The following is a 144,179-nucleotide window of genomic DNA, read 5'->3' on the forward strand; positions in this document are numbered from 1 at the left end:
TACACTGGACCCAGACACATGGAATCTTACTCTGTCCTTTCTTCCTCTCCCTCTGCTGCCCCTCCCCTCAGCTCACGGATCATTAATGATGTGGCGGCATCCCACACAGAGAGAGTCCTGGCCTGTGCTGGCAGTGCACTCTAGGCAGTTGCCTAGTTTGCCTACTGGAGGCACCAACCCTGATTATAGTCTTTTTATCATTGCATTTTAGGCAAACAGCTGAATATGTAGTTGTAATACATATATGTAAAATGTCTAATTTTTCTAAATATTGTCAAATCTGTTAAGCCACTCTCATGATCTAGGTAAGCATCCCTGTTAGAAAACATGGGTAAAGCTAGCCAAATATTGTTAGATTTCTTTTATTCAGCCTCTGGGAGATTTACATTTGTTGAACAGAGTGGGGTTGGCAGGAACACCCATTTCAGTGCTTTATGAGAAAAGGACTAACATTCGCTCTGTGTATGGCTAGTTTCAGCTGATGACCTTATTTCTCCTTCTCTATGTATAAGTAATTAACTTGGTCACCAACCCACTCCAGTCTGTTATTGAACAGTGAAGGAACAGTACTACTTTGATGAGGTAATGGCTCTGCTTTATTCTCCCTATAGCATATTCAGGAAGGGAGGAAGAAAAACAGAGCATAGTAATAGATCCCTGTTAGGGCTGAGTGCTGCCTTTCCTCTCCCTCTCTGAGTTCTGCTACTTAGAGGATTAAAAGAAGCTATTAACTTAACATAATCAAGTACTTATGCTGGTCTTATGTAACAATATATTTTTTACAAATACATAGCTGGAATAAATTGTTTCTTTTGTATTTGCCTGAAGTTCAGCTTTAACCTGGTAATTTCCTGATAAAGTGGTCTCAATAAAATGTCACTCTCTGTAACATGTCAATATTTCTTTCCCTCTAAGCTCTGTGGGTGAGTGCCACTTGTAACTTGTACCATGCTGACCATACACTGATCAAAATTTGGCTGTTTTTTTAGAAGGGACTGTGTCAGGAGCATGTAATGTTCCTGCTCCATGGCAGCTGCTGGTCTCATTCCAGCATCCTGGTTTTGGCTGAGCTGCACTCTCCCTGTCTGACTGTCCACCTGCAGGGTAGTTGGTGTACGCACAGTGGCGTCCAAGCCTGTTTTAAGCCTGACAAGCCTGTAGTATCATGTTTGTGATAGTGTTTGTAACAAGTGCTTCAAGCTCATTGTTTACCTGCCTTTTTCCAGTGCCTTGACAATCACCTTCACCAGATCCCCGCCCTGCCAACTAGTTTGGATTTCCTTGTTATTGACCCTGGATTGAACTTTGGACTATTGTCAGGAACTCTGACTGCCTTTTTGGCCATGGATTTGACCCCAATTACCCTCTGAATGCAGAAAGCCATTAGATCACTTTGTCTGTCTGACAACTGCAAGTACCTGTTTTCTGTGCTTAGCTCTCGCCTGCCCCACCATCGTAGCCAAGCACTCTAGCATTGTGTATAAAACCTGGGAACAACTGAAGACTGGTAGGCCTGTTTGCCTTATGAGAAGGGGAGCTGCTATAGGCAAAGAACACAGAGCCAACTATAGTGATTGAACACCAACACTAGAGGTAGGTGTGATAGACTGGTCAAATTTTGATCAGTGTGTGGTCATCCCTGCTCAACAAAAGTTAATGTCTTGATCGCAGGTAGGATTCCTCCATTCACTTCTCTTTTATTTATTTATTTTTGATGAGTCAGTTAGTCATAGACTAACTGTCTGTGGCCAGCTCCAGCTTGAACTAATGAAAATAAAGACAAGCAGTAAGAAACCAAGCACCGAAAAAAGCCACATAAATTAGGACATAGTGCTGCCTTTTGTTTTAATATTTACTAGTATTTATACATATGTATCTACACTAAATGCATTCACCACCTGAATTGCTCTTTATGTGACACAGTGTCGGTGCCAGGAGGCTGCTTCTGTGTGGTAGAGAACCCCGAAAAAAATTCTTCTAGCATCCCTACGAGCACACCCATCAGCAGCCACCACAGTCAGAGACTGCATCAGGGCCAGGATGGGAGGGTGTGACATTAGAAGTTCCTTCTTTGCCCCCACATGCAGGGAAGTGACTGCAAAACATCTCAGTTCTCAGTGACTACTGATGTAAGATAGGATGTTGCTGTGTGTATTGGAGCAGTAATGCATCACAATGAGTAGACAGTGTTTGACTTCTTCATTTTCTACCAGAGTGGAAAATTGTCCTCTAGGCCTGAGCTTCGAGGATTGGTGCATGAGTGGTGTGGTAGGAATCTGTCATGTATACCTGCGGTAATAATCCCACTATTATACATGACGTTTGCTGAATGGGGAAATGTTCAGGCATTCATCTAAACTACTGAACAGTCAAGGTTCAGTCTGAACTCATGTTCCAGTGATCAGCGGTCATGTGATCACTGAGTTCTCACACTTAGAGCAGGCAGGGGACAGATGTAGCATTGGACCAATGCTGCATCCACCTCGGTAAGTATGATTCACTCTAGAAAAATAATAAAACCCCATACTTCTCTTTTAAGTTCATCCTGAAGCCTAATAAATGCTGGGTGTTATTATTCCTGACCCTGATGCCTGCTAAGGGTTATTGCTTGTTTTTATCATTGTTGAACTGACACTTGCTGAGGGTTTTGCTGGGGGTCATGATTACTGGCCTGACACATGCTGGGGGTTATTGCTGAGACTTATCACTGTTGGCCCTGACAAATGCTGAGGGTTATCATTGTTGGCTTTGACATATGCTGTGGCCTATTTTGTCTAAACTATAGCAAAGAAAAGAGAGAGAAAGTGGCACACTACAAGCCACACATCATGAAGCAACACTTAAGCCCTTTTCCCTTTTTTTGTCCAAGCCCACAAGCGCACAGAAGGCTGTGCGCTCCTTGCGTCACATTTTTTTTTCAGTCAATTCAGAGTGTTACTCCTAATTCTTTTCAAATGTTGGAAGTTGTGGTTTATTTTTACATCCGCTAACACCAATCATAGAACTGATTTTTGCATTTTCTGACCTGCAGTGTAATACATACTACTAAATACTTCTGACCATTGCACTCTGTACATTTCCATGTGCTTAAATGAGGCTCATTAAACTGTGAATGGCTTCTAAATAAAATTGCATATTTCATTTTTTTGATGAAGCATTTCTCATCATGGTATGTCTGGTTTTATTATATACATGGAATCCAGGGTTGGAGACTTAGCTACCACACTTATATTCTAAGCACCAGCATTGAACCCCCCCAAAAAATAATGTTTAGAACCAACCTTTACGTGAAGCCATAGGATATATCATTTCCGTCTGGGACCACTTGCTATACCTCTGTACGATTTGCTTTCTCTAACTTTTGATGAGTATCGGTCAGATTTTCAATTTCCCAGTTAAACACTTTTTGTAAACCTTTGGGCTTTCTTGGGAACATTACTGAGATTGCATGAAATCGATGCTGAGCAGGTGCGAATATTACACAGAGATTAACCATTTCCTCTTCATAAAACTGTCTGCAGTCCGTACTGAATAAAAATGAATATTTGAATAGTATTTATAACATGTCACACCTTGGGACAGACTGTTCCAGGGAAGATGACTAGTTGTGCTCCTATAAAATCAGTGTGATTGTACCCAGCTCCAGCCTCAAGTTTTAAAGTGACAGATCACCCAAGACAAAATGTGTTCCAATTCCAGAATAGGTCTTAGGGAACTATTTTGCTAAAATAACTCATATGATATTATGTGTATTTTCTATACGCAATCCCTAGTCATCTCCCTAGTCATATGTTGGATAACACCTTAGGACTTCCAAACTGCCTATAAAACACTACTGTAGAGTGCCTTAGTTTGTTTGTTTAATTCTTCATACATATTAAAAGTTTTCTTGAAGCAGTTACTTTGAAGTGATATTTCCTATTGAACACCATAACATATGCTCAGGTTGTGCTGAACATGTTATTTTACATTGGTTTAGCTATGGCTAAATGCAATAGGCAGTTGAAATATGCCCCTTGGTTTACTGATTTAGGCTATGGTGCTTTGCATGCTGTTCTCCTCATATTGTTTATTTGCTTTAACCTGTGATCTCTATTCACTGGGATCCCCCTGTGGGAATCAATACTAACTTTAAAAGGGAAACTGATATGTGTTTCCCACTGCATACCAACGCCACTGGATCCTTGAAAGTTCACTTTGATTAAAATTCAGGTAAAATCAAATGCTTCAAATCAAGTCTTGTAACTCTTGTAAAAGGAATTCTTATTTTCCTACAGCTGAATGCAAAGAACAAGCCTCAAAAAATATAAACAAAATGAGAGTAAAAATGGCAGATAGAGAATCTTACATTCAAGTTTCAGGTCCCCATCTTTCCCCTTAAAGTGGAACTGCACTGCATCTGAGTACCACAAACCAAAAATGCTATATAATTAATTTTTAATATTGAAAACAACGTCCATGTTTCCATGCTTTATTTTCCTGAGAATTCATTTTGAATAACACCCCCTGGTATTTCTGGAAGTGGCCATCTTGGGTAAGGGCAGATGATTCATGTAGCATTTACTTCCTAGAATCCATCTACCCTTAGCTCAGGCATTTGCTGAGCTGAGAACCCTCCCTCTCCTCCTGAAGACTCTTGGGATGTATGACATCATTTGCCTAAGCATGGAAACCAGGAAGTAAATAAAGGAATGAAAAAAAAGGTTAAAACAAGTAAATATGTTATACTTTCCTATCTATTTACTAATGCTAGCAGCATAAGGATTATAAATAGTTCATGTTGAATGAGAGAGTGAAGTTCTGCTTTAAATTCAAAGCCAATCCCCTTATAATCATGTGAGTAAAATGAGTGCAAATCTTTGCATCCACCGAAAATAAGCCACATGTGTGGCCTATATAGGGCTCATTCTACACTGTTCACAATAATGCAACCCTGACTAAGCCCTTTTCTGGGTGAACATTTTGAGTTTTTGGGAGTGGGTTGTTTGTTAACCTTATGGTTTTTTTTTTAAAAACAGGGGTTTAGTTAACACACATTTGCAAATACATACGTAAGCCACAGAGCCACATCACGGCACCCCGAATTTCTGTGGTCCTAACTCTATAAATCCTGAGAGTCCTCATAGTAGAGGAACATGCATTTAATGGATAGACCAAGGGCAGGTGGACTTGAGGGAGCCCACCCATCGTTAAAGGTACAGGAGTGCACTGACACCTAGCATATAGCACAATGGCAGCCAGGGTATCCAATGCACCCACAAACCTCAAAAATTACATTCAAAATACTGGTCACCGACCCAGGTCTATAACTGGCTTTTTCAGCAGTGAACACAGACGGGCATCACATCGCATACAAAATATAAATAGGGCTACCCTGTTCAACTTGCCAGCCAGCTAACCAACAACATTGGTCAGCAACCACAGTCTAAAAATGGCTTTTATCAGCAAGGAACACGGATAGGTATCACTTATCAAAAAGGGGATAAGAAAGCCAGTTCAATCTGCCAGCCAGTTAGCCAACTATCAAAAACCAAATTAACCTGTCTAACAACATGGGTTTAGTTAGCACACATTTGCAAATACAGTGGGGATCGAAAGTTTGGGCACCCCAGCTAAAAATTTGTATTAATGTGCATAAAGAAGCCAAGGAAAGATGGAAAAATCTCCAAAAGGCATCAAATTACAGATTAGACATTCTTATAATATGTCAACAAAAGTTAGATTTTATTTCCATCATTTACACTTTCAAAATAACAGAAAACAAAAAAATGGCGTCTGCAAAAGTTTGGGCACCCTGCAGAGTTAATATCTTGTACTGCCCCCTTTGGCAAGTATCACAGGTTGTAAACGCTTTTTGTAGCCAGCCAAGAGTCTTTCAATTCTTGTTTGAGGTATCTTTGCCCATTCTTCCTTACAAAAGTCTTCCAGTTCTTTGAGATTTCTGGGCTGTCTGTCACGCACTGCTCTTTTAAGGTCTATCCATAGATTTTCAATTATGTTGAGGTCAGGAGATTGTGAAGGCCATGGCAAAACCTTCAGTTTACGCCTCTTGATGTAATCCCCCGTGGATTTCGAGGTGAGTTTAGGATCATTATCCATTTGTAGAAGCCATCTTCTCTTTAACTTCAGCTTTTTCACAGATGGCATCAAGTTACCATCCAAAATTTGCTGAAATTTTATTGAATCCATTTTTCCTTCTACTCGTGAGATTTTCCCTGTGCCACTGGCTGCAACACAACCCCAAAGCATGATTGATCCAACCCCATGCTTAACAGTTGGACAGAGGTTCTTTTCATTAAATTCTGTGCCCCTTCTTCTCCAAACGTACCTTTGCTCATTCCGGCCAAAAAGTTCAATTTTAACCTCATCGGTCCACAGAACTTGTTTCCAAAATGCATCAGGCTTGTCTATATGTTCATTTGCAAAGTTCAAACGATGATTTTTGTGGTGAGGACGTAGAAGAGGTTTTCTTCTGATGACTCTTCCATGAAGACCATATTTGCACAAGTATCTCTTTATAGTGGAATAGTGTACCACAACTCCAGTGTCTGCCAGATCTTTCTGGAGGGATCGTGCAGTCTAATGTGGGTTTTGAATTGTTTTTCTCACAATCCTGCGAGCTGTTCTGTCTGATATTTTTCTTGGTCTTCCAGATCTTGCTTTAACTTCCACTGTTCCTGATGACTGCCATTTCTTAATTACATTCTGAACAGAGGATATTGACATCTGAAAATGCTTTGCTATCTTCTTATAGCCTTCTCCAGCTTTGTGAGCGTCAACTATTTTCAGTTTCAGTTTTCTAGACAACTGCTTAGAAGAACGCATGGTGCTGATTGTTGTGGCAAGGTCAGATGAGTCTGGGCATTTAAAACCTTTGAGATTGACATCACCTGGTCTTCCCAGATGATGATTGAGAACAATCCATGACACTGGCAGGTCTCAGCTTGGCAAAGGGGGCAGTGCATGCAATAAATTCTGCAGGGTGCCCAAACTTTTGCAGACGCCATTTTTTTGTTTTCTGTTATTTTGAAAGTGTAAATGATGGAAATAAAATCTAACTTTTGTTGACATATTATAAGAATGTCTAATCTGTAACTGGATGCCTTTTGGAGATTTTTCCATCTTTCCTTGGCTTCTTTATGCACATTAATACAAATTTTTAGCTGGGGTGCCCAAACTTTCGATCCCCACTGTACATACGTAAGCCACAGATCCACATCACGAATTGCCTTTGACTCTAAGGAGAGAGATGGGAGCTTGAAACTTGAAAGAAAGAGGATCTCCAACTAACCATTTTTTACCCTCATTCTGTTTAACTATTATGAGGCTTGCTATTTGCATCTGCTGAAAGAAAATAGTATTCTTTATACAGGAGTTGATTTAAAGTATTTAGTGTTTGCTGAATTATAATCAAAGCAAAGTTTTAAGGTTCCAATAGTGTTGATGAGTTGAGAAAAGTGGTTGTAAACCCTTACATAAGTGACTGATAGGTGACACAGAGAGATGAATAAAATCCACCTACATAAGTTGTACCTGTTTATCTGCAGTATTCTCTTCCCTACATCTGTTCAAAGTGCTACATTTATAATGGCTGTCTGAGAGTTTAGAAAACAGGGGCAGAGAGCTGAAATTACACTCTGCAGAGATCAGTGAGGGCAGCTGATTGGAGGGAAGGGACACCCCCTTATACAGCACAAGGAAACAGAGCCGAGGCTGTCAATCACAGGCTTTGTGCTGGAGCTTCCTCCCCTGTCAACCTTTTTCTCTTGGTGTCAGGAAAACTTGTCAGAAGTGAATCATGCTAATAGTAGATGAATGAAGCAGCATACAGAAATTATACTTAATTGAGACATATACACACTATAGAGGGATATGCTTTGCTCATATTTCATGTCTGAGGTTTACAACCACTTTAAGTGCCTTCTTTAACCCCTTGGCACCAACGTAACACAAATGTGTGGTCTCACAGAACTGGGCTTTTTTCCGTGGGGCCGCATAATTGCGTACCTGTCTTTGTGCTCGGAGCGCGCTGCACAAAGACTGGGTGTCCTAATGATCAGGACCTGGGACTCTCAATTCTGGGTAACACGATTGCTGTGATAGCCTCTGATTGGCTATCACAGTGATCAATCACTGTTTTTTTGCCTTGGTTTTGATCAGTCACTGGTTTTTAGTCTTTCTATACAAGGAGAGAGAGAGATACAATGTATCTTTCTCCTCCATTCAGAATGGAAAAAACAAACAAACAACTGTTTGCAAAAAAAGAAAAGAAAGATAAATACATGCATAAATAAATATTTAAAAATAAAATAAAAAAATAAAGAAAAAATTAAGGTTTGATTTAGTTCAGTGCCAGGGTTAGTGTTTGGGTCAAGGTCAGGGTCAAAGGTCAGGATTTTTTTTTTTCCAAACATTTTTTTAAATTGGTCAGTGTGTTTTAGGTAAAAAAAACAAAAAACAAAATGCGCACTACCGTTTCTGGGCTGTACTACAGGTATAAACAACAAATAACGTACATATATATGGTAGCGCTGTGATCGTCAAGAGCTGGAAAATTTATTTTGGATTCTTCTTTGGTGGTAGGTTATGGTAGTAACAAGAAACACACAGCTAAATGTAAAAAAATTATTTGTTTTACTATATTGGCCAGTTTTCCTTTGCTAATAAAAAAAAATCATTTACCACCAAATGAAAGCCCAATTTGTCCTGAAAAAAAACAAGGTATAATTCCCCTGGGTGTACAAAGTAGTTGTGATGATATGTACGGTTTTACTAATACATGGCAAAGCTGTAAAATTTGACTTAGGCTTTAAGATTTGTTTTACCTTTAGGCGTGAGGGGGTTAAATTAACACTCTCAATGTATAGAAAAAAAAGAGAAGAATTGAGTTTAGTCCAGTTTTTGCAATTCTGGAGATGATAATGTCATCACAACTTAGTTCTTCATCACATGACTGTTTACTTATTATAGTGTTAGTTATGTTTAAAACTATACAGCCAAAGCCTAGCACAAACAGGGATACTTCTAAAACTGCAGCTGACTAGCGCAACTGAGGAAGTCCTTGTGCTTTCCTAAAAATACTGAAGAGATTTCTCTGAATAGTGAAGGCAGGGACTATTTTATGGTTAGCCCCTAGCAATAGGACGGTCAATGATTCACTAAGAAGAGGGCTTTTAGGTTAAAAATGGAAATATCTGGTGATACCTGACTTTACAAAGAACTTCTAGTTTTAATAATTTAAAAAGGCTGATAAATCCATCCTAATTGGCCATGTTTTTTTAAACAATTGGGGCATAACCAATATTACTTTAAAAAGATATTTTGTGTTGGTTAATAGGAAACTGGACCATTATGTGGACTTTTATGCAGCTAGTAATATGTCATATTCCCTAGTCTGAAAGTTTTTTTTTTAACTGCTTCCCACTCGGCCACTGCACATAAACGGCCAGGTGGGAGCTTTCACATTCTGAGTGGATGTCACTGAACGTCCTCTCAGAACGTGCATCTTGCTCAGCCTCAGGCCTGCGCAGCCTCAGGGCCACACAGAGGCGCGATCCTGCGATGGCTGTCCACAGATCGGGACATGGACGCTGTCACTGGCCCTCCCAATCACATGATGTGACAGCTCTCTGCATAGCTGATGATTTTAGTGTTCTGCTATGCAGAGAACACACAGATTGCAGTCATCCCACACAGTACAGCAAGCACCATCTGTCCCTGTCCCTGTTCAAGTTTCACATGAATATCTGTTCCAGTGTCACATCAACATCTGTACCAGTGTCACATCAACATCTGTACCAGTGTACTAGTGCACAAAACATCTGTGACAGTGTACTAGCATCCAATCAACATCTGTCACAGTATACCAGTGTCACATCAAAATCTGTCACAGTGTACCAGTGCACAAAAACATCTGCAATAATGTTCCATTGTAACATCAATATGTGTTGGTGTCCGCTGGTGGACGATCAACCTCTGTCACAGTGTACAAATGCACAAAAACATCTGTCAGTCTACCAGTGTCCCACCAATAAATAAATAAAAAAATATAAAGCGCCCCCATTCTCGTGTGCAAAGGCGAATGCATGTGTTGGTCCCGTACAGAAATGTAAATGGCAATCGCACCACACATGTGAGGTATTGCTGCGAATTGCTGAGAAATAATTCTAGCACCAGACCTCCTCTGTAACTCTAATCTGGTAACCTGTAAGGCTTTTAAAGCAATGCCTATGGAGATTTTTAAATACTGAAGTTTGGTGCCATTTAACAAGCGTGTACAATTTTAAAACGTGACATGTTTGGTATCTATTTACTCGGCCCAACACCCTATTTTATATTTGACCAAAATTGGGTATTAAATTGTAATTGTGTGCATTCAAATATATTAAAGTGTATTTTTGCGTTAATGTGTGAAATTGCATTCGAAAAAACGCTGTGAAAATACCGTGTGACAAATATTTGCAAAACCCACCATTTTATTCTCCAGGGCCTCTGCTGAAGAATATATGATGTTTGAGGGTTCTATGTTCTTGCAAAAAGTGTCAGAAGGCAGCCTGGTTTTAAAAGTACATACCACCTGAAGGCTCTTCTTGGATGTTGGGACTCTCTTTGTGGCTAGGCTGTGAAAAAGCCTCACACATGTGGTATCGCCATATTCAGGAAAAATAGCAGAATGTGTTTTGGGGTGTAGTTGCAAGTATGTCTATGCCAAGTGTGAGAAAAACTTGTTAATATGACATTTTTGTGGGAAAAAAAATACATTTCTGTGTAAAAAAAAACATTTTATTTAATTTGTTCATTTTTCAAAGAACTGTGGAAAAAATTACAATTTCAAAAAACTCGCCATGACTCTTATTAATACCTCATACTGTCTACCTTCCAAAAATGGGTCATTTGGGAGGTATTTGTACTGTGTTGGCATGTTAGGGCCTCAAGAAATGAGATAGGTTGGACAGTACATTAGGTGTGATCAATTTTCAAAGATTTGTACCGTAGCTTATAGACTCTATAACATTCACACAGACCAAATAATATACACGGATTTGGGTTATTTGTACCAAATAATAGTATCAGTATACATTTTGATAAAAATTTATGAAGAAAAACTACTGATTTGCAAAATTTTAGAACAGAAACTAAGAAAAACACACTTTTCTTTCAAAATTTTAGTCTTTTTTTTAGTTTATAGCGAAAAAAAACCCCAAAAAAACCCAGTGGTGATTAAATACCACCAAAAGCTCTGTCTAAAAAAAATAAACAATTACCATTCAATTTTTATTCAAAGTGTGGCAGCGCTGAAAGCTGAAACTTGACCTGGGCAGGAAGGGATGAAAGTGCCCCGTATTGAGGTGCTTAATCTACTCTATTTTTTTTTTTTATAATTTAAATATTTATTGATTTTCATTTTAAATACTTTTCAACATCATGTTATACAAACATATAAATATATCTATACACCATAGTATCCAACATTTCTACTTTATTTACTTTATTCCAAATTTCTCCCCCCCCTCCACCACCCTCTCCCAAATCCCATCTTCCTACTTTTCCTTTTCTCTGCATCATTTTATCTCAGCAAGTGCAGTTTTCCTATTATTTTCTTTAATCTTTCCTATATTTCGTATATAACTTAGCTTTTTCCCAATTCTCCCATTTCCTATTATAAATCTCCATCCTATCTTCCTGGACATGGCACAACCTTTCCATCTTTTTAATCTGCTCAACTTCTTCTACCCAGTCTTCTACCCTCGGTACTTCTATTTGCTTCCAAAACCTGGGTATCAGAGCTTTTGCAGCATTAATGTAGCACCATATCCCTGATTTTTTATATTTATTGACTGATATGTCCATGTTATGTAAAATACACACTTCTGGGTCTAATCCAATATCTATTTCTGTTATTTTCCTTATCAAGTGGGTTATTGTCTTCCAGTATAACTGAATTTTTGGGCAACCCCACCATATGTGATATGTTGTACCCATTTCACCACATCCCCTCCAGCACCACGGTGAACTCTCTTTACACATCTTATTTTCAACAATTGGTGTAATGTGCCATCTTGTCAAACACTTATAGTTCATCTCTACTTCTCTCATAGAGATGTTTTCGTGGGTTAATCTATATATTCTCCTCTGCTTCTCCTCATCTATCACACTTCCCATGTCAGTTTCCCATTTTATTATATATGTTGGCTTTGTATTTATATCTAGTTCTGTGAGTATTTTATATACCTTAGCAATCCCGTGTTTCCCGTCACCTTGTGTGCCCAAAACCTTTTCAAACAAGTTCCAATTGTCTCTTGTCCTTAAAGGTTTTGGCAAGCTTCCAACAAAACTCTTCAACTGAAAATACCGCCACTTGTCTAATTTAGTGAAAATCTCACCCTCTTTTTTTTTCAATTCCTCAAATGATCCTATTTTATCCCCCACCAAAATATCTCTTAATTGAACCTCTTCCTTTTTAAACCACCTACCTCCTATTTCTTCTCTACCAGGGGGGAAAAACTCCGTGTTTTTTAGTGAAATTAGTGTTGAATTAAAAGACCATTTCAAACTTTTGTGTAAGTTATCCCAAATTTTTAAAACATTCAAAGTGTATGTATTTACATTATCATTTAGGCCCCTATACTGTGTTGGTATCCATATCACTTTACCCAAATCTATTCCACTAAGTTCATTCTCTATCCTCACCCAACTTTTTTTATAGTTCTGTATCCAGTCTATAGTTCTAGCCAATATTACAGCTTTATAGTATCTTTTAAAATCTGGAAGCCCTAAACCACCTCTTTCTTTCCTCCTACTCAACAACTCATATGACAATCTTGGTTTTTTATTCCTCCATATGTATTTTGTTATCAGTTTCTTAATTAACTTAAAAAAGGTCTCTGGGAGTTTAATTGGTATCATTTGATATCTATACATAATTTTTGGTACTATTATCATTTTTACTAGGTTAATACGACCTATCAATGTCGGGGTTCCCTCTTGCAATATTTTTAGCTGCTCTCTAATCTCATTAATCAGTGAAATATAGTTTAATTTGTAAAGGTGTTTATATGAAGCTGTGAGATTTACTCCTAAGTATTTTATATCTCTATCTTTCCATTTAAAGGGAAATTCCTTTTGTATTTTTTCTTTTTCATTTTTTGAAATATTTATATTTAGAATCTCCGTTTTTGTTGGATTTATCTTTAAATTTGACAATTCTCCATACTCCTTCAATAGCTTCATTAGGTTTGGCAGTGTCATCCTGGGGTTTCTCACGTAGAACAGCAAGTCGTCAGCAAAAGCGGCGACTTTATGTTCCGTGTCCCCTATCTGGATTCCCTTTATATCTCTATTTAGCCGTATTGTTGACAGAAGTGGTTCCAGTGATACAACATACAACAATGGGGACAGTGGACATCCCTGTCTTGTACCGTTTGACATCTCAATGGGTTCTGACCTCTCCCCGTTCACCACAACAACTGCAGAGGGGTATCTATACAACTTTCCTATCCACTCTCTCATCTTGGGCCCAATTCCCATGGCTTCCAACGTATCCATCATGAATCTCCAATTCACTCTATCAAACGCTTTTTCAGCGTCTATAGAGAGTAGAATCACCGGTTCTTTTCCCTTTTTACTTTTTTGGATCAGCATCAATGATCGTAGCCCATTATCTCTACCCTCCCTCCCGGGAACGAAGCCCACCTGGTCCTGATGTATCCATTCCGGCATTAGCTCTTTCAATCTATTTGCCAAGACCTTTGCGTATAGCTTAGTGTCAGTGTTTAATAATGAGATAGGTCTATAGTTCGAACACTGTGTAGCATCTTTTCCCTCTTTTTGGATAAGCACCATTTGAGCCTGTAGCGATTCTTTTCTTATTTCCATCTCTCCACCTAATGCATTCATATATTTTCTAAGTTTTGGTACTAAGATTTCACTATATTTTTTATAATATCTCACAGTATAACCATCTGGACCTGGACTTTTCCCAGACACTGTACCCTTCAGAGCTAATTTTATTTCCTCTTGTGAGATATCTGCATCCAGGGAGTTCATTTGGACTTCGCTTAATTTTAGTAACCCAGCCTTCTCTATATATTTCTTTCTCTTATGGTTCTTCTCACTTTCTATATTTTCAGATTCCCGCAGGGGATTTATATTATACAGATCTCTATAATATTCCATAAAAACTTTGGTGATTTCTCTATTTGAGTGTTTCAGGTTCCCCTTAACGTCTTTTATTTTTTCTATATAATTTCTATTTTTCTTTTTCCTTAGGGCCCTCATCAAGTATTTTCCCGGTCTTTCTCCCCATCTATATCTCTCACTCAAAACCCTATTATATGCTTTTCTCCTCTCCTCTTCTATTACACCTTCCAATTCTTCTTTCTTTTTTTTTAACTTCAACTCTATTTCTTTTATTATTCTATTCTTGTGTTGTTGTTCTAGCTTACTTATTTCTTCTAAGAGTCTGCTCATTTTCTCTCTTCTTTCTTTTTTCTTTCTTGCCCCAATCGCTATCAATATTCCTCTTATGTATGCCTTATGAGATTCCCACACTGTAGCTATGGACACATCACCTGTCTCATTTTCCTGGAAATACCGTTCAATCTCTTCCCCTATTTTCTGGGCTATTTCGTTATCTACTAATAGTGTCTCATTAAGTTTCCATCCCAGCCCTCTTGTTTTCCCCTTCCCCCATTCCAATTTCATTCTGACTGGGGCATGATCCGATAAAGAGATTGTCTCTATTTCAATTTGAACTAGGTGGTCGATTAATTGATGTTCTATTAATATGTGGTCTAATCTTGAATACCTCTTATGCATGTTTGAAAAAAAGGTATAATCTCTATCTTGCATGTGTGTAATTCTCCAGGCGTCTACTAATTGGCTTATATGTAGTTCTTTCTTCAAGAGTTTCAGAGCCCTACTTCCTTCTCTCTGTGCATGGGAGGTAGCATCTTTTTGTGGATCCATACAAAAATTAAAATCCCCTGCGAGAATCAAACAGCCTTTTTTAAAGTCCGTCAACTTCCTCAGCACTTTTTTCAGATATATCTCTGGACTTTTATTAGGACAATAAATATTGGCCAATGTACATTCGATCTCCTGTAGTTTTCCCTTTAAGAACAAGAATCTCCCCTCTGGGTCTGTCATTCTATCGTCCAGCTCAAACCTAGTATTCTTTGCCATACCTATTGCAACACCCTTCGCTCTCTTAACCGGGGAATCAGCATAATACCATGTTGGGTGATTTCTGGATCTCAGCCTAACGTTCGATTCTATCTCAAGATGTGTCTCCTGTAGGAATACTACTGAGGCTGCTCTATGATGTAATTCTTTAAACAGTCTAAATCTTTTCCCAGGGGAGTTCAACCCATTTACGTTATATGTTATAAACTGAATCTCTTCCATCTTCCATAAATCTTCTCTTCCCCTTCTTCTCCCTTCTCACTTGCTTTTGTATTTTTTTGCAGGAAAAATACCCCCCCTCCCCACTTACCCACCCCCCCCAACTTCCCCCTCCCCCCCACCCCCTTCCCCCCCCCTCTTTTTAGGCCCATCTTTTGCCTATTGATCATTTATGGAAGAAACTTCCACTTTTGATCTAGTCCTTGGGCTAAAAACTCTGGGCATGGACGACCTTCCCCTTGTCCGACCTCCTCATAGCTCCCCTGGTCCCTCCTAGGTTCATCTCCAGCACCGTAAGGCAGGGGCAGTAGGGTGAGGGCTGATCAGTGTAGAGGAAAGACCCAAAAAAAAAAAAAAACCAGCCTTATCTTCCCTCCACCACCTCTCTCCCCCTCCCCCTCTCCCCCCGCCCCCTCCCCCCCACAAGTTGCCAATCCTCTTTTCTCTTCATTCTAAATTCCCATTGATCTTCTTCCCAGCCTGGAATCTCCATTCTTTGTATTTTTAAACTGTCACAAAAATGTTTCAGATCTTCTGGGAACCTGAGGTGCGCCGTAACCCCGTTTTTCCATCCTATTAAACATTCAGGAGACCCCCATCTGTATTGCACATTATATTCTTTTAACCTTTCCAATAGGGGCCTCAAAGTTCTCCTTCTCCACAGAGTCTCTGGGGCCAAGTCCGCATATATCTGTATGTCGCCACCTTCATACTTAATAGCTGGTTTCCCTTTGATCTTCTTCCAAATTTTTTCTTTATCTCGAAACTCATAAAATTTAACTATAATGTCTCTCGGGTTTTCTTTCCCCAGGTATCTCTGGATGTTTCCTTTTCTGAAAATTCCTTCTATTTTAGAGTTTTCCATTTCAGTGCTGTCTGTTATAATATTTAATATTTTACAAACCACTTCTTGCAGGTTTTCTCCCTTAGAGTTCTCTGGGGCCCCACGTATCATGATGTTTCTCCTCCTGTCTCTATTTTCTTGTATCTCAGCTTTATATTTCAATTTTTCTTGGGCTTTCCCTATGCTAATTATTACTTTTTCAAGCTCAGAGATAGCCTGGGTCTGATTTTTAACTTTCTCCTCCGTTTCCTCCACTCTCACCAGCAGGTGTCCCAGGTCACTTCGGATATTTACCATTTCTTGTTTTATTGTTTTCTCCAGTTCTTTAAACATTTCTGCCATTTCTTTTTTATTAGGTATTTGTAGATCTTTTTCCATCTCTGTATTTCCTAATGCTTGCTGATTGCTGGTGTCCAGGCCTAATGATACTCTAGGGCTATTTTCCATGCTGAAATCAGCTTCTCCTCTTTCAGTCCTATTCTGGGATCTTTCTGGGGTTACGTTTCCTTGGGAGGTATATTTTTTAATTGTACCAGTCTGGGACCCTTTAAGCCCACTTCCTTTTACACTTTTATTTTTCATTTTCTCTGTAACTTTTGTTCTTTGCTCTTCTATTTTAAAATTCCTGGATTTAGGGGGGATAGAGAATCAAAGGTCTTGTATACTAGTCTCTGCACTATTCCCCGGCTGCTTTTTGGGCTGTTCTGTCCTCAAATCTTTTCCACCTTTTTTGCAGTCGCCGGGGTCCCCCCTTTCACTTACCCCCTGCTACCCTTTAGGGAGCCATGTAATGCATCACAGTTAGGGTATAGAAGATTTCAACTTAAAGTCACTCACCCTCCTCGTATGTTTCCTCCAGTGGCCCCGCTGTTTGCTCTCTCCTTCAGGTCACATAGGGTCTTTATTCAAGGAGAAGGGGGGGGGGGGACCCTCCAGAGTCTCTTTGATCTTCCGTTTACCAGGGCTCAGTGAATGTCTTCTTATCTTGCTTTATGCCCTGGGGGTCTCGGGGGAATAGAGGGAGAATGCACCGATCCCCAGCCGACAGGACCTTTCTGCTCTCTCACCGCAGAACGCCGGCCGGCCGGCTTCCCGAACTCCCAGGCGTGCTTTGCGGTCGGTCACGTGCTCGCGCCGACTTCCCAGCATCCAACCGCTCTCTCACCGCTATTCACCAGCCACTCTCCACTCTCCCCCCGCACACCTCCGCTTTCCGTCCCGGGTAGCCGCCAGGCCAGGGTAAGAGGCAAGCCACCAGGCTATCTACATATCTCGGGGGGATCACAGGGGACCTGGGGAGGTCAGGACATGGAGCTCCGACCGAGAGCTCCTACATTGAGCTCTCCTCCGCCGCCATACTCAGGCTCCGCCCCGTGAATCGACCACTTGCTTAATCTACTCTATTGAGTCAAATGTTGTTTGCTAATAATATGTAAAATTCCCTTGTCTAAAAGCTCATTTTTGATCTACTTTATTGAGTCAAATGTTCTTCAAATAAACTAGGCAGAATTGTATATTTTTCAGTATTGTAGAGTGCATGTAAATCATTTTCATGTCATTCTATTATAAAACAATTTATTGTGAGGTCATAAATACGATAATATCATCTGCCAGTGGTTCCATTTACTTAGAATTGTGTATATTAGGCAATGCAGTAGCGTGGATATGTCAGTGACTGTTTTCTTTATAGAAAAGTTAGAGCAAACCATTGCCGCAGTCTTGTCTGAATTTGTTAATATCAGATTGAACTAATGGAAATGACATGTTTAATCTGAAAAAGAGTCCATTTTTTATATGAACAAAGGCATCTAATGACAGTGACAAGTTTAATAGGTTAAAAGATCAGTCCCTTGTGCAATTAGGTGATTGATGAATGAAACCAAAACAGATCAACTTGAGTATTTATAGTCATTTTGTTTAGATTTTCCCTTAATAAAATTGTTCAGCATGCTTCAATCATCTACAGCACTGAGTGCATGCTTCTGTTTCTGAGGCATACATATTGTTATTTTTTAACCCACAAGGGCCCTACAATAAAAAGGGACACATCCGTGAAATGATGAGAGGAATACAGGAGAACCTCCTTAAACAGACAGTTGTGAATTACAGAATGATGCTGTGTCCCCACTGTTGATCACCTGTAGGCTTCTCACTGGAAACATCATATCTCATGTATGAGATTTGGCTGTTTAGCAAGATCTCTGATCATTGATTTTATGCCTAATGCAAGTAAAGTTATCTGTCTGAGACAAGGAAACAATGGAAAATAGAAAGCTGCAGCTAGCAGAGGCTTGCAAAGGTCCTCCGCACGTTTCTCAAAAGGACAACTAATGCAAGAAAATTCTGGTGCAAAATGTGATTGCCTTGTCACTTAACAGACAGTCAAAATACCATTCATTGCAATTGGGCATGCATTGGCTGGACTTTTTGTAAATCTCTGAAATGAAAAATGAACAAAGCATATCCCTCTATATTGTGTACTTGCCTCAATACAAAACACCTAGTGTAATTTCTCTCTCCTTTCCTATTCCTCTGATATCTGTATGAATCACTTCTTATAGTCTATGTCGGCACCAAACAATCCCAGGAGACAACCCTTCCCCCCAGCACACAGCAGGTGATTGACAACATCAGCTATGCATGTTTTCCAGTGAGACTATGTAGAATGTTGGGGTTCTATTCCCTGTGCTGTGCAGTGTGTAGTATCAGAACCCTTCCTCCTGCCTTCTGAAGCTTAGAAATGTTGACTAAATTATGTACTTTGAACAGCTGTAGAGGAGAGACGGCTGCTGATAAACAGGCATAACTTATGTAGGAAGATACCTGAGGGTAGTAACTTCAGGGAGTATACAACCACTGCAAAGAGAGACCAGAACTAAATCCCCCAGGGAATCTGCAACAGGAAGTGGATGGTCTAACCGTAACTTAACCCGGGAAGCTGGGATTTCAGAAACTAGGATGTCCTTTACCAGATATGGTCTTGACTGTATTTGGTCAATGAAATCACCCAGGATCACTGGCTTGTTAATTTACAAACAGAAGCCGACTGGGGATCTGTCATTTTGCTGCCGTGTGGTGGTTCATCATGGTAGTGGACAACACCGTCAGGCAGCCGGTTATTGGGGCGATAGGTCATTATGATTGACAAGGATTTACACTGCTGAACAACATGATTAATGTTGAATTTACATTGAGCCTGGGTTCACATATGTCCGGTGCAGTATATCGCATGTGATTTGCTCAGGAACCGCACCACATTCCTGTGTAAGGGAGAATGTCACCAGCACATCGAGGATCACCAATATGGGTCCAAAAGTTTTAATGAACGATCACATAGTTACAGCAAGGCAATGTTTCGGAGTCTCGCAGGACCCCTTCGTCAGGCATGTGACAAATTGTGACAGAAACTGGAGAACTATTTAAGAAATACACTTATACACACAGCCATTTTAATGCAGGAATGTGTGCGTTTGGATTGCACACTTATATTCCTGTGCAAATCACATGCGATTTGTGTGCGGTGCGATTGGAGCCATACATTCGCACCCGCACCAAAAACATTCAGGACCCTTTTTTGGGTCCGCACTAGAATTGGATCGCATAGGTATTCACACTTATGTGATCCGATTCTGCACATCGCACCGTGTTTTGCGGACTGCTTTCGGGGTGTTGTTAAATTAACATACACACCCGCAGCGGTTCGCATGAACGGGGTGAGATTCTGATGTGGTGTGTAATTTGCGAATTCTGCACCGCATCAGTGTGAACCAGGGTTGATAGTCAATTACATCAACCAGGATCACTGGTTAGTCACAAACAGAAGCTGGCCAGGATCTGTAATTTATCAGCAGCAGTGATACCTCTACTACATGAAAGATCCTAGGACAATTTGTATACAAACAGTAGCCAGAGAGTTGTGCTGGCAAATTGGCCAGATTTGGCTAATTTGTGCAGCAGTCTGCTGCGCCAGCTGACATTACATACTAGGGCATGGCACTCCTAGTGCCATCCATGTTAATTTCCTCTTTGTAACGCAGGGATTAAGTAGGGCTCCAGAAAAAAACACAGAACTTGCTTGTTCATAGTCTACAAACAACATACACGTACACGCAGCTTACAGGCAAAAAAAAAAGATCTTTACAGACTTACAACCAAAAGAGTTAATATAGTTGTCAGAATTATATTTCTACCTTTGTACCTTCATAGGCACTTGCCGATTCCTTGTTTTTGCAGACACCATTAACTTTTAATGTGCTGTTAACGCAAAGAAAACATACTTAACTTTTTTTATTTCATAATGTTCCAGTGTGGGAGCCTGTCCGGCATCAGCTAACGAACCATGTAGCTCATTTTAAAATAGCTGATTAAAAAGAAATTCCTCTCATCTGTTAATAGGTATGATCGTAATCTAAATATAAATTATCTTTAATGGTACTTTTATAGAGATATAACTTCTTTATTGATTTAACACATATTTTCCGTACCCTATCTTTATACAAAATCAGAATGTTAAAATAAAAGAACTTGTCAGTGTTGATGCCGCAATCCTTGTTTTTTTAGTGGTTCTCCCAAGTGAGTCCCCAAAACAGGAATGTGCCATAGGCTAGGCAGGCATAGGAAACTTAAAACAGCTGCATTTCTCTACCACCTAATGCTCCTCTGCAAGAGAATGAACGTACTATCTTTCTCCATGTAGACCTAAGAAATTAAGACTTAAGAAAACCTATGTCCATCACATTGCAGCCGAAAAAAAATCAAGCATGGATATAGTTTCATGCATCTTAGTCCTACATTCTACTGTACACAAATCAGCCATAACATTATGACCACCCACCTAATACTGAGTAGGTCCCTCTTTTGCTGCCGAAGCAGCCCTGACCCATCAAAGCATGGGCTCCAAAGTATGAATGGCAGGACCCAAGGTTTTCCAGAAGAACATTGCCCAAAGCATCACACTGCCTCTGTTGGCTTGATTTCTTACCATAGTGCATTCTAGTCCCAGGTAAGCGACGCACATGCACCCAACCATCGATATGTCATAGAAGAAAATGTGATTTAACAAACCAGGCCATCTTCTGCCATTGCTCCGTGGTCCAATTCTGATGCTCATGTGCCCTATGTAGGTGCTTTTGTCTGTGAACACAGGTCAGAATGGACACCCTGACTGATCTGCAGCTACACAGTCCCATACACAGCAAACTAAGATGCACTATGTTCTGACACCTTTCTATCAGAACCTGCATTATCATGAGCTACATTAGCACTTGTTTTGGATCAGACTAAGTGAGTCAGCCTTTGCTCCCGAAGTGCATCACTCATAACCTTGTTTTACCAGTCTTCTTTCCTTGCACAACTTTTGGTAGGTCCCGATCTCTGCAGATCCACAATTGGCTGGAATTTTGGAGATACTCTGACCCAGTCGCCTACCTATTATCATTTGGCCATTGTCAAAGTTGCTCCAATCCTTACACTTGCCCATTTTTTCTGCTTTAAAACATCAACATCGGGAAAACATCTTCACTTGTTGGCTTTTATATCCCTCCCACTTTCAGGCTCCATTTTATTGAGATCAATGTTATTTACTTTACTACTTGGCTCATCGGTGTATGCAGTATTGTCTCCAGTGTCAATTATGGTGGTGTAAACCACTATAGCATCTGATATCATTGTTTCAGAATTGGTGAAGCAGTGCTTACTATTTATTATTATTATACAGGATTTATATAGTGCCAACAGTTTGCACAGCGCTTTACAAAATGAAGGTAGACAATACAGTTACAATACAATTTGGAAGAGGAAACAGAGGGCCCTGCTCGTTAGAGCTTACAATCTAAGAGGAAGGGTTGAGTGATACAAAAGGTAATAGCTCTGGGGGGATGAGCTGATGGAGGAAATAAATGGCGGTTTACTAGTTAGAAGTAAGATAGACTTCTTTAAAGAGAAAGGTTTTCAGGGATCGTGTAAAGGTCGATAGACTAGGAGACAGTCGGACAGATTGGGGTAGAGAATTCCATAGGATGGGATAAGCTCGGGAGAAGTCCTGGAGGCGAGCATGGGAGGAGGTGACATGGGAACTAGTGAGCAGAATGTCTTGGGAGGATCGAAGAGAGCGGTTTGGTTGATATTTTGAGACCAGGTTGGTGATGTACTATCAACCTGAGCCTACATCTCACCCACAATATAGAACAGGTAACATGTGACAAAGGTTGATAGATTAAATCAAATGAGAATTGAGTTAGGTACAGATGTAATCAATAACAGAATACAAAGCAGAGCCATCCTACTACTTTTAAACTCCTGTATGCTCTAAATAAGAAAAACCTACGTATGTCAAGAGAAAAAAGGAGGCTGGTTTACAAGATCTTACCTTCTTAAAATGCTAGTTGTCTGGCTATCTTGCTGAACTAATGGCTTCAGTACTTCCTTGACTTCACTGACCTTGAATAAACATATGAAGTGTTCCAACTTTGCTCTGACTTCACAAGCTGCATGCATGTACTAGGTAGGTAGCACAGAATACAGAGCTCAGAGGATGACATGAATGTCAGACAATTAGCATTTCCAGAAGTAAATTAGCAATGGTAGCCTCTTTATTTCCATTGGTACAGGTTCCTTTAGGGAGGTTACATGAGAATGTTGTACCTACAGGTAAGCTTACGGTGAGGCAGGGGCGGACTGACAACTCATGGGGCCCCCAGGCAATAGGGGATCGTGGGGCCCCTGTGTCCTTGTCCAAACTCAAAAAAGCCTATGAAAAAGGTACCAGGGGCATCTCATGGGGCTCCCTACTGACCCCAGGCCCTTGGGCAGTGCCTGAGTTTCCAAATGGTCAGTCCGCCCCTGTGGTGAGGGTTATCTGTAGGTGCAATGAATATCTCCTAAACGCATACTATTTAGAAGATATTCATGTTGGCAATAGCCGATGATTTCACCTGCGCATGCACAGTGATGCTCTGTATTCAGGGCATACAGTATTCTGTGAAATGCAGATCGCCGCGCTCCCATGCGAATGTGCAGGAATGACGTCATCATAGTACTGGTCACTCAAACAGTCAGAGCCCATGAACCCAGAAGGAAGACCAGATGTCAGGAATGAACTCACCGCTGGTGGTGCTGGGGCTCATCTGCCGTGTGGGCTGCAGTACCGGTGCTTGCCAGCGGCTGCTTTCAGCAGCCAGGATCTCACTCCTGCAATCAAGTCATCACCTGAGGCTGATTGCAGGAGGTGTATTTAAGCAGGACCAGGCCTGCAATCAGCGCCTTGGTGTTGTTTCCCATGAGCCCCTGTACCTGGTCCTGTCGTCTGCCTGCCTGTTTCCTCTGCTTGACTCTGACACTGATCGAACTCCGCCTGCACCGACCCCGGCTATTCCTGACCTTTCTCCTGCCTGCTCCTTTTGTACCTTGTCTGCCCGATTGTTCCTGACCTGGCCTGCCTGACCACTCTACCTCTCCAGCCTGACTACGCCTGTCTGTGTTCCTGAACATACTGACATTAGTTGGAGGTTTGGTTTTGTTTGTACTGTGCGTTGTATATTCGTGTAGTTCCTAATAAATTATATTCTTATTGCATCACTCCTGAAGCCTGCCATTCCCTGTGTCAGTCCACACACCTCTGGTCATACTTGGATCCCTGACACCAGGTGAAGATGGAAGTGCTGGGGAGCCGTGACAGCGCTGCCCTGGAGGGCTCCCTGTATAGGTAAGTCTGTCATAATGTGCTAGTATGTCGTGCATACTTGTACATTATGACTTAATGTGGAGTTCCGGCCCCCCTTTCAAAAAGTAAAAGTCAGCAGCTACAAATACTGTAGCTGTTGACTAATATTAGGGTACTTACATGTCCAGGGATTAAGCGGTGTCCTCACCCCGAGCCAATTCTTTAATCAGATATCAGGTGCTGGTGCCGCCATCTTGACTAAGGGAAATCAGCAGTGAAGCCTTGCGGCTTCACAGCCATTCTCTTACTGTGCAAAGTGCTCTGCACTTTGTGAATGGGCCGCAGTCTTCTGGGACCTGTGAAGTGTCCCAGAGGGCTGCGAGGGAGAAGGAGGAGGGGGGCAGAACTTTCTGCTCAGTACGCCGTGAAAAACTGAGCCAGAAGTGGGAGCAGGTACCTGTCAAAACCAGGTACCCGCTCCCCCCCTCCCCCCAAAAGGTGTCAAATGTGGCAGGGGGGAGGAGGCAGATAAGAGAAACTTCCACTTTTGGGTGGAACTCCGCTTTAAACTTTCAGTGGCTATTTTTTTTTTATTTTTGTGGTGGTTTACTATTGCTTTAACAGCATTTTGGGTTCCTGGGAAAAGTAATGTAAAGCACTGGGGCCCCTACCAGGGAAATGGCGAACTGTGGGGTGCACTGCAGCAAAAGTAGGTGTGACTAAATCATCCTTAGAGTTAGAATCAACAAATAAACACAACCATGGAATTTTCCCAAATTAAATTCAGCCCCTGTGCGCACTGTCCTGCCTCTCTACACACTGCCTCCCTGTATACACTGACCCACTTTACTGCTGTACACACTGCTACCGATGCATTTTTACCATACCCCTATCTGTACACATGGCCTCCTATCATACATGCCTCTCTAAGTTTGTCAGCATCCTGTATTTATGAATGTCTCTGTTGGGCCTTGTTCACATTGGCATACTTAAGCGTACACTTGTTTGAGAGCCGTGTTTGCCCACACAGTCTAGAACAGTGTTTCTCAAACTTCTTCCAGTCAAGGAACCCTTTAAACTTATGGACAATCCCAAGGCACCCCTTAAAATTATGGACAGTCCCTAGGCACTGCTGATGACACCCAAATCTATCTCTCCACTCCCCAGCTCACCCCCTCAATCTCCTCACGTATCACAAATCTACTAGGCAACATATCAGCAAGGATGTCACTTCACTACCTCAAACTCAATCTTTCAAAAACAGCTTGTAATATTTCCTCCTCCCCGATCCCCCACTCATGACTTTACCATTAAGATCAACAGCACAACCATTGGTCCTTCCCCTCATGCCAGGGTGCTAGGCGTAATCCTAGACAATGACCTCTCCTTTGGGCCCCACATCCACTCACTGGCTAAATCCTGCCACCTCAACCTCCGGAACGATTCCAAAATCCGCCCCTTCCTGACCAATTACACCACAAAACAACTCATCCACACCTTGGTTATATCCCGCCTCGATTACTGCAACTCCCTCCTCACTGGTCTACCGTTACACAGGCTATCCCCCCTTCAGTCTATTATGAATGCTGCTGCTAGACTCATACACCTCACCAACCGATCAGCGACTGCTGCCCCTCTCTGCCAATCCCTTCACTGGCTTCCACTAACCCAACGTATAAAATTCAAAATACTAACCACAGCTTACAAAGCCATCCACAACACTGCCCCTAGCTACATCACCGACCTCATCCACAGATATCGGCCAAATCGCCCACTCCGCTCCTCCCATGATATCTTCCTCTCTAGCTCCCTCATCACCTCCTCCCATGCTCGCCTCCAGGACTTCTCCAGAGCCTCTCCCATCCTCTGGAACTCCCTACCACAGCATGTCCGGTCAGCCCCCACCCTGTCTGCCTTTAGGCGATCTTTGAAAACTCACTTCTTCAGGGAAGCCTACCCCACCTCCACCTAAGAACTGTACTTGAATCACCTCCACCAGATCATCCCCCACAGCTATCACCTTTTGTATTATCTCCCCCTTCTTTTAGATTGCAAGCTCCACGAGCAGGGCCCTCACATTCCTTCCTTTCTGCCTTATATTGTAAAGCGCTGCACAAACTGTTGGCGCTATATAAATCCTGTATAATAATAATAATAATGATAATTTTAAAATGGCACCGCATTCTAAAATTTGAAAAACTATTCTAACAGCAGCATCCTCACATGAAGGACACTCAACAATAGAGGTGATTTATTCTTCCAAAGCAAATATACTTTTGCCCACTGATACTGACTAGTATTCCAATGTTTCTCTTCTCCCTCAGTTTCTCCATCACTGAGCTAATGTGACCCCAGCACTGACAGAGAAGGACAAGGGAGGGTCAAACTAGGATGCTGTGCAGGCAGCTGACATCCTCCTTATCAATTGATGATGCCATTGCTTGTCAGGACGCTGGCGGCTAGAAGGTTGTGATGGCGCACAATGAAAACGTGGCTTTGTGTAACTAAAAGGCAGGCTTGTTCCATCTCCTGGCTTGTATACAAGTTTTGGGCAATTTTTAGACATTTTACCAAGGCACGCCCTGAAGAAACCTCAAGGCACCCCAGGGTGCCTGGACACCCTGGTTGAGAAAGACTGGTCTAGAAGTTGCACAAGTGTATAGTGCATCCTCATGCAGGCTGTCAAATTCATGTCAGTTAGGATGCAGAGGCTGCAAGGACACAGCTCTGAATCTGATATCTGTGTAGATACGGGTCCCTGAATCCACGCTGCCTTGTTTGGGGACCCGCACCCACATTGATGTCTAATTGAAAGCAGCGTTTGTGTCCATGCAGCCCTTGCATCCCAGTTGACATGAATGGGACAGCCTGCTTGGGGATGGGTGTACTCTTAAGTATACCCATGTGGATAAGGCCTAACAGTAACTTATAGACATGCACACATACATATTTACATATGTTCGTACATACACACATGCACACTCATACATACACACACACACATACATACACACTCCCATACATAAATTGCAAAGCCTTTTGAAAAACCACAGCTTACTTTACCTGATTGACCAGCGTTTGACACCTGCACCACAGAGTAAGGTGCCTATGTACAAAGTACTGCATGGAAAGGAGGAGGGGCAGGTCAAGACGCAGTTTTCCCCGTGCACTGCTCTGCCCATTACTGCCCACTCCAGATCTGCAGTTCAGTTTTTAAAGACAGCTGTCATGGATGTTGTGGAATACTACAAAAATGGTGGATGCCTTTGCCTGGCTGGCCACACTTTTCAACACCAGGTGGCACTGTTGTGCTTCAACTCCTCCCTGCTGAAAGGAGTAGTGAGTGATGCCTGCTGTCACAACTCCTGTCAGCCTATAGTGGCAGACTCTAATGCAAGATTATCATGGGGCACCTATGCACCTGGGGCCCCTGGACAGTGCCCAGGGGGGCCCATGCATTAAGACAGCCCTGATGTAAGCGGATTCTTCATAATCTGTACATTATATACCCTGACTTAGGAGCACACAGTTGCACTTTAGGTCTTTTCAAAGCTTTCTATGTGCTGCAATTCAAGCAAAGAAAGTTGGTAAAAAATTCTTTACCCTTGAAATCACTCAAGGTGCTGGGCTTACACTCAAAAGCAAAGATCTTCACTAAGCAGCTGAGTTAGGAAAGGCTTCTCTAAGCTTCTGAGTATGAAAATAAAGATAACGAATGCTTAGAAAGCAGTAGGTTACAAAAAGAAGGAGAACCTATGTGCACTTTTAATACAAAAGTCAGCATCTGAAGTATAAAACGTAGCACTTAGATAAAACAGTTGAATTTTGGAGCCAAGTGCTGTAGTCTGATAAAAAAAAAGTTACTATGTGGCTACAATCACCAAATGTGGTTTAAAAGGAATAAAAAAGGAAAAGCATTTGAAGAAAAGGACACTTCGTCAACCATTAGGCATAGAACTAGATCTATTATACATGTGCATGTGACTAACAAAGGAAAAGGCACTTTCAAACCTTACCACAAAAAGAGTTAATACAAATGTCAGTGAAGAAACTGAAAAGAGGTTGAATATTCCAATGAATTATTAATTCAAAACACACTTCAAATCCATGATGGACTGTTCAAAAACCTGTGGGCTTAAAATGATATTAAAGTTTTATTATTATTTTTTTCATCAATTTCTTCTGATAAGGTGAAGACTTTCAATATATGCTGCTTTTGATGTATAAAAGTTCCTTTCATTTGATTCAGGTGGTCCCTTCAGCTCTATCCCCCCTTTCCAGTTTTAGGGTGGCTCCTTTCTTCTGGGTTCTATGGAACCACCTTTGTGTAGGGGCTCTGGCTTGGGACTACAACCCAATGTCCTTTGCTGTGTGCATCAACACAAATGCATAGACTAGGATGACAAGCTACTCCCCTTCTCCTGCCACCCATTATTTAGTACATATATGCACTAAATAATGTACTGGTAAATGTCTCACTTTTTACTGAGAATGTATTTTTTTTAGAAAAATTGTAGAGTTTAATACTTTTTTAACCTGTTCTTGTTACCGTGTCCTGGCTCTTTAAGACAACTGAATTGCGAAGGCAGGCATTCCAATCTTGAAACCAACCAACAAAATGGCCGACCATACACTTCCGGTTTGTGTGGCGGGATGTCACTGGCTCTTCCCAACATGTTATGTCATTGGATCATGTGAATTCATAAGGTGTAACGCATATGGTCGGCCATTTTGTTGGTTGGTTTCAACAATACATGCCTGTATAGTGTGTGCACCAGATTTGTACACCACAAAAGTTGAGTGTAATATATTTTTAAGCAATAAATGGTAGTTTGTATTTTGTTGGTTAGTTTCAATACATGCCTGTATACTGTGTGCACCAGATTTGTGTACCAAAAAAGTTGAGTTTAATTTGTAAGAAATAAATGGTAGTTTTTATTTGGAGAGCGCTATATTTCCAAGCCACTGACCCTGGATCCAAGCCACTGACTCCACCTCCCCTGCTGCCCTCTCCTATGGAGGCATTGTCTGGACCCATTCACCCAGACCGAGTGGCCGCAGAGGTGGTGGGGTCGGCATGCTCCTGCCACCGCTGAGCACCTTCCAGGTCCTCCCTAACCCCCCCTCCCTATCCTTCTCCTCTTTCGAGGCCCACTGCATCTGGCTCTTCTCCCCCACCCCCCTGAGGATTGCGGTAATCTATCGGCCTCCTGGCTCCGCATCCCTCTTCCTAGATGACTTTGCCGCCTGGCTTCCCTTCCTCCTCTTCTCTGAGCTACCGACCATCATCCTAGGTGACTTCAATATCCCCATCAACGCCAACAGCCTGGCTACTTCCAAACTCCTCCTTCTAACCTCCTCCTTTGCGCTCACACAACACACTCAGTCTTCCACCCACACCAATGGAAACACCCTGGACCTCGTTTTCTCCCACCTCTGCACCCCCCACGACTTCACTAGCACCCCCTTCCCCCTCTCTGACCACCACCTCCTCACATTCTCCATCTCCCCCTCTTGTAACTCCCCCCCCAAGCGTCTATCCATCACCCGCAACCTCCGCAATCTGAACCCGACCCATCTCCACCCGGCAGCTGACCGTCTGTATGACAGTATCCTCCCTCTGTCATGCCCTGACCTGGCTACTACTGCGTACGCACTGTCGGCTGCCCTTGACTCCCTGGCAGCCCTAACCACACATATCACCAAACCCCGACCGCTTCAACCCTGGCAAAACGACCAAACGAAAAGTCTCAAATGACGCAGTCGGGCGCTGGAGCGCTTATGGCTCAAAACCAGATCCCCTCGCGCGTTCTCCCTCTACAAAGCCGCCTACCTCACCAACACCACCTCCCTCCACGCCGCCAAGCAAGCCTATTTTGTAACCCTTATCAACACCCTCTCCACCTGTCCCCTCCGGCTCTTCTCCACTTTCAAATCCCTGCTCTCTCCCCCCCCACCCCCACTCAGCACCTCACTCACCGCCCACGAGATTACCAATCATTTCCAAACAAGATTGACACAATCCGTAAGGACATTGTAAACTCACAATCTACCTCTCCACCCAGCCTCTCGCCCTCCTTCAACCCCTCAACACTCCCCTCCCCTGACCTCATAGCCGATCTACCCGCCACTATCCCTAACGCCCCACACACTATCACCTCCTCAACACTCCGCTACTTCAGCCCAGCTACCCCTGAGGAGGTCCCTAAGGTCTTCACTGATGCCCGCCTCACCACCTGCCCCCTGGACCCTATCCCCTCTCAACTCCTCCAGTCACCCCCCTCTCCATCATTTGCTCCCTCGCCCCCATCTTCAATCTCTCCCTCTCCACTGGCACTTTCCCCTCCCCTCTAAAGCACGCGCACATCACCCCCATACTCAAAAAACCCTCCCTTGACCCCACTGACCTTAACAACCTTAGACCCATCTCCCTGCTGCCATTCACTTCCAAGCTCCTTGAGCGCCTGGCCTACAATCGCCTAAGCACCCCCCTCACTGATAACAACCTCCTTGACCCTCTACAGTCCGGCTTCCGTCCCCTGCACTCCACCGAAACTGCCCTACTTAACATCACTAATGACCTGCTAACCGCCAAAGCTAATGGCCACTATTCTGTCCTCCTGCTCCTTGACCTCTCCGTGGCCTTCAACAGTGTCGACCACCCTCTCCTCCTTGCTAAGCTGCACTCCCTTGGCATCAGGGACGCTGCTCTCTCCTGGTTCTCCTCCTACCTTTCCCAATGCTCCTTCAGCGTCACCTATAACACTGCCACCTCTCCCTCCCTCCCCCCCTCTGTCGGAGTCCCCCAAGGCTCTATCCTCGGACCCCTCCTCTTCTCCAGCTACACCTCCTCCCTTGGCAAACTAATACACTCCCACAGCTTCAATTACCACCTCTATGCCGACGACACACAAATTTTCCTCTCCACCCCCTACATCACCCCCTCATTCTCCGCCCGCATCGCCCACCTCCTAAATGACATATCTGACTGGATGTCGCTCCACTTCCTCAAACTTAACCTGTCCAAAACCGAGCTCCTGGTCTTCCCCCCACCTCGCGCCCCCCCGCCCATCTTCTCCATCACTACTAACAATGCCACCATCACTCCCACCCCACATGCCAAAGTCCTGGGTGTTACCCTGGACTTCCACCTTTCCTTCCTACCCCACGTCCAATTGCTTTCAATGCAGGCTCCGCAACATCTCCAAGATACGTACATTCCTCACCCCGGACACTACCAAACAACTCGTACACTCCCTCATCATCTCACGCCTGGACTATTGCAACTCCCTTCTCACTGGCCAACCCAAACGAACGCTATCCCCACTCCAGTCGATCCTGAATTCAGCGGCAAGACTCATCCACCTCACCAACCGCTCCACATCTGCCATTCCCCTCTGCCAATCCCTTCACTGGCTCCCGATTGCCCAACACATCAAATTCAAACTGCTAACCCTGACCTACAAAGCCATTCACAACGCCGCCCCAAACTACCTAACCGACCTGATACCTAAATACCACCCTACCCGTGCCCTTCGCTCCTCATAGGACCTCCTACTCTCTAGCTCCCTGGTCTCCTCCTCCCATGCCCGATTGCAGGATTTCTCCAGGACCTCCCCCATCCTCTGGAATTCCCTACCCCAGTCCATTAGACTGTCACCTACCCTCATCACCTTCAGGCGCACCCTGAAGACCCACTTCTTCAGGGAGGCCTACCCCACCCTCACCTAACAACTGACCTCCTCCACTCCTCCTACCACTTCATTCCCCGCAGCCATTTCCTCTTGTTCCACTTCCCCTCCCTCCTAGATTGTAAGCTCGAAAGAGCAGGGCCCTCGAACCCCTCGTGTATTGTATTGTTTCTGTCCTGTCTCATGTTCTGTCCCCCTGCTTATGTACAGCACTGAGCAAACCCTTTGGCGCTATATAAATACTATATAATAATAATAATAATATTTCCTTCTTTATTCTAAGTGTATTACCAATATCCACCTAAGGATTGCAAAGGATGGAGATGGATTTAGAAGCACCAGTGGATTGGAGAAAGCCGTCACATCTGTGATATAGGGTCCCCATTACAGGGGGCAAGTGCATTAGACCTACTTGTGAGGTCTATTAGAAAGGTGAGAGCATATTATTGCCGGTGAAGGGTTATCCGCAAAATGGAGTATTATTAATATAGAGTGAAAAAGTGACAGATGACACAGTTGGATGATTGCACGAGAAGGATATCTATGAGAATATATGAACACTTGGGACTCTTATGTTTTATCACAGTGAATGTTGATTTTTCAAGATATATTGTTTACTATAAAATGCATATGATATATGCATTTTTAGTTAATATTCTTGGTATAGTTGGGATTCAAATGATATTTTTTCAGTAGCGCATGGTATATGATTTTATAATTTATCAATAGGAATATTTGTACTGCATGGCACTTATTCATTTATATTGCTGCTTTCCTACCTTCCTAGAATATGTAGTCTGTCTTCTGGTTGCCTCTGTAGTTTCTGAGAAACAGCATGTGCATTCTTTTAAATCATGGGGTTAATCCCCTGTGTCTTCCGGTTTGTAAGACCGGTGGTGGTGGTTGCTATGCCTTCCATTACCCCAGCCACTGGTCTTGTCACATCCCTCCTGTAGTTCGCATGTCAGAAAGCAGTGATGCAATTCTTGCTGGGAGTCTGAGACTCCTGGTCTGAACTGCCCACACAGGCAGTGTGCCCCATCCTCCCATCCAATAGTAACAGCTGTCAGAAAACCTGGAGCCCAAAGCATTTAACTCCATACATGCCTGACAACAACACAGGCAGGCTGGGGTAAAGGATTTCACTGGGGATTCAGATGGCACCATGACAGCCCAGCAGGGAGACAGACATCAGTCATCACTATTAACTGTGCAGATCCCCCAGACACACAGAGAGAGATAAGGGATTTTATTGCCACTCTGTATAAGCAGAGGAGAACAGGGAAGGGAGCTGAGCTGCTACACAGACAACTCCATAGCTGCTGGAGAGTGAACAGTTAACCCATCAGGTGCCAGATACCTTTACATTATACTACTAAAAACACCAACTGATTAACTTAACTGTCTGGCAATTAAGGGGTTAACTGTTAGCCACAGGCTCACCCGCCTCCCTGGCAGTGATAGGGTGATGGAACATGTGTGCAGAGAGAGTACAGGGATGGAACATGTGTGCAAAAAGAGTACAACGATGAAACGTGTGCAAAAGAGATACATCGATGGAACATGTGTGCAGAGGGAATACTACAATGGAAGATGTGTTCAGAGTACAGCAATGGATCATGTGTACAGAGGGGATATATGTCAGGGCTGGGCTCCTGCTACTTAACGAGCAGCTCTTTTCTTTCAGTGCTCAGAAGCTGCTCAGCTTTCAGCCACTACCAGCCACTCTTTGTCTCCACAGTGACTCACCTGGATACAATTACCTGCCTCATTAGTCCAGCCTACAGCCAGCCCTTTTTGCTATTTTAGCAGCTTAGCTCATTTCTTCCTTGCCCTTGCATGGTCTGTGATCTCCAGTATGGTCCTGCCTGTGTTCCTGTGTACAGCTCGGTCTTGCTAACTCATTTCTTCCTTGCCCTTGCATGGTCTATTATATCCAGTGTGGTCCTGCCTGTGTTCCTGTGTACAACTCGGTCTGGCTGACTTCTCTTCTGATTCTTGTTCCTGATTTTTTGCTCCTGACAATGCTGACTTCTGGTTTCCTGACCCTGGCTCGTCTGCTTACCCGCTCTGGTACCCAAACCCTGGCTTCTGTCTTGACTACATTCTACTACTTTCTGTCTCCACCTGGTTAATGGTTCCTGACACCTATATACTTAAAAAATTGCAAATGGGATTTGAATATGGGGCTTGAATTTTGAATAATAAGACTATCTATTTAATCTTATTTTACCATTCAGGTTAGTATTACAGGTAAAAAGCTGTAGAGGGTCAAGGTTTGCAGTTTTTGCAAAAATATTGGGCTGGTAAAAAATCTGGAATTCCACTTTAAAGCTAACAGATGATTAACAGCTAACTGAGAGAATGCAGAACAGGATGTCTTTGTGCAATTACATGCAGGGGTCTACTTTGGAGTAAATGAAAAATCATTAATGTTTTTGTAGTCTCACACTCTTAATTTCATGTTTATTTTCAAGTTTTATATTTCAGTTTCTGTGATTCTGATCTAGATTTAATCACTTGAAAATACGCTGTTCCTAAACCTCTAATTTAATTAGCATGATTTAAAATAACTGTGTTATCACCTTTCCTCATTCTTTCTTCTAAGTGATAGAGGTTAAGGTTTTGAAATAATTCCTGGGGACTTTTGGCATTTAGAACATGATCTCATTTGGTTTTAATTCATTAAAATCATTTTGAAGGTAGGACCAGGGAAACTAAACATGTTGTTCGCTGTATTAATGTATATTATTTCCATTCCTGTACCTCTGGTTATTGTGTTATGGTAAGTAGAAATTTGGAGTTGGTAAGTATCTTACTGCCAAACCACAACCCCAATTTGGCAATATAACATTGCCTGCAAGAGTGGCCAGTAATATAGAAAACATATAGGAATAGCTGAAGATACCTTCTAGTTTTCAGAGCACCCCAGAAGCCCCCAAATTAGGGGCACTGACCTCACAGTAAATAAAGAAGAATTCATTGTGAAGCCTTCTTGCACATCAATGGAAAGTTAGTTTTTTCAGCCATGGCTCCCTAGATTTGGGAGCTTTGGAGAACTCTGGAGAATAAAATAAAATATGTGTAGATACTTCTAGGGGCACACTTTTAGGTTCTCCTGTGAATTCAATCATTTTCCAAATGGCAGGTTTAACTTAACTAATTAGCGTTCAAACTATTTTACTCACATTCATGACCAGGTCATTTTTTACTATTCAGCACTGCGCTACTTTAAAGGAAAAAAAAATTATACACACCACTCAACAGTATAAGTGAACCATAATAATTGATAAAAAATTGTCCGTAAACATCCAGTTTATAATACAGTGCTTCCAATTCAATATTGATTTTTTTCCAATAAAGTGCTCCATGCTCTGCAAACCATAAAGAGACTTTGCGCTCAAAAAAACACACAATGTGGCCCATGATCTGTGCCTCCTATTTTGACCGCACTCACCAGATAAGGTGGACCCCAGGCTGTTAGCAAAAGAATCAAAAGAGCTCCTTCTGGTGAGGAAAATCTCTAGTAAACTGGTGCTTCAAACAATAAAAATCAGAGGGTAAGAGCAAGCCCTCATAGTGTACTTTTTATAAAATATAATAGTATATATAATTACACCTACATCTTACATAAAAACATTCCGCTTTTAATAAGAGGTAAGAAACCTAATGGGCAGCTGAATCACAGTCCGGGAATGCTGCTGGTCCACGTGTGTTCCACAGACTGGATGTGGTGTCACCAGAAGCCGAAAATCAGAAGATCCGTCCAACACGTTTTACCCCTTCCACTGAGCATCTTCAGAGACAGGAAGTTCTACTTTGACTGGCAATAGAGCGGTCATACAACACTATACACTGGGTTTTTAATTTGTTATTATTTTATTATTAAACCTTAATATTTTAATTTTTTTCTATAAAACACATGCAATTAAAAAAATCTAATTTCTTTATAAATGTAGGTCAAAATGTATTCTGCTACACGTGCCTTTTAAGTAAAAAAATCCCAATAAGTATATATTAACTGTTTTGTCTAAAAGCTATAGCATCTACAAACTATGGGATACATTTGAAAATTGATGAATCCTGATGTACTGATGGACAATCTCATTTTTTGAGGCCTTTAAAATGCCAGGGCAGTATAAATGCCCCCCATATGACCCCTTTTTGGAAGTAGACAGAGACATGGCGAGTTTTTTTAAAGTTGTAATTGTTTGTCACGGGTTTTTGGAAAATGAAGAAATCAAATACAATTTGCTTTTTTGCCACAGTTTTTTAATACTGTAACCAGCGCAGTACAGCGCCATCATATGACTGGTGTGGTGGTGATCAGAGATACTGACTTATTTTACTTTTATCTTATTTAAATTAAATACTTTTTGTTCAATTTTTTATCTATTTTTTAATTTTTAAACTTTTTTAAATGTTTTTTTTCTATTTTTTTACATACTTAACCATACTAACACTGTACTACTCTGGGGGGGGGGGGGGTGATCAGGGTTTTTTTTCACACTTTGATTGCTTCTACAATGCAGTTCATTGTACCAGCAATGCTTTGAACTGTCATGAAGAGTAAAAGAGTATCATTCATGACAGCTGTGATTACTAGTGATCTGTGATTGGCTACAGCTAATCACATGGTACAGGGTGCTGTGATTGGCCCAGGTACCATGTGATAGCTGCGGGCTCACTAGCTAACTAGTATAAGAAGCAGAGCTGTCATGAATGAGATCCGCAATCCACTGTGTCCTGCTAAGCTCCTGCAGGCACAATGATGTATGTGTACATGGTTGTGCCTGTACACGACAACCGCCTGCAGTAAAATTTTTGTGGGTGATCGGCAAGTGGTTAAAAGGGTATGTAACCCTATCAATGAACTTCTCATATTTTATCCCTTTTAAAAATAATTCTAACAAAGTTGTCAGAAAATGCATTAGGACTGCAGAACACCTCTCCTTATGTTCTGGAGATAAGGAGAGCAGAAGGTGTTCTATAGTCTGTTCATAGAGTGACAATGCTGCTCCATCATACAGTATATGATACTGTATGATACAGATACAATGAATAAGCATTTTCATCCTAGGTTACTGTGTTACTGGCAGGAGAACCATTTGAAAATACAGAAAAAGAGCCTTATAAAATGGAGCTTCCACAATCAAGCTACGGTATAGTAACCCATTTTTGTACAGGGTACATTTTTAAATAGTCACCAATGTGCCATTAAAAAACATTTATAAACACCACTGAATAAATAGTATTGTGCAGCCATTCTTCCCTCTAATCACCGAGTACCGAGCCAATCTGAGTGGCTCTGTACCTTGTAATCTCTGTAACTGGTCATCACAGTGATCACACAATATTGTTTACATGGTGGATCCCCCCCCCCTTCTCCTACAACAGAAGCAGGAGAGAGATCATAGTAATTTTTGAGTGGGGAAAGAGAAACTGAATGAATGGATCTACAGCAGCTACAGATCCATTCATTCAGTTTTACTGACTGTGATGTCATTCTCACATATCTGTGAAATCACTTCTACACATTCTGGTCAAAATGTTGTCTCTGTATGTAAACTATAATGTATATTAAATCCTCACCTCCTCTATCCTGCAGACCTGCACATTAACACATTTGTCTCCATACTAGGGCAGCACAGTGGCTAAATGGTTAGCACTTCCGCCTGGCAGTACTAGGGTCGTCAGTTTGAATCCCAACCATGGCACCACCTGCCTGGCATCTGCATGTTCTCCCTGTGCCTACATGGGTTTCCTCCAGGTACTCCAGTTTCCTCTCACACTCCAAAGACATTCTGGTAGGTTAACTGGCTCCTGTCTAAATTTGTCCTAGTATATGAATGTAAGTTATGGGGGCCATAGATGGGTCGAAAATCGGCCGATTTTCGGATCGTTAGTGGGCTATTTGTTCGGCCGTTTTTCGGTATTTTGGCAGATTTTTTTTATCGGTAAAGTTGCCAATCGGCAATGATGGGCAAATCGGCCGATTTTTTACCGATAAAAAAATCTGCGCATGAGCAGTGACCAGCAAGAGGAAGACAAAAAGAAGAAAAAGAAGAAGAGGATGAAGAAAAAGAAGAAGAGGATGAAGAAGAAGAGGATGAAGAAGAAGAAGAAGAGGATGAAGAAGAAGAGGATGAAGAAGAAGAAGAGGATGAAGAAGAAGAAGAGGATGATGATGATGATGCAGAAGAAGAATAAGAAGAATAAGAAGAAGAAGAGGATGATGATGAAGAAGAAGAAGAGGATGAAGAAGAGGAAGAAGAAGAAGAAGAAGAAGAAGAAGAAGAAGAGGATGAAGAAGAGGAAGAAGAAGAAGAGGATGAAGAAGAAGAAGAGGACGAAGAAGAGGAAAAAGAAGAAGAGGACGAAGAAGAAGAGGACGAAGAAGAGGATGAAGAAGCAGAAGAGGATGATGATGAAGAAGGAGAAGAGGATGAAGAAGAGGAAGAAGAAGAGGATGAAGAAGCAGAAGAAGAGGATGATGATGAAGAAGGAGAAGAAGAAGGAGAAGAAGAAGAAGAAGAAGAAGAAGAAGAAGAAGAGGATGATGATGAAGAAGCAGAAGAAGAAGAAGAAGAGGACGAAGAAGAAGAGGATGAGGAAGAGGAAGAAGAAGAGGATGAATAATAATAATAAGAGTTTGAAGAAGCGGATGAAGACGAGGACGAAGAAGAAGAAGAGGAGGAAGAAGAAGAAGAGGACGAAGAAGAAGAAGAGGATGAAGAAGAGGATGATGAAGAAGAATAAGAATAAGAGGATGATGATGAAGAAGAAGAGGATGAAGAAGAGGAGGAAGAAGAAGAAGAAGAGGACGAAGAAGAGGAAGAATAATAATAATAATAAGAAGAAGAGGATGATGATGATGATGATGATGAAGAAGAAGAAGAAGAAGAAGAAGAAGAGGAAAAAGAAGAAGAAGAAGAGGATGAAGAAGAGGATGAAGAAGAAGAAAAGGATGATTATGAAGAAGGAGAAGAAGAAGAAGAGGATGAAGAAGAAGAAGAGGATGAAGAAGAAAAGCATGATGATGAAGAAGGAGAAGAAGAAGAGGATGAAGAAGAAGAGGATGATGATGAAGAAGCAGAAGAAGCAGAAGAGGAAGAAGTAGAAGAAGAAGAAGAAGAAGAGGATGAAGAAGAGGAAGAAGAAGAGGATGAAGAAGAAGAATAAGAGTTTGAAGAAGAGGATGAAGAAGAGGATGAAGAAAAGGATGAAGAAGAAGAAGAAGAGGATGAAGAAGAAGAGGATGATGAAGAAGAAGAAGAGGAAGAAGAAGAGGATGAAAAATAAGAGGAATTCCAGTCCGGCAAAAAGTGTCCCTGCAGAGAGCTCCGCTATTTCTTTGACAGTTCTTTGACATTTACAGCGGTTGCAACAATGTATCTATTTGTTTCCGAATAAAAACATCTATATCCTAAATGGATACAAATAGATACATTGTTGCAACTGCTGTAAATGTCAAAGAACTGTCAAAGAAATAGCGGAGCTCTCTGCAGGGACACTTTTTGCCGGCTGTAGACGGGATGAAAATCGGCCAATTTTTTTTTACCATTGCTGGTAACGTCGGCCGCTTGAACGACCAATTTTTTGTTTTTTTAAAGAAAAATCGGCCGTTTTTCTCCCCGTCTATGGCCTGCATTAGGGGCTTTAGATTGTACACCCCTTGAGGGTTAGGGACTGATGTGAATGTACAATATATATGTCAAATACTGCATAAATTGATAGCGCTATATGAGTACCTGTAAAAATACTGCCAGTGTATGCACCCTGCAATTTAACCCATTCATCTCCAATTTCCTCAATGTATGACCTGTATCTAGTGCATTATTACCAAGGTCCCATGTTTTAACCCCTTTAATACCAGCATGTTCTTCATTTCCAAAAAAACTGTGGCAAAAAATGAGATCATTTTGGGGTGTCTAGTTTCCAAAAAGGTGTCATTTTTAGGGTTTTCATACTCTCCTGGCATTGTTACTTTCTATTTTATAACAGAAAGTAAGGGAAGTGTTCTTATAGTAAAAAATGGTTATTAAATACCAAAACATGAAAGCCCTCTCTGTCTCAAAACATTTAATCTCTTTATTTAATCTGGGTACAGTGTTAAATGGGCAAGTAATTGTCAGTCCAACTATTACAGTGCAGAAAACTTAAAAATGGCAATGAGAGACTTTACAAGTTGGTACCCAACTTGCTAAGCACTGATAAGACCTCATTAGGTATTACAGCATGAAAAACTTTTAAAGGATAAGTTCACCTTTCTCAATATGATAAATGTTACACCCATATTTAGGGTGCCACATGTTCAGCAAACTCCCCCCGAACCCAAATTCCCCCTATTCCGTATGACAGCAGGCAGGGATTCTTCTACCAGCACCCGCAGCCAGATTTCAAAAACAGTATGGCTGTGTGGGCTCAGCTGTATCATTTGTTCATAGGAATCTGTGAATGAATGAACTATCATCTGAAGTATCATCTGCAGCAGATGGCTTGTAATTTTCAATGAACTGCAAGGGCACTGGTGAGAGCTTTCATAGTTCATTGACACTTTCTACTACAGATTTTAAACAGAAAGCCAGTACATTGGTACAGGCAGAAAGCTGTAGTAGGTGACTGCATGCTCCTAAAAAATTAGCAATGCACACTTTTTACCTATAAAATATGTGCATTTATTATTTTTTGTAAAAGGTGAACTTAGCCTTCAATCTATATCTTAAAAGATAAATAGGACACCTTGGGATTCTAGTGTAGCTTAAGCGCTGTGTTGTCAACTCAGGTAGGAAGTTAGGAGCTCACTGGATTTCTGAGAGAGTAACAGGAATTTTCTGTACTTACAGCATTTTTTAAAACACAAAATATGGTGAAATGTGCATGTACCCCATATCGATGAAAAATATATTTGAAATATATTTTTTAAATATTCCTCCCAAATAAAAATACTACAATTTTGGCCATATTCAATATATTTAAAAAAAAAAAAAAAAAAATATATATATATATATATATATATATATATATATATATATATATACACACACACATACACATACATACATACATACATACATACATACATACATACATTGTATGTTGAAATGTGTTTTTATTACAAAATATATGAAAAATATTTTTAAAAATATATATTTTTTAAATATACTCTTCAGATTTTTTTTAACAGATAAAAAGTCATTTTAACATATATTTTTGCATATATTTGTAAATGCATTCCAAAAATGTAGATTTGTATTTTTAAAGACATACAGTATATTTGAAAATGTATTTTTAAAAATATATTTCATATATTTTGTACTAAAAACGCATTTCAACATACAATATATATATAAATGTTTTTTTAAATATATTTTTTAAATATATTGAATATGGCCAAAATTGTAGTATTCCAAATATATGTCAATGGATTTGGGAAGCATATTTTTAAAATACCGTATTTTTCGCTCCATAAGACGCACCTAGATTTTAGAAGTGGAAACCAGGAAAAAAAATATTCTGAACCAATGGACTGCGGACATAGTACAGTTGATGACCAGAGACTGCGGACATAGTACAGGAGATGACCAGAGACTGCCGACACGTTACAGGGGATGACCTGAGACTGCGGACATAGTACAGGAGATGACCAGAGACTGCGGACATAGTACAGGAGATGACCAGAGACTGCCGACATGTTACAGGGGATGACCTGAGACTGCGGACACAGTACAGGGGATGGCCGGAGACTGCGGACATAGTACAGGGGATGACCAGAGACTGCGGACATAGTACAGGAGATGACCAGAGACTGCCGACACGTTACAGGGGATGACCGGGGACTGCAGACACAGTACAGGGGATGACCGGAGACTGCGGACACAGTACAGGGGATGGCCGGAGACTGCGGACATAGTACAGGGGATGACCAGAGACTGCGGACATAGTACAGGAGATGACCAGAGACTGCCGACATGTTACAGGGGATGACCTGAGACTGCGGACACAGTACAGGGGATGGCCGGAGACTGCGGACATAGTACAGGGGATGACCAGAGACTGCGGACATAGTACAGGAGATGACCAGAGACTGCCGACACGTTACAGGGGATGACCGGGGACTGCAGACACAGTACAGGGGATGACCGGAGACTGCGAACACAGTACAGGGGATGACCTTAGACTGCGGACACAGTACAGGGGATGACCATAGACTGCGGACACAGTACAGGGGATGACCAGAGACTGCGGACACGGTACAGGAGATGACCAGAGACTGCGGGCACGGTACAAGGGATGACCAGAAAATGCGGACAGGGGATGACCAGAGACTGCGGACACGGTACAGGAGATGACCAGAGACTTCGGACATAGTACAGGAGATGACCAGGGACTGCAGACACGGTACATGAGATGACCAGAGACTGCGGACATAGTACAGGAGATGACCAGAGACTGCAGACACGGTACAGGAGATGACCAGAGACTGCGGACATGGTACAGAAGATCAAAGACTGCGGACCTTTGGGGAGCGGAGGGGGGAGCGGGTACCCGAATTTGACAGGTACCCACTCCCACTACCGCAGAGTTGTCCTTCCCCCTCCTTCTCCGTAATCTTCTGGGACACGTGACAGGTCCCAGAAGATTTCAGGGCTGTTCAAAGCGTGGCGCTTCCTGCGCATGCACAGTGGGCACTCGGCTGTGAAGCCGCAAGCTGTCACAGCCGGGTGCCCATGCCGGTGCTGGGTAGAGAAGACTGAGGACACCACTGGACCGAGAAACAAGTAGGACCGCTAGAGGTCTTCAAAGAATGGGGGAAAATGTCTGTGCGTCTTATGGAGCGAAAATTGAGCAGCTGGCCTGGTATTCTAACATGGGGGGAATACCGGGCTGGCTGCTCGATATTCGCTCCATAAGACACAGACATTTTCCCCCATTTCCTGGGGGGAAAAAAGTGCGTCTTATGGAGCGAAAAATACGGTATATTTCAAATATATTTTTCTTCCATGTGGGACTGCAGAGCTGTACTGCATATATTTTTTGCCCAAACATATATACTTTAACTTTATCTATTATCTTCATATTGGCAGGTGTATCTCAATATTAAATTAAGAGAAACTGGGAAGTATCCATGGAGATGTTTATTTTTCCAATGCATGTTGAAAACATGTACACAGTATGTACAATGTAGCCAGTATTGAAAATGTAGCATAGCTTACCTGTTCATGTGTCCGTCATCCTGGAACATGCCTGCTTGAGATGTCGGCACGCATATGCAAGACCCTTAACACCTCTCACATGTGAAAGCCTGGTGGAATAATTGTCAGTAATAACAACTTCCTTACAGCCTCCATGCAGAGTTAAATCTGCCATAAAAGTTTACAAATGACTGGTAATACAGAAAGCAGAAAGGAAGCAATTTACCCAGCACAGGCCCTAGGAAGTATAGCCCCACGGTCTTCCTTCCGACCCTGTTAGATGGTCTGTAAATGTGGACCCAGTGAATTACAAAGAACTCAAATTTATTTATTTATTTATTACAGGTACTTATATAGTGATGTCAATTTACACAGTGCTTTACATATATATTGTACATTCACATCAGTCTCTAACCCTCAAGGGGCGTACAATCTAAGGTCCCTAACTAATATTCATGCATATACATACTAGGGTCAATTTAGACAGGATCCAATGAACCTACAAGCATGTCTTTGGAGCGTGGCAGGAAACCGGTAAATTGTGGGAACTTTCTGATTTTTCATTATTTTCTTGACAGCAACTAGTAACTCACTGGTTGCTTTCACCTATTGCTTGGGATCGTTCACATGTAAGAAATTTCACGTTCTGTATCACACCTTGCCCAAGATAAAAAAAAAAAACAGACCTATTACAAAAATGTGCAATTTTATCAAGTCAGCCAGTAAATGTGTCACTTAACAATAGTCTGTTGCCTCAGAGTAAGCTACAGTGAGTTTATATTTATTATATTGCCTTTTCACTCGTATACTAGATCCACGTTGCTTATACAGTATATTTTGTGCCTTAAGACTATGATTGTTGGCCAATGAATATAAAAATATTATATTATAACTAGAGATGAGCGAATCGAAGTAGGCGAAGTGGAATTCGTTTCGAATATTAGGAAAATTTCGATTCGAATTCGATTAGATTCGAATCGATTAGATTAGAAATTTTTCCTAAAATGGCGGCGACATGTGCGGCGACGGAGCGGGGATGTCTGGGAAGGCGCGCAGACAAGGCGCGCTGACCCATAATGCATTCATTCATGACATGTGATCGCATTAGCCAATCAGCAGCCAGCCAGCCAGCACAGTGTAATGGTCGAGCTATAAATGGCGGCCATTTTAGAATTCTCCATTTGCCTCCAGTCATTCAACAGAGGCAGACCTGGCTGTATTCAGGGAGAGAGTTAGGGACAGAGAAACGTTACTTAGGGACACAGAAACGTTAGTTAGGGCCACAAAATCGTTACTTAGGGCCAGAGAAACGTTACTTAGGGCCAGAGAAATGTTACTTAGGGCCACAGAATCGTTAGTTAGGGCCACAGAAACGTTACTTAGGGACACAGAATTGTTACTCAGGGACAGACAGAATTGTTACTGAGGGATACAGAATTGTTACTGAGGGCCACAGAATCGTTACTTAGGGCCACAGAAACGTTACTGAGGGCCACAGAATTGTTACTGAGGGACACAGAATTGTTACTGAGGGCCACAGAACCGTTACTTAGGGCCACAGAAACGTTACTTAGGGCCACAGAATTGTTACTTAGGGACAGACACAGAATTGTTACTGAGGGACACAGATTTGTTACTGAGGGCCACAGAAACGTTACTTAGGGCCACAGAAATGTTACTTAGGGCCACAGAAATGTTACTTAGGGCCACAGAAACGTTACTTAGGGCCACAGAAACGTTACTTAGGGCCACAGAATCGTTACTTAGGGCCACAGAAACGTTACTTAGGGCCACAGAATTGTAACTTAGGGACAGACACAGAATTGTTACTGAGGGACACAGATTTGTTACTGAGGGCCACAGAAACGTTACTTAGGGCCACAGAAACGTTACTTAGGGCCACAGAATCGTTACTTAGGGCCACAGAAACGTTACTTAGGGCCACAGAATTGTTACTTAGGGACAGACACAGAATTGTTACTGAGGGACACAGATTTGTTACTGAGGGCCACAGAATCGTTACTTAGGGCCACAGAAACGTTACTTAGGGCCACAGAAACGTTACTTAGGGCCACAGAATTGTTACTTAGGGACAGACACAGAATTGTTATTGAGGGACACAGAATTGTTACTGAGGGCCACAGAACCGTTACTTAGGGCCACAGAAACGTTACTTAGGGCCACAGAATTGTTACTTAGGGACAGACACAGAATTGTTACTGAGGGACACAGATTTGTTACTGAGGGCCACAGAAACGTTACTTAGGGCCACAGAAACGTTACTTAGGGACAGACACAGAATTGTTACTGAGGGACACAGATTTGTTACTTAGGGCCACAGAAACGTTACTTAGGGCCACAGAAACGTTACTTAGGGCCACAGAAACGTTAGTTAGGGCCACAGAAACGTTACTTAGGGACACAGAATTGTTACTCAGGGACAGACACAGAATTGTTACTGAGGGATACAGAATTGTTACTGAGGGCCACAGAATCGTTACTTAGGGCCACAGAAACGTTACTTAGGGCCACAGAATTGTTACTTAGGGACAGACACAGAATTGTTACTGAGGGACACAGAATTGTTACTGAGGGCCACAGAACCGTTACTTAGGGCCACAGAAACGTTACTTAGGGACACAGAATTGTTACTCAGGGACAGACACAGAATTGTTACTGAGGGATACAGAATTGTTACTGAGGGACACAGAACCGTTACTTAGGGCCACAGAAACGTTACTTAGGGCCACAGAAACGTTACTTAGGGCCACAGAATTGTTACTCAGGGACAGACACAGAATTGTTACTGAGGGACACAGATTTGTTACTGAGGGCCACAGAAACGTTACTTAGGGCCACAGAAACTTTACTTAGGGACACAGAATTGTTACTCAGGGACAGACACAGAATTGTTACTCAGGGACAGACACAGAATTGTTACTCAGGGACACAGAATTGTTACTGAGGGACACAGAATTGTTACTGAGGGACACAGAATTGTTACTGAGGGACACAGAATTGTTACTCAGGGACACAGAATTGTTACTCAGGGACAGACACAGAATTGTTACTGAGGGACACAGAATTGTTACTGAGGGCCACAGAACTGTTACTTAGGGCCACAGAAACGTTACTCAGGGACACAGAATTGTTACTCAGGGACAGACACAGAATTGTTACTCAGGGACACAGAATCGTTTAATTAAAGAGTATGTCAGACAACATGCAGAGGAGTGGCAGAGGAGGCAATGTTTTAGGAGCGAGCAGACGTGGCAGCAGAGGAAGGGGTCGAGGCAGCACTATTCGCAGCCAGAGGCCAGTGCTCCCGGTGTCATCCAGTACAGTGAGGAAGAGCTAACAGAGGGCAGTCAGGAACGGGGGGAGACATCCGCCTCTTCAGCAGCCAGGCGAAGAAGTAGTGGCGAGGAGAGTGGCTCGGTAGCCGGTCTAGAGACAGGTCTGTCTCCTGACCCACACGCAGCCGAGGGGGCTAGTAGTGAGGCGGAGACCCTAATTGATGATGATGAGGCTGATCGCACTTGGCAGCCTCGTCGTCATCAGGCTATTGCTTCCGCATCATCAGGAGAAGAGGGTGGCAGCTTGGCAGCGAGCAAAACAGTCGGTGGGTTGTCTCCATTGCCACACTCTGCCATGTGCCACTTTCAGGTCTCCTCACACACTGCTGGTGTGTTCAATTTTTTGACATAGGGTGCTGGCAGATTACGTGCCTCCCATAGCTGCTGCCAGGCCCCTAATCTGCCATGGGCCCCTGTACCGCCTCCTCATGCTGCTGCCAGGTCCACAGTGTCTCATGCCATGTGCCACTTTCAGGTCTCCTCACACTGCTGGTGTGTTCCATTTTTTGTCATAGGGTGCTGGCAGATTACGGGCCTCCCATTGCTGCTGCCAGGCCCCTAATCTGCCATGGGCCCCTATACCGCCTCCTCATGCTGCTGCCAGGTCCAGAGTCTCTCATGGGTCCCTGTACGGCCTCCCATTGCTGCTGTCTCCATCGCCACACTCTGCCATGTGCCACTTTCAGGTCTCCTCACACACTGCTGGTGTGTTCCATTTTTTGTCATAGGGTGCTGGCAGATTACGGGCCTCCCATAGCTGCTGCCAGGCCCCTAATCTGCCATGGGCCCCTGTACCGCCTCTTCATGCTGCTGCCAGGTCCACAGTGTCTCATGGGTCCCTGTACGGCCTCCCATTGCTGCTGTCTCCATCGCCACACTCTGCCATGTGCCACTTTCAGGTCTCCTCACACACTGCTGGTGTGTTCAATTTTTTGACATAGGGTGCTGGCAGATTACGGGCCTCCCATAGCTGCTGCCAGGCCCCTAATCTGCCACGGGCCCCTATACCGCCTCCTCATGCTGTTGCCAGGTACAGAGTCTCTCATGGGTCCCTGTACGGCCTCCCATTGCTGCTGTCTCCATCGCCACACTCTGCCATGTGCCACTTTCAGGTCTCCTCACACTGCTGGTGTGTTCCATTTTTTGACATAGGGTGCTGGCAGATTACGGGCCTCCCATAGCTGCTGCCAGGCCCCTAATCTGCCATGGGCCCCTGTACCGCCTCCTCATGCTGCTGCCAGGTCCAGAGTGTCCCATGCAATGTGCCACTTTCAGGTCTCCTCACACTGCTGGTGTGTTCCATTTTTTGTCATAGGGTGCTGGCAGATTACGGGCCTCCCATAGCTGCTGCCAGGCCCCTAATCTGCCATGGGCCCCTGTACCGCCTCCTCATGCTGCTGCCAGGTCCAGAGTGTCTCATGGGTCCCTGTACGGCCTCCCATTGCTGCTGTCTCCATCGCCACACTCTGCCATGTGCCACTTTCAGGTCTCCTCACACACTGCTGGTGTGTTCAATTTTTTGACATAGGGTGCTGGCAGATTACGGGCCTCCCATAGCTGCTGCCAGGCCCCTAATCTGCCATGGGCCCCTATACCGCCTCCTCATGCTGCTGCCAGGTCCAGAGTGTCTCATGGGTCCCTGTATGGCCTCCCATTGCTGCTGTCTCCATCGCCACACTCTGCCATGTGCCACTTTCAGGTCTCCTCACACACTGCTGGTGTGTTCAATTTTTTGACATAGGGTGCTGGCAGATTACGGGCCTCCCATAGCTGCTGCAAGGCCCCTAATCTGCCATGGGCCCCTAAACCGCCTCCTCATGCTGCTGCCAGGTCCAGAGTGTCTCATGGGTCCCTGTACGGCCTCCCATTGCTGCTGTCTCCATCGCCACACTCTGCCATGTGCCACTTTCAGGTCTCCTCACACACTGCTGGTGTGTTCAATTTTTTGACATAGGGTGCTGGCAGATTACGGGCCTCCCATAGCTGCTGCCAGGCCCCTAATCTGCCATGGGCCCCTATACCGCCTCCTCATGCTGCTGCCAGGTCCAGAGTGTCTCATGGGTCCCTGTACGGCCTCCCATTGCTGCTGTCTCCATCGCCACACTCTGCCATGTGCCACTTTCAGGTCTCCTCACACACTGCTGGTGTGTTCAATTTTTTGACATAGGGTGCTGGCAGATTACGGGCCTCCCATAGCTGCTGCCAGGCCCCTAATCTGCCATGGGCCCCTGTACCGCCTCCTCATGCTGCTGCCAGGTCCACAGTGTCTCATGCCATGTGCCACTTTCAGGACTCCTCACACTGCTGGTGTGTTCCATTTTTTGTCATAGGGTGCTGGCAGATTACGGGCCTCCCATTGCTGCTGCCAGGCCCCAAATCTGCCATGGGCCCCTGTACCGCCTCCTCATGCTGCTGCCAGGTCCAGAGTGTCTCATGGGTCCCTGTACGGCCTCCCATTGCTGCTGTCTCCATCGCCACACTCTGCCATGTGCCACTTTCAGGTCTCCTCACACTGCTGGTGTGTTCCATTTTTTCTCATAGGGTGCTGGCAGATTACGGGCCTCCCATAGCTGCTGCCAGGCCCCTAATCTGCCATGGGCCCCTGTACCGCCTCCTCATGCTGCTGCCAGGTCCAGAGTGTCTCATGGGTCCCTGTACGGCCTCCCATTGCTGCTGTCTCCATCGCCACACTCTGCCATGTGCCACTTTCAGGTCTCCTCACACACTGCTGGTGTGTGTTCAATTTTTTGACATAGGGTGCTGGCAGATTACGGGCCTCCCATAGCTGCTGCCAGGCCCCTAATCTGCCATGGGCCCCTGTACCGCCTCCTCATGCTGCTGCCAGGTCCAGAGTGTCTCATGGGTCCCTGTACGGCCTCCCATTGCTGCTGTCTCCATCGCCACACTCTGCCATGTGCCACTTTCAGGTCTCCTCACACACTGCTGGTGTGTTCAATTTTTTGACATAGGGTGCTGGCAGATTACGGGCCTCCCACAGCTGCTGCCAGGCCCCTAATCTGCCATGGGCCCCTATACCGCCTTCTCATGCTGCTGCCAGGTCCAGAGTCTCTCATGGGTCCCTGTACGGCCTCCCATTGCTGCTGTCTCCATCGCCACACTCTGCCATGTGCCACTTTCAGGTCTCCTCACACTGCTGCTGTGTTCCATTTTTTGTCATAGGGTGCTGGCAGATTACGGGCCTCCCATAGCTGCTGCCAGGCCCCTAATCTGCCATGGGCCCCTGTACCGCCTCCTCATGCTGCTGCCAGGTCCAAAGTGTCTCATGGGTCCCTGTACGGCCTCCCATTGCTGCTGTCTCCATCGCCACACTCTGCCATGTGCCACTTTCAGGTCTCCTCACACACTGCTGGTGTGTTCAATTTTTTGACATAGGGTGCTGGCAGATTACGGGCCTCCCATAGCTGCTGCCAGGCCCCTAATCTGCCATGGGCCCCTATACCGCCTCCTCATGCTGCTGCCAGGTCCAGAGTGTCTCATGGGTCCCTGTACGGCCTCCCATTGCTGCTGTCTCCATCGTCAAACTCTGCCATGTGCCACTTTCAGGTCTCCTCACACACTGCTGGTGTGTTCAATTTTTTGACATAGGGTGCTGGCAGATTACGGGCCTCCCATAGCTGCTGCCAGGCCCCTAATATGCCATGGGCCCCTGTACCGCCTCCTCATGCTGCTGCCAGGTCCACAGTGTCTCATGCCATGTGCCACTTTCAGGTCTCCTCACACTGCTGGTGTGTTCCATTTTTTGTCATAGGGTGCTGGCAGATTACGGGCCTCCCATTGCTGCTGCCAGGCCCCTAATCTGCCATGGGCCCCTGTACCGCCTCCTCATGCTGCTGCCAGGTCCAGAGTGTCTCATGGGTCCCTGTACGGCCTCCCATTGCTGCTGTCTCCATCGCCACACTCTGCCATGTGCCACTTTCAGGTCTCCTCACACTGCTGGTGTGTTCCATTTTTTGTCATAGGGTGCTGGCAGATTACGGGCCTCCCATAGCTGCTGCCAGGCCCCTAATCTGCCATGGGCCCCTGTACCGCCTCCTCATGCTGCTGCCAGGTCCAGAGTGTCTCATGGGTCCCTGTACGGCCTCCCATTGCTGCTGTCTCCATCGCCACACTCTGCCATGTGCCACTTTCAGGTCTCCTCACACACTGCTGGTGTGTTCAATTTTTTGACATAGGGTGCTGGCAGATTACGGGCCTCCCATAGCTGCTGCCAGGCCCCTAATCTGCCATGGGCCCCTATACCGCCTCCTCATGCTGCTGCCAGGTCCAGAGTGTCTCATGGGTCCCTGTATGGCCTCCCATTGCTGCTGTCTCCATCGCCACACTCTGCCATGTGCCACTTTCAGGTCTCCTCACACACTGCTGGTGTGTTCAATTTTTTGACATAGGGTGCTGGCAGATTACGGGCCTCCCATAGCTGCTGCAAGGCCCCTAATCTGCCATGGGCCCCTAAACCGCCTCCTCATGCTGCTGCCAGGTCCAGAGTGTCTCATGGGTCCCTGTACGGCCTCCCATTGCTGCTGTCTCCATCGCCACACTCTGCCATGTGCCACTTTCAGGTCTCCTCACACACTGCTGGTGTGTTCAATTTTTTGACATAGGGTGCTGGCAGATTACGGGCCTCCCATAGCTGCTGCCAGGCCCCTAATCTGCCATGGGCCCCTATACCGCCTCCTCATGCTGCTGCCAGGTCCAGAGTGTCTCATGGGTCCCTGTACGGCCTCCCATTGCTGCTGTCTCCATCGCCACACTCTGCCATGTGCCACTTTCAGGTCTCCTCACACACTGCTGGTGTGTTCAATTTTTTGACATAGGGTGCTGGCAGATTACGGGCCTCCCATAGCTGCTGCCAGGCCCCTAATCTGCCATGGGCCCCTGTACCGCCTCCTCATGCTGCTGCCAGGTCCACAGTGTCTCATGCCATGTGCCACTTTCAGGACTCCTCACACTGCTGGTGTGTTCCATTTTTTGTCATAGGGTGCTGGCAGATTACGGGCCTCCCATTGCTGCTGCCAGGCCCCAAATCTGCCATGGGCCCCTGTACCGCCTCCTCATGCTGCTGCCAGGTCCAGAGTGTCTCATGGGTCCCTGTACGGCCTCCCATTGCTGCTGTCTCCATCGCCACACTCTGCCATGTGCCACTTTCAGGTCTCCTCACACTGCTGGTGTGTTCCATTTTTTCTCATAGGGTGCTGGCAGATTACGGGCCTCCCATAGCTGCTGCCAGGCCCCTAATCTGCCATGGGCCCCTGTACCGCCTCCTCATGCTGCTGCCAGGTCCAGAGTGTCTCATGGGTCCCTGTACGGCCTCCCATTGCTGCTGTCTCCATCGCCACACTCTGCCATGTGCCACTTTCAGGTCTCCTCACACACTGCTGGTGTGTTCAATTTTTTGACATAGGGTGCTGGCAGATTACGGGCCTCCCATAGCTGCTGCCAGGCCCCTAATCTGCCATGGGCCCCTGTACCGCCTCCTCATGCTGCTGCCAGGTCCAGAGTGTCTCATAGGTCCCTGTACGGCCTCCCATTGCTGCTGTCTCCATCGCCACACTCTGCCATGTGCCACTTTCAGGTCTCCTCACACACTGCTGGTGTGTTCAATTTTTTGACATAGGGTGCTGGCAGATTACGGGCCTCCCACAGCTGCTGCCAGGCCCCTAATCTGCCATGGGCCCCTATACCGCCTTCTCATGCTGCTGCCAGGTCCAGAGTCTCTCATGGGTCCCTGTACGGCCTCCCATTGCTGCTGTCTCCATCGCCACACTCTGCCATGTGCCACTTTCAGGTCTCCTCACACTGCTGCTGTGTTCCATTTTTTGTCATAGGGTGCTGGCAGATTACGGGCCTCCCATAGCTGCTGCCAGGCCCCTAATCTGCCATGGGCCCCTGTACCGCCTCCTCATGCTGCTGCCAGGTCCAAAGTGTCTCATGGGTCCCTGTACGGCCTCCCATTGCTGCTGTCTCCATCGCCACACTCTGCCATGTGCCACTTTCAGGTCTCCTCACACACTGCTGGTGTGTTCAATTTTTTGACATAGGGTGCTGGCAGATTACGGGCCTCCCATAGCTGCTGCCAGGCCCCTAATCTGCCATGGGCCCCTATACCGCCTCCTCATGCTGCTGCCAGGTCCAGAGTGTCTCATGGGTCCCTGTACGGCCTCCCATTGCTGCTGTCTCCATCGTCAAACTCTGCCATGTGCCACTTTCAGGTCTCCTCACACACTGCTGGTGTGTTCAATTTTTTGACATAGGGTGCTGGCAGATTACGGGCCTCCCATAGCTGCTGCCAGGCCCCTAATATGCCATGGGCCCCTGTACCGCCTCCTCATGCTGCTGCCAGGTCCACAGTGTCTCATGCCATGTGCCACTTTCAGGTCTCCTCACACTGCTGGTGTGTTCCATTTTTTGTCATAGGGTGCTGGCAGATTACGGGCCTCCCATTGCTGCTGCCAGGCCCCTAATCTGCCATGGGCCCCTGTACCGCCTCCTCATGCTGCTGCCAGGTCCAGAGTGTCTCATGGGTCCCTGTACGGCCTCCCATTGCTGCTGTCTCCATCGCCACACTCTGCCATGTGCCACTTTCAGGTCTCCTCACACTGCTGGTGTGTTCCATTTTTTGTCATAGGGTGCTGGCAGATTACGGGCCTCCCATAGCTGCTGCCAGGCCCCTAATCTGCCATGGGCCCCTGTACCGCCTCCTCATGCTGCTGCCAGGTCCAGAGTGTCTCATGGGTCCCTGTACGGCCGCCCATTGCTGCTGTCTCCATCGCCACACTCTGCCATGTGCCACTTTCAGGTCTCCTCACACACTGCTGGTGTGTTCAATTTTTTGACATAGGGTGCTGGCAGATTACGGGCCTCCCATAGCTGCTGCCAGGCCCCTAATCTGCCATGGGCCCCTATACCGCCTCCTCATGCTGCTGCCAGGTCCAGAGTGTCTCATGGGTCCCTGTACGGCCTCCCATTGCTGCTGTCTCCATCGCCACACTCTGCCATGTGCCACTTTCAGGTCTCCTCACACACTGCTGGTGTGTTTAATTTTTTGACATAGGGTGCTGGCAGATTACGGGCCTCCCATAGCTGCTGCCAGGCCCCTAATCTGCCATGGGCCCCTATACCGCCTCCTCATGCTGCTGCCAGGTCCAGATTGTCTCATGGGTCCCTGTACGGCCTCCCATTTCTGCTGTCTCCATCGCCACACTCTGCCATGTGCCACTTTCAGGTCTCCTCACACACTGCTGGTGTGTTCAATTTTTTGACATAGGGTGCTGGCAGATTACGGGCCTCCCATAGCTGCTGCCAGGCCCCTAATCTGCCATGGGCCCCTATACCGCCTCCTCATGCTGCTGCCAGGTCCAGAGTGTCTCATGGGTCCCTGTACAGCCTCCCATTGCTGCTGTCTCCATCGCCACACTCTGCCATGTGCCACTTTCAGGTCTCCTCACACTGCTGGTGTGTTCCATTTTTTGCCATAGGGTGCTGGCAGATTACGGGCCTCCCATAGCTGCTGCCAGGCCCCTAATCTGCCATGGGCCCCTGTACCGCCTCCTCATGCTGCTGCCAGGTCCAGAGTGTCTCATGGGTCCCTGTACGGCCTCCCATTGCTGCTGTCTCCATCGCCACACTCTGCCATGTGCCACTTTCAGGTCTCCTCACACACTGCTGGTGTGTTCAATTTTTTGACATAGGGTGCTGGCAGATTACGGGCCTCCCATAGCTGCTGCCAGGCCCCTAATCTGCCATGGGCCCCTATACCGCCTCCTCATGCTGCTGCCAGGTCCAGAGTGTCTCATGGGTCCCTGTACGGCCTCCCATTGCTGCTGTCTCCATCGCCACACTCTGCCATGTGCCACTTTCAGGTCTCCTCACACACTGCTGGTGTGTTCAATTTTTTGACATAGGGTGCTGGCAGATTACGGGCCTTCCATAGCTGCTGCCAGGCCCCTAATCTGCCATGGGCCCCTGTACCGCCTCCTCATGCTGCTGCCAGGTCCACAGTGTCTCATGCCATGTGCCACTTTCAGGTCTCCTCACACTGCTGGTGTGTTCCATTTTTTGTCATAGGGTGCTGGCAGATTACGGGCCTCCCATTGCTGCTGCCAGGCCCCAAATCTGCCATGGGCCCCTGTACCGCCTCCTCATGCTGCTGCCAGGTCCAGAGTGTCTCATGGGTCCCTGTACGGCCTCCCATTGCTGCTGTCTCCATCGCCACACTCTGCCATGTGCCACTTTCAGGTCTCCTCACACTGCTGGTGTGTTCCATTTTTTGTCATAGGGTGCTGGCAGATTACGGGCCTCCCATAGCTGCTGCCAGGCCCCTAATCTGCCATGGGCCCCTGTACCGCCTCCTCATGCTGCTGCCAGGTCCAGAGTGTCTCATGGGTCCCTGTACGGCCTCCCATTGCTGCTGTCTCCATCGCCACACTCTGCCATGTGCCACTTTCAGGTCTCCTCACACACTGCTGGTGTGTTCAATTTTTTGACATAGGGTGCTGGCAGATTACGGGCCTCCCATAGCTTCTGCCAGGCCCCTAATCTGCCATGGGCCCCTATACCGCCTCCTCATGCTGCTGCCAGGTCCAGAGTCTCTCATGGGTCCCTGTACGGCCTCCCATTGCTGCTGTCTCCATCGCCACACTCTGCCATGTGCCACTTTCAGGTCTCCTCACACTGCTGGTGTGTTCCATTTTTTGTCATAGGGTGCTGGCAGATTACGGGCCTCCCATAGCTGCTGCCAGGCCCCTAATCTGCCATGGGCCCCTGTACCGCCTCCTCATGCTGCTGCCAGGTCCAGAGTGTCTCATGGGTCCCTGTACGGCCTCCCATTGCTGCTGTCTCCATCGCCACACTCTGCCATGTGCCACTTTCAGGTCTCCTCACACACTGCTGGTGTGTTCAATTTTTTGACATAGGGTGCTGGCAGATTACGGGCCTCCCATAGCTGCTGCCAGGCCCCTAATCTGCCATGGGCCCCTATACCGCCTCCTCATGCTGCTGCCAGGTCCAGAGTGTCTCATGGGTCCCTGTACGGCCTCCCATTGCTGCTGTCTCCATCGCCACACTCTGCCATGTGCCACTTTCAGGTCTCCTCACACTGCTGGTGTGTTCCATTTTTTGTCATAGGGTGCTGGCAGATTACGGGCCTCCCATAGCTGCTGCCAGGCCCATAATCTGCCATGGGCCCCTGTACCGCCTCCTCATGCTGCTGCCAGGTCCACAGTGTCTCATGCCATGTGCCACTTTCAGGTCTCCTCACACTGCTGGTGTGTTCCATTTTTTGTCATAGGGTGCTGGCAGATTACGGGCCTCCCATTGCTGCTGCCAGGAGGCAGCAGGGTCGCAGCAGTGTCAGTGGAGGCAAACGGCCACGGAGTAGAGCACCAGCTCCACTGCAGCCTACCACCAAGGCCAGTAGTGGTGTCGGTGTGCACGGAGAAAGTAGCAGTCAGCCAGTGAGGAGTAGCGGGGGCAAAGTTTCCTACTCGGCGGTGTGGCAATTTTTCGTCAAGCCGCCCGAGGAAGTAAACGTAGCCGTATGTCGACTATGTGGCCAGAAAGTCAAGCGTGGCCAGGGGGCCCATGTTGGGACTACAGCGTTGCGTCAGCATATGCAGCGTCGCCATTCGGTGGCCTGGGAAAACCGTGATAAAGATACGGCGGTTCTGCCTGCCCCAGCCCAGGGTTCCATTTTGTCATAGGGTGCTGGCAGATTACGGGCCTCCCATTGCTGCTGCCAGGCCTTAATCTGCCATGGGCCCCTGTACCGCCTCCTCATGCTGCTGCCAGGTATACAGTGTCTCATGGGTCCCTGAACCGCCTCCCATTGCTGCTGTCTCCATCGCCACACTCTGCCATGTGCCACTTTCAGGTCTCCTCACACTGCTGGTAGGTTACATTTTTTGTCATAGGGTGCTGGCAGATTACGGGCCTCCCATTGCTGCTGCCAGGCCCGTAATCTGCCATGGGCCCCAGTACCACCTCCTCATGCTGCTGCCAGGTCCACAGTCTCTCATGGGTCCCTGTACGGCCTCCCATTGCTGCTGTCTCCATCGCCACACTCTGCCATGTGCCACTTTCAGGTCTCCTCACACACTGCTGGTGTGTTCCATTTTTTGTCATAGGGTGCTGGCAGATTACGGGCCTCCCATAGCTGCTGCCAGGCCCCTAATCTGCCATGGGCCCCTGTACCGCCTCCTCATGCTGCTGCCAGGTCCACAGTGTCTCATGCCATGTGCCACTTTCAGGTCTCCTCACACTGCTGTTGTGTTCCATTTTTTGTCATAGGGTGCTGGCAGATTACGGGCCTCCCATTGCTGCTGCCAGGCCCGTAATCTGCCATGGGCCCCTGTACCGCCTCCTCATGCTGCTGCCAGGTCCACAGTGTCTCATGCCATGTGCCACTTTCAGGTCTCCTCACACTGCTGGTGTGTTCCATTTTTTGTCATAGGGTGCTGGCAGATTACGGGCCTCCCATTGCTGCTGCCAGGCCCCTAATCTGCCATGGGCCCCTGTACCGCCTCCTCATGCTGCTGCCAGGTTCACAGTGTCTCATGCCATGTGCCACTTTCAGGTCTCCTCACACTGCTGGTGTGTTCCATTTTTTGTCATAGGGTGCTGGCAGATTACGGGCCTCCCATTGCTGCTGCCAGGCCCCTAATCTGCCATGGGCCCCTGTACCGCCTCCTCATGCTGCTGCCAGGTCCAGAGTGTGTCATGGGTCCCTGTACGGCCTCCCATTGCTGCTGTCTCCATCGCCACACTCTGCCATGTGCCACTTTCAGGTCTCCTCACACACTGCTGGTGTGTTCCATTTTTTGTCATAGGGTGCTGGCAGATTACGGGCCTCCCATTGCTGCTGCCAGGCCCGTAATCTGCCATGGGCCCCCGTACCGACTCCTCCTGCTGCTGCCAGGCCCGTAATCTGTCATGGGCCCCTGTTGTCGCTTGTTGGCATATTCCGCTCGTTCAGATGCTCCTTCTCCTGCTACTCCTCTTCACGGATTCCGTCAGCAGTCTTTCTTGGAATCCGTTTCCAAGAGACAACAGTTTGCGAGCACGCACCCGACGGTGCAGAAGCTGAACGTCCTCCTGTCCAAGTTGCTGCTGCCAGGCTCGTAATCTGTCATGCGCCCCTGTACCGCCTCCTCATGCTGCTGCCAGGTCCAGAGTGTGTCATGGGCCCCCGTACCTACTCCTCATGCTGCTGCCAGGCCCGTAATCTGTCATGGGCCCCTGTACCGCCTCCTCATGCTGCTGCCAGGTCCAGAGTGTGTCATGGGTCCCTGTACGGCCTCCCATTGCTGCTGTCTCCATCGCTACACTCTGCCATGTGCCACTTTCAGGTCTCCTCACACTGCTGGTGGGTTCCATTTTTGTCATAGGGTGCTGTATGGCCTCCCATTGCTGCTGCCTCCACCGCCACACTGTGGCTCCACACTCTGGTTTTGGCCCCGTGACTGCCCAAATGAGTGAAGTGTGCGGTGATTCTAAGATCGACGGCACTCATCTGCATGTCATACTGACTGTCAGTATTATTTCTCTTCCCCAGCAGACTCCAAGGGCATTTAAAGTAAAGGTACAGTGTTCTGCACTAATATAAAGGCTCTCTGAAGCCTAGAAACACCCTTTTATAAGTTAAATTCGTAGCGAATATATTCGACTCGAATCAAAATTTTTCCACGAATTCGCCGAATCAGTCGAATCGAATTTTTGAATACTTCGCTCATCTCTAATTATAACAAAACTAGACACTTTTAATCAATTTCTGCTGCCCTCCAACAAAAAATTCTAAAGAATTCCTACAGTTTAATATTTTTAACCATTTAAGCTTCCTGGCCAGGCTATTTTTTACTATATGGCACTGCGCTACTTTAACTGGTAATATGAAGGAGTATTTAGAGGCAAAAAAAAGGTTCAAACAAGCATATTGTAGGCCAGTATGAATGAGGCCTTACTTATGGTCTTTAACCACTTCAATGCCGGGCACTTTTACCCTCCTCCTGCCCAGACATATTTTCAGCTTTTCAGTGCTCTCACACTCTGAATAAAGACCGATAGCTTTGAAAACATTTTTTTTTCACTATCTGCTATAAAATATATCCAATAAAAAAAATTTAAAAACCTAATTTCTTCATAAATCTTGGCCAAAGTGTATACTACTACATGTTTTTGATTAAAAAAAAAATCCCAATAAGAGAATATGAATTGGTTTGCATGAAAATTATAGCCTCTACAAATTATGATATAAGTACTGGAGTTTTTTTTTTTTTCATACTACTAATGGCAGTTATCAGCGACTAACTGACACTGGGGAGAACTGACTAACTGCCACTAACCAGTGACACAATACAGTGATAATAATATGCACTGTCACTGTACTAATGACACTGGCTGGGAAGGGGTTAAGATATAGGGCAATCAAGAGGTTACCCATGTGTAATATGTGTAAAGTGTGCTGCGTTTGGTTCTCACATCTGCTGTGCACAGCTGATTAGCAGGTCCCCGGCCATGAATCATTGGCCCGGACTTACTGAGAGTCTCCTACTCTGTACAATCACAGCGGGTATCGGTGGCGGGGGTGCACATGTGTGCGCCCTAAACCATGAAGCATGCAGTGATGTACCAGTATGTTGCTTTGCCTGCACCGGCCCCTTTAGGAGCGCTACTATGTGTAAACTTTATAAATGAATTTTGCACATGAATAATTAACATCAGTATGGTAGCTTAATTATATTCTATTGGGCGCTGACTGTATTCAGCAATATTGCAGTTATTGACCAAAAATGAGTGCCACAGCTGTAGTATGATCAAGTAATTGATTGCTGACTGAAGGGTATAAATACTATCTTCAAAATGGCGGATTTTGCACTTCCTGATGATGGTCTATTGATCAAAACACATCGAGGTTTGATGACGCAACTTCCACTGACATCACTTCCGCCCTTTGGAACGTACGCTGGAACGCAGTGGCCATTTTAACTTACATTCATATACAACAAGGCTGAATACACCTAGTGCCAGGCAAAGGCACTTTTTTTGTGAGTGGCATTTTTATTGTTTGACCCCACTATTAAAGCTTATATGGTTTTACACTATGGGATGTCTGGTTTTGTTTTATTTTATGCTGAGAATTTTAATTACTGACTGTGGAAGAGAGGAGCTTTCTAATATTGATGCAGCCCCAGCAGAGGATCACTGGTTAGCATTAACAACAATGGCTAAGGGTGTGAAGGAACATCAGTCAACAATACCACGTTGCATACTGGGATAGTCCCAAAAGCGCATTTGACCAACCTAGAGATAGGTGGTGTCAAGGTCCTACCTTTCCTCAGAGCTTGTGCTGCTCCATGTGCTGGCATCCATCTTAGGTTTCTGCAAAGCATTGTGGGTTCCTTTATGCTCTCAAGCCTCTGTGGCTCCTCCCCCAGGAGGTGGTGGCTTAGCACATTTAAGCCTGCTGTCTGCAGCTGCTCTTTGCATTCGTGTCCTGTCTCTTGCAAAGCAACAAGCTCCTGTTTAGCTACTCATTGCTTTCCTGGATACCGACTCGGCTTTGGCTAAGACTCCTCCTAACTTCTGACCCCGGTTCTGGCGACCATTCTTCCTGGCTTCTGACCCCGGCTCTGGCGACCATTCTTCCTGGCTCCTGATCCCGGCTCTGGCAACCATTCTTCCTGGCTACTGATCCCAGCTCTAGCGACCATTCTTCCTGGCTCCTGATCCCAGCTCTGGTGACGATTCTTCCTGGCTCCTGATCCCGGCTCTGGCGACGATTCTTCCTGGCTCCTGATCCCGGCTCTGGCGACGATTCTTCCTGGCTCCTGATCCCGGCTCTGGCGATGATTCTTCCTGGCTCTTGATTCCGACTTTGGCTACGATTTCCGCTGTTGCACTTGCATAGACTCTTGTCTTATATTTATATTAATAAACCTACCTTTAATTGCACCTCCTTGTGTGTCTGGCTCCTCGCTCCCTGACAGGTGGTCATGGGATAAGGATGAGTGTAAATCCATGAGGGGCACCAGTGTGAGCACAGTGAAGCACTTGTCACCTCAGTACAGAAGTTTACCATTAAGGATAAAGCGCCATTGCACTATATTCACATATTGGGACTGAATACCAATATCTGACACATTTGTCTATTGTTATCACCATTATTTGCATATTGTCATTAAGTTGATTGTTTGCACAACCTAAGCGTGGTCTATATGAAAATTATATAAGATTTTGTGTCTACAAGTTCACAATTAGGACTGCTGCTATATAGATATTTGTTTCTTTTTTTTGTTTTTTTTTTTTAAACCTAAGTGCAGCATCTTTCCCTCTTTTTACTGGTTAAAGCTTGTAGGAGGAGCTTTCATTCTGCTCTAGGAGGATGCAGAACCCCTGACCTCTGTCTGGACAAAGCTAATTGGCCCTGTGCTCATTACATGTACTCTCCCAAGAAAAAACAAACAAAACATTTCTGCCAATACACACCAAACTGAGCATGCGCATGTGGCTACAGGTTCAGTCTGTCTTATCAGGTGGACATCTTTACACAATGCAGAGGATTAACCGCTTAGGTTCCACAGTGAGTATAATAAGCATGCTTTACTGCATATACAGACTTATTTTACTGTTGCAGGTTTAGTAACACTTTTAGCAATTAATATGTAGTACCCCCTGCGGTATTATAACGTTAAAATGCTAAGCAGCCAGCACTTAAGTGCCACAACCCAGGCACCAAACACAGTCAGAAAATGAAAAACCTAAAACAGTGCAGCGCTACAAATGTACATATAATATGTGCTAATCCAATAATATATCTCATCCCTTATAAGAATATAGTACTGTGGTCACTCCCAGTAACATTAACAATACTAAGTCCTTGAGTGTCCGAATAAGTGAAACACAACAAATCTTCATGCAGGTGCTCCAAACTGAGTGTGAATCCACAGTGACAGGGGTGCCTCCTCACCTTCCTGCCCAGGCCCCTCAGGACCAATGAGCTAAAAGTGCCTCTTTTTGCTCCTCCAAAACCGTGGAATCCTCCTCAGCAATAGTGGTGGGACTCTCCTCCTCTGGTGGATAATACCTCCCGGTACTAGGACAGGTGCCTCTCAATAAACATCCCCAGTAAAGCAAAAAGATCCAACATAGTGTAAAACCGTTTGACTTTATTGCAAACCACACTACAGTAGTCTACTCACATTTATGCAGCTTATCATCAGCGTTTTGCTACACCACACCATAGGTGTACTGTCTGTGTGAATCCTAATAGGGTGCACCAAGATGGCACCTACGCCGGATATGATGTCACTGCGCGGTCCGTTCTTATAAGGGATGAGATATATTATTGGATTAGCACATATTATATGTACATTTGTAGCGCTGCACTGTTTTATGTTTTTCATTTTTTCACTTTTAGCAATTAGTGGTCTTTTTCTAGAAACATATTTTATATTATATTTTAAGATTATCCCACTAGTCCATGTGCCTATGATTATTTAAGTCATAAGTCATATAAAATGCACCTATGCAGGGAAGTAGCAATTGGTGTGCGGAAAACGTATATCACTGAGCCTTACTGCACATTTATAGGAACAAGTAAATCCTCATCGTAAATACAGATAGTGATGAGCCTCTGATTATTTTAATCTATGAGAAGCTGCAGGTATAAATCAAGAATATATATTCTGACCTCTTTAACCAAGCGTTGTATGTTAGAAGCCTTTACTGTGTCCATCATGTCATAGAGTGAGATATATGGCTTTGTACAGCAGTTGTATAAAGTAAATGGACACATGTAAAGGCTCAGAAGAGATAGTGTAGGTTTTCCTTGAATATAGTATATTACACAGACAAGAAACAGCCTTCCATGACACTGACAGTAGCAAGAAGTTCTCAAGGTCCCTGTCTTCTACCAATAACATTAGTGAATGTCAGTTACATTTTCTATCGGCCTTTCTCGTCTATCCCCACTGTAAGCAGCACCAAGGCAACATATTCGCTGGATGTCTTTATCAACTTCAGCTGGGAAACTGTCTTCGCAGTGTCATTCAGTGACAGTGAAACAAAATCGTCAGCATTAAGAGGTTTGGGATGTGGGGATGGTTTCATAATTGGCAATTGTAATTTCTAAAAATGCTCAAGGCTATTAACTTGCTCAGAATTTTTCTCCTGAATCATTCGTATTGCTTATTCTTTTTCCACTATATGCTCTTACTTTAACAATGTAAAAAAATATAGATGTAATTATAAAACAGCAATGTCAGATGTCGTGCTATCTTATAATAGCATAGAATTCTTATAGCAAAACACTACAAAGCTTTTATAACCTGCAGCAAAATTTCAGTGGATAATTAACAGGGGGAACCTGTCTCAAACAGTAACACAAGTCTTAATAATTGGAAATAACACATACAGATCCATGTTCCATGAAGCACTGCAACGTACATACTTTTGATGCACCGTATGCTTACTATCATTCGCCAACAATTCGTCCCTAGGTACAGTTATTTATTATTGGTACTTATAGCGCCGTAAATTTACACAGTGCTTTACATATATTGTACATTCACATCAGTCCCTGCCTCAAGGAGCTTACACTCTAAGGTCCCTAACTTACATTCATAAATACACATATTCGGGCCAATTTAGACAGGATCCAATTAACTTACCAGCATGTCTTTGAAATGTGTGGGAGGAAACCGGAGTACCGAGAGGAAACCCACGCAGGCACAATGAAAACATCAGGCAGGTAGTGCCATGGTTGGGATTTGAATCGACGACTCTAGTGCTGCTAGACAGAAGTGCTAATCACTTAGCCACTGTGCTGCTGTACAGTATTTATTTATTTCAGGTACTTATATAGCGCTGTCAATTTACGCAGTGCTTTACATATATATTGTACATTCATATCAGTCCCTAACCCTCAAGGGGTGTACAATCTAAGGTCCCTAACACACATGCAAACATACATAGTAGGGCCAATTTAGACAGGATCCAATTAACCTACCAGCATGTCTTTGGAGCGTGGGAGGAAACCAGAGTTCCTGGAGGGAACCCACGCAGGCAAACCCCAGGCAGGTGGTGCCATGATTGGGATTCAAACCAATGACCCTAGTACTGCCAGGCGGAAGTGCTATACATTTAGCCACTGTGCTGCCACTGTGTTGCCCAAATATACAGTAAATATATAATGTAATCCATGAATCCTGATACAAAGCTTTTGCCATAGTAAACATTTTAAGAGAAGGATGTGTAGCCACCCTGCCCTGAGCAGCAGTGTCTATTTGAATTTATAGATGCTAAGCTGAAATCAGCCTGAGCCTGATTGATAATTCAAATTTTGTGGGTCTCTACTGATCTCTGGTTATTGTTTGCTTATGCCTGCTTCTGTAGAGTGTCCCTGACAAGTGTGGGAAGCTGCAATAAAAATGTTATGAATATTTATGCTCTTCCTAGCCACTAGGAGGTTTATTGGAAGTGGTGCATGCTGGGAGAGGGTATAAATATGGAGGAGTGACCTTGGAAAGACAGTTTTCCCTCAGGCCTCCTGTCTAGGGAGAAGGAGCAGCTGGCTTAACCAGCTTTCTGAAGAGGATGACTGAAGAGGAGAGCAAAGGGATCAAAAGCACCATGGGGGAACTTTATCCTAGCCCGGGTATCAGAGAATCTGTGTAGCAGCTTGGTCTTAGACTGCAGTGTTGTGACTTCTCTGCAAGGGGTCAGAAGCTGAACTATTCAGGACTTTGCAGCCAGAGTTCACAGAATGCTGGATTGACCTAAAGGTCCTCTATATGTGAAGGCTGTAAGTACGTTTTGTTCCTCTTCTGGAGTTTGTGACATCCAAGGGTTTCCTGTGTCCTAACCTTCTCTCTCAGCAATCTGACGTAGAGCTAATAACCTCCTTGTTTCCTTTGATACGTGACTGGTGCCCTTCCATACACATTACTGCACTACTGCCAAGGATCAAACCCTGAGGTGAACTGCTACCCCCCTGCCTCTGAGGTTCCTTGTGTGCCTTTGCGGGTCAGCAGTGCTACACACATAAAGGTAGAACTCCAGTCAAAACCATTTTTGGTTTCATAACAGTTTATTTGATTTTTAGTATAGTAAATGGAACAGAGAAATACAAGAATACCCCTATCCAGCAACACAGATTTGATCATAATCACTTTGCACAAAACGTTTGGATCAGTATACAGTGTCAGTAAGCCATAGTACAGGAGTACAATTGCCATGGAAAATGATTTGCATCTATAGAACAATGTACAAGGAAGGGGACCATATACAAGGAGCTCTAAGTAGCATATCCCCTTGGTAGATTTGGACAAGGCTTGCTGTTATGAAGCCTATGGCTTTCCCTACCTTTGTTCCAACCACTGCTTCATGTAAATTGTGTCACTGGATGGTTGATAACGGGGGTAAGTATCCACAGTGTCCACAGGTTGGCTAGGCACCCAGCCCATAGGAGAAAGAAGCTGGAGTACAAGAAATAGCAAAATGGCACCCAATAATGAAAGCTGTGTAAGCAAGGGCGAGAAACAGACATAAACAGAAAAGAAAACAGAAAGTGGAGAAGGGCAAAGACAGAAAAAAAAGAGAGAGAATGTGAAGGGGGAAGAAAAAAAAGAGAGTGGGTGGGAGGCAAAAAGGAGGTGGGGGAAGGAGGCAAAAGGAAAGGAAAAAGGAAAGGGGAGGTAAAGTGGGTGGAGGACGTAAGGGAGGGGAAAGAATGTGGCTTATTGGCCCATTTTCTTTCTAGTACTACCTTGTAGTGTGGAAGTATGGGGTGAGTGTGCACCATATTTTGAAGGTTCAGTTATCTCTAGTGAAGGGGGTCAGAAAGGAGGACACTGATGTAGAAATAACAAAGTTGAGATGTGAAACCCTTTTTTATTAGTTTCTGATAGAGAAGGAGCACCTATCTTTCAGATAGATTTATACTCAGACAAAAAAGTTGATTAAAAACCCCCCATATAAATAATAAATAAAATGGGGCAAACTCGATGATCTATTTGGTCTTTTTTTCTACCATCACTCTCGTATGCTTCTGTGTTTCTATAAATCTTTGTAGGATTTTTCTTTTTCATGGCATCATGCATAGTGAGCATCAAAAATGCCACTTTTCAGCCTCTAAATGCCCCTCCATGTTAACCTAGGTGTCCGTGCACACATAGGTGTTTACAGAGGCAGAAAAAAAAAGGTCCAGCACTTTAAGAAAAAAAACATTTTGGTGCTAAAAATCCCTGATGCGCCTAAACACGTGTAAACGCATTTAAACACATGGTAATGCTAGGTGCGTGAAGTGCTTGAGGTTTCATTCATTTTAGTGGCCAGTGTAAATTAATATTCTGGCCAGTGCAATAAATGAATGCCCAAGCGCTTCACGTGCCTAAACGACTTTGGGCAAATTTTTTGCTCTGCTTTTCTCCTGCCAGGTAAAAGGAGTTTAGAAGAGCTGGGAAAATGCTCAGCGTGCGTGGGGCCTTTCTGTCTCATTGACTGTGCTCAACAAGACAGGAAGTGGATTTTAACTTCTGTTAAAGTAATTGTAAAGTCTATTAAAAAAAAAAAATAACAAACATGTTATACTTACCTGCTCTACGCAATGGTTTTAAACAGAGCAGCCTCAAATCTCCTCTTCTGGGCCCCGCTCAGGTGCAGGGGGCTCCTCTTCTCTGTGTGCCCCAATATTAGCTAGGGGGCACACATGTGTGCTCATTCCCAAGCTGTGCCCCACTGGGCATTTTCAGCTCAGCCCCGCCCCCTGGTCCCTTCATACAGTATTTGATTGACAACAGCAGTACCCAATAACTGTAGCCTGTGAGAAGAGGAAGAGAGGGGAGGGAAAACAGCAGTCGGGCACAGCGCTGGATCCCTTACAGGCTCAGTTAGGTATTTAGAGGGGGGAGGGAAATAGTTAGTGAGGTGTTTTTTTTTACCTCAATGCGGGGAATGCATTAGGGAAAAAAAACACTCAAACTTTAGAACCCCTTTAAGTGTTTAGGTAGTTGTCTGCATTCTGGCTAGGTTTACTTTTTGTCCTTGTGATAACATTATTTATTCACTAGTCCTGAGATTTTGCACAGCCCCACTTTTGCTGCAGTTAAAGTGAATGTAAATTCTAACAGCTGACTCTTATTTGCTCCATTTTGGTCCATTAGAAATTCAACTGAAAAGATTTTGTTATAATTGTTCAATAAATCCTGTTGATCCTGCTGAAAATCCAGCAAGCATCTGATTTCCTTTAGTGAGTTGACAACAGAGTGCATCTACTGCACTGAGATCACAAGGTGTCCAATCAGATTACCTCTGCGGACTATAGATAACCTCCTTCAATATGTTATGGAGATTAGGAGGGGGCACGTGTTCTGTGATCTAAATAAGGCGCATGCAGTCTAAGGTGACAATGATGCTCCTCTGTAAACATATTATAGTAATTAAGGAAGTATATTGAGAGTTTTCATCCTAGGATAGGAACTTGGTTATTGGCAGAATCGCTAGATGGAAATTAAATTGAAAAAGTCCTGAAAAAAGAAAACTAACAAAGCCACCATATAAAGGACTGGTAGGCTACAATATACAAAATCTCTGTTTTTGGACTCGGCTTACCTGCAGTCTACCATTAAAGCCATGATAACAACAGCAGAGCAATGATGTCATCACTCCCTTAGCTCCGATCATCATCACATGTACATGCATTACAGCCTGAGTGGCCCCTACGATTTGCCCTTCATATTCAAAGTGCTGTTGTGCAGGAGATACCAAGAAGTCAATATTAGAGGCTAATTATTAGTTACATTAGAAAATACATTTAATGATTTAATGATTACACAACCACATGAAAAGGTGTATTTTGTTAATGTTTACCTAGAGTTTAATTTCATCTGTAAATCTTTGAACTGGAAAAGGCAATGTTATTGGTACTTGTGAATAAACTCACACTCAGTATTGATAAATAATGGAGCTATTGTGAAAGGGAGTCTTGACTGTTGGATGCATGGCTGGATAATGGGTGTGTAGATGTAATACATGAGGCCATGCATATTAAAATCTTTAGACTTATCAAAACACTTCAACTACACAAGACTTTTGGGGATTGGCCCCTCTGACATCTTATTAGTTAAGTGCCAGAGTGCATGCCCCTCAGCTTCAAGACTGAAGATACTAGGCGTGTTTCCCGCCTTCCCTCCCTTATACTAGTGATCACAGTTTTGGCAGTAGTTTCCTTGCCAGAATCAATATAATTGTCTGGTTTATGCCTTAAACTGGGTTTTTGGAATAATCCAGCGCATAGGCAGCACGGTGGCTAAGTGGTTAGCACTTCCACCTAGCAGCACTAGGATCATTGGTTTGAATCCCAACCATGGTACTACCTGCTTGAAATTTGCATGTTTCTTCCCACGCTCCAAAGACATGCTGGTAGGTTAATTGGCTCCTATCTAAATTGGCCCTAGAAGGTGTATGTATGAATGTGAATTAGGGACCTCAGATTGAATGCTCCATGAGAGTTAGGGACTGATGTGAATTTAAAATATATGTAAAGTGCTGTGTAAATTGACGGTGCTATATAAGTACCTGAAAAAATAAATCTTGACATGCAATAAACAGTGGCATCCATGCTAGGCTAGGTTTTCATTTAAGGCAGTCCATAGGAAATGAGATTTTTTTGGTTGCAGGAAAGTAAGTTACTCAATTCCCCCATCAACAGAGTCTATGTTGATGGGGGAATCCCTCCTATGCAGCTATTGTGTTCTCCCGGTGTGTGTGTGTGTGTGGGGAAGGGGGGGGGGGAGTAAGGTGCTGACCCTGCCTGGAGAACACAGTGATTATTGCCAGCGGCTATATTCATATGAAAAATCTGATGGGCTGGTTGTACCCAAGTCATACAACAATCAAATTGGGTACAATCTGCCTGTTCATAGATGGTCTGAATCTCAGCCGCTAAACACGCCTAGCATTTAAGTGCGTTTACACGCGTTAACACACATTTACATGCGTTTAAACGCGTCAATAGTTTTTTCAGCCAAACACCACTGCCCACTATGCTCACTGCATAGAATAACATGCAGGAGAGTTTAGATGCAGTAAAAAACCCACCTCTGCCATCCTTAGCAGTAGAGTCAAAAACGCCCATTGTGCATGAGGTCTAATAATATTCAAGCAGCTACCATTTTCAAAGGAAGAAATCAGTAATGGTTCCTCTTATAAAATGTGTCCTTTAACATTATGGTGACATTAATGTTAAGAACTGCGAGTGCTAGTGAAATGTGAAGTGTGCTGTTAAGTCATAACTAAGAGACTTACTGTATTAGTTGCTGCAGAATGAGAGATAACATTATGATGCTTGAACTGCTCACCCAACATGCATGAAAAACAAAAACTCCAGGGGGTGCAGTATAAAGTCCTGAATCTCAAACCGATACCTTTTAGTGAAGTGAAGATTAGGGGACTCTGATCGTTCAAACTGAGACACTTGAATCAACTGCTTTTCACCTGCCCCAGCCAACCACTGTTTAATGCATGTTGGGTGATCTTTCTGAAACATCTTGGAGGCAGCAATAGATATCAACAGATAATCTCTATCTCAGGAGAGAGAACATTAGACAAAAATTTTCACACCAGATAGTAACAATACCAGCTTTCTTCAGTCAGGTACTCCGATCCTTCCATGTAACAAGAGTCTACTGTATAATAATGCAAAAAAAAGCAAATATAATGTATTATACTATGTATCTGTACATGATGGGGCTGAAAGGACAGGTGCCCTTTAAGCATAAAACCATCTCATATCCCACAGGAGCAATACGTTCAGAGCCTTTTAGAAATCCTCGACTGGATTTATTTAGAGTATTTACTATTTGGACTTCCCAGATCTAAAGAAATCCAGTTCTTTATACAGGCTACATTGCTTTTACCTTTCCTTCTCTATCACTGATATTTTTCAGTGGTGGCCAAGCATTATCATAAACTCCATTTTTGTGACACGGGTGATGCGGCAGTGACAGGAAAGAATAACATGCTATAGTTTTTTTTTTGTTTTCTTTCAGAAGATCACAGTGGCAACATTTGCCCATTTAATATGGCATTTTGCAGTGTCATAATAACAGCATGCAAAGCCTGCACTTCTTTTATGTATGTGTCTAGTTTCACAGTGACAAGTTACTTATTAAGCATTTTATGACAGCCTTCAATGCCAGCGATGGAAATTCTCCTTTTAAATGATGCCACGGCAACAGATAATTTGAGACTACATGCTCCCTTCATGAGATGACATACTGTCAAGGCTGCTGTCTTTTTTTGGGTCATGAATTCTTGATGTCCTTTCCAAAGTGACTGGATTACAGGTGTACAGGAGTTATGTTCTGCGGAATGAGCCCCTCCCACTGTAGGGTGACAGGGTAATGTATGTGACAGATTACAGCCTAGAGGAAGCCACAGTGTGCAGAGAGAGTAGATTAAGGTTCACTAAACAAATTTCTTTCATTTTCTCTAACTTGTTCTGCCAAGCGGAAAAAAATGAACTTTCCAGAAATTGTTCTTGAAATCCCATTAGTTCTTTGAAAACCATTTTCCCAGCAGCTGCTCAGCACCCATTGCCATCACAAGAAGCTGCTTTCCTGCTACCAGGATATTTTATTAGTTTTTTTCTCCTTTGCCTGTCTTTCTTTCTTTAACCCATGGTATACTAAAATCCCTTATACCAAATCAATATTTAGCCACACCTCTTAGTAAGTACTTCATGCATGGACTGTCATAAAGAGTTGCTTTTCCATTGATTTTTTCATACACTTTTTCCTTCTTTATATTTATGTGCTTAACCCATGGCATGCTAAAATTTCAACTTGTATATTAAGTTCCCATTCAACCAGCTATTTTAAATGTAATTTGTGGAGGTACTAAAGGTACCTCCTGACGTATCATTGAAATTATTTTTTTTTTTCAAATTAGCTGGGTGACGATCTCAAATCCATGGGTCCTCTTTGAAGCCATGAACTTATGTTGGGGGAAAAACTGATTAAGCATTTTAGCAGACCTGTCCTCCACTAATGTTGGCCCCTATTAAACCCTTGCATCCCATGCTTTTGCTCCCCATTCCTCATAATCACATTCATGGAATTTTGAGGGTCAACTAGCCTACTCCTTCCTGGTCTTTGCCGCTTCTTTTTCCATTGACATAACTTTGTATGTTTGGCTCTCGTCCTTCTCTGTGCCACTCCTTTCAGCATTGACATAACCTTGTATGGTTGGCACTCATCCTTCTCTCTGCCAATCCTTTCTGCATTGACATAACCTTGCATGGTTGGTTCTCATCCTTCTCTTTGCCCCCCTCTCTCTACTGACATAGTCTTGCATGGTTGGCTCTCATCCTTCTCTCTGCCCCTCCTCTCTCTACTGACATAGCCTTGTATGGTTGGCTCTCATCCTTTTCTATGCCCCTCCTCTCTCTACTGACATATCCTTGTATGGTTTGCTCTCATTTTTCTCTCTGCCCCTCCTTTTTGCATTGACATAACCTTGCATGGTTCGCTCTCATCCTTCTCTCTGTCCCTCCTCTCTCTACTAACATAACCTTGTATGGTTGTCTCTCATTCATCTCTCTGCCCCTCCTTCTTGCATTGACATAACCTTGCATGGTTGGCTCTCATCCTTCTCTCTTCCCTTCCTCTCTCTATTGACATAACCTTGCATGGTTGGCTCTCATCCTTCTCTCTGCCCCTCCTCTCTCTATTGACATAGCCTTGTATGGTTGGCTCTCATCCTTCTCTCTTCCCCTCCTCTCTCCATTGACATAGCCTTGTATGGTTGGCTCTCATCCTTCTCTCTTCCCCTCCTCTCTCCAATGACATAACCTTACAAGGTTGGCTTGCCTCCTCCTCCCTGGCCCTCCTCTTTAATGACATAACTTTGTAAGGTTAACTACCCTTGTAAAGGTGGGTCAAATTACTCCTCTATGTTCCCTAACCTTCCTCTTGCCATTGACATAACCTTGTAAGATTGTTTTGCTTCTTACTTGGTGCTCCCCACCCCTCCTCTCTTCATTGATGTAAACTTGTATGCTTGTTTCTATTTCTCTCTGCTCCCTCTTCTTTTCATTGAAGGCCAGTGTAACAAATTTATGGGGCACCCCACAGCTCTTTGCAGACAGCTTGCCCTAGGGGTCATTGGATTCAGCTTTCATAACAAATGTCCTTTCAAGTCTATGGGCGGCTTAAAATCCGACATCAGATGTCTAGAGACCAGTAAATTAAATAATAAAGATTATATATGTTGAATGAAGACACATGCACAATGATGAGGAATATACAATGTAAGCTTGGAATGAAAGCTAAAAAACATACCTGTTAAGTATATTGACAACAGCCTTTTAATCAATAAACAAAGGCATATGAAGAAATTAGACACGAAGAGAAGGAAGCAGAACAAGGAAGGAAAGATAAGAGAAGCAGACATCACATAACCTCTGAAGTAAAGATGAGATAGAAGCACAGACAGTCAGTGTTGGGTTGCTAGGAGAAGAGGAGAATGTTGAAGATAATGCTGAATTTGAATCTCACAGAAAGGGGAGACTGAGGCCATTTCATTCAAACAAAAGATCTCGACTTTTTATAGCACAGTCAGTGTCTCACCAACCCAAATTCTAAACAAGAGACTCCGATACAAAATGAAAAAAGTTTTTTTTTCTTAAATATCATGAAACTATTTATAAACTTTCCAGGAGAGTACTAACACACGTAAGCATACAGTCTTTGACATTAAATTAAGACTCTATTCATATTCGTGCACTTTGTATGCCACTTATGTGTTTTAACTGTACTTAAAATATTTCTCAGTATTATCACGCATGCTTTTACATTCTGCCCCCTGCCAAAGGTACAGCGTGAGTAAGGTTGAAATACACAAAAGCACACAAAATGCTGATAAATACAGTTGATTGCATGTTTCATGAATTGAAAAGTTAAGAAAAAATTCCTGCTTGGAAAATTTGTAACCTAAAAAAGACATACAAAACACAACTCTTTGTACAAAAGTAAACTTATTTTAGCCTCATCTATCCTAAGCTTACAATAACACTGGACAGCGCTATATTACCTGACCCTACACTTTGTGGTTGTAAGTCCAGGTTCACGCTGATGCGTTGCAAATTAAATCCAGTTTTCAGTGCGATTTCAGGAGCAGCTTCAATGTGAGTAGGTACTGGAATCTCCAGGAGTCCAAGAGTCCACAGCAGCAGTTTCCATTCACGTCTGTGGAGCTACAAATTGTAGCGCACTTGTGAAGGACCATTCTTCGAATACCATCAGATTCACACTGCACATTTGTGAACAGCCTCCATAGAAACTCGTGTCTTTTCACTTGTCATGTGATTCCGTGCTTTCTGGAATGCATCAGAAATTGCATCAGTGTGAACCAGGGCTAAAGTCACTGTGAAATGGCTTTAAAGTCACACCATGTTGCTGGGAAGTCCTACAGCTAAATCACCTAAAAGTCGGGGTGACTTTCGTGTTGCGCTAGTGTGAACCAGAGCTAAAGGCAGGTTTTTTTACCTTGAGGCATTCAAGTTAATCTTTTGCACTCCACTTTGTATCATGCCTCTGAAATTCTCGGTTGCACATGTAAAGACTCTTCCCTGCTGGAGCTTATGATGACAGAATGAGGTTATAATACCAATGTATGTTTTTATATTTTTTTTTAGAATTTTTGTTTAGCCTGTTTGGCAGAGGTGGAGAAAGCACAGATCCACAGAATGAATGACATAGAGGCAAGGTCATCCTTGCACTGGGGCCCTCAGGTACAATTTCTTCTGCAGCAGGCCATCACCAGACGTCACCAAATCTCACTTCAAATTTTGTGACAATAGAAGTCATCAAGCTTGATCTGCCCTTGATGATCCCGCACAGCCAATATACAGCTCTTAGCCTCTAGAAACAGGAGTACCTAACAGGCACATGGCAGGACGAGTACTGCTATTCACCAGCAAGAAGTTAAGGCAAAATGTATCCATAATTAACTTTACTAGTTGATCCTACAACAATATAAATCTGTATTTTCCTTAGAATAGATCAATTTTAACCATTTCCATACTGGGCACTTTTACTCCCTTCCTGCCCAGGCCATTTTTCAGGTTTCAGCGCTCTCACAGTTTGAATGACAATTGCGCGGTCATACAACATTATACCCGAACTAAAATTTTATTGTTTTCTTCACACAACTAGAGCTTTCTTTTGGTGGTATTTAATCACCACTGGGGTTTTTATTTTTTGCTAAATTATCAAAAAAAGACCGAAACAATTTTTAAACAATACACGTTTTTCTTTGTTTCTGTTATAAAAGTTTGCAAATAAATAATTGTTCTTCATAAATTTAGGCCAAGATGTGTTCTACTACATGGTGAAAATAACCCAAATTAGGATGCATTATTAAGTTTGTAGGAAAGTTATAGAGTTCACAAACTATGGTATAGATCTGAAAATTGATCAAACCTGAAGTACTGACGGCCAATCTAATTTCTTGAGGTCCAAGAATGTCAGAACAGTACAGATATCCTCCAAATGCCCCCTTTTTGCAAAGTAGACAGTCCGACGTACTTCATATGAGGCATGGTGAGTTTTTTTAAGTTAAATAAAATTATTTTCACTATTTTTTTTTTAAATACTGTCACCAGTGCAGTACAGCGTCATCATTTAACAGGCATGGAGGTGAACAGGGACACCTACTGGTGACAGTATAAAAAAAAAAAAAATTAAATTTGTTTATTTTTTTTATTATTTTTAATTTTGTATTACTTCTTTTCTTTTTTTTTAAGATTTTTTTTCATATTTCACTATGACTAAAGTAGTAACATTGTACTACTTTGGGGAAATGATCAGTATTTTTTTTTTTTTTTTTACACAATTTGCTTATAGCAAAGAAATACTTTGCTATAAGCAAGCATTTACCTGAATGACATCGATTCATTCAGGGCTTTTTTTTTTTTTTTTTGTGCTTAGCTGTGATTTGGCCACGGCTAATCACATGACACAGCTGGGCTGTGATTGGCCCAGCTTGTGCATGTGATCGCTGTGACCATTCACAGCTAGGCCCACTAGTATACAATGGATGGCATGAATGAAGTATGAAATGTATGTCATGTGACCTGCTGTGATTGGTCACAGCAGGTCACATGGTACCGGCAACGGGGCCGGTACTCAGATCTGTCATCGGCCATGTCCGAGGTACACGGCCGGTGAAAGATCGCGCCGCTGCGCGGCTCTGCAGGTGCGCAAACTGTGCGTGCCAGGCAGGACGCCATATGGTGTCCACCCGGAACGCTGAGGAATTTTGCCGGCCGCCATCTGGCCATAGGCCAGGCGGGTAAAGGTTAAAGTTGCAGTAGGCACTATATGGTGTCTGTTGTACAGTGAAAGAATTCCATTTGGTGAGAAGCAGAAATTTTCATATTGCTTTAAGGTCAGCATTAAAAATACAAAATTAATCTAAATAACATGATTGTGGGTGCCCTTAACTTACCTTAACCTACCTATGAAGTGACACATCTGTATGATATATACAAGCTTATACAACAAACTGACATTTACAAAGAAAAAAATGCTGTTTAAAGTGTTGGCAAATAAAGCTTTGGCTGCTTAAAGTCTGTTTATAAATAAACTGCTAGGGATTCCCTTCGTCTATACCAGGGGTCTGCAACCTTTAAGACATAAAGAGCCACTTGGACCCGTTTCCAAGAGGGAAAAAAAGACTGGGAGCCGCAAAACCATTGCAACATTTAAAACAAATCCGACACTGCATATATTGCAAAAAGCGCTCTGGTCATGAAGGGGGTTTAAGGGCCCAGTAAGCAAAGGGTTAATCAGGGCCACAGTGTATCGTCATAATCACAATCATAGCCTTAGGTCAGTGGTGGGCAACCTTTTCAACTGAGCCAAATCTCGCCAAAACCACGATTAAAATGTATTTTGAGAGCCACATTTTTAAAACTGAAAATACATCCCCCATATAGTAATTCATCCCCCATAGTAATTCATCCCCCCTATAGTAATTCATCCCCCATATAGTAATTCATCCCCCATAGTAATTCATCCCCCATATAGTAATTCATCCCCCATAGTAATTCATCCCCCATATAGTAATTCATCCCCCATATAGTAATTCATCCCCCTATAGTAATTCATCCCCCCTATAGTAATTCATTCCCATATTGTGTCAATTCACTTACCTGTACTCCGCGCGTTCCTCTCGCCGTGTTCCCGCGCAGTTCTGGTCTTCAGGGCGGACTGTGAGAGGAGAGGAGTTCGTCACGCTGCCCCGCCTACATCCTGACAGCCAATGTTTGCCACGCTCCGCGGGCTGGATTATAAGGTCCGCCGGGCCGTAGTTTGCCCATTGCTAGGCTAGCTGCAGAGTCCTGACTTTTGGGGCGGCCGCCCGAGAGGAGGGAGGGGAGCGGGCGCCCAGCACACAGAAGAGCTGCATTAACCTCCCTGGCGGTATGATTCCTTCCGATTTTTTGTGCTGAAAGCGGTACCATTTTTTCGCATGGAAATAGTTTTTTATTGTAGGCTGTAATTTTTAGGAAAATTTCCCCACAAATCATTATCACTCAATTCTGCAAGTGGTTCTGATTTACTATCGCTGTTCTCTAGCTGGTCTAAAACCGCTTTTGACCTAAAGGGACGCTTTTTGGACGTAATGGACTTTTCTAAGTTTCCAGGCAGAAAGAACAGACAAAATGCAGGCAGGGCGCCGGACAAAGCACTCGGGACAAAATGTATGTGAAATGGGATGAAACAGCAATGTTTTACTATGGAAAATTGAAAAAAAAAAAAAAAGACATTTTTTACATTTTTTAAATTTCCCGCCGCCGGCGGCGCCCGTACGTCCCGACGTCACGGGGACCGGAACACAGAAGCCGGATGCCGGCATCGGCCGGAGGAGATGGCCGGGGACGCTGCAGGGGACACATCGCGGGAACGAAGGACAAGGTAAGTGCTGCAGGGACCCCCAGAGCAGCACCGCATGGTAAGCCCGAGTGTAGCTCGTGGTATAGAAATTCTACCACGAGCTACACTCGGGAAAACCGCCAGGGAGGTTAAAAGAGCCGCGGCTTGCCGACCACTGAGCTACGGCAACCCTATTGCCTGTCAACTGGTGGGCAGTGTGCTCCAGAGCCGCAGCAAAGGTGAAAAAGAGCCGCATGCGGCTCTGGAGCCGCGGGTTGCCGACACCCGGTCTATACCATACCCTTAACTTAAATGAGGATCTGATAGAGATGTTAATGGGCAACACCACAGAAAAAATTAAAAAACAGCATGGGAGGTCCAAGCATGCAGCTCCCCTCCTGATCCAAACCAGACTGCATGCCCTCAACATTTTGAGGTACATTGACAGGGGGTATCCCCCTGGCAAATTAGCTTGTCCCCATGTTGATAAGGACAAAAGCCTCTTCCATACAATCCTGGCCCTGCGGTTGTGGAGTTTTGCAGGCAGGGGGCTTATCAGAATCTGGAAGTAGATTTCACAATAAGGAGGCACCCAGATACCACCTAATCTATGTGAACATAGTACCCCTACTCATTCACACAATAAAGTAAACAGTAAAAAAAGTATACACAGTGGTAAATGACATTCTCCTCCCTCCTCCTCCTTGTCCTTCTATTACTAAACACTATGGGGGCAGGATATTGATTACTTTCACTAACTCATAAAAAATATAAATCACTATTAAATATATCAAATGTAATTGTTATAACCTGTAAAGTAAAAAGAAGAGGCTTGGATGCAGATGCTGCCTGTACAAAGATTTATAGGGAGCTGTAAAACAGTTTTTGATATGTACCTGTAGCACTACCCCCTTAGGGGTTGCAGATTAATTGGGTCCCCCTATAGTCCTGACCAGCCAGGCAATTTGCATTCTCCACACAAGCTCAGATGCAGAAATCACTCCTTTTGATTTGTAGTTTATCGAGGGGATTTAGAATGTGGATAGGGTAAGGGGGGTATAGGATGACCAAGGAAACCGACAACTGAGGACAAACTTCCTGGAACTATTCACAAGCTTCTCTTCTGCAACACTGTCTCTGTTGGAGAGCTAGTCAGCATCTCCTTGATGTACCACCCCAGACCCTAGATGAAATTCTCCTCTTCACCCAGCAATCTGGTGGTTTTCCTGACCAGGGAATATATCTCCTGTTCCTTTAAATGGGGGAACAGTCACTAATAGGGGGCTAATGTGGTTTTCCACGAGTGCTTCTTCCCCTATCTGCCCAGGGGGTGAAGGTGTACTCACTTAGATCCTTTCCTGTACCGCTTGCCAGTTGGCTGCTGCTACCAGACCTATCAGTTGAGATGCTCCTTCCCTGCCATACAGGTAGTCCTCAATCAGGGGGCCAGTGAGCTCTAAGCTTTATGCCTTTCCAGCTCCAGGCTCGCAGGCAGGCCCCATCCTACTAGGCCTCCTGGCAGCCTCCTTCCTTACAGCCTCACATCTTCCTCTCACCTCATCTCCCCCACTCCTGCCACTGAGCAGGCTCCAACACTTTTAAGGAAGTCCCAACCCCTTGCCAAGCCTTCTGTTGGGGATTGGCTGAGGTCTCTCAAGAGTACAGTCAGCTATTCCTCAGATCCTCCCACTGCCTCCAAGGCCTTCCTCCAAAAGCCTCAGAGTAGGAGGAAATTTAAGAGGGGCTGACCTGCAAAGCCTCTCAGCCCTGACAACAATTTGACCCCTCTGACCATTACACCTGAGTTGCTAACAGCACCTGTCTAACCATTAGAATCTAGCTCCCCTTAGCTAAACTAGGAGAGTGCTACATATTATTTTATTTCAGAAACGTTTTTCTGTTAAGTCATGTGAGTGGCACAGCACCAATCAGGGCTGGTCTGACACAGACTCATAGTTTAGTAACAGAAGCCCCACCTAAGGATCTTTCCCTGCAGATGCCAAAGAACAGGGAAAGATCATATCACCACACAATAGCACTACAGGAATAAGGTACTTAGAGGATTAAAAAAAAACAGACTACAGCGGCATAATATATGTGATTTATGTGAATGAATTATGGCAATTAACACTTTTCTGTTTAGTGTCACTTTAATACCACTCACCCATTACTATTAAAGAACCTTTTGGGCCTTTTCCTAATTCCTATACAGGAAACCTCCCGGATATCACAGATTTTCTGCCAAATGGTTCTCCTAGCTTCATAGAGAGAGGACAGAGTTATGCTAGCCATACAGTAGTTGAAACGTGTTTTCGAAAAACGAACACATGGTCATGAGAACAAACAATATTGCCATCATGTAATGACCGAATTTTGAACATTAAATTGTTCAATAAATAATATAAGTGAATCAGATTTTCATTCTTTTTTGCTTTTGGGTCACATATGAAACACATTAACCTTTCAAATTATCATCCGATCAGCAGAAGTTTTCCGAACTTTTTCGGCTCAAAAATGTTACAATCAATTTTCGATGTGTGCCCATTAACTGGACAAAAAAATTAACAAACTGTCCAAAAGACAGATTTTCAAACAATTTTTCGTCTAGAGTGTAGCTCGGGGTAGAGTTTCAGTACCAAAAGGGGTAACCCTGAGCTACACTCAGGCTTACCATGCAGCGTTGCTCAGGGATTCCCTGCAGCGCTTACCTTGTCCTTCGCTCCCGCGATGCATCCCCTGCGGCGTCCCCGGCCATCTCCTCCGGCCAATGCCAGCATCCGGCTTCCATGTTCCGGTCCCTGTGATGTCGGGACGTACGGGAGCCGGAACCGGCGGAAAATTTGAAAATTTAAAAAAATGCCATTTTTTTAAAAACGATTATTTCATAGCAAAACATTGCTGTTTCAAAGCATTTCACATACATTTTGTCCCTACTGCTTTGTCCTGTGCCCTGCCTGCATTTTGACTGTTCTTTCTGCCTGGAAACTGAGAAACGTCCATGGCGTCCAAAAAGCGTCCCTTTATGTCAAAATCAGTTTTAGACCGGCTAGAGAACAGCGTTAGTAAATCAGAACCACTTGCAGAATTGAGTGATAATGATTTGTGGTGAAATTTGTCATCAGACACTGAAAACGATTCTGCGACTTTGCTCAGTGATGTGCGAACTTGGCGCTATATTTCAAATTTCAGTGTTTTTGGTTTGACTATATTATTGAATTAAATTTATTATTATTATATTATTATTTTTTATGAGTATTTAATACATTATAATTTATGATTTTGTGTTTCAAGTTTTACCATTTCCGGAATGTTTACTAGACTCTTGTTCGGACAGATTTCAGTGAGTTATTGCTAAATTACAGGCCTACAATAAAAAAACTACATATTTCCATGCAAAAAAATGGTACCGCTTTCAGCACCAAAAATCTGAAATAATCATACTGCTAGGGAGGTTAATCAAATATACCACACTCCTGGTAAAGTAAATGCTCTAGGTCATAGGTGTCCATGTATATACTACAAGAGTTGCAATGAGAAAGCTCTTTTTTTTCATACCATTTGGCACTGCAGACATATTTACTAGTTTTTGAATCAAAAAACTTTATAAAAAAATCATATGCCTTGAAGAATGTTCTTTCCCCTGAAATATGCCTCCTAGGTCTGCTCAAGGACATTCGTCTAGCTGCATATTCAAATAAATTTGAAACAATTTTGTTCTTTTATTAAAAAAAAGTATAGAGGATTTTATAGTTGTTGCTGCTTTTTTCACAGCACCTTACTATATTGTTTGCAAAAATGTGCACCCAAAACACACTGCACCCTCAACTTGGAATTACTGCAACTTTCTGCTGTATTCCCCATATTCTCAATTTTACCAAAATATCATCGCTTTAACTCCTAGGCATAGTTTGGTAAGGAACTGGTCAGAAACAGGACAGTATGTGAATGTGATCAGATAGTATAGGCTTCAATAAAAAATTTGAGTAGCTGTAAAGACTGAAGGTTTTTTACCTACATGCATTCTATGCATGAAGGTATAAAAAGCTTCTGTGTCCAGCCCCCTCAGAAAATCGAGATCCAGCAATGTGAATGACAGCCTTGGCTGCCCCTGGTCTCTGCCTCCTCATTGGCTGAGCCTCTGGTAACAGGCTGTGTATGGTGTTGGTGGAGGATTTCTTCTCTCCCCCTTTGGGACAACTCATCACTCCTTTTTCTCATGTGATTTATGGAATATTTAATCACAACTCTAAGGACTGTTCTTCCTTTAAGACTTTTATTTATAATGTTTATGTCGGTTATGAGATATTAAGCTACATTTTGTACAGTTATTAATCTTCTATCTCTCGCTTTCATACTCTCTCCACCCAGTTAGATACAAAACTTGGCCTTGACTAATGAATGGTACATTGCCTGTGGCTACTAGCAAGGCAGCCCTATAAGAATGATCAATGCTCAATTTCATCCCCACCACAATAGTTCTAGTGAAGAACAGATACTTCCAGAGCTAGCACCTTTGAAAGGAAATGTTTTCATCCTGCTGGTTGCAGTGGGAGTCCTCTGCCATTCTAGTTAATCATCTTCCAGGGTTTTTAATGTCAAAGTTTAAACCCTGAAGTGCTGAATGAAGAACTCATCAATTGTAAAAAAAGAAAATAATAAATTAAAGTCAGCAGCTACAAACACTAATAATAAACATATAATACAAATACAAATATTAAACAGCACTGCCATCTTGAGTTCCTGCTATTTAACAGTTACTTCCCACTGCACTTGCACAAGAAGTACTACATTTTTGAACTGGTCCTGCAGCCTCATGGGACCTGTGAGATGTCCCAGGAGGCTGCGGGCAGAGAAGGGGTGGTGAACCACCACTCCAGAGGATATGTGGAACGTTCATTTTTAAGCAGCCATTCCCCATGCCTCTGTATTGTTTACTGAGTAAAGGGGGATGATCCTTTCCCTGTGTATGCTTTGTAAGCTGTGTAAACCAACTCAGACTTACACCAGAGGTTGCTAAAGCAGGTGAATGGAGTAGTGGGGGAACAAACAGAAGGTAAATATCAGCAATGGAGGTGACCGACTATCCACTGAACCTGAATATTGGACTTGGGCACTTAACAATAACAGGGTTAAAAAATCACCTGTAGAGGGGAAAAATTAGATATTATATTTATCTTTCCCCTGACTTGCATAGTCATCACTCTGCTGAGATCCCAGGGAAAGCTGAGCACTCCAAATCTTGTGTGAAGATACTGCAGAACAGTCTACTCTATAACTGTCAGATCTTCCTTGACTTAAGATGACATCAACTTTCTCTGGACGCCATGGGAAGAACCCAAAGACAACATAAAACTATTATCTAATGTAAAAACCAGACCTGGCTTTTTAGTTGTGAAATCCACTTTAATATTTATCAATAATGTTAATCCTTAAAACTTGATTTTATCTTATTGGGCACCACCACTCTTAGGGCTGGTTTATACCACAATCTCTGCAATCACTGTGCATTCTGCATGGGCATTTGCATGTGTTTTTATTGCATGCGCAGTGCATTTACATGTGTTTTCAGTGCATTTGTGGTACTTTTTTGGTATAATCTTTTAATTTATTAAAATTGATTTTTTTTTACATTTTTATGTTTACACACAAATACAAACATGTGTTTGTGGTGCATTTGCGCACGTTTACATGCATTTTCAGTGTGTTCCATTGCGGAAAAATCATGCCTGTACTTTTAATACACATGAAAGTACTGCAGTGGTGTAAACTAGGCCCATTAGAATACATTCATTTTTCTTACATATGCATTCGTACGGCATCTATGCTGTGGTTAAAAATGCACCTAACCGCATCTAGTGGAAACAAGCCCTTACACCCCGGTCACATACAACTCTACTTTGAAATCGTGTGACATACAGTGAAATCTCATGATTTCAAAATCGGATGACATGCCAATTTCAGGTGCGATTTGCAAGACATCTGATACAGATGTCTATGCAAATCGCACCAAAAGTAGTGCATGTACTACTTTAGAAATTGGCTTGGCTCCGACCAAGTCAGAACCGCACTGATATGACCGCTCTTATTGCAGACAATAGGCTGTGATTTGTCATGCGATTTGCAAGTCATATGGCATGCAAATCGTATGCCAATTTGCATCCAGTGTGACCGGGGTCTTAGTGCCAAAAGTGTAAGGACATTGAATAGGTTTAGGCTACATTCACAAAACAAAGCTGTATCTTTCCCATCATATCCCAATTTCATGTTTTCTTGTTCAATGTATTTTTGTTAAAGGTTTACAATACAATACAATATAATACAAAATAAGTGAAGTAATGATCCCCTGAAGGGGCCACTGGAAATATACTGAGTCCCCCATACCTGTTCAGAGGCTGCCTGCCCTATGTCCAGTCCCAGTAGTACACCAACAAATTCAGGCTCACTGTAAGGTCTTTTTATAGTTTTATTAAAGGTCTTGAGAAAAATGTGGGAAGGAGGGTTGTTGAGGATACAGGATACTCAAGGAACTGACAAATCTTGGATGACATCTTCCTGAATATCTTTTCCGAGCAGTATTAGGCCCTCTAGTAGCAACCTCAAAAATAATGCTGATTGATGAAGAGACAGCCAGTAAATCTGGTGTTTCATCCTCAAGAAGTACTTCCATACCTGGATCTACAGGCAAAAGGACCCACTTCTCCAGCCGAGGTTTCACAGGAAAGTTTCTTCCAGCCCCTGGAGCTACAGGTGAAAGAACTCACCTCTCCATCCGAACTTCCACAGGCAAGTTTCCGTTAGGCAAGTAGCCTTCAGGCCCTCAGCCCTTAACACATGCTGAGGCCTAGTAGCAGTAGTTTATTTGCAATGCACACCTGGCAGCTCCCTGGAAGAAGCCCCAGAGAGACTGATCAGATCCTTCTAAATATTTATCTTTTCGCCAGCCATACCTTCTGGGTCAGATAACTATTTATAACCTAGTATTTGATCCTTCCACACTAGTGCTGGAAGATTCTTCCAGCAGCAGACAGAAACAAACAACCAACCACCAGGTTTGGGGAAAGCATGAACAGACTTGAAAAATTAATTGCGGCTCAGCTGACTGCAGCAGAGCTATACGTTTACTAAATTTAGCCACCTCAGGGCAAAGGCAATACATCAGAAAGTTAGCCAATTTCCTGACGGCTCCATGGCAACACAGCTTGCTGAGGCCCCACCCATGCCCTACCTGATCAGGACGTAACTCAATAAATTTTTGATCCACCTCAGCCTAGGCGTTCCTTTTTCTTCCACCTTCAATCAGGACAGGTGGCGTCTCCCCTCCTAGCTGGTCTAATAGCTGGTTGTCCGATCAGAATCTCTGTCAATGACGACATGGTTCCTATACTCCTTTGCTAACAGCAGTTTGACCAGGGAGCCCTGCTGTTGATCTTCGGGGCGGCATCAGGCCGTGATAAAGTACTGCCAGCTGAGGAGTGTTACCAGGGGCGGACTGACAACTCATGGGGCCCCTGGGCAATAGGGGATCATGGGGCCCCTGTGTCCTTGCCCACACTCAAAGCACACCCAAAAAGCCTATATTCCTATTATACAGTATTTATATAGCACCAACGGTTTGCTCAGCGCTGTACATCACAATGGGAGACAGTACACAAGACAGTACAGTAACAGTACAATTCGATACACGAGGGGTTCGAGGGCCCTGCTCCTTAGAGCTTACAATCTAGGAGGGAGGGGATAGTGGTACAGGAGGAAATGGCTGTGGGGGATGGAGTGGTAGGAAGAGTGGAGGCAATCGGCAATTAGCTGAGGGCTGGGTAGGCTTCCCTGAAGAGATGGGTCTTCAGTGTGCGTCTAAAGGAGAGGAGGGTAGGTGATATTCTGATGGATTGGGGTAAGGAGTTCCAGAGGATGGGGGAAGCCCTGGAGAAGTCCTGGAGACGGGCATGAGAGGAGGAGACCAGGGAACTAGAGAGTAGGAGGTCTTGTGAGGAGCGGAGAGTACGTTTAGGGTGGTATTTGGATATCAGGTCGGTGATGTAGTTTGGGGCAGTGTTATGAACAGCTTTGTACGTCAAAGTTAGCATGTTGAATTTTATCCGTTGGGCGATCGGAAGCCAGTGGAGGGATTGGCAGAGGGGAGTGGCGGATACAATGCGGTTAGTAAGGTGGATGAGTCTGATTGCAGTATTCAGGATAGACTGAAGCGGGGATAGCCTGTGGTGAGGTAAGCTGGTGAGGAGGGAGTTACAGCAGTCAAGTTGTGATATGATAAGGGAGTGAATGAGTTGCTTAGTAGTTTCCAGGGTTAGGAACGGACGTATTTTGGAGATGTTGCGGAGGTGGAGTCTACATGAGTTTGTCAGTGATTGGACCTGGGGTTGGAAAGACCTATAAAAAAGCTAACAGGGGCATTTCATGGGGCCCCCTTCTGACCCTGGGCCCTCGGGCAGTGCTCGAGTGCACGAATGATCAGTCCGCCCCTGAGTGTTACACCGGTGGGGGTTCCTTGGCGGCTGCTGGCAGGGATAAAATCCTTCCAAGGCGGCTGCTGGGGATGATGGCGGTGGATAGAGCTGTGGACAATGCTAAACGGAGCAGCACTGGTCTCCCCATTTCTTATCAGTGCCGCTCAGTCAGTGTGTGCGGGCCAGCATGGAACCCACGCTGCAGCCCACTCTGAGCACGTGCGGGACCGCTCGGCCAATCAGGAGAAGGGAGGCAGGGCCAGGCTTAAAAGGAGCCTAAATTTAAAGATGCTTCTGGCCGAAGCATCTGGCTCCTATGTGATTGTGTGCTCCTTCAGCCGCCTGTGCCTGCTATTCCCTCTCTCTCCTTCAGGTATGCTTTGTACCTGCAAAGCTGTGCTCCTGTGGTTCTATCTGCTCTATTGCTCTGCCTCATGCTCTTGGTTTTGTCTTTTTTACAGCAGTGATAACATGCCTACTCCCTCTAAAGACTAGCATTCTCAGAGAAAGTAGGGGAGATGTTGCCAGATGTGCATATTCTGTTGCTTTGCAAGTCAATTACTAATTTTGTCTTTTTTGTCTGTGATGCCCCAGCTCCTCAGGTCTTGGTCATGATCCTTCCCGATGATCAGAAAAAAGAGGCTCAGAAAGGAGTAGGAGATGGTCATCTTGAAGGGAGGACCAACATTCCCAGAGAAAGACAAAGGCCTCGTGTTCCCGTTCAGCCTCTAGTGTTCAGTGCTCCCCATCATGATATGGCAGAGATTCGCATCATGACCAACCCAGACCAGGAGGATGCTAGGCATGCCCTAGATGAGCCATGCTCGTGAGACTTGCTTCAAGGAAGCAACCAAACACCAAGAACCAAATAAGGCGGAGATGGTATCGCTAATGAAGAAGGCATTTGAGGAGACGCTAAAGGCATTTGCATCGCAGTTGCAGCCTTCAGCTGCCCCAGTTCCATCCACCTCATGCTCCTTGTACCCGCAGATGCTGCCAGCTAGTCAGGTGATTCCAGAGGCCCAGCAACCTTCGGCCTCAGATGCTGTTTCCTAGGAGGAGAATGAGGGTCTTTATGACGGTTTTGATTTTGCCTTGGTCCAGCTTTTTATGAAAGAGATTAGACAGGCTTTGCTTTGGGAAAATGCTGGGGAAGAACTGCAGAGGAAGCAGAAGAAGTTTTTCATGAACATGAAAAAGGAGGGGGTGAATCTCCTATTCATGGAAGACATTCAGGACATAATTACTGATGAGTGGAACCAAGCAGATAAGAGAATCGGTTTGCAAAGTTATACCCCTTCAAGGCTAAGAGTATTAGGAGTTTGGTGGACCCAGTACTTATGCGCCTTGCTAGACACATAACCCTTCCACTAGATCAGCGGTTCTCAACCTGGGGGTCGCGACCCCTTTGGGGGTCGAACGACCATTTCCCAGGGGTCGCCTAAGACCATCGGAAAACACATATTTCCGATGGTCTTAGGAACCGAGACACCGCTGCAGTCTCCGGCGATGTGTGGGCGGGATGATACGCTGCTGTCACCTGGCCACACCTCCGGGATCGCTCAGCAGCTCCGCCTCCTCGCCGCTGATTGGCCACCGGAACTGTAGCTCAGGAGAGGCACACAGGCGGCCAATCACCGGCGAGGAGGTGGAGCTTGGAGAGGAGGAGCCGAGCGGCAGCGCGCGTACATCAAAGAAGACCGAGGGAGCTGCCGGAGCGAGTGAAGAGGAGAGCGGCCAGAGAAGGAAGACAGCTGACAGGTAAGTGAGAGAGCGAGCCCAGGCTGGAGCAGGGGTCAGCAAGGTAAGTATCATTGGTGTCAGTGGGAGGAATAGTGCCCCATCATTTGTGTGACTAATACCAACAATGGGGCACTATTCCTCCCCCCACTGACACCAACGATGGGGCACTATTCCTCCCCCCACTGACACCAACGATGGGGCACTATTCCTCCCCCCACTGACACCAACGATGGGGCACTATTCCTCCCCCCACTGACACCAACGATGGGGCACTATTCCTCCCCCCACTGACACCAACGATGGGGCACTATTCCTCCCCCCACTGACACCAACGATGGGGCACTATTCCTCCCCCCACTGACACCAACGATGGGGCACTATTCCTCCCCCCACTGACACCAACGATGGGGCACTATTCCTCCCCCCACTGACATCAACGATGGGGCACTATTCCTCCCCCCACTGACACCAACGATGGGGCACTATTCCTCCCCCCACTGACACCAACGATGGGGCACTATTCCTCCCCCCACTGACACCAACGATGGGGCACTATTCTCCCCTCCACCACACTGACATCAATGATGGGGCACTATTCCTCCCCCCACTGACACCAACAATGGGGCACTATTCCCCCCCCCCCACTGACACCAACGATGGGACACTATTTCCCCCCCCCCCCTGACCCCAATGATGGGGCACTATTCTCCCCTCCACCACACTGACATCAATGATGGGGCACTATTCCTCCCACTGATACCAATGATGGGGCACTATTCCTCCCACTGACACCAATGATGGGGCACTATTCCTCCCACTGACACCAATGATGTGGCACTATTCCTCCCACTGACACCAGTGATGGGGCACTACTCCCACTGACACCAGTGATGGGGCACTACTCCCCCCACTGACACCAGTGATGGGGCACTATTCCTCCCACTGCCACCAGTGATGGGGCACTACTCCCACTGACACCAGTGATGGGGCACTACTCCCACTGACACCAGTGATGGGGCACTACTCCCCCCACTGACACCAGTGATGGGGCACTATTCCTCCCACTGACACCAATGATGTGGCACTATTCCTCCCACTGACACCAGTGATGGAGCACTACTCCTCCCACTGACACCAGTGATGGGGCACTACTCCCCCCACTGACACCAGTGATGGAGCACTACTCCCCCCACTGACACCAATGATGGGGCACTACTCCCCCCACTGACACCAATGATGGGGCACTACTCCTCCCACTGACACCAATGATGGGGCACTATTCCTCCCACTGACACCAATGATGTGGCACTATTCCTCCCACTGACACCAGTGATGGGGCACTACTCCTCCCACTGACACCAGTGATGGGGCACTACTCCCCCCACTGACACCAGTGATGGAGCACTACTCCCCCCACTGACACCAACGATGGGGCACTATTCCTCCCACTGACTCCAACGATGGGGCACTATTCCTCCCACTGACACCAACGATGGGGCACTATTCCTCCCACTGATACCAACGATGGGGCACTATTCCTCCCACTGATACCAACGATGGGGCACTATTCCTCCCACTGACCCCAACGATGGGGCACTATTCCTCCCACTGACACCAACGATGGGGCACTATTCCTCCCACTGACACCAACGATGGGGCACTATTCCTCCCACTGACACCAACGATGGGGCACTATTCCTCCCACTGACACCAGTGATGGGGCACTATTCCTCCCACTGACACCAGTGATGGGGCACTATTCCTCCCACTGACACCAACGATGGGGCACTATTCCTCCCACTGATACCAACGATGGGGCACTATTCCTCCCACTGACCCCAACGATGGGGCACTATTCCTCCCACTGACACCAACGATGGGGCACTATTCCTCCCACTGACACCAACGATGGGGCACTATTCCTCCCACTGACACCAACGATGGGGCACTATTCCTCCCACTGACACCAGTGATGGGGCACTATTCCTCCCACTGACACCAGTGATGGGGCACTATTCCTCCCACTGACACCAGTGATGGGGCACTATTCCTCCCACTGACACCAGTGATGGGGCACTATTCATCCCACTGACATCAGTGATGGGGCACTATTCCTCCCACTGATACCAACGATGGGGCACTATGCATCCCACTGACATCAGTGATGGGGCACTATTCCTCCCACTGACACCAGTGATGGGGCACTATTCAATCCCACTGACATCAGTGATGGGGCACTATTCCTCCCACTGATACCAATGATGGGGCACTATTCATCCCAATGACATCAGTGATGGGGCACTATTCCTCCCACTGACACCAACGATGGGGCACTATTCCTCCCACTGATACCAATGATGGGGCACTATTCATCCCACTGACATCAGTGATGGGGCACTATTCCTCCCACTGATACCAACGATGGGGCACTATTCCTCCCACTGACACCAATGATGGGGCACTATTCCTCCCACTGATACCAACGATGGGGCACTATTCCTCCCACTGACACCAATGATGGGGCACTATTCATCCCACTGACATCAGTGATGGGGCACTACTCCTTCCACTGACACCAATGATGGGGCACTATTCCTCCCACTGACACCAATGATGGGGCACTATTCCTCCCACTGATACCAACAATGGGGCACTATTCATCCCACTGACATCAGTGATGGGGCACTACTCCTTCCACTGACACCAATGACATGGCACTACTCCTCCCACTGCAAAATTACAGTTATGAAGTAGCAATGAAAATAATTTTATGGTTGGGGGTCACCACAACATGAGGAACTGTATTAAGGGGTCGCGGCATTAGAAAGGTTGAGAACCACTGCACTAGATGATGCAGTGACATTCAGGGACGTGTTGAATAGAAGAGTGGATGTGGATTTTAAAAAGATTTACACACTTGCTGGTGGGGCGTGTAGACCTTCTATGGCAGCTATTTCAAATACCATGGAGTCCTGGGTTCGGAAGCCAGAAGTGGCAGTGGGAAGTGACCTGACCAAAGCCGAGGTCTTGGCCTCCTTTGCCAATTTTAAGCTTCTTTTATGGCAGAGGCATCCATTTACCTAATTAAGATGTTGGCCAGTATCATGCTTAATGCAGTAACAGCCAGAAAAGACCTATGGCTGAGGCCCTGGGTGGCGGACCCAGCCTCCAAACAAGGATGGTGTAAGATACCGTTTGAAGGGCAGTACCTGTTAGGAAATAAATTAGACACTGCCATCGCAAAAGCCACAGGGGGAAGTAGGGGTTTATTCCCCAGGATCAGAGGCTGCTTCACAGAAGAGGTGCAGCATACAGAAATTCACCAAGGACCACAAGTAGAGATGCTAAGTCTTACAGGCCAGGGAGAGAATTTTGTTGTCAATGGTCTAACACGGCTACGAACCGCAAGTCAAAGAAACCAACTTCGTCTCTAGGACAGGAGTCCCAGAAGTCTTTTTGACTATCTGCTGGCTCACACTTGTCTCCTGGGAGCCAGATTATTCAAGTTCCATCAGGTGTGGGCCCAAGAGGTAAAGGAAACTTGGGTAATTTCCACCATCCGGTTCGGCCATGCTTGGAAGTTCCTGAGGCAGAATCTTTGTCCCAACAAAATTACCTTTGGCAAGAGAAAAGCAGGATGTTTTATGGGAATACATAGAAACCCTCCTCAACCAGGAAGTGATAGTTGCAGTACCCCAGCAAAAATGTTTTTTGGAATCTACTTGCCTCTATTTCTAGTGCAGAAAAAGTCAGGAGCGTGGAGACCGGTGATAGACCTCAGAAGGCTCAACATGTATATCAAGAAAGAGATTCAAAATGGAATCTCTCCAGACAATTCTGAAAATCATTCAGCCAGGGTATTGGCTTCTATCAGTGGACCTCAAGGATGCGTATTTCCATGTATCGGTAGCCCCAGTCTGCCAGAAATTTCTACGGTTTGCGGTAGGGCAGCTCCACTACCAGTTCGTATGAATATTCTTTCGGCTGACCACATCACCCAGAGTATTCACAAAGATATTCCTGGCCCTAGTAGCATACCTGAGGTTGCAGGGAGTGCGAATATATCACTACTTGGACAACATTCTGCTCCTGATTCAAGACAGAAAGACGCTTCTGTCACACCGGAAGTTAACCATGGAGACACTAGAGAACTTCGGATGGTTAATCAACTGGGAGAAGAGTCAACTTGTGTCAACTCAGAACTTGGTGTACCTAGGTGCAGAAGTGAACACTCAGGCAGCATCAGTGGCATTACCGGAGGACAAGATGTCATGCATCCTGAACACGATGTCAATAGTCCAGAAGAGACTCTACCTTCCTGCAATAGAATGTATGCGGCTGTTAGGAATTATGACCTCGGCTATTCTGATGGTCAAATGGGCGCAATGGAATTCACGTCCCCTTCAGGTGGGGCTCTTAAAGCAATGGTGATTGGAGGATCTTGGGCAGAAGATACTAATCACTTCCCAGATGAGAATGAGCATGGAATGGTGGTCGAGATGGCAGAATCTCCTACAATGCCATTCCTTACTTGCGATACAGTGGTAGGTGATCCAATAAGATGCCAGTGAAGCAGACTGGGGAGCCCTGTGAGGAATTCACTGGGCCCAGGGCCAGTGGGCATTCCGGCTGTCAATATGGTTTCCAACATTCTAGAATTGAGGGAAGCATTCCAAGCACTCCTGGCTTTCAAAAGGTTCATCCAGGGTGCACCCGTTCTAATGAAGTTGGACAATACAACGGCAGTAGCCTACATACACAGACAGGGGGGCACCCACAACAGCATACCCCTCCTGTGGGAGGTTACTCCAAGTATGAAATAGGGCCAAGCCAACTTACAATTGCTAACAGCAATGTATGTGCCCAGTTGCTTGAATACCCAGGTGAATTATCTATCCAGAACGAGTTTGGCCAACAATGAGTGGGTCCTTTCACCTCATATTTTTTTGAGTCTAGTAGCATGGACCTTTCTTCCGGAGATAGACCCATTTGCCTCCCCGGAGAATACCAAACTACCACATTTTTTCTCCAGGATCAGTCACCCACAAGCTATGGGGGTGGATGCATTGACAGTGGCATGGAATTTCAAGACTGCGTCTCTCCTCCAATTCCAGTGATTCTCAGCTTGCTGCACGGAATACACCAGGAGAGGGTGACGGTTCTGTCAGTAATACCAGATTGCCCAAAGAGACCCTGGTACCTGCTACTCCGTTCATTGAACATCAGAGAACCATACCCTCTGCCAGTGACACCAGATCTGCTCATGCAGGGACCCACGCGGCACTTTGCTCCAGAGAAACTCAGGCTGATGGCCTGGGTCTTGAAAGGCAAAGGCTGATCAATCTAGAAGGCTCGGCTAAGGTCACAGATACCTTGATGAGAGCCAGAAAGGACAGCACCAACACAGCCTATAGCAGGATATGGAGCCTGTTTGTGGAATTTGCAAACAGGCATGGCTTTGCGCCAGATACCCCGAGTCTGCGACTTACTGGAATTCATCTAGGCGGGGCTGGATATGGGTCTGTCTGTGAGTACTCTGAAGGCTCACGTTTCTGACTTTTCGGCTTTTACATGTACCCAAGGGGCAACAGACTCTTTACTGGTTCAGTTCTTTAAGGCAGCTATCCGGCAAAGATCACCTAAGCTTCTGATTTTCCAGAAATGGGACTTCCTCTCAGCAGACACCTTCAGTCATCCTGTCTCACTATGGCATCTTACTCTGAAAACAGAGTTTCTCATGGCGATAACATCAGCCAGAAGAGTCTCAGAACTAACAGCCTCAGGGTTTAAAGAACCCTTTCTTTCATCCTTTCCGGATAGGGTCGTGCTTAGACCAGTGCAAGGATTCGTACCCAAAGTTGCCTCCAGGTTTGGCATAACGCAAGATATTACACTCCCAATGCTCAATTTGGAAAATTCCCAGGACCCAAGTCCATTGCATGTTGAGCACTCATTGAGAGACTATGTGGACGCTACTTCCGAGCTCAGAAAGTCAGATCATCTTTTCACCATCCCTAATGGTGCATGGAATGGCTTGAGAGCTTCTAGTAGAGTAATCGCTACATGGCTGGTCAAGACCATCTCTTTAGCTTACCGAATGAGAGGGTTGCCTGTGCCTGAGGGGGTCACAGCACATTCCACTAGAGGGGTTTCAACCTCATAGGCATCAGTGGGCCGAGTTTCACCAGAAACAATCTGCAAAGCTACATGGTCTTCTGTTCATACCTTCATGACTCATTTTTGTATAGAACCTGCGGCTTTGACTACTGCTGGTTTTGGCAAGGGTGTCTTGGCCCCTGTTTCCAGTCAAAATTAAAGTGGTTTTGCATTACCCTCCCATGTGTGGCTAGTTAAATCCCAGCTATGCTGACATGGAGCCATCAGTAAAATGGAAAAATTAAAATACTTACCGTAATTTTCCTTTCCTGACGAGCTCCATGGCAGCACAAATCCCACCCAGTTTAGTAGCACGAGTTACGGAATGCCTAGGCTGAGGTGGGTCAAAAGTTTATTGAGTTTATTGAGTTAGGTCCTGATCAGGCAGGGGGTGGGCAGGGCCTAATCCAGCTGTGCTGCCATGGAGCAGGAAAGGAAAATTATGGTGAGTATTTGAATAAAATTTTCCGTTTTTGTGCATATCTTAAACTCATTTCTTGTTTTCATCCAATGGCCATAACACAGGTAAGAAAATGCAGATAAAAGGAACTGGAATGGATGTGTACATTAGACATGTGCATGCATAAAAATATTTGTTTCTTTTTGTATGTGTTTGTTCATTGAAGATTTTTGTTTCATTATATTCATTATGTTGAACTGATTCATTTTCAGCATTCGTTTCATATATTCATGGGTTCGGGTGGATTAAAAAAATGTAGCAGTTTTTTTTTCTGGAAGATTACTATATATTTCGGGTGGATTCGATAATTGATATTTTCGGATGCAACAAAATAAATCATGCAAAATTTGGCAGCCTCACATCTAAGAATTGCATTAGACTTTGGAAATTTAAATCACAAATTTGCTCGAATCCAAATTATCACATGAATTTGAATAGTGAATTAAATTTCCGAACTACTATTGCATCATGAATTAAATTAATGCATTTGCCAATTTTGTTGTAACATTTTTCGGATTTCGTTTACATTTGTTATTATGCCGAATCTTTGAAAATCAAATTTGTTATGAAAAAAGCACATGTCTATTGGGCATGACAGCGATGCTTAGATGAAAATCAGAAGTACTGAGCAGGTAAGATGGTCACAGTCAGACCTTGCTTGATTTGTTCTGGTAGATTAACAAGCATTAACACCAACTGTGTTTTAAAATGCCTACTTGATTGGATATAAACTGAATAGACTGTTTTGCCAGGCCTTCTTACTACATAGTTATTTGTGAATCTTAAACCAAAAAAAAAAAGCAAAAGCTATTTTTCCATTTTGGTTAGAGTAGGGAATGTTTAAAGTATATCTTTAGGCAAATCCTTTTTTTTAATGAATTTTTTTTTACAGTTTTAGTAGAGTGGGGAATGTTTAGATTCTTTGTCCATTTTTATTGCTGTTTGAGTTCCCAGTTGGTGATTCTCCCCTCTGTTTTGGAGCCCTCCTCAGAACAAGAGGTTAGTGAAAATTCCATTGGGGACACCTGTTCCAGAGACAACTATCTAAAAAAAGAACCCCCTCCCCTCACTTTCCACTAACTTCCTGTTGTGTTGCTGGGGCAGTATGTAAAGGAAAATTTCCCTAATGGTACACAGACTGCAAAAATAAACTGAAAGGAGTTTTAACCTTTGTCTACTCTATCCTAACCCCTTACCAATCTATCCAGCAAAAAGAAAGTTGTATACACTTTAAACAGATTCATATGTACAGTTTAAAGCTTATGTTTCAATTTTAACCTTTAGAACAAAGTTATTGACCTCTTAACAAGAATCTTAGATTGGAATTAAAACATCTTTTTACTGCTCTCATATTGCATATTATCTGATGGGCTCCAGTGTGTTCAGACATTGGCATCTTTCTCGGTCATGGTGGGATTACCCAAAACACGATAAATGAACTAGTTTAGCAATGCTCCAGGCAAACAACTTTGTGCATTGATGCATAATGGAACACTTTGCTTGCCAGCATATTTTGTAGTTTGTAAATGACCTGTGGTAAATTCAGTGTTCAGTTTGTAAATGACCTGTGGTATATTGTATCCCTTCTATTTACAATAATGATCCTATATTTGTTTTTTTCTCTTTTTGCTTGGAGTCATTATGATTGATGGTTGCTGAACCACTTGCTACTCATTAGTCTACATATGCATGCATCCAAAAATGTAAATGGCTTTAGTCACAGAAAAATAATTAGTCTTTCATGGTCAACAAAACATATGATTTGAAATAATTTTAATGGGAATAATACTATGATGAAAAAGGCATACTAACAAATCTGTAACACAAAATGTAATATACATATTTAAGGCTAGCAACAGATAGAATAAATTTCCATCTGATCCAAAGGTAGACTTTTGTGAGTGAATCGTAGGGACATTCAACTGAATGATTTGTTCTTTTTATCATTTGTGCTATTAATAGAGTCAAATCTGCACACATGCTACCAGGGGCGGACTGACAACTCATGGGGCCCCTGGGCAATAGGGGATCATGGGGCCCCTGTGTCCTCACCCACACTCAAACCACACCCAAAAAAGCCTATGAAAGGCATCTCATAGGGCCACCTACTGACCCTGGGCCCTCAGGCAGTGCCCGAGTGCCCAAATGGTCAGTCCGCCCCTGCATGCTACTGCAAGTCCAAAACAGTTAGGAATACTCAAAACTGTTACTGTGACTGATATGGAGTTTTGTTCTGCAACCCTCATCTATCTATCTTTGGACACCACTGGCTTTAATAATTATGCGGGTACAGTATCTGCCTTATTCTGGTGACACCCTATAAATCCATGACAGTGCTATAAGAAAAATGATAAGTGCAAAAAATAGGACAACACTTAAATTGATTGTAAAGGTACGAAGTTAAAAAAGACCAACATGATCAATAGAATGTAAATTATTATGCAGTGGATAAGATAACAACCAATGTGATGTATTAAAGTTGAAATCCAAGAATTAGACAGAAATTTACCTTATTCCTGAATTTGGATGGCACCCTCCATTTATTCAACCAGTTCAGTGCTGCCCCCTCTCTAAGATGCTGTGGTCGCAAGCTTGCCCCCTCCACATACAAAGCAGCCCAGAACAGACATGGTGCCTGCTGGACTGAGGGATAGGGTAAGTAATATACCTTATCTTTGTACCACCAGTGAAGGGGGGCACCTTGCACCACCAGTGCGGGGGGAGGGTGTGCACTGCAAGGGTAGATTTTGTGTAATTTCTGGAGTTCAGCTTTACTGTAACCCATAAATCTATATGACTAGCTCATGGACAATAACATCAAGTAATGCTAATATCTTAATTGATTTTATTATCCATTAGAATGTCAATTGTTTAGTGTTAGAGATTCTGTATATAGCCCTACAGAACACACAGTGCGCAGTCCACATGTGCTTATCTGCTGCTTCTCTGCTAACAGGAAACAGGAACTTTATGTAGCACCCTCCAAGTTTAGCTAGGGAGAGCTAGATCCTAATGCTTAGACAGGAGCTGTTAGCAGCTCAGGTGTAATAGCCAGAGAGTCAAATTGTGGTCAGGACTGAGAGGCTGTGCAGGTCAGCCCCTCTGGCATTTCTCCCTGCTCTGAGGCCTTCGGAGGAGGGCCTTGGAGGCAGTGAGTGGATCTGAGTGACTGGCTGCACTCTTGAGGGACCTCAGCCTATCCCCAACAGAAGGCTTGGCAAGGGGCTGCGACCCCCTTAAATGTAATGGAGCCTGCTCAGTGGCAGGAGTGTGGTGGGAGAGGTGCAGAGAGTTGGAGGAAGATGTGAGGCTAGAGGAAGAAGGCTGCCAGGACGCCTAGTGGGATGGGGCCTGCCTGCGAGTCTGTAATTGGGAAGTAGGAAAACTTAGAGATCACTGGCCCCGTGAGTGAGGATCGCCTGTATGGCAGGGAAGGAGCAGCCCAGCTGATAGGCCTGGTAGGAGCAGCCAACTCGCAAGCAGCACAGGAGAGGAATTAAGTGACTAAACCTGTACCCCCTGGGCAGATAGGAAAAGGAGCACTCTGGTGGAAAACAAGATTAGCCCCCTACTAATGACTGTTTACTCATTTAAAGGAACAGGAGCCAGATCCCCAGCTCAGGAAAACCTCCAGATTGCTGGGTGAAGGAAGAGGAGTTCATCTAGGATCTGCGGTGGTACATTAGGAGATGCTAGCTAGCTATCCAGCAGAGACTGTGCTGCAGTGAAGGATTGTAAATAGTTCCAGTAAGTTGTCCTCATTTCATCAGTTCCCTTGGGCACCCTGCACACCCCTAACTCTATCCAAGTTCAAATCCCCTAAATAAAAATAACATAACCAAAACTCAAGGACTGATCTCTAACTCCGGATGCAAGTCTATGTAAAAATGCGTGTCGTCTGGCTGTGCAGGACTATAGGAGGACCTGAAATCTTTTGCAACTCCTAAGGAGGTAGTGCTACAATAGATTACATTTTAACATTTAAAGGGATTATTTTCTCCTAGGCAGCTGTCCATGCATACTTGCATTGTAAGCGTAGATCAATATTTGCAATTGTAATGTCTTCAGAATAAAAGATTTGATTATCTGGGAATTTAACCCTCATGATTCAAATGTCATCCAGAGCATCTGGCATAACTGTTGGGACCTGGGGATTATTGCAGTGAAGGATTTTTTTTTCATTTTTGATGGACTATTCATTTTAATAAACTATCATCAACACCAGCACCACTGTCATCATCATTTAATTCTTTTTAGCACTTTTTTTAATCTGCATGAATGTACTGGATCAGATCACGGGAGGCCTGATACATCTCATCATGCAGTTCTGCTGAAACAGGTCATTTGTGTTAGTGATCTACAGCTGGCAGCAGTCTGCACTGTAATAGATCACCAAAGTAGTAGGCACAACTCCAGGATGCTGAGCTGGATCGGCTTTGCTATAGCTTTCAGAGTGAAAGGAAGTACTGAAACAAGACATAAGACCTCATGTCTCTTCCTCTATACACACACAATGCAGATGTTTTGTGTGGCAGTGTTCTGCAACAAAGTGCTCACTAAGAGCCCAGAAAATTGTCAGTTCTCGGGCTTAGAGCAACAACCAGTGGTTCCAGCACTAAATGTTATCATGACCCATGGTGGCCATTTTAAAATGGCACAAAGAGAAATAGCTGCTATCCCAAAGCCTTTTGAAATGGCACCTGGAACTCCAGTGGTCAAAGAACCATATAGCAGTTGGAAAAAACTGGCCATGTGGCAACCCTAGGTAAGAAAAACCTGAGCAGCTTGAGCACTAATTTTGTCTCCAGCTCTGAGACTCTTTGAGACTGGCACTGCCCACCTCTATCAAGTTACATGGACGAAAACAAAACTTTCGCAAACTGAACTTTGCAACTAACACTTACTTTAGCCAACTACAAAACAAAATTGCAACCGTCCCAACCTGTAACCAGACTTAGCAGTAAGGTGCACATGGATAGGCAATGCACATCATAAAACAAACAAAAGATTTCCCAGCAACACCAGCCAGCTTGAGAAACAACCAATTTGGCCCTGTCTAACATTATGCATTAAAAACAGAGGGTTTTGTTTGCACACATTTGAAAAATCATGCGTAAGCCACAGTCCCACGTCAAGGGTCCTCTGTATGCTGTGGACCTAACTAACATTTCCAATGCTTCCATAGTAGAAGCACATGTATAAATGAATAGGTTAAGGGCAGGTGTGCCTGGAGGCGCTCATCCCTCCATAAAGGTACAGGGATGCACGTGACGCCCAGCTATACCAAAATGACAGCAAAGGCATCCAGTGCGTCCCAGCATCCAATTTTGCCATTTTGTTTTGTAGTTGGCTAGATTGGACACAGGGACGCGCTGGTTGCCTTTGCTGTCATTTTGGTATAGCTGGGCATCATGTGCATCCCTATACCTTTAAGGAGGGATGGGCTCCTCCAGGCACACATGCCCTTAACTTATCCATTGATATATGTGCTCCTACTATGGAGGCTTTGAAAATTTTAGTTAAGTCCACAGTATACAGAGAACCCTTTACGTGGGACTGTGGCGTACACATGTAATTGCAAATGTGTGCAAACAAAACCCTCTGTTTTTAACGCAAACTGTTAGACAGGGCCAGATTGGTTGTTTTGCAAGCTGGCTGGAAAGTGTTGCTGGGAAATCTTTTGTTTGTTTTGCGATAACACTTACTTTATCAGTGTGCTCCTTAACTTAGGCCTATAGTTAAACCTCAAGCTGCTCTATAGGCACATCTGAATTGTGGAGCACCTTTGTACACAATGTGAACATTTTATCATGGTTAATTAACTGCTTCCAACCTGGCCACTGCACATAAATGGCCAGGTGGGAGTTTCGCCGTTCTGAGTGGATGTTGGAATGTCCTTCAGAACATGCGCACAAGCATGGCTGCACAGCTGCACGCTCTCGGTGTGCCCTTGCCCCTTGGACACAGCACAACAGAGCTCGGCAGAAGGTCCCTCTGATTGGCCCTTCTGATCATATGATGGCTGTGTCCAATCACAGCAATCATGTGATGTCAACAAAGCCAGCATTCATTTAAACGGCTCTGCCTCTCCTTACACAGAGCCCTTGAGTGAGGAGAAGCAGAGCCGGTCAGCGTGTACACACAAGCACATCGCCCACACATCACCCTGTCACAGTACCAGTGATCCACATCTGTCACAGTACCAGTGATCTACATCTGTCTCCATGCCAGTGATCCACATCTGTGATCCACATCTGTCACAGTGCCAGTGATCCACATCTGTCACAGTACCAGTGATCCACATCTGCAATAGAAGAAATTTTAGTGAGCGCTACCAAAAGAACAATAAAGAGTATATATATATATATATATATATATATATATATATATGTAAATACATATATACACACATACATACACACATATATGTATATGTATTCAAATAAATAAGCAGCTGATACACCGAAAGGTAACCAAAAAAAACCTCCAATAGTATATATGTATTCAAATAAGTTGGTGCAGCGCTAAATGATAATACATATTAGTAAACATACTGCCATGCAATTTCAAATAAATGTGAATAGGTGATATCACCTTAAGGTGATTAATCGTGATATATTTAGTTCAAAATAATCGTGTGGATCAAACAGAGATCACAATTCCAAAGTGTGTGGACGTCCTGATCCGGGAGTGACAACAGGTGCAAGCCACACGAATGGATAAAAAACGCACTCACCAGATGTGCGTTTAGAATGCACAATAATAAATCCTGCGTCATCAGGTTATAGAAAGGTCATCAGATCTCGGGTCAGGTTACCATAAGAATCACTATCCCAGCTCCACAGAAAAGGTCACCAGAAACCGCTACCAGGTATCACCATCAGGGACAAGCCCTTATCCCTATGACTATGTGCAATGCACGAAACGCGTCAGAGGGGCAACAGCAACTGGACATCTAGCCACAGCATACCCTGAATACATGTGTCATCATTCACAGTGCCCATTTTGGAGGATAGATGACCCTGATGGTGATACCTGGTAGCGGTTTCTGGTGACCTTTTCTGTGGAGCTAAGATAGTGATTCGTATGGTAACCTGACCCGAGATCTGATGACCTTTCTATAACCTGATGACGCAGGATTTATTATTGTGCATTCTAAACGCACATCTGGTGAGTGCGTATTTTATCCATTCGTGTGGCTTGCACCTGTTGTCACTCCCGGATCAGGACGTCCACACACTTTGGAATTGTGATCTCTGTTTGATCCACACGATTACTTTGAACTAAATATTGATTCGTATGGTAACCTGACCCGAGATCTGATGACCTTTCTATAACCTGATGACGCAGGATTTATTATTGTGCATTCTAAACGCACATCTGGTGAGTGCGTTTTTTATCCATTCGTGTGGCTTGCACCTGTTGTCACTCCCGGATCAGGACGTCCACACACTTTGGAATTGTGATCTCTTTTTGATCCACACGATTATTTTGAACTAAATATATCACGATTAATCACCTTAAGGTGATATCACCTATCCACATTTATTTGAAATTGCATGGCAGTATGTTTACTAATATGTATTATCATTTAGCGCTGCACCAACTTATTTGAATACATAGTGATCCACATCTGTCACAGTGCCCGTGATCCACATCTGTCACAGTGCCAGTGATCCACATCTGTCACTGTACCCGAGATACACATCTGTGATCCACATCTGTCACAGTGCCAGTGATCCACATCTGTCACAGTGCCCGTGATCCACATCTGTCACAGTGCCAGTGATCCACATCTGTCACTGTACCCAAAATACGCATCTGTAATCCACATCTGTCACAGTGCCAGTGATTCACATCTGTCACAGTACCAGTGATCCACATCTGTCACAGTGCCAGTGATCCACATCTGTCACTGTACCCGAGATACACATCTGTGATCCACATCTGTCACAGTGCCAGTGATCCACATCTGTCACAGTACCAGTGATCCACATCTGTCACAGTGCCAGTGATCCACATCTGTCACAGTGCCAGTGATCCACATCTGTCACAGTGCCCATGATCCACATCTGTCACAGTGCCAGTGATCCACATCTGTCACTGTACCCGAGATACACATCTGTGATCCACATCTGTCACAGTGCCAGTGATCCACATCTGTCACAATAACAGTGATCCACATCTGTCACTGTACCCATGCTCCACATCTGTGATCCACATCTGTTACAGTACCAGTGATCCACATCTGTCACCGTTCCCGTGAGCCACATCTGTCACCGTACCCGTGAGCCACATCTATCACTGTACTCGTGATCCACATCTGTCACAGTACCCATGATCCACATCTGTCACAGTGCCAGTGATCCACATCTGTCACAGTGCCCGTGATCCACATCTGTCACAGTGCCAGTGATCCACATCTGTCACAGTGCCAGTGATCCACATCTGTCACAGTACCCGTGATCCACATATGTCACTGTACCCGAGATACACATCTGTGATCCACATCTGTCACAGTGCCAGTGATCCACATCTGTCACAGTGCCAGTGATCCACATCTGTCACCGTACCCATGATCCACATCTGTCACTGTACCCGTGATCCACATCTGTGATCCACATCTGTTACAGTACCAGTGATCCACATCTGTCACCGTACCCGTGAGCCACATCTATCACCGTACTCGTGATCCACATCTGCGACAGTACCCGTGATCCACATCTGTCACAGTACCCATGATCCACATGTCACCATACCCGTGATGCACATCGGTCACAGTACCCGTGATCCACATCTGTGATCCACATCTGTTACAGTGCCAGTGAGCCACATCTGTCACAGTACCCGTGAGCCACATCTGTCACAGTGCCAGTGATCCACATCTGTCACAGTACCCCGTGATCCACATCTGTCGCTGTACCTGTGATCCACATCTGTCACTGTACCCGTGATCCACAACTGTCACTGTACCTGTGATCCACATCTGTCACAGTACCAGTGATTCACATCTGTGATCCACATCTCATCTGTCACCGAACCCATGATCCACATCTGTCACCATACCCATGATCCACATCTGTCACTGTACCCGTGATCCACGTCTGTGATCCACATCTGTCACAGTGCCAGTGATCCACATCTGTCACAGTACTCGTGATCCACATCCGACACCATACCCATGATCCACATCTGTCACCGTACCCATGATACACAAATGTGATCCACATCTGTCACAATACCCGTGATCCACATATGAGATCCACATCTGTCACAGTACCCGTGATCCATACCTGTCACACAGTATCAGTGATCCACATTTGTCACGATGTACCAGTGGTCATCCACATCTGTACCAGTGATCCTCATCTGTCACAGTGTACCAGTGCTCATCCACTTCTGTACCAGTGATCAAAATCTGTCACGGCCTACCAGGGTCAAAGCCACATCGGTCACAGTTTACCAGTGCTCAATATCTGTCACAGTGTACCAGTGTCAAATCAACATCTGTACCAGTGATAAACATCTGTACCAGTGAACATCAAAATGTCTAAAAAATTATACATCAGCAAGGAGGCTTTCCAGATACTGAGTATGACGGATGAGAGTAGCGGGGAACTCTCTTTGTCAGACTCAGACTCTGAGTATGAGCCAACTGAAAGCAGTGGGTCAGCAACGGATTCTGAGGAGGAGAGAGTCCAAACAAAGAGGTTCAGGAGATCTGAGGAGGAGCAGGCATCCACCAGTAGTGCAGTGGTGAGTACAAGCAGTGCAACACTCCCAGAAGATAGGCAGGCATCCAAGGGTAATTCCATTGTCCTGGTGTTCCAGGGCCTTCAAAATTGTGATAGGTAGTCAGGAAATGAGATGTGAAATTTATGCTTCCAGAACGCCTGTAGATCCTGCTTTGATGTTGAGCCTCTGTATGTGGCTAGGCTGTGGAAAAGTCTTACAAATGTGGTATCGCCATACTCGGGTGGACTAGCAGAATGTATTTTGGGGTGTAATTTTTGGTATGTACATGCTTTGTGTTAGAAATATCTAATAAATGGACAACTTTTTTGTGTAAATAAAAATACATTTTCATTTTCTGAAAACTTGTGGAAAAAAATGACATGTTCAAAAGACTCATTATGCCTCGTAGAATATACATTGGGGTGTTTGCTTTCCAAGATGTGCTCATTTTGTGGGTAATTCTATTGTCCTGGTGCTCCAGGTCCTTCATAAATTTGATAGGTAGTCAGGAAATGAGATGTGTAATTTATGCCTCCAGAACACCTGTAGGTGCTACTTGGATGTTGGGCCTCTGTATGTGGCCAGGCTGTGGAAAAGTCTTACAAATGTGGTATTGCCATACTCGGGTGGAGTAGCAGAATGTATTTTGGGGTGTAATTTTTGGTATGTACATGCTTTGTGTTAGAAATATCTAATACATGTGTAAAAAAAATACATTTTCATTTTCTGAAAACCTGTGGAAAAAAATGACATGTTCAAAAGACTCATTATGCCTCGTAGGATATACATTGGGGTGTTTGCTTTCCAAAATGTGATCATTTTGTGGGTAATTCTATTGTCCTGGTGCTCCAGGGCCTTCACAAATGTGATAGGTAGTCAGGAAATGAGATGTGTACTGTAATTTATGCCTCCAGAACACCTGTAGGTGCTACTTGGCTGTTGAGCCACTGTATGTGGCCAGGCTGTAGAAAAGTCTTATACATGTGGTATCCCCATACTCAGGAGGAGCAGCAGAATGTGTTTTGGGGTGAAGCTGCAAGTATGCGTATTTTGTGTGAGAGGAATAACCTGTTAATATAACAGTTGTGTGAAAAAAACACATTTTATTTACTTTCTTCATTTTCCAAAGAATTGTAGGAAAAAAATTACAGGTTCAAAAATCTCACCATGCATCTTACTAAATACCTTGTAATGTCTACTTTCCAATAAAGGGTTATTTGGGGGGTATTCGTACTGTCCTGGCTTGTTAGTGTCTCAAGAAATCAGATAGGCTGTCAGTACATCAGGTTTGATCAGGTGTGTTCAATTTTCAATGATTGGTACCATAGTTTGTAGACTCTATAACTTCCACACAGACCAAATAATACACACAGATTGAGATTATTTTTACCAAAGCAATGTAGCAGTATACATTTTGGCTCAAATTTATGAAGAAAATTACTTATTTGCAACATTTTATAACAGAAACGAAGAAAAATGCAGTTTTTTTTCAAATTTTTCTGTCTTTTTAATTTACAGCGCAAAAAATAAAAAACGCAGTGCTAATTAAATACCACCAAAATAAAGCTCTATTTGTATGAAAATAGGACAAAAATGTAATTTGGGTACAGTGTTGCATAACTGAGTAAATATCATTCAAAGTGTGAGAAAGCTGAAAATTGGTCTGGGCAGGAAGGGGGGTAAAAGTGCCCGGTATTGAGGTGGTTAAGTAAAACTACTGCTACTGCATTCAGCATTTGGTACTTTATAACATACCAACCAGCAAAAGAGATGAGAGAGGGTTTCATGCTTTTAGTGCTTTGGTTTGCAAACATAGTTTCAAGGAAGAGCAAAGAAAGTGACTATTAGTAGCAGAAGAGAAGAGCTATAGAGAAAACCTGCTAATTTATCCTGAATGTAAGAAGTGACAGGCACGCTTAAAAAGAGGTGAATTAACACTCCTACAATATTAAAGATTTATAAATGCCCAGAAAGTAAATAGCTTTTGGTTTTCCATTATTCCTCTGCTGTTAAAGAAAGGAATGGGCCAAGATCACATTTAAAATAGATTTTCACCTTTGTGACCATTTTTTTAAAACCCCCAATATGTGTTTATGTGTTTCCATTCACACAACCCACCTAAAATAATTAAAAATATATGTCTTACCTTTCTGGTTGTTTCTTTGTAGTAGAATTATACACAACACTCTGATGACCGTTTGTATCTTTCAGAATAATTTGCAGTGTGCTTATTTATGGACACTTTAGGGACTCAGTGATTTAAAAGTGCCTTAACATAATGTAGCACTAGACCCTTAAGGGTTGCTTGGTAATTGTTTTGGGTTCCCTGTCAATTTGAACCTTTTGTTGAAAGCTCAACCTCTGCTGACAGCACAGTTCTCTGGTAAACAAAGTAAATCACAACTGTAAAATGGACTCACACACAGTTAGGATAAACCAATATGAATTTTATATTGGAATCAAAGGTAACTTGGTCAAAAAGAACAAAATTACATTGCTATATGCAGCAAATATAATCACTCTTTGCAGTTGTGAGCAAAAGTAACGACATTCACCATAAAGGAACAATAACTGTTAGCAGGCCTGCTTTCATAAATGACCCACTGCCTCCAATCTGAGGGGACTGCTGAATCCCCAGTGAGTAGAAGACAACTATCAAGAAACAGGTAAGTTCACTGGGGGTCCTCAGAACTAGATGACAAGGATTATATGTGAAGGAAAGAGAATTGTCATATGAAAATGAACACTGTCCCTTTAAAAACACTACAATATCTTCTGTGCACTCGTTGGGGCCCAGTTGGTAGGAAGTTGAATTGAGGTGTACAATAGAGTTCCTTGGGATAATAACACAAAGATAGTGAAGGAACAAGGAAGAATTAACACCTTTCCTCTTGGTGGTAGCCAATTAGGGTGGGGTCCCCTTTAAAACGCTCAACATTGGACAGATTTGAAGTAATGAATAGCAACAATTGTCATGAATATCTAAAGACAAAGACTGCTTCTTTTGTACATCAAAAGCAAAAATTAACTGTAATGGGAATCCTGCTTTGTTGAAGAATGCAAGCTTGTTGTTTCAATCGGCACTGCTGTATCTTGGTTTGCTACTGTATGTCTTGCAGTCAGCTTGTGTAATAGACTGTAATGTAGATGTATCTCAACAATGCTGACTGCAAGAACTAGGCTGCAAGAAATAGGCCGCAAACTAAGCAACTATATGTAATTTTCACAACTACAGTTGTGACCAAAATTATTCAACCCCCAATGCTGTAAAGGGGTTTAGGGACTATAGTGTACATTTGGAATTGTATTCAGAATCAAATCCTACAAGGACGTTGTAACTACCCAAATGCAACTAAAATGACATCAATTGTTTATGTAATACAGTAGTAAATGGTTCTTATGTGGTTTCTTCATTGCCACAATTATTCAACCCCTTAAAGACTACCACTCTGAAGAACAGAGGTTCATACAGGTGCTTTCCATCAGGTATTGAAAACACCTGTGGATGTCACCGAGCAGCAATCAAGCATAATAAGCACCAATTAGGCAGCTTTAAAATGACTGTGATACTCAGCTCCTTCTAGACATTTACTGGTGTGGTTACAAACATGGTGAAGGCAAGAGAATGGTCCAGGAAGACAAGAGAAGAGGTGATTTCTCTTCACAGGAAGGGCAATGGCTATAAGAAGATTGCAAAGATGTTAAACATACCAAGAGACACCTTAGGAAGCATCATTCGCAAATTCAAGGCAAAGGGCACTGTTGAAACGCTACCTGGTCGTGGCAGAAAGAAGATGCTGACTTCGACTGCTGTGCGCTACCTGAAGCGTAGAGTGGAGAGAAGTCCCCGTGTGACTGCTGAGGAACTGAGAAAAGATTTGTCAGATGTGGGTACAGAAGTTTCAGCCCAGACAATAAGACGCACACTGCGTAATGAAGGCCTCCGTGCCAGAACTCCCAGGCGTACCCCCTTGCTGTCTCCAAAGAATAAGAAGAGTCGACTGCAGTATGCCAAAAGCCATGTGGACAAACCACAAAAGTTGTGGGATAGTGTTCTGTGGACTGATGAAACAAAATTAGAACTGTTTGGGCCCATGGATCAACGCTATGTTTGGAGGAGGAAGAACAAGGCCTATGATGAAAAGAACACCTTGCCTACTGTGAAGCATGGTGGAGGGTCAATCATGCTTTGGGGCTGTTTTGCTTCTGCAGGTACAGGGAAGCTTCAGCGTGTGCAAGGTACCATGAATTCTCTTCAGTACCAGGAGATATTGGATGGAAACGTGATGCAGTCCGTCACACACCTGAGGCTTGGGAGACGTTGGACCTTTCAACAGGACAATGATCCCAAGCATACCTCCAAGTCCACTAGAGCATGGTTGCAGAGGAAAGGCTGGAACATTTTGGAGTGGCCATCGCAGTCACCAGACTTAAATCCGATTGAGAACCTCTGGTGGGACTTAAAGAAAGCAGTTGCAGTGCGCAAGCCTAAGAATGTGACTGAACTGGAGGCCTTTGCCCATGAAGAATGGGCGAAGATACCCGTAGATCGCTGCAAGACACTTGTGTCAAGCTATGCTTCACGTTTAAAAGCTGTTATAACTGTAAAAGGATGCTGTACTAAGTACTAAGATTGAATGTCACTTGGGGGTTGAATAAAACTGATAATGCTGTGAGCACAGAAAAGACATTTGTGGTTATTTCATTATAACTGTTATGTTATATTTGTCTGACCTACAAGTGCCTCTTTAATGTAAATGTAAGCAAGATGACTGAATGATCAAAAGCAATGTCAAACTGGCCAAAACACTCAATTTCAGTGGGGGTTGAATAATTTTGGTCACAACTGTATGTGTAGGTAGAGAGCTGATATGACAAACTGTCAGTATTACCTTGGTTAGTGGGTGCATGGGTCTCTCTCACCCAATCAAGTAGTCTGGCAGATCTGCAAACAGGATCAGTCCATGTACTCTCTGGCTCAGACTCAGCGTCCCATCTAGTCTCCTGCAGTCAGATTGGCCTGCTGGGCAGCGTGGCAGACCGGGTTGTCAGTAGGCTCTTTCCGCTCCTCCTATCTCTTCAACTCCGGCCAGCCATCAGCACACTTCCTTCTCCTTCAGTCTCTCCCTGCACTCTCCAGGCCAGTCTCCTAGGCTTTGATATTTATAAGCCCCCACCCACACACTACCTTTCTTGGGAAATGTAGTCCCTGACTGCCCTGCTCACCAGCAGAGTCCTTTTATACAGCATACAAGTTCCAGAGGGCTGTTCTGTCCATGCGAGTGACCCTGAATGGCAGACCACCACCATCTAATGTCCATTCTAATGTATTGCAAGTAATAACATTTCAATGGGTTACAATAAAATGTACCAACTAAACCTTAGTATCTTTCACCCTTTGTTAGGATAGACAGTGTGCACATCTAGTTTACAACTGACTATGAAGATTTGCCAGCACAATATAGACAAGGTAATAATGGTAAACATACCTCTTCAGCCCCCTTCTTAGCATTACATAGAAGGGGACAGTTAAAGTGGTAGGAAATTTTCTTAGCAAAAAAGGAGGCTCCCTGCAAGTTAATGCCATTATGTGTTAGTATGCACCACATACCAGTAAATTATGGCAGACGTAACTCAAATGAAGCCTTCCACCACTGCCAGCATTTCCATTTTCACCTGGTCTTCTTTCCAGGTTTTAGCAATCTGGCTGTTTGAAGGGCCGGGCCATAATGATGTCAGTTCCTCCCATATCCGAGCGGGAGTCACAATCACGGATGTTGCTCTGCATTCCATGGCACAATCTGTGTGACCTCAGTGCAGATCATTTTTGCGTATGCATGGGCAAAGTCATTGGCTATTGCCGATGTGAATATCTTCCAAATGGGGCACATTTAAGAGCATAGGTGTGCACAGCCTATTGCTTTAGGATGTGCGCCCCAAAGCGCAAACAGCAAGCAGAGGGGCATATACTGCATATACAGACTGATTTTACTGTTGTGGTTTTAGTAAAACTTCAGGCTCCATTCACACTAGGTTTTTTCAAATCGTGGTCCGAACCTTTTTTTCACGTCCCGTGATTTTGTTTGCATGATCACGGCATGTTTTCCGTGCGGAAAGATGTGCCACGATCACAGCAAAAATGCTCTGTAGTTTCAGGTGCCATTGAAGTTAATGGCATTTGGACAGTCGATTGTGCATTTTCACACTTTTACAGACCTTTTCAAAACGGTGGCAGAATTGTAGCGATTTTGCCTGTGATTTGAAAAACGCTAGTGTGAATGGAGCCTTAAGGTCAGGATTGCTACAGGGCCTGGACTGGATTTGTGTTGGGTCACAGGAGTGCAGAACTAAATGCACTCCTGTGACGTACTGGAGAAGTAGTATCAAAATAGCTTTGGCTCTACTTCTGCTTTAACACAGATCCTGGAAGGGTGGGTGAGCAGGGAATTGAACACACACATGCACACACACACACTCCAGCAATTCAGCTACGAAAGGGAAAGGAGCCAACTAAAGGACATACAGCAACACCAACAGGGGGGTAGAGGGGGAAAATCCCACAGCACTCCCATAACCAGTGGGTGCCTGGCTGCAATATTAATGTGCACGGGGTGATTAGGGTGTGCCCAGGCACATCTGATGCACTCAATGTGCTCACTTATGTTTAGGAGATATTAATTGTAACTACAAGTAAGCCTTATGGTAGGCTTTCCTCAATATACAAGTTTAAATATAGAGTTTACTACCACCTTGAGTAGGTATTTTCCTAACAGAATAGGAAAACAATGCTTCTTTCTGTTACTTTCTGGATAGAAAATGTATCTAAGGCGTCATGCACACTGGGCCTGTGCTCAGTTCTTCTGAACACCTTTTCTCCTGGCAGGAGAAAAGCAGCATAAAAAACATGCCTAAATCAGTTTTGAAAACACATTTTGATGCACTTAGGCGAGTTTATGCGTGTCAAGCCTTTGGGCATTCATCTATCCTATTGGCTAGAATATTAATTTATTCTGGCTATTGAAATTAGGTGCATCGGTTGCTTTTTCTGCCAAAACGCTCCTCTCCTGAATGCGCAGTGATGAGGGTTTTTATGCCTCTAAACGCCTGGTAATGCCTATGTGTGAATGGACACATAGGGTTACATGGAGGGGCATTTAGAGGCAAAAAAAAGGATCAAACACCCTTAAAAGTGGCATTTTTGATGCACAGCTTATGAGGCCTTACTTATGGTCTTTAACCACTTCAATACTGGACACTTTTACCCCCGTCCTGCCCACATCTATTTTCAGCTTTCAGTTCTCTCACACTTTGAATGACAATGATTCGGCCATGCTACACTGTGCCCAAACAACATTTTTATCATTTTTCTCACACAAATAGAGCTTTCTTTTGATGGTATTTAATCCCCGCTGAGTTTTTAAATTTTTTTTGCGATATAATTATTTTGTAAATAAGTAATATTTAAATATATATAGGCCAAAATGTATACTGCTACATATATTTGGTAAAAATAACCCAAATTAGTGTATATTATTTAGTCTGTGTGAAAGTTATAGAGTCTGATATACTGTCTATCTCATTTCCAAGTAGCACCTGCAAGCGTTCTAGGGGCATAAATTACACATTTAATTTCCTGACTACCTATCACGTTTTTGAAAGCTCTGGAGTACCAGGACAGCGGAAACACCCATAAAAATTACCCCATTTTGGAAAGAAATACCCCAACCTATATTCTAAGATGCATAAGAGTTTTGAACATGCCAATATTTCCATAAGAGAAAATTAAAATGTATTTTTTTTTACACAAAGTTGTCAGTTTATAGGATATTTCTAACACATAATATGTACATACCAAGAATTACACCCCAAAATACATACTGCTACTCCTCTTGAGTATGGCGATATCACATTTGTGATACTTTTCCACAGCCTGGCCACATACAGAGGCCCAACAGCCAAGTAGCACCTTCAGGCATTCAAGGGGTATAAATTATACATCTAATTTTCTGACTACCTATCATGTTTTTGGAGACCTTGAAGCACCAGGACAGAGGAAATGCCCACAAAAGTACCCCATTTCAGAAAGCAAACATCATAACATATTTTATAAGAGGCATAATGAGTCTTTTGAGCAGTTTTTTGTCACAAGTTTTTGAATAATGTGAAAAGAAAATGAAAATGTATTTATCTAATACAAAGTTGTCAATCTATAAGATATTTCAAACAAACATCATGGACATTCCAAGAATTACACACCAAAATGCATTCTGCTACTCCACCCGATTATGGGGATACCACATGTGTAAGATCTCTTCAATGTCTGAACAGATTATGTACTCAACATTGCAACATGTGTAACACAGAAATCAACAAACACTGCATAGAAAACAATGTACTGTAATGGTTGCCTCTGTAAGAGTAGGCAGCGAATATAGCATAGTGTAGCTTCACCTACAGCAGTTTCTGTTCCTAAAAGCCAAGCATGCCTAATCTACTGATATGTGACTGCCCCCATAGCACAATGGTAGGTTCACTGACCACAAAGTATAGGAGGCTGAACAAAGAGTAAACAAAAGACTCCCTGTGGTTTGAGGAGAGCATTGGTCCAGGAAGCAGGCAGAGATGTGGTCAACAACAGCCAAAGTAATCGTCCAGGCAGCAGGCAGGAATATGGTCCATAAACATGTCAGGGTCAGTACAGGAAGCAGGCTGACATCCAGACAGCAGGCGGGAATGTGGTCCATAAAAAGTACTGGGTCATTTAAAGCAGCAGGCAGAGATATGGTCAGCACAGCCAAAGTATTTTTTCAGGCAGCAGGCAGGACATGGTCCATAAAAAGTCCTGGGTCAGTACAGGCAGTAGACAGATATATGGTCAGCTCAGCCAAAGTATTGGTCCAGGCAGGAACATCTGGCTTAGGGCCTCAAGCAGGTAAGACCTGGGCAAAGGGGTAGAGGCTTCATCCCACCCAATCTCTTTGAAGCCTCCAGACTAACAGACAGACCCTGTTTCCAAAACTGCAAAACCAAAAACAGTTTTTCTCTACTTGGAACTCTACTCTGAAACTCCTGTTTTATCCTGAATCCCACTACTACAGGGCAAAAGATCAGTCCAAGCAGCAGGCAAAAAACATGGTTGATTAACAGGCCGAGGTCAGTGCAGGACGAATGCAGAAACATGGCTGGTAAGCACTCCTGATAGCAGGCAGAGGCATAGTCGAAAAAAAGGCCAGGGTCAGTTCAGGTGTAAGGCAGAAATGTGGTTGATAAACAATGCAGATGGAAGGCAGAAGCATTGTTGATAAACAGGCCAGGGTCAGTTGAGGTGAAAGGCAGTGGCATGGTTGGTCGAGGCAGCAGGCAAATGATCAGCAAATATATTGAAATGGGGAAATGGCAGGCTGTTAGAAATTTGGGCTAATATTTTAGTGACATGTGATAACGTCGGAAGCAGTCTCTGATGTATAGACCTGCTTGGGAGGGACATTGGGGGACAATGAAAACTGTTGTCTTTCCTAACTTCCTCTCTGCTGCATACCTAACATCTTTTTTTAGCATGTTTGGCCTGCTTCTGTTGATGGAATGTTCTCAGGGAAATGACGCTCATGAAGTCTGCTCACAGAATCAGAGTGAATGTTTTCTGGGGGGAATACTTGCTGGTAGATAAGAGAAGTGACGATTTCTTCTATAAATTTGAGAAAGGTGGTGGATCTTTCCATGAATTTGTGGTAGGTGACATATGCATTATATATGGCCAAATGAATAAAATAATTTGCATTTTTTTTTATACCAGAAAATGGACCTTTTTTTAGCTGAATATGGCTATAGCATCTGATCATTGAAATCCACCACTCCATGTAGTGACTATAATCTTGGATGCATGTAGGCTTTGGATGAGGTCAAGTCTTCCATGAATTTCCCCCAAGGTGTCATTGTAGATGGTGGACAGGATGTAAACATCTCTCTTACTCTTCCACTTCACGGCCAGCACTTCGTTGCTCCTCAGACCTGATGATTTCCCCCTTTGTAACCTGGTGGTCACTAAATTTTGTGGGAAAGCCTTCCTGTTTGTTTGGGTGGTACCGCAGGCCATGGTTTTCTCAGGGTATAGGTGGAGGAAAAGGGGCAGACTTGTATAGAAGTTATCTAGGTTGCTATGATAACCTTTTTTAAAAAGTGGAAATGCCAGTTCCCAGACAATTTTTACACTTGTGCCGATGTACTGTAGGCTGGGCACTCAGGGAGCTGGAGCTGGGAATCTTTCCCTTGATACACTCAGAACACATTCAAATATCCTACGGTTCTTTCACAAAGCTTAAAGAGCTTTACTCATATTTGCCCCTTTTGCTTGGTCCCCACCCGGCCAGTGAAGTGGACAAGGGATTCATCCACACAAATGTTTTGGCCAGGGACATAAAATTCAACAAATCTCTTGGAAAAAAATTAAGATGTGGAATAATTTTATATAATTTGTCATAGCCAGGATGATCTTGTGGGGGACACTGGGTATTGCCACTAAAATGTAGGGAAAGAATGATCATCTCATAGCATAATCTGGGCATTACAGCAGAATAAATGGTCATGTGGTGGATAGGGTGGGTGGACCAGTAAGCATGCCCTTTATTTTTTTTGTAAGCCTGATGTTAAAAAAATGTGAAAAGGTCTCCATTCAAAGGGACGGGCATAGGATGAACTGGGGTTGTTTGCAATATATTGTTGGGCAAAAAGATTGGTTTGGTCTACAATAAACTGAAGTAAAGTGTCAGGCAAAAATAAATTTAAAAAATCAATTTTAGAAAAATTTTCAGTGTTGGCCTGCATACCTGGATGTGTGGTGAAGGGAATACTTGCTGATCCCGAGCTGGAGAGCAGCCATAATGGGTTTGCAAGAGCATCTGGGAGATATGTATGGACCCTAATTCTTGGGGTCTGGTAAAATATTCCAGTGCTTGTAGAGAGTTACCAGTCTTTGTTAACATTTGTGATTGACTGTGATTGGACACAGCCCATCATATGGTAAAGAGCCACTGCCATTGGCACAGCTCACCACTGATCGCCATGCTACGCATCCCGCACATGCGCAGCTAGAATGCAAGGATGTCATATGACATCCTCCCAGAACAAGAGCAGTCCCGTCCACCCACCAGCAGTAACATGTTACATGTTACAGCCTGAATAATTATCCTTTGATATTTTATTTTTACGCATTACACTCAATTTATGTAACTGTCTACAATGCTGAGGATGCTGTCTAGCTATTCTTCAGCTGGTGATTGAAAAAACAAAACATTATTCCTTGAAATCTTACGTACAGTAATCTTGGTGTTTAAAATGGTTCATTGCGTTATCGTGAAATTTCCTGGTTGGTCAGATGTATCAACTCCTTTCCTTCTTTATTTACTAAAGTCAGGGCTAAAAAAACATTTTGAATTTTTTTTTTAGTCAGGTAAGTATGAAATATTGCATATTAATGAAAATACATTCATACTTATGTATGTGAGTGTTTTCCTGCCCCCCAGGTATTTGGGTGAGCATTTTTTTTTGTCTATAACACAGCTGTAATATCCTCAAAATGCAAACTGTTTGTGTTGTGAGCATTTGTTCCTGAGTGCACACAGCTCTAAACAGTAGGTACACTTTCCATCCCCATCCAGCCACAGCAGCTTTCAGCTTCTCATAGAGTTTGACAGGTTGCCAGTATCAACTGGACAGTGCAACTGTGTCCTCCAGACACAGCTAAATGCCATAGCCTCATGCGCCAGGGCAATATATACACACAGTGTGCATGGGTCCTTGAACAAAAAAGGTTTTGGTAAGAGTTCCACTTTAAATTCTCTAGGGCTTATTGAATGAGGCGAAGACTCAGTCAAGCAGAATCCACTTTTTCATTCATCTCACTAAAGTAAAGCGAATTCGTATTGGTTGTGAGGGATTATTGCACTTTGTACTGCATTATTAAAAAAGCCCAGACAAATATATATACTTCTTTGAAGAGAAAAATCTATATACCTCTTTGAAGAGAGAAATCAAATATATCAAGTTGTAAAGGTTATCTGTTAAAGCTACATACATCTGTAAACCAAGACAACAAGATGAAAATTACTTTCCAAAAATAGGCATCGTACTACTAACAATACAATTTCATAAAACAATATTTATTCAAGTCCGTTAAAAAGAATGGTGTAATAATGCATAACCATCACACATGGGTTACAAGCACTTATGATACATAAGAATAAAAACAATATAAATGAATAAATAAAATAGATGCTGATATAGTCTGCTGGTTTGTGCAGACGCATTTCGCAGTCCATCAGGGACACTGCGGAAGCATCTCAAAAAGTTGGAAAACATTTTGACAGTATAAACATCATCAAACTTTAGATATAACAGATTGCATCACCATAGATATCCATAGGCTTACCACAGCATTTTTTACAAGTACATCAATCGCTAACACTCGGGAGGATGCCACATACAAGGTCTAAATACCAATACCCCAGGAACAAACCAAGCGGAGGTAAACCAGGCACTGGACCAGTCAGAAGGGAGACAAAGGCCACCAGTCAAAGCTGCAAAAAAACAACATACCTCTAATTGTGCTTGCATAAAATGTAAATTCTAATAACATAGGGTAAAGAACCAAAGAGGGTGGGCCAGCCATGTCAATTCCCAAACTCCAGGGGGGATTGCCTTTAAGGTCCCCTATTTTTGGAAAGTAATTTCCTTTTTGTTCTCTTGGTACTATTTGGGATGTGGTAATATATGCCTATTCCCTGAGATGTGGTAATACTTTTTATCTTGATACATCTATAAACCATCCCTCCTTTCCCCAATTTCACCAGTCATTGTGATTTTTAAAGGACGGTATTGTTTTGTGGGGAATTACAATGTATCTAAGCCCTATTAAATAACTTCTGCTATTTGGTTCATTTTCTTCTGTTAAAGTGATACTAAACCTTAATTTTTTGTTATTAAAAGAAAAAAAAGTTGTCAAACTTATTCGGTCCCCCACTCATGCTGTCTGCTCCTCCTATCCTCCACGCAAGCTGTGTGCTAAAGGAGCACCCATGTGGGCACACTCCTGAACTGGGCTGTGTGCATCCATAGGCACACACGGCATGACTCAGCCACACCCCCGCTCTCTCCTCACAGGATTTGACTGACAACAGCAGGGACCATACCTGTGTCATCTGTGAGAAAAGGAAGAGAGGAGAGCAGGGCTGCAGTCGGGGCGGCATTGCATCGGTTGAGGACTCTGGTAAGTGTTTTGGGGGGGGGGAGTACAATGCAGGGAATGCATTAAGGTAAAAAGGTAAGGTAAAAAAACGTTTTAACTTTAGAACAACTTTAAAGCGGAGTTCCACCTGAAAAAATTATAGCTGCTGACTTTTAAAATACAGACAATTACCTGTCCCTTGGTCCAGGGTGTCTTCACCACCGCTAGTTTCATTGACTGTCTTCTCTCCCTTGCGCCGGCATCTTCAGGGTGGACACCCGGCTGTGACAGCTTGCGGCTTCACTGCTGGGTGCCCACTGCGCATGCGCGAGAAGCACTGTGCTTTGTGATTGGCCCGTAGTCTTCTGGGACCTGTCATGTGTCCCTGAAGACTAATGGGAGGGAGAAGCTGCACCCAGAAGGTTTTTTTACCTTCATGCATAGAATGCACGAAGGTAAAAATCCTTCTGCTTTTAGAACCACTTTAACGTTAAAGCAGAATTCCTGGGAAAAGACTTATTTACATATCCTTGTTGCTGATTTCCCACCTTCACTGGACACAGTGCCTTGAAAAAGTATTCATACCCCTTGAAATTTTCCACATGTTACAACCAAAAATGTAAATGTATTTTATTGGGAAAATGGAAGGAAAATGATAAATGGTTTTCAACAATTTTTACAAATGAATATCTTAAAAGTGTGGCATGCATTTGTATTCAGCCCCCTTTACTCTGATACCGCTAACTAAAATTTAGTGGAACCAATTGCCATCAGAAGTCACCTAATTAGTAAATAGACTTTACTTGTGTGTAATTTAATCTCAATATAAATTCAGCTGTTCTGTGAAGCCCTCCAAGGTTTTTTAGAGAACATTAGTGAACAAACAGCATCATGAAGGCTAGGGAACACACCAGACAGGTCAGGGATAAATTAGTGGAAAATTTTAAAGCAGGGTTAGGTTATAAAAAAAATATCCCAAGCTCTGAACATCTCACGGAGCACTGTTCAACCCATCGTCCAAAAATGGAAAGAGTATGGCCCGAGGAAGTCACGAGTTGTCAGTGACGTAACGCGTAGGTTTACGAGTCCGCAGTCTCCGGTGCGTGGTGACGCACTTCCGGCGTGCGATGCCATCTTGCTACACCAGGAAGTCCCAATTCACATGCAGTGTACCCACACATCGGTGAGGAGGGAGGACTGCTGAGATATGTGAGTTCTGCTACTTTGCATTTTGGAAATAAAGGAGTCTTTAATACTACACTTAGAGGGTGTTTTCTTCTTTGGCTCACTGGATTGGTGAGCCATTGTTCTTTAAGGCACCTTGGCTGCATAAGGGAAGTAGGAGGCCCACCAGGAAAGACAAAGAAGGAAGGAAAAGGTGTTGGCCCTCTTTGATTCTAGGATCCAGGTTGATCCTACAAGCCTGTTGGCCCTTAGGGGTCGCAGGGAGGAGGTGAGGAGGCATTTTAGCCACTGTTTGGAGAAGATTTTGGCACAAATCACCCATTGAGTATCACCGTTTATTGCATGAATTGATTTATCACTTGAAGAACATTATTATATTTGATTTTTTGAAGGAACGGACATTTATGTATTCTTTTGCACTATTTTTTGGCACTTTTACACTTTTTATTAAGTTGGTATTAATTTTTTGATCACCTATATGGTAATTATAAGCATGTGATTTATTTAAGTCACTTGATTCATTTTAGAGTGTGATCACTTGAGTTATTTATGGATGCACTTATATATTTATTTGAGACACTTCGATTTTTTAGAGTGTGATCACTTGAGGTATTATTGTCATTATTTTTATGGAGTATTTATTTTATTAATCATTATATGCTATTTTTGTATATTAATTGATCACATATTGATATTTATTTATTTATTTTGAGCGCCACACTATATATATTTATTTATGGCACAACTGCAAACCTACTAAGACATAGCTGTCCACCTAAACTGACAGGCCTGGCAAGGAGAGCATTACCCAGAGAAGCAGCCAAGAGGCCCATGGTAACTCTGGAGGAGCTGCAGAGATCCACAGCTCAGGTGGAAGAATCTGTACACAGGACAACTACTAGTCGTGCACTCCACAAATCTGGCATTTATGGAAGAGTGGCAAGAAGAAAGCCATTGTTGACAGTAAGCCATAAGAAGTCCCGTTTGCAGTTTGCGAGAAGCCATGTGGGGAACACAGCAAACATGTGGAAGAAGGTGCTCTGGTTGGATGAGACCAAAATTGAACTTCTTGGCCTAAAAGCAAAACGCTATGTGTGGCAGAAAACTAACACTACACATCACCCTGAACACACCGTGAAACATGGTGGTGGCAGCATCATGTTGTGGGGATGTTTTTCTTCAGCAAGGACAGGGAAACTGGTCAGTGTTGATGGGAAGATGGATGGAGCCAAATACAGGGCAATCTTAGAAGAAAACCTTAGTCTGCAAAAGACTTGAGACTGGGGCGGAGGTTCACCTTCCAGCAGGACAATGACCCGAAACATACAGCCAGAGCTACAATGGAATGCTTTAGATCAAATCATATTGATGTGTTAGAATGGCCCAGTCAAAGTCCAGACCTAAATCCAACTGAGAATCTGTGGCAAGACTTGAAAATGGCTGTACACAGACGCTCTTCATCCAATCTGACAGAGGTTGAGCTATTTTGCAAAGAAGAATGGGCAACAATTTCACTCTAGATGTGCAAAGTTAGTAGAGACATCTCCAAAAAGTCTTGCAGCTATAATTGCAGTGAAAGGTGGTTCTACAAAGTATTGACTCGGGGTGGCTGAATACAAATGTACACCACACTTTTCAGATATTTATTTGTAAAAAATTTTGAAAACCATTTATCATTTTCCTTCCACTTCACAATTATGTGCTACTTTGCATTGGTCTATCACATAAAATCCCAATAAAATACATTTACGTTTTTGGTTGTAACATGACAAAATGTGGAAAATTTCAAGGGGTATGAATACTTTTTCAGGGCACTGTATGTCATCCATTTTCTGGTTCACTCAGTAATTGCTCTGAGATAGCCTATTCTTTTTCAAATCCTGTTTGTAAGACCAGTGGCTGCTATGCCACCCAACCACTGGTCTAGGCACATCCCTTCTGTTGTTCTTTCTACAAGAAGCAGGGATGTAATTCAGCCCTTCTTGCAGTGGTGGGTGGACCGAGACTCTCAGACACATTCAACATGTATAGGCCTAGTGTACCTGCCCACATTCATTACAATTCCCTGTGCTTGATGGGAACTGTAGTTTACTGCTACTGCAGAGAGAGAGGAGAGGATATGATGTAATCCCTGCTGTTACACCTTCTCCTTTGCAGAGCAGATGCTGCTATCTTTTGATTTACAGAAACAAGGTCACGAAAATTCAATTAGACTTTTCTCCTAAATGGTAAGAATTTTTAAAATGTTATTAACTGTTTAGTGTTTTGTGTAGGGGGGTGTACTAATGATTGATTAAATAGCTCCAACAGTGAAAGGGTTAAAAGTTGTTTTTCTTTAATCAAAATAATGAAATCTAGAGATTTGTTTTCCCTTTCTGCTTCTTACTTTTTAAAATGCCACCAGAATGCATTTCCAATGTTTTGTGAGGATGACTAATTTTTTTTCTCATAGATTTCAGCAAATCATGCTTAATCCAAAAAAGAGGCGATAGCATGGATAGCAATCTTTTTAAATCCAAGCAACATTAAAAAATGCATTATCGGAAATGTTCTGTAGTACCTTCTGGCCAGTAAATGGTTAAGTGAAGCTTGAGCGTGGGCTGAAAGATGTGCTAGCTAAGTCAATAATAACAGTGCAGACATTCGGACATATCAAAGGCAGAAAGCCAGGAGAAATTCTATCTGTCTGGAAATGATTCTAGCTTTTATTACCAGTAAACAGGCTCGGTGCTCATTATTTCCATTTATATATATTTTTTTTACCACTTCAAACAAAGCTCTATTGCGCACAGGATGAAGTCTTATCTTTTATGTATAATTTTAATTGTGTTTGCATTATAAGCTTTAAGGCATTGCAGTAATTTGAACAAAAAAAAAATAAATAGCATAATAAGCTCATGTTGGAAAGTGTACTATGGTTGCCAGAGGTAGAAAATGAAGGTCCAGTGCTTTTAGAGATCAGGTCATGAGGCTATGGAATCAAGCCAGCCTTTGACTTTCTTTTTTCTAATGACATCACACAATCTTTTACATATCCTCTCTGTATGTGATCAGAATACCAATAAAAATGTGAATGTCTTCAAATAATGAAGAATGGTCAAAGAAAGTTGTACATGTTTTTTGCTGCCAGTGTATCGGAATCCAGACCTATTATTTGCATAGGTTTTCTCCACAGACCTTTCCTATTAGAGAATCACAGGCTTTGGAGTGTAAGGCTGGCCATACACTATACAATTTTCTTACAATTTCTGCCCAATTTCCTTTAGATTTACTGTCAACTATGTAGCACAAGGGCATGCCTAATTGGATACAATTGAAAGTGTTGTTTAGGTTTGACCTCATATTATATGGTTTTTAGTAAATCTAAAGCAAAATTCTCATGAAAATTGTATAATGTATGGCCAGCTTTAGACCTTATGTTGGAGACATAGCAGTGGAGTCCAGGCAGATGTGTCTAACTTGCAAATCAGAATATGGCCTTGCATGTCCTTTTACTGATGTGTATTTGCAGAATTTGAAGCTGTTGCTATACATTTTGTCATCAGTAAACCGAACTACAAATGCTAGTTTAGCTTGCTGCTTACAGCGTATCTAAACCCATATGTATCACATGTGCTGACAAGGAACATCCAGCTAGAAGGAGGTAGTTGAGTTACGATCTCATCAATATGCTGCTACTTCACTGTTTAGTCATAGGCTGTAGGATAAAGGTATCTATGGTTTATTGCTGAAAGTGTATCTAAATCAAGAACAAAAATGTAATATACAGTATTGCAGTCCTTAGATGTACTAGCTACATTAGTTTTATTTTTTGATTTTTACCTTTATCTTTACCTGGTGATCCTGCTAGTAATACACTTGCTGTCTTAAGGTGACCACACTCAATCAACATACTGGGGTTGATTTACTAAAACTGGATAGTGAGAAATCTGGTGCAGCTCTGCATAGAAAGCAATCAACTTCCAGATATTTTCTTGTCAAAGCTTAATGTACCACTGCTCCAGTCCGTCCGTTTATGTACATGGGCTGGACGGGAGCAATGCAGGAGCAGGTGGCCGTTTATAAACGTCCTCCTGCATTCCCTGCCTCTGCGCCCTCCCTGGGAGTGCGCGGCACCACGATCCGGAACACCGATCGCTGTAAGGCACCTCTGTGTGAGGTCCCGACCATGTGATCACTGATTGGCCAGTCAGTGATCACATGAATAGTAGTAAGCAAGATGTCACTTCCTGGCATCATTGCTTACTACTAATGAAATCTGTGAATGATCACAGAGATCATATGGTACAAGACTTCACAACAGCCTTGTACCATGTGACAAGCTGTGACCAATCACAGCTCACACAGTATTTCTCAATGGCTGCAGGAATGCAGCCAGAGAGACGGAGAAATGATTGCTTTTACAGCTTTTATGGGTGTAAAAGCAATCCGTGTAAAAAAAAAAATCTTCATCACCCCCCACAAGTAGTACAGTGTCACTATGGTGACACTGTACTGCTAGTACTGCTAGGGTGACAGTATGTTAAAAAAAAACATAAATAATATAAAAAAAAAATAAAACTGTAAAAACATTATTTGAAAAATTATAATTTTTGGATATAAACTAACTTGGGTTCAGATAACTGAATATATTTTGGCCAAGATTTATGAAAAAATATTTATTTGCAAAATGTTATATGAAAAACACTTTATCAAAAAAATAAAAATCCCAGTGGTGAATAAATACCACCAAAATAAAGTTTTATCTGTCTCCAAAAATTGCTAAAAAATTCATATGGGTACAGTGTTGCATGACCACACAATTGTCATTCAAAGTGTAATAGCAATGAAAGCTAAAAATTGGCCTGGACAAGAAGGGAGTGAAAGTGTCCAGACTTGAAGTGGTTAACAAGCTGAAGTTAGAAGCTAATTGGCTAACATTCACAGCGGTACCAACTTTTGCACTCTCCAGTTTTAGTAAATCAACCCCATTGCATCTATGGATGAGAAGAGCTGCCACCCTAGGACAGGAAGTATTGGAAATCTCTCTCCTCTTCTCTATAACATGGGTACAGGTGGGAGATGGAAAAATTATTAATATGATTGTAAAGGCTGAAGGTTTTTTACCTTCATGCATTCTTTGCATGAAGGAATAAAATCTACTGTGTGCAGCACCCCCCCCCCCATACTCACCTGAACCCCCTCTTGATCCAGTGATGTGCACGGGAGCCTCAGCTGTCCTTGGTCTCCCTCTCCTCATTGGCTGAGACAGAAGTGGGAGCCATTGGCTCCCACTGCTGTCAATCACTGCCAGTGAGCCCATAAGGAGAGAGTGAAAGGGCGAGGATGAGCCACAGCTCTTTGGGTCTTTTGGATGCATAGAGCTGGGCTCAGGAGCGAGCAATGCCCCCATAGCAAGCAGTTTGCCATTGGAGGCACTGATAAAGAAGGAGGAGCCAGACTTGCCGGTGGGTGACCCAAGAAGAGGATCGGGGCTGTTCTGTACAAAACTGTTGGTAAATATAACATGGTTATAACAACAAATATGACGTAAATGTAATATGTTTGTTATGTAAAAAAAAAAAAAGAAGCTGAACCTTTAATATCACTTTAACTAATAAAAGTCAGCAGATAGCACAGAACATAATTAGCTTACTGACATGATCATTAGATATTTTCACCCCTATTGAACAGCTATACCAAAACACATTCAATGCTATATATATAACAGACCAAAAGAAAGCAAATAAGAGAAGTTCATTGTGGAGTTTAGATACTGTTGACATTTTATCTGAAAATACTGTCTTGCTTTAAAAGTCAGATTAAAATCAGATGTCTCTATTCCATTTTTAATGGCTGGATATATGACTATATATAACACTATTTGGAATGTAAAGACACGCTGAGATAAAGTTTCACTTTTCTTTAGTAGCAAGCCCTTGCATTATGTTATGCTGTTTTTTCACATTTTAGACAATCCAACTGTAGTCACAGAATACGATATTGTGCAGTTTAGAGTTAGATCTCCATTTTGTGTGTTGTTCAGTTCAAGGATCTCCTTTTTGGCAAGGTTAGCTAAAATCCACTTGCTCCAGTGTAGATCAAAATAGATCATGCAGGAGCCTGGGTTGGAAAAAGCCTTTGGGTTAATCTATTTTTTAGCTCTGATGATGGACTGCTGCACCCAAAATGCATTGCCTGTTGCAAAATAAAATGTTTCAAAGAACTACACAAGGTGATGTGGTGCTCCTATATTTTCAAAACTCTAGTAAATAGCTCTGAGGGTCCATCAGGACTCCACAGTTGCTAGTGAGCAACCTGCAGGACTGAAAACCACCCATCACATTATCACAGATCAAAATAGATAATGCAGGTGCCTGGATTGGAAAAAGCCTTTGAGCTAATATTTTTTTTTGGTCGTGATGATGAAGGGGTGCTGCATTTCCGAAATGTGTTGGGTTTTACAAAATAAACATTTTCAAAGGAATTCACAAGCTGGTGTGGTGCTCCCATCATTTCAAAACATTAGTGAATTCTTCTGAGGGTCCAACAGGCCTCCACAGCAGTTGCTGGTGAACAGCCTCTAGGACCACAAACCACCCATCACATTATAGCGTATCTCTATAAGGTGCCATGTTCCTACACCACAAAGGACAGCATAAGTAGAAGAAGGGACTAAGGAGACAACTAAAGCTACACATGATTTACAACCTGCCATCCACTCAGCCAGTGGATGCTATAATCTACTTCCTTCCCAAGGCACCATTTGAATGAAAACAGAGGCTGAAAAGAAGACGCTGGATGAGAACTTGGCAGGAGAAGACATAAAACCCAACAGATGCGATATTGACTTTTTATGCTAAGTTTGCCTGTTTGTCTGTGTACTGAAAGTGTGATCTCTAAAAATGATCCAGTTTTTGTGAGATAGCTTTTACTTACAGTCTCAGATATTTGACATGCAGTGCCGCGATCCAAATGACATCTTGCAGATCATAGAAAGCTTTAATCAAAATACTTGTGCAGATCATAACAGATGAACATTAGATAGGTAAAAATTCATAGTGCGTCCAGCTCCAACAGAATACAGTACAGGTGAATGGAGGCTAAAGCCTAAAAAACAGGGAGTGGGACCAACCACATAGAGCATACCCTTGTTACGGAGTGAGTTAGGGACAAAATTATTAATGACAAATGAACAGCAATACATATTTAACATGATAGAGTGAGAAGGGAAGAAAGAGAGCAAGGGGAGAGAGAGAGAGTGTGAGAGGAGGAAAGAGAGAGTGAGAAGGGTAGAGGAAGAGCGAGGAGGGAAAAAGTAAGAGAGAGGGGGGAAGAAAGAGAGTGAAATGGGAGAAGAGAGAGAGAGAGTGAAAGGGGGAAGAGAGAGAGCCATAGGGTAGTAGAGAGAGAAGAGATAGGGAGAGAATGCAAGAGGAGAAGAAAATGCTAGAGAGAGGGGGAATAAGAGAGAGTGAGGGTGCAAGGGAGGAGAAAGGGAGAGCGTGGGGGGGGAGGTTAGGGGGGTTAGAGAGAGTTGAGAGAGAGGGAGAGGGGGGATTAAAAGCAGTAGATGTAAAAGAGGCAGCAAAGGTAGGAGTGGATGGAGAGAGTGAGAGGGGTCAGACTCACTGCAAGAATATGTGTAAGCAGCTACATGCAAACAGCAATGGCTGCTGTCAATACAATGTACAGGATGAGAGGCCACTGCTATTCCCATGGACCTGTCATTCCAGTTGCAAGAATCTACTGATACTGAATGCGGCTAAACAGCAATGTAAAGGAGGCCTTAAAGTAGAGCATATTTGATATAGGCTGCCCATACCAGTAAAACTGGACTCTCTGGTTTACCAAATACCACCTGGAGCATTATGTAAATACATTATCTGTTGATCCAGTGGAACCTCTGGATAGAGAGTTTATTTGCTTGAGTGACAACTTTATTCTTTCGGCAGTAAAATCACTGCAGCATTGTCACCCTTGCTGCTGTTAAAACAGCATAGCTGTTGGCACTGTTGATAGCCTTCTCAGCTAAAAGCCATGCCTAGCTTTTCCCATGAATCTTTAAACTGACAGCATGTTACTCTATCTGCAGTAGTATAGGGAAATGATGTAAAAGCTCTGCTTGGTCCCTTTCACCATCTGTCTTCTAGAGTGAATCTTGCAGTATTCAGCGATAGGGAAAGGTTTAATATGCCAGCTTCCATCAAAAATATCAGTTTATCACTTTGAAGGAAAAAGAAATTTTAATAACATGGTGACCTCAAACCATTCCCAAGGTCATTGGGGATCTGATGGGATCCAGGCTCCATCCATCACCTGCAGCTCAAACCCTGCCAGTAAATGTCCCAATGAGCCTAATTTATTTTTGCCTATGGTGTGATATACTTCAACTCTGTATTGCTTGGGTGCTTATGTCATCATTTTGCATAGTTTTACACGTGCAATGCTTAGACATTAGAAATGGGCTTTTGGTTGTGTAAGCACAATCACTGCCAGATGATTTATTTACAGATAATCGCACAAGCATGCATGTTGAGATTGTCTGAGTATAAACTATACTTTTTTTTATCTACTGACTGTGATGCTGATCATAACCTGATAGAACTGGTATCAGTATATTAACATATAGTAGTAGAGATTGTCCAAAAATATTCAATATAATATTGGTCTGGTGACAGGTGCAGACTGCTGGTGCCCAAAGCTATGGGACATTCTATTAAGGTCCAACTGAACTTTGGCTCAAGCTACAGCCATTTTATTTTTACAAAATCCTTTTTTTTTTGCATGATCAGAGACTGCAATGTCTCTAAACTTTTCTTGATCTTAAAATTTAATTAAATGCTTTCTCTTTCTTCTCTTCAAAAAACTGCAGTGCCTAAAATAAAAAAGGTCGATATACAATATTTTTTTTTGTCTGGAAGGTGATTCTGAACATTTAATTTCTTCTTGTAATCTAGACTGTAAACTATTATTGAGTAAATGTATCTTTGTATATCTGTTTAGTCTGTTATCAACTTTGTAAAGACTACTATTTTGCTCTATTATTAAAGTAAATAAGATGCACGCAGACCCTACCTCTCCAGCAGTCTACTCTTTATCTTGAGATGTATCTTAGAGCCTGGGGACATATGAATTATGCATGGAAGTTTGGATTCACAAGCAGAGAGAAAAGGAAGAGTGTCTGATAGATAAGGACGAGTCACACACAATGGCAGGTAAGGACAGAACAGGGACTGGCAGTCACAAGTAGATGACAGAATGCGCTTGGCAGGTATGACAGCCAGACATGTATATGAGGGAGGTGGAGAGATTCAACTGCAAAAGATTAGGGCTGGCAAAACTACTGATAACAAAAAATGATGGAAAGCCCAAAATGGACACATCAGTAGTCAACCTGCCAGTCACTCGGGCCTGCAAAAGGTATCCTGCCAAAATAAATCATATTTTTGTATATTAGTCTAATTTAAAACATCTAACAATGCTCTGACAGATTTCAATTAGTTTAGCTGTACTCACCAGCGTCATTTGTCAAGCCAGAAAGTAATAGTTCTACAGAGACATTCAATTCTGATGTGGCGTAGGAACAAGGGTTATGGTGATCTGGAAAGTGTCCAAGTCTGAAAGGCAGCAGGGGGCCACGGTTATGATACTGAAAGAAGTAGCTTCACTTCAGGAAATAGACCGGAGTCAATACAATGTCCCAGCTATAAAGCTATAAAGCACCCTGTCTGCAGTAAAGTGATAATAAACCCACATGTTTAGCCTCAGGTGATAAACAGTGATGAAGAAAATCCTCCTACACAAGCTGCACCTGTTTATCTGCAGCCCTCTCTTCTCCAAAGCCTTCCAAGTACAAAGATCAAATAGTATTTCTCAGCTTCCAGGAGGCAGGGGACGGGGATCTGATGTCACTGCACCACACAGAGTTAAGTGTAATCTGTGACCTGAGAGGAGGGATTGGACACACCTGCCTGGGATAAACTGTCACAAGTGATTCATGCAGTTAGCAGAGGAAGGAGAGAACAGAAAGGACCCACAACAAATGCTGAGACTGAGACTAGTACACACTATATGATGATCTGCTTTGTTCATGTTTCATTTCATAGGTTTACAACCACTTTACCTCACTCTTGATAAAGTTGAACCCGTGGTCTGTGGTACCAAAATCTTGATGAAGGTAGATCTTTGTGCTGGAAAAGCTTTTATACAATAAGGCAAATGTGGATTTTAAAGGATTAAAGTTAATATTAGAGGGTAGGTATAGTATTTATTGTGTACTGGCTTACCTTGATCCTAAACTGCAGGTTGCCTTCTTCATGCTGAATGACGAGCTGTGTAAACCTAAAATGTGTAAACCTAAAATCTGTTTTTCAGTATGTTTGCCATCACATCTCTCTAAATACAGTTTTTTAAGCAGTTAGTTTTTGTGAATATATTGCAATTGTTTTTCTTTTAAATTACCTAGAGATCCTGCAAGTAACAGCATATCCTGTTGCAGGTTGACAGTGCATAGCCACTGCCTATTAATAAGAGGCAGTTTTGTCAGCCTAAATGTTCCTACAGTTGGCCAAAAGACTGCCTAATAGGTGTTGGTTATGTGTTAGAAAAGACACTGGTAGCTTGTGATGAGGCAGAACTCTGTTTTACTTGTGTGGCTTAAGTTGCAAACATACAGAACACATTTCAGCAGACATCTTGGTTTTTTGAAGAGAGGAAGAAAGGAAGGAAGAGAGAGAACCAACAAGTTTTACACATATACACAACTAGTAACCTTAGTGTACAGTGCCATCTACTGGTCAAGTGATATGAACACACAATACTATATAGTGCATGCTGTTGTATCTCCAACACCCCTTCTCAACGGCATGTGCATAATTTTATGACATTTAGTCTCTTTTGTAGAAAACAATGACGTTCCCTTGGCAAAGGTTTGGTGAGTGCGTCTGCAGTCATCTCCTCTGATGGGCAGAACTGGATGTCGATAACCCCTTGTTCTTGCATGTCTCTGAGCAGATGATATCTTACATCAATGTGCTTGGTTCTTGGGTTAATCTTCTCAGAGTGTGTAAGCTTTATGCATCCCTGATTGTCTTCAAAGATGGGTGTGGGTTGTGACATATTCAGTCCCATGTCTAGTAGAAGTTGACGAATCCAAACGGCTTCTTGACCTGCATGTGCTGCTGCTATGTATTCCACTTCAGTTGAAGAGAGTGCAACAGTCACTTGTTTCCAATGGTTTTGCGACCAGGAGGGAGTTCTGTTAGTGACCAAGTTTTATTTTCTTGAAGTGATTTTATTTCTTCTTCAGCTGCTTTTCTCCACTGATCGGCTTCCCTTCTCGGCAAAGTTTCTATGTCTTCCCAGGATGTTGGCTCCTGTGTTTGATGTGTTTTAGCAGCGTATGATAACCTGCGGGGTGGTATCCCTTTTGTCATTCGAGAGGATCTTCTGATTTCTTGCTGTTCAGTGGGTTCTATTGGCTCGTTTATTGTAAGTTCCACTTCTTGTTCTGGCTCTTGTCCTGCTTCGCATGGGTCAGTGTCTCTTGCCGATTCAGCGTGTAAATCCTCTCCACATTTTTCAAGAATTGTATTATCTGGTGCTTCACTTTCATCAAAATAAACACTGCGGCTTACTGTGACCTTGTTGGTCTTTGGACAAATGATTCTATATCCCTTACTCTGCTCACTGTAGCCCACCAGAATGCCTTCTATGGCTTTGTTCTCCAACTTGGAGCGTTTCTCACTTGGAATGTGGGCATATGCTTTACAGCCAAACACTCTGATGTGTCCTACGTTAGGTTTTGATCCATTCCACATTTCATATGGTGTACTCTCAATAGCTTTTGATGGGAGCCTGTTTTGTAGGTATGTTGCAGTCATTATTGCTTCTCTCCAGTATTTGTTAGGTAAGGCAGCGTCCGAAATCATACATCTGGTCATTTCTACAAGAGTGCGATTCTTTCTTTCCGCTACGCCGTTTTGCTCAGGAGTGTATGGTACAGTTGTTTGGTGTATAATACCTTGTTTCTTTAGGTATGATTCCATCTCTTTATTCATATATTCCCCTCCATTGTCAGTGCGTATTATTCCAGGTTTCCTTTGAAACTTGTTGCTTGTCATGGCTACAAACTCTTGAAGTTTTTCTAATGTCTCACTTTTGTGCTTCATTAGATACGTTATTGTGTACCTGGAAAAATCGTCAATGAAAGTCAGTAAATATCTGTTCCCGCCAGGTGTGATGGTTTTCATTGGTCTGCACACATCACTGTGTATCAGTTCCATGGGTTTAATGGTTTTACTCTGACTGGTCTGTGGAAGAGAGGTTCGGGTGGCCTTTGCTTTGATGCAACATGTTCACTTGCTGAGTGTGTGGCAAGGCAATATTTTCATGTCTTCTGATAGACCTCTCTTTGCAAAGTCCTTTATAGCTTCTGGGTTTCGATGCCCCAATCTTCTATGCCACAGGTGGATGCACTTGTCATGTGGGTTATGAGTTGCCGCATTAGCCTTCTCACTTTCAGTGACGAGTTTGTACAGATGTTCATTTAATCTTCCTCTTGCTAGAATTTGCTTTCCATTTTGAATCGTGCATTCATTACCTCTGAACTGGACAGTGAGTCCATTGCTTGCAAGGGTTTTAACTGATAGGAGGTTTCCTTCTAGGCTTGGAACATATAGAACATTCTTTACAAGGATGCTCTGCTTGCCCACTGATGGCGTTTTGCAGTTCAGAAATCCCTGACCATTACCTTCCGCTGTAATACTGTTCCCATTTGCTAGGAAGACTTTATCTTTTACACTAAAATCAATTTCTGGGAAGAATGTCTCATCGCTTGCCTTGTGACTTGTTGCCCCTGAATCAATGTACCATCCGTGTGAGGTACTATTCTGAGTCACTTTAAAAGTACCACTCCATGGTGCACTTTCATTTTCTTTCATGACTGCTTTAGCTCTTTCTCTTGTGGGTAGCTCCCGCTTTCGCTGCTCAGCTTTCCAGATTGAACAGTTCTTTTTCAGGTGACTGGCCTTTTTGCAGCGAAAACATACCCTGGTTTCTTTGCTTTGTCTTATGCCTTCATGCACCTTCAGAGCTGCCTCTGGTCTCTCGTTCTCTTCACTATGCAAATTTTCCTTTCTTCTGCTGTATTCATAAATTCATTTTCCCTTAACATATTCTAGCGCCAGTTCAGTTTCCGGTCTAGTTTCTAGAGCATTTATAAGGGCACTGTATGATTCTGGAAGACTGCATAGCAGTAGTGCCACAACATGATTGTCTTTCATTTTTTCGCTTTTGCACCTAGCTGGTCCACAATTTCTAGCATAGCTTTTACATGTTCACCCATTTCCTGCCCTTTTTCCAGCCTCATCTTATACAGTTTGTGCAGCAGATATAGTTTACTGTTTAGGTTTGCACGTTCATGCAGTTTTTGTAATGCAGTCCACATACCTTTAGCTGTGTTTTCTTTCCTTATATGAATGAGTTGATCATCCTCCACTAACAGGCTTATGACTGCTTTTGCTTGCCTGTTTTTTCTGTCCCATTCTTCCGGGTTGTCATTGGGTCTGTGTGTATCTAGTACCTGCCACAAGTCATCTTTGGATAACAGCATTTCAAGCTTAAACTTCCATAGCTGGTAGTTGGTATTGTTGAGCTTTGCTATTGTAAACTTCATATCCGAAGCACTTGCCATCTTTCAGTGAATTGGATACAGCTCTTGTTTCCTCACACAGGATTTGGTAGGATTGTAAATGCAACACTTACTTGCTTGTAGTTCTCCTTTTCCCAGTGTCTGGAGCTGGGCCCATAACCTGTTGGTTATGTGTTAGAGAAGACACTGGTAGCTTGTGATGAGGCAGAACTCTGTTTTACTTGTGTGGCTTAAGTTGCAAACATACAGAACACATTTCAGCAGACAACTTGGTTTTTTGAAGAGAGGAAGAAAGGAAGGAAGAGAGAGAACCAACAAGTTTTACACATATACACAACTAGTAACCTTAGTGTACAGTGCCATCTACTGGTCAAGTGATATTAACACACAATACTATATAGTGCATGCTGTTGTATCTCCAACAATAGGTCTGATAGATAGGCAGCTCAATTGCCAACTGAATAGCTGCACATGGTAGGCTGATAACACTGTTAATTAAGAGGCCGTGACTTAGCCATGTTGCTTGCAACAGGAAATGCTGTTATTTCAGTTCCTATGGAGCCCAAGGGGCAGGGGCCCAATCCGTGGCAAAGAAGGTCTTGTAAAATTGCTGGTTCATATACACAGACTGATGTAAACTAGTCTAGGGTAAGAAGTTTTTCACTTTACCTTCTTTTGGTCTTTTTAAAAAAAGCTACTGCTGACCTCTCTAGCTGCTTGTACTATGAAGTATGAAGGTTTTCAGTTAGTTTCTAACTGCTTAGAAACACCTGCTTGAATTAAAAGGCTTGCATGCTGCCAAAATTCTATTGAAATTTAAATAGGAAAAGAGCAAACATTTCAGCGCCCATATTGTGAATTTTTACACAATGCCTATGGTTTTCAAATGTAAAATTCATGGTGATTTCCCACTCACAGGGAGCTGCAAGTGTGATGTACAACCTGCAATACAAGTGAATGACTGTATGTGGATGTACTCATTGTAAACAGCAATTTGCATCAGCATTTACCTGCAAATGTACGTATGATATATTTCCCCAAATGATAACTTCCTGGAACTATTTACAAGTCTCTATAGCAAAACAGTCTCTTTTGGAGAGCTAGTCAGCATCTCCTGTAGAACCATCCAAAATAAATCCTCTTCTTCACCCAGCTGTCTGGAGGAATCCCTGAGCAGGGGACCCAGTGCCTATCACTTTAAGAAATAAGACAGTCCCGGCATGTAGCGAATCTGTTTTCCCACCAGAGTGCTCCTCCCCCTATCTGGCCCAGGGGGTGCAGGGGTACTCACTCAGTCCTTCTGCTGTGTGGCTGGTGGGTTGGTGGCTGCTACCAGGCCGTCTAGCTGGGCTGCTGGTTCCCTGCTGCACAGGTGGTCCTCGCTTTGGGGGCCAGTGAGGGTCTGAGTTTTCTTCCTCCCAAGCTCATCTGCCTGTAGGTAAGCCCCTCTCTCCATTTGGCCCCCCCCCCAGGCTTGTGCCTTCAGCCTTACATCTTTTCTGTCTTCCACCTGAACTCCCCTGCAGCTGAGCAGGCTCACTCACTTTTAAGGGTTGTCCTGGTCCCTTGCCAGACCTCCTGTTAGAGTTGGCCAGGCTCCCTCAAAAGTGCAGATTAGCCACTTTTCAGATCCACACACTGCTTGTAGACCTTTCTCCAAAGTTCTATAGCAGGGGAAAATTCCAGAGGGTTGGTCTGTATAGTCTCTCACCTCTGACCACAATTTGACCCCTGCTAGCTAACTCAGCCCTCCTAGCTAACAATTGAGGTTTAGCTCCCCCTAGCTGACTAGGAAGGTTCTACACTTCCATGTGCATGAGGCCTTACACCTCCTTAAATTAGTGCTACATACCCCTTATTCATTCACTTTGGTTGTAATGATAAACCCCCATCAGGTTTTGGTGCATTCAGAGTAATTGATTAGAAAGACGCATACCTTGCAGTTAATGTCATGACATTTTAAAATACTTCTTTTATGCAGCTGTATTTTTTTATCTTTAGCTTCTGAATAAATGTAATTCAAGGTGAGATATTCCTGGCTGACTGTCAACATCAGAATTTCAGGCTTTTACTGGGTCACAATGTCCCTTAAGCTTAAAATGGCACAGAAAAAAAAACAAATTAATAAAAGAAAGATAGGTAATATTGATCATTTATCTCCTACAAATTATGCTTTTTGGTTCTTGCCAGGATTACTAGTGCTTGACAATGATGATAATGCTTCTTGATAATATGTTCCTATTTGAGTTTGCACTACCATGATATTATAGACTGTATGTCCAAAATTATTAACAGAAGTATAAAAAGAAAAAATATAGTCAAAGTCAAACAAATTGCAATAAGAACTGCTCCAGCCAGAGACAGTGGCACTGTACGTGAAAATATTCCATTGGTAAGTAACCATTGACACCAGTGCATGGGGCATTCATCTACTCATCTACACCAGAACTAGGGCAGGCATCCTCCTACTGACAACAATGCTGGAACATTGACCACCAACGTAAGGGTGCATTTTCCATTGAACTGCAGCTATGTGTAAGACCATTATATACAACTTCATCCAGACCTTTTTTAGATTTATAGTTTTGTTTAAAGCAAAATGTTTGATCTGCTGTCAAATTTTCACTGCTTTGTGCAGCCCTATTGGGGAAAGTCTTTATAACTTTCTGTCACAGGGCGTAAGGGGGGAATCTTCAATTAAACTACAGACAGCAATACAAAGAGTACACTATATTGCCAAAAGTATTGGGACACCCCTCTAAGGTGTTCAAATCACCTCCATGGTCACAGGTGTACAAAATCAAGCATCTAGGCATGTAGACTGCTTCAACAAACATTTTTGAAAAAATGGATCGCTTTCAGGAGCTCTGTGAATTCAAGCATGGTACCATGCCGGGTGAGCGCATGCAGAAACGCACAGTGTGTATAAGTCACCAACTGTCTGCAGAGTCAATAGCTAAAGACCTCCAAACTGTGACCTTCAGATTTGCACAACAGTGCGTAGAGAGCTTCATGGAATTGGTTTCCATGGCTGAGCAGCTGCATCCAAGCCTTACTTCACCAAGTGCAAGGCAAAGTGTTCGATGCAGTGGTATAAAGAACGCCTGCACTGGACTCTAGAGTAGTGGAGACATGTTCTTTGGAGTGACAAATCATGCTTCTCTGTCTGGCAAGCCGATGGACATGTCTTGGTTTGGTGTTTTCCAGGAGAACCGTACCTACCTAACTGAATTGTGACAAGTGTAATGTTTGGTGGAGGGGGATTATGGTGTGAGGTTGTTTTTCAGAGATTGGGCTTGCACCCTTAGTTCCAGCATACCAAGACTTTTTATCCAATTTCATGCTCCCAACTTTGTGGGAATAGTTTGGGGATGGCCCTTCCTGTTTCTGCACCAGTGGACAAAGCAAGGTCCATAAAGACATGGATGAGTGAGTTTGGGGTGGAGGAACTTGACTGGCCTGCCTCAACCCGATAGAACACCTTTGGGATGAATGAGAATGGAGACTGTGAGCCATTATGACCTTTGGGATGAATGAGAATGGAGACAAATGCGCTTCTGGAAGAATAGTCAAACATTCCCATAGACACACTCCTAAACCTTATGGACAGCTTTCCCAGAAGAGTTGAAGCTGTTATAGCTGCAAAGGGTGGGTTAACTCAATATTGAACCCTACAGACTAAGATGCCATTAAAGTTCATGTGCGTGTATAGACAGGTGTCCCAATACTTTTGGCAATATAGTGCAGTTTAAATTGATTCAGGCAGGGGCATCATTAGCACCATCCCCAGTGTCACAATCCCTCACCAGCTGCCTGTCACAGCTGTTCATTTTAAAGCCAAGGGAAGCTTCCCCTAGGATTCTGCTTGGCTCTGAAGTGTCACATGACAGGGCATGAGGGGAAGCCTAGGAAGAAGGACTGTAAGTTCAGGTGGGGGGAGGGGGGCAGAATGACTTTATGAGAGGGTACAAAGGTTGTTGCTTGAGGTAGAAGTTAATTTGTGCTAGGAGACAAGATTTGGTGGGGGCGATTAGAGGATTTGTGCTAGGCAGAGGAGTTTGTGAAGGAGGGGATTAGTGCTATAAGGGGTTTTTGGAGGGGAAGTCATTTTGTGCCAGGTGGGGGGATTTGGTTGGGGAAGCATAAGCTTTGTTGGAGGGAATAAGATTTGTGCTAGTTTTGGTGAGGGGGTGTGCTAAAAGGGGTATTGGGGGGGGGGGTTACCAGAAAATAAGGCTGGGGGGGAGATTTGTGCTAAGTGGGGGAATCTGAGGGGGAATGGATTCATTAAAAAAATAGGGGGGCTGAGGGGTAAGAAGACTTGTAATATGCAGGGGGATTAGGGGGAGACAATTTGTACTAGGAAGGGGGGTTGGGGAATTTGTGCTAGAATGGGGGTTTGGGGGTAGAGAGGATATGAGCTAGGAGGGGGATTGGGGAGAGGATTTGTGCTAGAAGGGGGTTTGGAGGGGGGAAAGATTTATGTTAGGTGAAGGGCTTTGTAGGGGAGAAGATTTGTGCTGGAAGGGGCGTTTGGAATGGAAGCATTTTTGTGCTAGGTGGGGGATTTGGTTGGGAGGGAGTTTTGCTAGAAAGGGGAGTTTTGGTGGAGGTGGGTGTGCTTTAAGGGGGATTTGGGGGGTTGTACTAGACGTCTGTTATGATGAAATGCGTAGGGTGGTGTTGTAGCAGTGACGCCATCACTCCCACTGGGGCTCTTGATGCTATATTAGTTATATGCCTTGTTACTTTCGTACATGTGAACACATATCTTATTTTTAATAAACCTGATTTTGTTACACAGTGACTAATCCCCTCTCTTTTACATGTGGTTACTTGGATTGATTTCTTTGAGAGTATGCCGACTTAGATTTGGTGTGAGATGGCAGCCTGAGGATTATTGAAGATGATACCTGTGGTTAGCTGGCAGACTGGCTGATTCTTGATTGGAGCAGAGTAGTGACCCATCCATCCACTAAGTGTTTTCTCCCATAAGCATCTCTCAGTGTATCATACTCAGTCAATTTCCCCTCCTTGCTCAGTGTATCTGTATCTTTAAATCTCTGCCTGCCTTCACATGTCTCCAGTAATGCCTCTCCCAACATGGGGTCTCCTCGCACAGTGGAAACCTCCTCCCCTTCATGCTATTGGCCATCAGCTGGTCAACTGACTTTCTGCTGCAGTTTCCACCTCCCGACCTGACATGTCATCTGCCTGCAAAAATGGGTGTGCGGTTCACTGTGTGGGTATGGCAGTGACATTGAGTGCTCACACTGCTCAGCCACAGTGTGCTATCTCCCAACTCCCACTAGAGTGGGTGGTGGGCCCCCCCCCACAGTGGAAGAACTCTGGGCAGACGGCAGGCTTCCCCACAGTGACTTTTAGATCTGCCTTGAGTTCAGTATTAAGACAATTAATCTTATAAAATTCATGCAATATCACCAAATGCAATCAGTAATGGGTGTGGGAGATTACCCAAGGTGTACATGGATACTGTATGGGTATAGATGCTAAACAACCAGTACTGTTAGGACAATTAATGCCATAAAAAAAGCAAAAACAGATGATCTTTAGGGGCATATATAACATTTGTTATTTTGGTCCTGAGCCAATTGACTATACAAGGCTCTTGGGAAATAAATATTTTAATATTTTTAACTGCATTAGCCATTATGACATCAGATAAGGAGTCCTGTTATTTGTTGCTGGCACAATCTCTTTTCTTATGTCAAAAAATGCCCACGCATTGGGCTTCCCATTTAAAACAGAAATGCAGTAATCTCTTTTAATCACCACACTTCCCTGTAGGCACCAAACATAGTAAAATAATTGTCGGAATCTATTCCCACTAATCCTGTTAATCCAGGTGCACCAGTACAAAAGATGCCCCCAGAGATGATTGCATTGATTTTGAATGCACTTGAATCACATAATCATCTAGACAGCGGTTTACTTTTATAAATGCCTTTGATCTTTGTGACCCTCCATAATGATTGTTCCTTCATTTCCCTTAATATTTTTCTTCCATGTATCAGCTCTTTTTCATTGTACATCTCAAACACTTTTTAAAATCTAGTTAGTAGTAATAGCTGTAAAGAATGGGTAAAAACAGCTATACAATAGCAATTCCTATCATGTTTTCAGTATGCTATTAAACCCTTCTTTATCCTTCTCTGTGCCATAGATTATTTTATCATTGTGGATGTACTTATGCCAAAATGATACATTAGATGAAAGATAACACCTTGATTAGATTATGGGAAGTTTTTCATGAGCACATTTCTTATTTATCAAAGGTTTCTGAAAGAAAGTTTGTCTGTGTTGTCTGCACTAGAATCAGGCTACAGATGTCACTTTTCTAGCACTGATTAAGCTAGCCATATGCAGTTTGATTTATCTAATTTAGCTCATGGGCTGAACAAGAGAAAATCAGTAGATTCCTCCATCCTGCAGCTGATTGAATCCCTGAACAGTGATTGCATCTGATAGGCTGCAGGCACTGTTTGGAAGATCATTTTCCACCCAGCTCAGTCGAGTTGTTGACAGGGCTGATTCAGCAGGTATCAGCCAACATTCACACAGTGCATGGCTAGCTTAAAGTGGAAAATAACTCTCTCAATCAACGTTAACTGTTTTTATATTCCAACAGTTTTTATTGAACATTTTTTCAATTAAGAGGTAATACTAATGAACAAAGTGCTGGCAAAAAAATATAAATTATAACACAATGCAAATAACAAAGTTTATCAGACATAAAATATTTAACAGGAGATAAAGAACTCTGTAGAGTAGCTATTGGACCATCAAGACCAAGGTCCACAATCTTAATCTGCCAGGGAAGGGAAGAGGGAGGGAACAGGGAAGGGAGCCGGAAGAGGGGAAGTGTAGTGGGAGGGAAAAGGAAAGAACCACTGTTCATGGACCTGAAATTACACACAGAGTAATTGTCATTTAAGGCAGGACAAATATTGTAGAACATATATAGATTGAGCATAATCCACCCTAACAGATAAAAAGAAGATGATAAAGAATAGAAAAAGGAGACTAGAAAAGAAGGAGAGAGTTAAGTTTGGGGACATTAAGGTACAGAAATATATTGAATCCACGGGTCCCACGTTTTGTCACATTTTCTAGTATTATTGTGTAGTATACAGGTGAGGTTGTCATTAATCATTATCCAGGTCAATTTATTCAATTAAAGCGGAGGTCCACCCAAAAGAGGAAGTTCCACTTTAATGCCTTGTCCCTATTAAGGATTGGAACCTTTGGGGAGCGGGGGGGGGGGGGGGGGATTTGACAGGTACCCACTTCCGCTGCGATCGCCTAGGCCAGTGGTCGGCAAGTCACATGCGGCTCTTTACACACTTTAATGCGGCTCTTCTGTGTGCCGGGCGCCCGCTCCCCTCCCTCCTCTCGGGCGGCCGCCCCAAAAGTCAGGACTCTGCAGCTAGCCCAGCAATGGGCAAACTACGGCCCGGCGGACCTTTTAATCCGGCCCGCGGAGCGTGATCCAAAAAAAAAACAGCCAGGGCAGCGCGCTCAAATGCAATGATTGGCCAGTCTCGCTGCCACTCACATCCTGATAGCCAGTGATTGGCTGTCAGGATGTGTGTAGGTGGGGCAGCGTGACGAACGTGAGAGGAGCTAGGCTCCTCTCACAGTCCGCCCTGAAGACCGGAACGGCGCGGGAACACGGCGAGAAGAACGCGTGGAGCAAAGGTAAGTGAATTGACACAGGGGGGACTTGGCTTACTACTTGCTACTTACTTACTACTACTATATGAGGGATGAATTAATATGGGGGATGAATTACTATATGGGGGATGAATTACTATAGGGGGGATGAATTACTATGGGGGATGAATTACTATATGGGGGATGAATTACTATGGGGGATGAATTACTATATGGGGGATGAATTACTATATGGGGGATGAATTACTATGGGGGATGAATTACTATATGGGGGATGAATTACTATGGGGGATGAATTACTATATGGGGGATGAATTACTATGGGGGATGAATTACTATAGGGGGGATGAATTACTATAGGGGGGATAAATTACTATGGGGGATGAATTACTATATGGGGGATGAATTACTATGGGGGATGAATTACTATATGGGGGATGAATTACTATATGGGGGATGAATTACTATGGGGGATGAATTACTATAAAAACTTATTGAAACTAAAAACAGTGTACCATCCTATGTATTTTCAGTTTTAAAAATGTGGCTCTCAAAATAAATTTCAATCGTGGTTTTGGCGAGATTTGGCTCAGTTGAAAAAAAAAGTTTGGTGAATATATACACAGTGTATAAAATATTTTAAATAATAATAATTGCAATATATATATAAGATACACCATTATGATTTATATCTGTTTTAAACATTTTATTTGAGATAATCACATACTGTATGTGAAAGACTCACAAGAGAATGCCAATGTAAAACAATGGGATTGGAGTAAAAGGTCAAGAATCAAACTGATACCTTCAAATGGTCTAGTTTAGGCTTTGTAGCCCAAAGTGACTTAAAAATGATTGGTGTCAGGCATGTACAGTACATCAAGCAACATACAGGGTCTGCTCTTTTGTTACCTGTGTTGCCTAGTGCCCCGATTTGCCAGTAAAGCCCCCTAAAATTCCTGTGTAAACACAAATTTCTGTAAGTCAGTATTAGTGCAGTGCTTGGTACTGAGGCACTGGGAAGTAAACATACATATCCCATACCTGAAAGTACTTCACTGTTGTTCTGGCTAGCAGATCAGGATGGCAAAAAAGCAGCTTTGGTAGGAGCAGACACTGTGTTCTTTCTGCTATACAGTGTATGCATTACAATTTACAGAGTCACTTTAAGTATTTTCATCTCTTAAAATTACCATTAGGTTTATGTGGAAAGGGAATACAAATGTGTGGGTGTAGAGACCTTGAGAACATGCCTGAAAAATTAGGCCAATATCAGTGTGAAAGACTGTACTCTACATAATGTACGGTCACAAAATGAACACATAATATTTGGCAGCACAGTCAGTAAACGGTATATACATATATTATTTACATCTCAATATAGCCTATGCTTCAGTAAGACAGAAAATATTGTACAGTAAATTATTTATTATTATGTATTTGTGAACATGAGACATCCGCTATATTTTAATGTTGATTTGCATGTTTTGTTCTATGAAGTGAAAGTCATCTGTTTTTCTATTATATATTTAGTACTATTTACTAGATTACTAATTATTACAATACATGTATATGGTACATTTATGCTTAACTCTGCTTTGGGTGAAGGCTTTTTAGGTGACTCTGCATCTACCACACTACACATGAGGCTTTATCCTTGATGCCATAATAAGGGCATCAGTCTTTCATATAAAAGAAGGTTGCACATTTGACTAGGTTGGAATTGTTGCATGACATAGAACATCTCTAGTGGTGGGTATGGTTTGTGAGAACATAACATCTGATGGCATTTCCAAGAAGAATGGAGACTTACTTTTAGAGTTTTTAAAAGTTCTGGTCACATTTACTGATCCACGAAAACCTGTATTTTTTCAACACCACTTCTATTCCCTTTTGCAGTAGTGAAGGTCAGGCTGCTATTGAAGATCAAATTCTTAAGTGAAGTGACACACACTAAAGGATTTTCAGGATTGATAAATGGTGCTCCTTTCTTGATAACCTCAGAACTTACTCTAAAATCATGGTTTGAAACCATGTTTGCAAGTGAACTGTTGCCCTGTCCTGTTGTAGAGATGTTGATGTCTCTGTCACTATTTTGGGTGAACCTGCCCTTTTTACATATATGACTGTTAAAATGAGATTCTCAAATCATATCAACAAGATTATGTGTAGAACCTCTCTGACCCCTGAATGTATGGTGGCACCTCCAAAGACAGGGGTGGGTCAGCATTTCACCCAGTGCTGAGTCCATGGCTAAAAAGGGGGACTGAAAGAACATTGGACACCAGTGGTTTTCTGTCTTTTCAAAGGTTTTATTAGTCATCATATACAAGGAGGTGATATCTAGGCAGATCACTTACAGACTCTGCATATCCATACCCAGCTTATCAGTGTCAGTACCTTTAAGCCAACCCAGCAACACTATAGGCAGCTCTCTTGCTGGTTCCAGTGCCCTCTATTCTGTTTCTTAGTCTTTAGTGTATGCTTCTCCAAGAGAGTCACCAAGCCTTGCGAGAGACCATTCTTCTTCCTATCTTTCTCCAGCAAATCCTCCCCTGGGTCTCAATCTTGATATCCCCATTAACAGGAAGGACATTTACAGGACCACTTCATGCCTATCTCCACATCCAGAACACATGGCAGGTCCCACACATGCTGTTGGACATAATAGCAAAGTGCATTCCAGCAGCACGTCCTGAGGCATCAGTCTTCAGGAAGAGAGAGATCACAAGATCAGATATTTATATCCTCCCCTAGCATGTACCAGTGGCCTGAACCTTCTACTGAGTTGGCTGAAGGAAATATAAATATTCATAACTCAAGAACCAGAGGGAGAGTGGAATGCTCTAAGTGTAGTATTATTTATTAAATAAAAGGATACAAAATAAAAATACACTCTCATTTAGTAAGCAAAGCAGGCAGTGTACCAAAATCTTCCAACTGTTGGCATCATATCATGGGTTCCAATAGATAGTCAGTCCTGGATGGTCATAAGTGGATAAGTATGCTTTTGGTTTCTGTTTGTTTACACTGTATTTTGACATCCAATGATGAGACCATCCACCAGGAGCAGATCCCTATCCACCCTCCATACATTTCCATTGAGAACCATCAGAAGGATGCCACCTGCTGGACACTTTGAATAATTCCTGCGTTACAACATCTGTGTTACATATAGGCTAACAGAGAGACATTTAGAGACAGAAAAAAATGGAATGCCTTTAACTGGAGTGTGCATGAAACCTAACATCAATGATGGATCACTATGTCTCTTCCTACTGACCACAAGCTTTATGTAATTTTTTTTACTCCCACTGACAACCAAGCCTGAGGCATGGGATGTCAAGGCATGCATCCACTCACATTGGCCACAGTCCAGACTTCTTATGTCTGAAGGACAGTAAACTGGCCCCTTGTTAAGTAAGTTTGGGCACCCCTGCTTTATCTAAAATGGAAAAAAGCATTTTGCCTTTACTACCTATCTATATCAGATTTATTTATTATTGATATTTATATAGCACCAACCAGTTAAGCAGCACATTCATATATACACATATTAGTGCCAATTTGCCTACTAGCAGGTCTTTGGAGTGCGGGAGTAAACCCGCACAAGCACAAAGAGAGCATGCAAACCCCAGGCAGAAAGTGATATGGATGGGATTTGAACCAGTGACACTATTGCTGCTAGCCATAAATGCTAACCACTAGACCACTGCACTGCCAGATCCAATTATGTGCAAAGAAATATCTGTCAAATTTTTGATAAGTAAGAGGGTTGTCATATGACAAGAATACACGGTGACTAAAAATTCATCCAATAATAATTATATGTCAGCTTGTGCTACTAAATCCCATTTAGTAAATAGCAAAGCCAGTATTTTGCAATTACATATCGACCCAGGCAATTTGCATTTTAACTGGTAAAATAAAGGTAAAGAATGAATGACCCTATACTTTACTTAGCTACAGTCATGATGTCCTTCAAATCAATCACATTGCACACTTGAAAAGCGATGTGACATATGCCAACTGAGGCTTAATAATTATATTGCATAAAGAATTCTTGGTACTGAAAAGGAAATTTTAAATTATTATAAAGCTTTGAGACTATGTTATATTCCCAGAACAAATATATGAGCAATATCATCAGTAAAAAGAAACTTTTTAGATTGTTATCTTGACCTTTCCATTGCCTGTCTTCTTTACAGTACCAGTAGTAAATTAGATGACAACTACTTTAAACTATTTTTCATCCTCTTGTACAAGAATATTGACATTTCATTACTAGTCAACATAATAGGAAACTCACATTGCCGTAATGAATTCCCTCATATTGGTGCTCTATTCTCAAAATGTATTTCTTTATTTAAGGCTGTAAAATGTGTGGATGTTAAGTCAATAGGGGAGAATAGTAAGATGTATGCATGCTGTGCTTGTATAGTGCATTACAAACCATCTTTTCCAAGTACGTTGATAGCTGATACAAAAGCCAGCTTCCCAGTGTGCAAGAAATATTCATCACATTACATTTCAGGGTAAAATCTATGTCTAAAGTATTTTCAGTAATGGCTCAGTTAGGTATAATCACAAAGAAACCAAAAATACAAAATATGACACATAGATTGGAAGCAAACGACAATCAATACAGGTCGACACAGAAAAAGACATCTTTGTTAACAGCCCTTGAATAATGGAAAGTAAATGGAAAACAAAACACCTGGAAATCCAACAATATGCAACTGTACAGAGGATCCCTGTTGGACAAAAAGTCATTATCCCAACAAACTACACAAGTCCCATGCTGGAAAAAAATATCCTTAATATACCAAGGATGTGGTTCAAACAGGGAAATGCTGTGCTATTGGAAGTGGAACCACAGTTTTTACTGTGAAAATTTCAGCAGTACTCTTCTGTAGAATTACTAATGCACTCCGATTACTGTGGACATTAAAGATTCTGCAGATGTTTTCCAAAACAAGTTATTACTCTTAACTTTTTATAGCACATTGCATTTGTTTGGAAAGCCCAGGTAAACCCATTTTTTTTTCTAACAGGATATAGTCAGACTACATCAAAAGGAAAGTGTGCGGCAAAGATTTGTTTGTGTTAGAGCTGAAGCCTTTGATAAAGTCTCCAATCAGGTTTGGAGCAGTAGACAGAGATATCTGTACAAGGCCTGAATGACTGAGTTTAGAGAAGGGAGGGGTACTGTGAGTTAAAAATATAAAGAGAAGGAAGTAAAGTTAGGAACATACATGACTGGGTGAAAGAAGAAGTGGTGGGGGTGAGTAGGACCTCTATGAAGATTAATGGGGAGAAGGTTCCAGCTTCAGATGAAGTGAATAGACTTGGAGCAGTGTTCCCACCCTCCCACCTTGTTAATTTTTAGGATAATAGTTTGGCACTTTTAGCATTTTTTACATTTTGCACTTATTGTCACGGCTGTCAGGTAGAATATTAGGGACTTTGAAGAACAGCATCCACAGTTAACATTATATTGAGACTGGGGAACAAGGGTATAGTGTCCTTCTGCCACTCCTGATGGTACTTGGCTTTGTATTTAATAAATGGCTGCTGTGGCCACCAAATCCATGCTTGGTGTGATGTTCAGTTGTTTGAGGGATAAAGGCAGGGGAGACCATTTTGAATTGGCCCAGGTGACTTCATGGTATATACAATACCATTGTCATGTACTGGCAGCATGCTGGACATCTGAAATACTATTGTAACGGACCACCTGACAGCACCTCTATCAGTCCCCTGATAGAGCCTCCCCAGAGTGCGGAGTCTAA

This window comes from Staurois parvus, unplaced genomic scaffold (genome assembly GCF_062004578.1).
Source record: "Staurois parvus isolate SC_StPar_1 unplaced genomic scaffold, SC_StPar_1.0 ptg000175l, whole genome shotgun sequence".
NCBI lineage: Eukaryota > Metazoa > Chordata > Amphibia > Anura > Ranidae > Staurois > Staurois parvus.